The sequence below is a fragment of the Rhinolophus ferrumequinum genome, chromosome 2, assembly GCF_004115265.2.
Source record: "Rhinolophus ferrumequinum isolate MPI-CBG mRhiFer1 chromosome 2, mRhiFer1_v1.p, whole genome shotgun sequence".
Classification (NCBI taxonomy): domain Eukaryota; kingdom Metazoa; phylum Chordata; class Mammalia; order Chiroptera; family Rhinolophidae; genus Rhinolophus; species Rhinolophus ferrumequinum.
Window position 1 is genome coordinate 48449729 of NC_046285.1, and position 138973 is coordinate 48588701.

Below are 138973 nucleotides of genomic sequence, written 5' to 3' on the forward strand. Positions count from 1 at the left end.
AGTTCACCGTAATCAGAAGTGTCTGGACACTGATGGTAACCACTTTGAGCACCTCTTGTAATTGCAGCAGTCACACATGACTTGTATTCATCTTTTGTTATCGATATATATTATTACAATTTTAATAGTTTTTTTCTTTTTTTAAAATGTGTATACAGTTTTTGGCACCTTCTGTGTAATTAATGATCATTAGCATCTATTTAGTGGTTATAGTTCACAAAGCACTTTCACTTATTTAATCCTTACAACAAATCTCAGAGGGAATTCCTTATTATTAGACCATGTTGGTAGAGCAAGAATGGCATACAGCTAGATTCTGGTGACAGATGTCAGGCCTCATGGGTGTAAATGGTTATGAGATTTGTCCGATGATGGGAAGATAACATAAGTGAAGAAAGTGGACTGAGAATCACAGTATCTGGATCAAGATGTTAGCTGTGTGGCCTTGAGCAAATGTCTTTAATATTTTTTGGTTTCAGTTCCCATTACTTCTAAAAATGAGATTAGATCAGATGAACATGTGTCCCTTTTAGCTATAAAAGTCGACGTCTATAAAAAGAAAAGCAACAGTTATCCACAATGTTTTTATACTGGGAGTACTTTAATCTTCTAAGTAGAGAATGCTAATAGAAATGGTGATGTTTAAAAATTAGTCCTGAGATAGATGGAATTATTCATAGAGACACCAGCAATGACACAGCTTTTTTGAATCATATGTGACAAATAATGACCTTCCTTGTTTCTGTAAATCTGCTCTGGAGTTGGCAGGGCCATCGCATTGATTGGGAGAATGGCCTGCCTATAGAGTTCTAAATACCCTAAGCAGAATCTCATGGCTGACTAATTCAAAGAAACGTCCTGTCAAAATGCTAGAATACGTGATTAAATAGTCAAGCCGTGGAGTGACTATCATAGTCAAATCCTCACACTGTGTAACTGGAAAGCAAGGCTCATACATAAAAACTGCAGCAGAACCCATGGAAGAACCTAGGTGTCCTGATTCCTAGTCTAGCTCTTTTTACCATTCTTTGTGGCCTTTAAGACCTGGCTTCAAGGAGAACACTTTGAGTTTCTGGTAAGCGTGAGCTCTTCCTTTAGGGGTAACTGAGGCCACTTGTTTGGTCAGGCAGAACCTCAGACTGTGAGGAACTGCTCATTTCTAGCTGGACGGGACCTGGGTCCGGAGCTGAGAACGAGGCCACTCAGCACTGAGAATGACAACGTGAGTATTATCTAGAAACTCACTACAGCCCTAATATGATTTGCAGTAATAGAGGTATGATAACCAAAAATAGCCAACTTCACCTTTGTCCATTTAAAACCGACTTTATTATTTTTTTTATTATTATTGTTATTTTTTACACCTGAACAGGAATTTATTCTGCAGAGTTGACTGTGTATATCAGCAGCCATATCAACATGTGGAAATGATGACTGGGTTCCGGTTTGTTTTTTTTTAAAGTTTATTGGGGTGACAATTGTTAGTCGAGTTACATAGGTTTCAGGTGTACAATTCTGTAATACGACTTGAACAAGATTACAGGAAATGATAATCTAACTGTATTCTGCTTAATCACATCACATCTGGAGTTCATTGCTCATTGCTGGATTTAAAGTTTAAGACATGGACAAACTGGAGGACATCAAGACGCCAAGAATGGTGAGGGCTCTTAAATGTTGTCATAAATCAGATTGTTCAGTGCCCTCCAGTTTTCAAAGGGATTTTTCCTACATTTATCCTTCTCATAAATTGATGAGGGAGGCTGGTAGGATAGGTTATCGCTGCACTGATGATATAGTTAATGTTTCTGCCGTATCTCTTCTCCTAAATATTTAACAATGTGTGGTTTCTCCTTAGAACAAGCAGGAGTGTGAAATGTTTGCAAAACAAAAGTGACTTTTCTTTCAGAAGTAAATAATAGGAATAAAGCACAAAAGTTACAGGAAGACTAATGCAAAAGCTTATATGTGTGCATTAAAGCTATAAAGAAGCTGTTGCATGAACTTACCAACACTAAGTGAAATCAAGTGAAGCCTACATGACCATTTGTCAGAGATTTAGTTAAGTCCAACAAGAGTTATCAACTGCCTATTATATGAAAGACACCAAGTGTCACAGCAGGTGTCAAAGATGAAGAAATCCTGGCTCCTGACTTTAAGAACCATACAGGGTAGGAAGGTTGACACCTATGGAGGTGCATACAAGGCACAGAAGTAGAACGAGGGGCTTGAAGCGTGAGTAAGAATTTGTCGGCAGGAGCCTGGGCAAAAGGGTACTGCAGGCATAAGGAATATACATGGTGCGTTTGGTATCGTACCAGAATAGGTATCACTGTAGGACAGATTCCTTCTTTGGCTATGATAGTGAGATAGGTGACTTCTAACATCCTTCTGAAAACTCAATTTGGAAGCCCTAAAACCCCTAAAATCTTATCATATCTGATAATAATTTTCTGAAAGGTCCTACTTGGGCCCACTGCTTTAAATAAAATAGCGACCAGTTCTCCACAAGCGGTATACAAAAACATCAAAATATAAGGTGCAGTATAATGTAGAAATCATTCGTTTAAGCAATTCTGAGCATAAGGACATTTAGAATTAACAGATTTGAAAAATGATTGTTAGCTAGCAAATTAAATCCAACTTTATCTAGTGGTATGCTTAAATTCTGGACATCATTTTTGAGAAGGGGCCTCTTACCATAATTAAAACTTAAGGCAATTCTGCCATTCTTTGTCCCTTTAGTAGTTTTCTTCACAGTATTTACCGTGTTTCCCCGAAAACAAGACCTACCTGGACAATCAGCTCTAATGCATCTTTTGGAGCAAAAATTAGCATAAGACCTGGTATCATATCATATCATATCATACCATATCATAAAGACCCGGTCTTATTGTTATAGTAAAATAAGACCGGGTCTTACATTAATTTTTGCTCCAAAAGACACATTAGAGCTGATTGTCCGGCTACGTCTCATTTTCGGAGAAACATGGTATCACTGTATGTTCCTTTGCTTGTGTCCCATTGTAATGTAAACTCCTTGAGGACAGAGAATATCTCGTTTTGTTGTATTCTCTGAGCTCAGATTAAGACATGGCCCATATTAGAGCTTTCATTGATTTCATTCATTGAATGAATGAATGAATCTGTAGCGGAAGGGGTTAGCCCACATGAGCAATAGATACGTACCTGGTAAGATGTGATTTGGCTGTATGCCCTTTCTAACTAGGCTATGCAATCATGCCCTACTTCCCATGTAGTTTAAGCAGGCCTTTGTAACCTGGAAGGCACTTGACAGAAATTCCACCTTTAGTGAAAAGTAAAGATTTTTGAAAGATTTACTAACTCCAGGGTGGTGGCCAAGTACTTTGGCTTTTTTTGCTCTGCCCCTAGGATCTCTACATTTGGTCAAATAGAATCAGATTCTTTCATCTTCAATGGTACACAAATGCTAAATCCATTAACAGTTTGTACATTACCACCAAAGATCCAAGTAAGGACAGCAGACTAGTGACAAAAGGCTGGAGGATGGTTCTTTCCCCCTCTACACCCAGTATCTATCAGGAGATACTGAATTCGCCCTGGCACAGGTTAGGGGACACTCCACTAATATGTCTCACACACTCTGGGACATCTATAAAGCGTTTGTGAGACGGCTGGGATTTGGGCCAGACTGACTGTGTGAGACTATGATGGGCAGTTGTACTCACTCCTGGTGTGCACATCTAGAGGACTCCTGAGAACGGGCACCTTTTCTCTCTCTCTCCTTTTTATCCAACTCTTCACTTACAGTTCTGTATCAAGGCTCAACGTGGGATTTGTTAACTTGGGACTTAACCCAGACCTTGATGTTTTATTTGCTCAGTGTGACTCAAACTGATCAAATTGGAAATCTTGGAGTCATCTTTGAATTCCCCTTCTCTTCCACTTTCTATTAAGTCACCACCACGCCTATTGAACAGTTTTTCAGTTTGTCTCTCCTTTTCACTTTTATTGCCAAAGGCTTGTCGGTTTATGGGTGGACTACTGCAACAGCTTTCTAAGTGGTCTCCAATCGCTCCCTCCTCTAATCCTGATTTACCATCACTCTCTGCAATTCTAAGAACACCCAATTTCATCTGGTGATCCTCAATTGAAAAAAAAAAAGCACCACCACCAAAGATACCCAAACACCCAATGACTTCATGTTTAATGATTATTCCTCAGCCGGGAGCTACAATCTGAACCCCAGACTTCTAACTGTGTTATCAACATCTATTATTACCATTATAATATGATCTTGACCCTTCTGGTTTAGTCCGGTTGATGTTATTATCTACCATCCTCTTAATATACTACCCAAACAACCCCCACATTTTGTGATACTGAATTTCTGTGGGGTAAACATTTTGAAGATATTCACAGGATTGTCCAAATCCTATACACTATTTAAGATCCAAATGAAATCTCTTCTAGGTTTTCTCCGACCACTTTTTTTTTTTTTTTTTTTGCCTTCCTTCTTCTCTAAATTTCTATAAAATACAGTGTCTCTTCCATCCATTTTCTTAGGGTCATATTCCACCTTGAAATTTAACTGAATTTTTTCATGTTTCTATGCCATGTATATGTCTTATATCAAATAAATAGTCCCTCAAGGATTTTCCAGTCTCATTTTTTTTTAAATCAAATTATTAACCCCTAATTAAATGAACTCATAAGCAGTTTAAAATTTTCTTTGCACATAAGAATGCTCATCCTATAGTAAGGGTAAAATAGGACGATCTTGTATCATCATATAATAATCTTAAGAATTTACTTCTGCATATGAATAACAATTGAATATTTGGGAATATACAGATCACACAATTTTCTTCCTTGCTTTATTATCTTTTACTTGTGAACTTAATATGTTAAAGAGTTGTGGCCTGTTAGCTTGTGTTATCACTAATACTCCATACAAATCCCCTACCTGACGTCATGTGTTTAGTGGTTGGGCAACCACTAAATGAATTAATTTATGAATCAATTCATGAAGAAAATTAATTACTGGAAGTAAGAAAAATTAAAAGTATTAATGGACAATTCTGTGAAAATAGCCTAGAATTCACCTAATATTTTCAGACTTAAGAAATCTCTATTTATAAAATGTGGACATGTCAAAGAGGCTATACCTGGTTACCTCAGAAGCTGCAGCACCAATACTTAACAAAACTGCAGGAAGAGCTTCTGGGACCAGCAGAACCCTCTTTAATGCTAAAGCTTGCCCAAGCACTAAACACATGACGTCAGGTAGGTGATTTGTATGGAGTATTAGTGATAACACAACACCCAACTTCCTCAGAGTTACAATGTGCTACTTACATGGAGAGAAGAGACACTGAGTAGTTAAGTGGTGTTAGTATAGAGCAGCAGAGTCCAACCTGGTTCATATCATTTAGAGAGAATTCTCAGCTCAAGTGCTGAAAAAATAATTGGTCCAGAAAGGCAGAATTAAAACCAGTGCAAGATTTACAAACTCCATCACGTTCAAATACACAAGTAGTAAGGATAAAACACAAATAAACATTACTTTTTTATTAAAATAACCAAAGTGCTCAAACTGAAACTTACCTGTTAGCAATTCTTTTATGAGTCTGATTTTATTTTTTAAAGGCCTTAAACATGCAATGATGATAAAAATAAATAAAAGTGCTAAAGTTTTAAAAAACCGTATGCTAACTTGGTATGTTACCTATATTTTATTAGACCAATCAATATTTCTTAAGAGGTGGAATACTGTCTGTCTTAAATATTTATACATCTCACTAAAAATACTAGCCTGTAGCACAGAACATCCATATAAAAACACAATGCCGTTAAAAAACCAAAAAGGAATCCATAAACTCTAGGTTTGAATATATTTTACCCAGAGACTCCCTTCCCTTTAGGAAAACCAGACAATCCTTCCAACGTGCACCCTCTGCCCAACAGTGTAATAAAAAAACTCTGACTGCTAAGTACTAAAATAAAATATTATACATAATACTTTCCTAGTTATCCACGACTTTCTTCTTTCAGCAAATGTTAGTGTAAGATGACTTCTTTTATAAGTTCCGGTGTCAATATATCCCAATAATAAATTTATTATTCATTTTTTCACACATAATTAATATAAAACATCACTTCTCTAAAGAAATTTAAAATATACATTCAAAGTAACCAAGTTCTATTCTTCAAAAGAAGCTCTTGATCCACTTTCTTCTGAGTTCACTTCTCCATAAGACCAGCCCTCAAGGACTCCTGGAGTCTAGCGATGTTGGCATCCAGCGCTGCGAGGCCATTTCGGAAGTCTTGCTCATCACGAGACGTGAATGTTGAGAAAGAAGAGATACTCCAGTCAGATGTCAGGTCCGAATGTAAAAAGCTACTGTCGGAGACAGCACTGCTTTTCGCTTCGAAGCGGCTGCTCTGACAAGTGGAGGGGCCGTGATGCACGGCCGGTTCCTGTGGCTCCTCCGTGGCCGCGGGGATCTTGCAGATGGCTTCCTTTATTTTTTTGAGGAGCTGCTTGTCCTCTATGTCAGTTGTTCTGGCAAGTTTCTCAGGTGCATCTTCTGCTTCCTCTCCAGAAGAAGAACAAACTCCGGGTGCACACAATTTCTTTTCTTTTTCAGAGACAAGTCCACTGTTGCTGATCAGCTTTGGCGGAGCTACGCTGACCTGTGGCTGGGGGGATAACCTCTTAGACAGTGCTGCCTTCTTTTCGGAAGTGCTTCTAGCAAATGGAATGTAAATTGTATTATCCAGATTACACTCATCTTCTATTAAAGTCGTCATTTCGCTCTCCTCACCAGAATCCTGTTTGGAAAGGGTAGACAAGATTCCAGGGGCAGGTACTTCCTCTCCGCTCCCAGGGTCACTGTGCGGAGCGCCTTTGGAAGGCAGAACGTTTTCGTAGGGACTATCTGGCACTGTATTCTCCTCACTCTTCATTGTAGAAAGCGGCTGTGAATGTGTAAAAGAGGGATCTGCTTCTAACTTATTTAGGTAGCTCATTATGGAAGTGTGAGCTGGGATTGGGTCATGCTGAGGCTGTTTTTCATAAATGTTCAGAAGTGATTTGGTCAGATTATTCCCAGGCTTGCAGCGAGCAGTGTCCATACTAAGATCTGACAGAAGCTTTGCCATACTGCTCTGTAAAGTTCTGTTAAGAAGAATTTAGTACACTAATTATTTTTTCACCCATTTCTTTCATTTATTTATATATACCTCATCTTTAAAAAAAAGGATTGGAGGCAAGTGTCTGGTTCTTAATATGGAGAAAAGCAACTAAAAGCACAAAATCAAAGAATACTCTCAGGAAAGAGCAAATTAAAATAACAAATGATGAAAGATCTTGGTTTGCATGAAATCTAATATTATGTCTAAACTATTAAAAGCAGAGGCTCAGAAATTTTTTTGTCTTAAGGTATAGAGATGCTTTATTCTTGAGCAACATTGCAAAATGTTAAATATACTACTCATTTGATAGTGGATTTTATTAGTAATTAAGTTATTTCTCTTTATTCAAAATATATATGCAAAGGACACTGGAACAATACTGGAAAAAAAGGGTGGTTCGAATATCATCTGGCATAAATAGGTATAAGCAACAGCTAAGTACCAGGAAAAGTGTGATGTAAGGAAAACCACACAGGATTTGAAGTCAGACAGAAATGGAATCAAATCCTTGTGCTATCACTAGCTCTTCCTGAAGGCAAGTCACTCAACCTTTCTGATCTCAAGTTTCTCAATTGCAAAATGAAGATACCTACTTCAGAATTACAATGAACATTAAATATGATAAAATAATAAAACCTAAGGGTGAAGTGCTTAGCACAGTTTCACACTAAATGGCTGTTCATTTAATGGCAGCTTTTATTATTAGTCTTATTAAAGCCATTTTAAACCAAGCTTTAGTCTATTTGAATTCAATCACATAAGTTCTTACACATTGATAAGAAAAAGAAATGCACCAATTTAAAAGAGACAAAGGACATCAACAGGTAATTTTAAAAGATTGCAACTAGCCAATAAGCATGTTTTAAAAGTTCAACTTTTAATCAGACAAATTCAAATTTTTAAAATGTGACTTTTTTTGCCTATCAAATTAACAGTAAAATAAGCCCTTGTGAGAGAAGCTTGGAGAGGCAGGTACTACTGGTATAGCTCTCTGGAGAGCACACTGGCAATACATCAGAAAATTTGTATGTCCCACACCTTTTGAGCCACCAATTTGCACTTCTAGGAATTTATCCTACTGATAAATCTATCCTACACAAGAGGCTGTACCCAAAGATACAATTTGCAATAAAAAATAGACAGGCTTAATATTTTTATCTTCAAATACAGTAGACTGATATAGGTAAATTATGGTATAACTGCACCACAGCCATTTACAGTCCTGTTGTAAAGAATATTGATAGGGAAATGTGCGTTATATGAGGTTAAATTAAAAAGAGCAGGCCATAAGTAACATGCATACAATACTATTTTTGTAAAAGCAATCACACACATCCAAATAATATACCAAAAGGAAATGTTTATACTAAACAGTTAGCAGTGATTATACCTCTGGATGTAGAATGAGTGATTTTTCTTCCTACGAAAGAAAAAAATTATTTTTTCCAACTTGGCTTACACCATAATCTTAAACATGCTCTATTTTGAGTTCTAATTGTTGTTCAAATGGCAATGGCTCCTGCCATCTTTTCTCATAACTCTTCCAAGAAGCTAATGAGCTATTATTAAAAGACAAAAAATATGCTATAGGTACGTATCTTTAAAGGAATGCTATAATAAATAATGACCCATTAATTAATTCGATCAGAACTGCATACTGAAGTTTTCATTTATTTTTTGAAAAGGAAGACATGTTGAGCTCTCTTTCTAGACTTAAAAACGTTATTTTTGCTATGGACAAAATCAGTGATAAAGAAAGGAAGGAAGGGACAATGACATCAATAACAGCTTAATCTATGGAAATTAAAGATTCTGATGTATAAACAAAATGTGACTCACTATTGTTTCTGAAATTAAAAGAAAAATCTCTAATTAAAGAGATGAGAATATGCCAAAATTTTAAAGGTAGCAACGCAAGCATCTAAAGAGCTACAAAGTGTATATATCTGTGTTCGTATTAGTTGGGGTACAGCTAAGCACATTGACTTTTAATGCTTAGAAAATTAGCACATTTCATAAGACAGACAAGGCTCTTTCTTGGCTAGTTATAAAAATATACTAATTTACATAAATTTCAGCACTTGGAAGAGTGTTCTTAGAAGCTATTAGAAGACTTACTATTTCTTTACTGAAAATATATTCATTTTCCCCACATTTTTAATGGTTTTATATGTATTGTGGTAAAATCTAAAAAAAATGATAAATACGTATTTCAAAATTATTGAAGTTTGGAGAAGGGACAGAGAGGTCATTCAGGATATTTGGTTAAACCTTGTATGTGTATCCTCTAGTTCCAGTATTCCTCCCCAATAGCCGGAGAAAGGCATCCAGAAATTTTGTGATATCTCTCTTCCAAGAGATTATTTAAAACACACATACAAAAGACATACACCTACCTAACTGAGGTAGAGTACTATAGGGAAGAGGGATGGGGTAGATGAATGTGAAGATTTATCTGTACTGTCGGATGTTGCTGCTTTACCTTCTAATGTCAAAGTCAAAGTAAAGTGGTGACGGTAGCCCAGCTATAGGATAGTACTGTAGATGTTCCTAACGAATTGAACTGCACAGGGTGTCACCAAACATATTAATATTATAAATCACCAACGTGGGTGAATTTAGATACAATTAATCAAAGACAGGTCTGTTGTTTTGTTTTGCTTTTTAATTTAAAGGACAAAAAAATTGCCATCAATGGGTATATGCACTTGCATTTTGAGGCTGTTACTCAATCTTCAGAAAATGTAGGGGTACTATTACCCCTTATAAGACACTGTGCTAAGCCAGCCCACTAATTCTATAATCATTTAAAGAGTCTAATGGGTGAGCTAGCAGTCATGAGGCAGGATTTATGCCAGCATAAAAATAAAAGGTCCTTGACAACAATGGAAAAAAGCTGACAGGAAAATTCTTGAGTCTTAAGAGAACAAAACATCTATGTCTAATAGGTCAGACATAGTCTGTTTAAGAGTAGATAATACACAAGAAATAATGAGCTTTTTCAGTTCCAATGCTTCTAGGTTAGGATAAATGTTAAGAAAAGGCTCCAGTTACAAGCGAATGCTTTTTCATTCCTAATAAACACTGGAAAAGGCAGACTGTGTTATTTTGAAAGAATGAGCAGACACAAAGGTATCTTCTACAAAGGTAGAAAAATCTCTCAATAATGGGTCATCTTCTCTCAGAGAGAAGCTGTCCTTTTCAAAACAGCAAACAAGGCTAAAGAGGGAATCTGAAAAATTGGCTCAAGTCCCAGCTCAGGCACCAACAAGCTGTGAAAATCAGGTTAAATTCCTTCATTTCTTTGGGCTTGTATTTATGCTAATTTCTAGAATAATTATACTATTACATATTCTGAAAACTGTTCTTACATTTTTGTTAATTTTCTTCGCAAATACACCACACGTTAAAGTTTTTAGTCCAGTTTATTCTTAAAAAAAAAAAAAAAGATGTATCTCCCTACATAAATAATCAGTGCACATGAAGCTTTTTGCTTCATGATGTGGATATTTAGCAACTGAAATGTTTAAATATTTTTGTTTGTATTTTACACATATAGGTATATTTGGAACATAATATACAATAAATGTTTGTTGAATAAATGAATAAGCAAATGAATCCATCCATTTATCCATCCATATCCCAGGTAGAAAAATGCTAAGGTTTACTTAGAGTACATTAGACATGGAGTTATTACCAGGAATAAACTATTCTATTACAGCTAAGGCCATGACATGTGCAAGAGTGAAAGAAAACATGGCTAGGAATTAAGAGATGTGAGCTGTAGTCCCCTCTCTGTTATTCAATTTGTATTAATATTTAATTTGCATGGTCCCAGTTTCCCCATCTATGAAAATGCAGATGTTAAAATCTTCCTTCCGTTGACAGGGGAGAGAGGACTTTTTTTTTTTTTAAGTCAAAGTACTTTATAAATAAAAGATAACATCAGCTTCTGATTTCATGCCCATAAAGGAGCCGGATTTTGTGGTATGAAGAGAAAAACTGTGAGAAGAAGAGAAAACTCCCAGGGAACCAGATTCTCGGCCTCACTCTCTGTTTGAGGCTGAGAATTAAGCCCCTCGCGCCCAGTGACACTGAAGTAACCGCGCGTGGACCTGGACCCTGCTCACTCGTGTCCTTTTTCTTTTCCAAACGGACTATATATCAATACACTTTTTAAAAAGTTGGAGATTAAATTTATATACTATAAAAGTCATCTTTTAAAAGCGTACAACTTCGTGGGTTTTAGTATTTTCATAGAGTTGTACAATCATCACCTCTACCTAATTTCAGACATTTTCATCACCTTAAAAAGGAACTCTGTACCCATTAGCAGTTACACCCTAGTCTTCCCTTCTTTCCCCAGCCCTGGGCAACCACTCATCTACTTTTTGTTTCCGTGGGATTGCTTACTCTGGACATTTCATATAAATGGAATCCGTACAGTAGGTAGCCTTTTGTGACTAGTTTTTTTTATCATAAATATTTGCTAACAACAGAGTTTTCACCCCAAAAGTACTCCTCAGAAATGAGATGCTTTTTCTCTGGAAACTTTATAAAGGCTTTCATAAGACGGCACATTTTCTCAATTATTTTACTTGAAATGAGAGTGGTATAGGCCAACATTTTAGGAACTTTGACTAGAGCCTAATTAATTATAACACTACATGAATATAAGAAGTGTCTTTGCTTTTCCTACTGTTCAATAAAGTTTGAATGAAATTATTCTTTGAAATATGAAAGTGGATGAAAAGCAATATTTCTATGCTAACATAACTTCTATAAAGTCATTTCAAATGTTTACAAAACTAAATTAATAAACTAAATATTATATATATTACTATTTCATCTATTTTTTTCCTAAAAGTTTATAATTCAAAATGGATCTTCTCATTTAAAATACAAAGGAGACTGTTTTATATTCAAAATTGTTTTATATTTAGAGCTATGAACTTCCACGATCACTCAAAGGCACAGTCATATATGATGATATGCAGGCCTAAAATAACTGACTTCTGGGATTTTAAAAAGTAGTTAAAAATCCAAATCTTAGCAAATGTCTCAAGAGAAAACTGAACTGATAAGTGTGTATCATATAAAAATTGAGTAATGCACACCTGAAACTACTAATAAAAACAACTGAGTGAGGTGATTTTATTTATTTGAGTAAAGAGAACGAAGGGATCTTAGGGGTTGCTGCCACCTCCCTCATTTTACTGATGAAATGTGTGAGGCTCAAAGAGGCTAAGTGACTTACCCAAGATCATGTGATAGGAAGGCTTACTGTGCTAAGTGCTTATCCTGACATTTCTTAGTCCCCCTGTCAACCATATTCAATGTTACGGCTGCGGTTTAGAGAGGTAAATAACTTGTTCAACGTCACATAGCTAATACATGGTAGAGCTGGGATTCCACTCGGGTCTCTCTAACTTCAGAGCCAGAGCGCTCTTAATCATTTTGCTAAACAAATCTTCAGCTCCTCCTCACAGCCCTTTTCCTGGAATCACATGATTTCAAAAAGCATTTAGCCAGGTTCAAAATTTTTAAACTAACTTAATTGGAGCAACAACAATAAAAATCATTAGAAATTAGCAAAAAATTGATAGAATAAGAGAAAAAGAAAGGGAACAGACAGTAGTTCTAAAATTATTTTGAAGCTTATAGATACATCTAATCGAAGGAATAAGTTATTCAAATAGCCAGTATTACCTGGTTAAATCTCTCAGTCGAGTCACCTCGGCATCACGCTGACGTAACGTTATTCCCAATATCTGATTTTCCTTTTCAGCAGCTTCTAACTTAAACTGGGAGCTTTTCACATTGACTAAGGCTTCCTCCAATTCTAAAACGACAAACAAGTTTCACTTTCCTTACTCCTTTTTAAAAAATGTGACCATAACTACAGTTCAAATACGTACCAATTTTTATTCTAGTTGTCTCAATGTCAAATTGCTGTTTATTATCAAGTATAGTTTGATCTTTCTCTTTAAATATATCAGCAAATTTTTTGTTTTCATCTTTCTGATTTTCAATCACTTTTAAAAGCTCTTCATTTTTACTCTGTAGTAATTCCTGGCTCTTCAATGACTCCTGTAATTGATTCTGCAGTGACTTATTCAATGATTGAAGAGAAAACACTGTAAGACAAAACAGATCAAATAATTACTTCCCCAATTTAAAAAGTACATACTTGAGATCTGTTTTTTTAAAAAAGAAAAAGCTTAGAATTCATTGATTTCACTTAACAATTATGTGCTTGAGCACTTCTATGTTAATACTAAATGTATTTTGTAAAATTGTTTGGCAGAAGCTATGCCTTTCTTCTCCAATTGATATTTTGGGCATTAAAAAAATTTTTTTTAACCTTTTTTAATGCGAGAATAATACATGCACAAAATTTTTAAAAGTTCAAACACCACGAAATACCAATGATTCTCTGTGAAGAATCTCTCTCCCATCCCACCTCCACGCTCCCCCAGAGATGATCACTATTAACTTTGGTATCTTTCTTGAAAACATTTTTGCAAATAATACATATTTTAACATAAATGAATCATACCACAGTATAGCCATAGTTTCTAACCTTGCCTTTTCCCCCCATAAGATTTTATGTATCAGCCATATACCTATCACACTCTTTCTAACAGCCATAAAAGTATATGATACCATTTTTTTAAACAACGCAGGCTTGAGTGAAGGCTTACTTTGTGTGAAGCCCTGCAGTAGAATCGGGGCACACAGTGGTGAACAACAGAAACATGGCCCATGCTCTCAAGGAGCTGGTAACAAACAAGTGATTATAAATAGCAATAAATGCTCTCAAGGATACAATAAGTAAATGCGTACAGAATAAAAAGAGATAAACTACTTCGAGTAGGAACCACTGATATCCCTACTTCCCATCTGGGCCTCTCTCCCTCGCAGCCTGCCTACCCCCATCATTTATTCAGAGCAAAATTCCAGTGATCTTTTCCAAAATTATTCTGGTGAAGTTCAACACTTTTATGAAGTGCATATTCTGTTGGGTGCTCATATTTTTCTTATTCCTTTGTAAGAGATACTTACATATTAAGAAAATTAAGCCTTTGTCATATCATGTTTGCCATTTTGTTGATGCATTTTGAATGTATTTATAATTTTGCTGTGCAGAAAATGGAAAAAAAAATTTGGGGGGGCATATTTTATCAATCTTTTCCATTTTGGCATCTGAGTTTCTGTCAGGCTTAGGAAATGTCCTCCCCAACCCCCCAAAAAAGTTCTCATCCTTCCCTCTGGTACTATTAGTTTTTGTCCTTTTTCTTTTCTTTTACTTTAAGCTATGTGATCCATGAGGACAATTTGGCAATAGCTGTCAAAATTCCAACTGTATATACCCATTGGCTCATCAATTCCGCTATAATCAATGAAAACATTTGCTCACACATGTGCACATTTGCTGCACAAAGACATATGTGCAGCACTGCTGGCATTGGGAAAATGGGGAAGTATCTAGATACCTATCAGCAGAGGACTTTAAATGCATAATCCTATAAGCAGAATATCCAAGTAGTCCTTAAATAGAAAGAAACATATTTATGTATTTTGATAGAGAAAAATATCCACTACGTGTTAAGTAAATACAAGCTACAAAAGAGTACATACCATACAAATCTCATACAAATCTCATATATACATACATATATATATATAAATCTCATTTCTACAAAAAGCAAAGTACTGACATAGTTCTATTAGTGCCTGTCACATGGTAGGTACTCAGTAACTATTTGTGAAATAAATCAATCATATAGCAACAGAAAATATGTGAAAGGAAATACAGCCTTTTTTAAAAAAATGGGGTGCATGGATTTTTTATTTTTCTGTTCCTATACTACTTTAAATTTTAATAAGGAGTATTATTCCTATTTTTAAGTTTTTTGATTAAAAAAAAGTCCATTCAAGACAAAGTTACAATTAATAAAGCTCAATTCTTTATCAATATTTCCAGAGCCACAAAGAATTTACCATCAGTTCTTAAAGTTCTTTTACCTACATTCAAGGTTACGTTCCCATGAACCAGATGCCTTTCGAGTTTTTTCTTGTTCTCTAAGTTGCTGGTTCAAAATTCTCAACTGCCTAAGGAAATAATAAAGATATATGAACATAAACACAAGAACCCCAAGCTTATTTAACAGTGTACATTTGACAGTCTATTTAAACAGATAATACAAATGGTGGCACCCAGGAGGACAGCAGAAGTCCATCTCAACCCTAAAACAAAAGACAAAAAACAAATAAAACCACACTATTATTTATAGGTCTGAGATAATTTTAAAAGATTGACGGGGACAGCATAAAACTTCTTCTCTCTAGGAAAAAAAGGTGAACTTCTCTGATTTTTCCTCTTTCCTTTTTTGTTCTCTTATCTTTTCAATCAATGATATATTTGTTTTCCTATTTCTTTCATTCCTATCTCCTCTTGCTGTTTTCCTCTGCCTTGATTGTCTGTATTTTCTCTATACTATAGTAATGATCTACTTTTTAAAAGATACGTCATAACTATGAACTAGAATACGTATAGGGACTGACTGTTATCAGACATCTATCTGCTTAGTTTGTCACACACTGAAAAAAATTGGGAAATGCAAATCTATACTTCTAATAATTTCTTTATTAGATGTTAAAGTTAATAGTCTAATTTAAGTAAAGAGAATAATAAACAGCAACTTTGCCCTACAATGAACTTTGTAATATGTAGCTGCTTCACAAATAGAAACATACAAAAGGAACTAAAAAACGTGTTTTCTTTAATTCTAAGAAGTTAATACTAAAAAAGGTTATCTCTAATATCAGTCCAGAATTACTTATCTGAAAATATTCTACATTAAAGTATTTGTTGTTACTGAATCTAAAATGATAGTGCCCTACCTCACATCATTTATATGTATTAACTCCAGATGGATTAAAGAGCTAAACATAAAATATGCAAACAAACCCAACTATACAAGCTTCATGTGGAAATCTACATTACCTTGAAGTAGAAAGGCATTCCTAAACAAGACTCAAAATCTAGCAACCATCAGGGGAAAAAAATGAAGGATTTAACTATATGAAAATTTGAAACTTGTTCTAGAATTAACAATCTAGAAGAAAACAGTTTCTACATATATAAACAACAAAAGGTCCAAAACGTTTAAAGAGCTCTTACAGAACAGTTAAGAAAGGCAGAAAAAAAGTGACCAAGGAGATACATAAATACGAGAAGATCCAAGATGGTGGAGTAGATAAACATTGTGCCTGTTTCCTTCCATGAACACATTAAAATTACAACTAAATTATAGAACAATCAACCTGGAGAACGATCTGAAGTCTGGCTGAATATAAGTTTTATAACTAAGAATATAAAGAATAAGCCATGTCAAGACTGGTAGGAGGGGCAGAGACACAAAATGGGCTGGCCCCAAACATCTGGGTGGTAGTTGAGAATCAGAAGGGATACCTCAGCTGGGGAGGTTCCCCCAGAGCAGTAAGGGACCCTAGCAACACATCAGGCTCCCCAGCCCAGAGTACTGGTGACAAGAAGAGGAGCCCCCACAATACCTGCCTGCGAAAAACAGTGGGGATACTGATCATCCAGGTGGGATGAAAGGCTGCAGGAAATGCAAACATCTTCAGAAAGGACCTGCACACAGACTCACTCACTCACAGGCCACTCACCCTGGGGTCTGGCAAAGGGAAGGTGACTTGGGGATCAGAGGCACTGGCCTCGGTGTACTCTGAGACTTTTGCTGAGTATCTCCAGGCTCAGCACTGGCACCAAACCAGAATCTACATTAACGTGGTAACCACAACTCTTCCAACTCTAATGACTCCCTGAAAACCTGCCTCACCCAATTTGTGTACTGCTAGAGGTTTTATTAGTGGCTGAACCTTAAGGGAGCTGGCAGGTGGCAGCGGGCTTCAGGGTGTCCTGGTTTTTTGCGGAGCTACCTCAGGCCAGGTACTGGTAGCAGACATCCTCAGTTCGCAGCACAGCCTCTCCCACACATCTCCAGGTTTAGCACAGCCAGCAAACAACTGCAGATGACTTTGCAGCTCATACCAGAGTAGTCCCTGGCAGGTCACAGGTAGTGGGTGACTTGGGCCTGCACCGGAGCCCCTCCCAAGAGGCCCCAGAACCAACATACTTGGAGGTTGGCTTCAGACTACAGCAGAGCACTGCCCAATTAGTCCCACAAGCAGTACACAGAAAAGGAGGTATCAACAGGCACCAGAGTCTCCTGGGGGAGAATCCCACTCAGTAAGGGGGATCCCCCAGTACAGCAGCCCATAAGCTGTGGATGTGGCCAAACCCCACAGCCTATCAGCTTGAGGGCCAATCCCACCCACCGATGTGCCAATAGCACTCAAGGCTCAACTATAACAGGAGGGCACACACAACCCACAGAAGGACGCTCCTGGAACACACAGAGCAGGTGACCAGGCAAACTGTGCCAGGGCCCCACAGGGCACCTACTACATATGTCCACCCAGTCAAGACTGGGAGACATAGCAGATCTACATAATATATAGAAACAAACATAGAGAGGCAGCCAAAATGAGGAAACAAATGCGTCCCAAGTGAAAGAACAGGAGAAAACTCCAGAAAAAGAACTAAACAAAATGGAGGCAAGCAAACTACCATAGACAGAGTTAAAAACAATGGTTATAAAGATGCTCAAGGAACTTAGTGGGAACTTAAACAAAGAGATAGCAAGCATAAAAAAGGACATAGAAACCATAAAAAAGAACCAGTTAGAAATGAACAATACAATAACTGAAATGAAGAATTAACTAGAAGGAATCACCAGTAGACTAGGAGAAGCAGAGGACTGACTGAATCAGTGATTTGGAAGACAAGATAGCAGAAAACACCCAATCAGAACAGCAAAAAGAAAAAAAAAAATCCAAAAACACGAGGATAGTTTAAGAAACCTCTGGGACAACATCAAGCATAACAATATTTGCATCATAGGAGTACCAGAAGGAGAAGAGAGAAAGCAAGGGATTGAGAACATATTTGAAGAAATAATGACTGAAAACTTTCTTTACCTGGTGAAGGAATTAGACATACAAGTCCAGGAATCGCAGAGAGTCCCAAATGAAATGAACCCAGAAAGGCCCACACCAAGACCTATTATAATTAGAATGTCAAAGGTTAAAGACAAAGACAGAATCCTAAAAGCAGCAACAGAAAGGCAACTAGTAACTTATAAGGGAGCTCCCATAAGATTGTCAGCTGATTTCTCAACAGAAACGTTGCAGGCCAGAAGGGACTGGCAGCACATATATAAAGTGATGAAAAGCCAGGATCTACGACCAAGATGACTCTACCCAGCAAAGCTATCATTTAAAATTGAAGGATGGATAAAGAGTTTCCCAGACCAGAAAAAGCTAAAGGAGTTCATCACCACCAAACCAGTATTACAAGGAATGTTACAGGTACTTCTTTAAGAGGGGGAAAAAAAAAACACAAAAAAACAAAAAAACACACACATCAAAATTATGAATAATAAAATGGCAATAGTTACATATCTATCAACAATTACTTTTTTTTTTTTTGAGTTTGACAAATTTATTGGTTATTTTAGTAAAGACATTCATCTCAGTCGTTTCTCCCATCTTGAGCTTATGTTACTATTTCATTTGAGTCAAGAAAAGAGTATGTAGGAGAGGGATGTTATTTCAACATAAACAGTAAAATGGACAAAAATGAAAAGTTTGCCTACATTAAAGCAAGTTAAGTTCATGTATCTTGATATAATTAAATCATGTAAGTAAGAACTAATAGCTCGATGCACATTTCCATTGTTTTACTTGGGGCTTACGCTAACTGTAAGTGCATGTGAACAAGTATTAGGAATATATACAGGCTGCTTCTCTGGAGTTATTACCCATTAAAAGAGCTGAGTTATTACCTAGTTACCACCATTAAGACAGTCTGAAGCTGCCCACAAATATAACATAGTAGTTTTCAAGGAAATGATTATACTGCATTTTTCTTTTATCTATGACTGTGCCTTTAAAGATGTGTTTAACTGTCACATTAAAAAAGAATTCATATATAATACAAAAATACAAAACAAAAAAAAACCCCTACAACACACAGCTCTAACAAAGTGGTTGAAGATTCCATAAAATGTTTAAAGATGCATTTTCTTTCCTTCTATTTTCAGTACCTAAAATGTGCTTTTGAGAGGCCACTGTTAATATGTATACACCGAAGCCATATTATTGTACTAAATAAGAATTCCTACAGTAAGTTCAAATCAAATTGGATTTCACAAGTTAGTAACTTAAAAGTTTTGACAAAGTTACAGAAAGTGCATCTTTCTCATTTTCCATCTTCACACAACGCTGACTTTTTTGGTGTTTATCTTTTAAAAATAAAACAGCCCAATATTTAAGCACTATGTACATTTAAAATTTTTGGTGGTGGTTTGTATTTTAAAAGAAACAGCTTCCTTATGACTTGCCTCAAGATCTGGTGGAAATGCTTAAGGAACTAGCTATAACAAAAACCAAGAGAAGCACATTCAAAATACTGATTTACTTTGATAGCAAATAGTTGTTCTTTGAAGACTAATGAAGGTAGACAAGACCCGTTAAGGTGAAGTGGCCTATTTCAAATACTCAACAGTTTACATAAAATTTTAAAGTTTTTTTTAGAGCTAAGCATCTGTATCCACTGATAGCAATGCAATATCTAATTTATGACTTGAAACAAAACAAATGCCCAGTAGGAAAAAAAGCAATATTGTAACTTTATCTAATTTACTTTCAGTCAATAGTCTAGTAACATTTTCTTCCCAATACAATACTCCCTTCTCTATAAGGCTGTTCCTGGGAGCCAGAAAGTTTAGGTTAATGAGGAAGTTAAGTTAGAGAGTAATTGCTTGCAGTTTAAACAGACAATAACTTTTTGCTTCCCTCTTAATGTGCTAATAGTTGTCTAAAAAAATATGCAATTCTTAAAAAGGTACCATTTCTGATTTTTTTTTTAATTATCTGTAACCTTTGGAAACTAATCACATGAAACTACAAAATTAGCAAATGTCTTGAAATCTGTATATAAAACATAAATTACCTCTAATTTCAAACTCTCATTTATTAGTGTACCACTCAATCTTAAAAAAAAAAAAAAAAAAAAAAAAAAAAAGGCGGCTCCAAAGATAGTCTTATATCATTCTTTAAAAAGGAAACTGTTCCTTTTAACTTTACACCCACTCCACACCCCAATTTCAAAACACATCATTTAATTGTCTTGGTCATGGACATTTCCAAGATGAGATTTTATATTCCGCTCCCATAGCTTCTGGTTATCAGAAAACCCATGTTTTCCTTTATTGAAGGAGTTTGGTCCTGCTGATGTTGGTGTATCCCTTCCAATATTCTTCATTCTCATCTTTGCTTCTGGAGGCATTTCCTCTGGTTCACTATCTTCATCTTCATTAAAAGCTGCTGCTACTGAAAGGGTTTTTGGAGCAAGAGTTGGAACAGTTTCTTTAGGCTTACTTGATCCAAGTTTGATGGATATGGCTGAGGTTTTCTTTGTCGTCTGACTACCTATGGCAAATCCAAACTTGGAGATCTTTGTAGGCTTTGTTGGAAAGTCTGCAGCTTCTTCTTCAGCTGATCGCTTCTCAGCGCTGCGACTGGAACTTTCCCCTCCATTACTGGAAGAAACAGTCTTAGTTTTCACAGGTTTTTCTGCTTCTTCTTCAGGTCCTCCGGCGGCTCCAACTCGCTGCGGCTTCTCAGGCTTCTCCTCTCCCGCCTTTCCGTCCGCCATTTTCCCCGCTGCCAACAATTACTTTCAATGTAAATGGATTAAATTCTCTAATCAAAAGACATAGGAGGGATGAATGGATAGAAAACAAAACTCTTATATGTGCTGCCTACAAGAGACTCACTTCAGATTGAAACACACACAGACTAAAAGAAAGAGATGGAAAAAGTTATTTCATGAAATGGAAATGGGGAAAAAAAAAGCTGGGGTAGCAATACTTATACCAGACAAAATAGACTTCAAAACAAAGGCTATAACAAGAGACAATGAACAACCCAGTAATCCCACTTTTGGGTATTTATCCTAAGAACCCAAATGTTACTTCGAGGTACGTGTGCATTCATTCGTGCATTGCTTTATAATGGCTAAAATGTGGACACAGCCTGGGTGTCCATTGATGGAAGAAAGGATCAAGAGTAGGTGGTACATATATACAATGGAATATTGCTCAGCCATAGAAGAGGTTGGGTTCTTGTCACCTGCGGTGGCATGGACGGATCTGGAGAGTATTCTGGAGTAGAGTGTGAGACAGAGAAAGACAGATGCAATGTGATTTCGCTTATATGTGGAATCTAAGGAACAAAATAAATAAACAAAACAGAAACACACGCATAGATACAGAAAACATTTTGAAGGTTGCCAGAGGGGCGGGGAGTTGGGAGTGTGGGTGATAAAAGGGGAAGGGATTAAGAAGTACAAATTAGTTGTTAGAATGTAGTCATGGGTACAGCATAAGGAACATAGTCAATAATATTGTTATAACTATGTACGGTGTCAGATGGGTACTAGATCTGTTGAGGTGATAGATGGGAGGGGGTTGGGGGCAGGGTAAAAAAGAAGGGATTAAGAAGTGCAAATTGGTAGTTAAAAAATAGTCATGGAGATGTAGAGTAAAGCATAGGGAATATAGTCAATGATATAGTAATAACTATGCAAAGTGCCAGGTGGGTACTAGATTAGTCAGGGGGAATCACTTCTTAAATTATATAAATGTCTAACCACTATGCTTTACACCTGAAATTAATATAAAATAACATTGAATGTCAACTGCATTTGAAAAATTAAAAAGAGGGGAAAAGGTGAAGGGGAATAAGAGGCCCAAATTTCCAGGTATAAAACAAATAAGTCACAGGGATGTAATGTACAGCATGGGGAATATAGTCAGTAATATTGTGATAGCGTGGTACAGTGTCAGATGGTTGCTGGACTTATTGTGGTGACCACTTCCTTAGGTATATAAATGTTGAATAACTATGATGTACCCCTTGAAATTAACTATGATGTACCCCTGAAATTAATATAATATTGTATGTTAGCTATATGTTTAATAAAAATCTTTTAAAAAAAGTGACCAACTTTCTGCCTTACTTTCTGGACACAGATCTTTAGATTAGTAAATTTTCCTTTATTTATATATACAGAGGGTGCCAAAAAATACATACATATTTTAAGAAAGGAAAACTGTATTAAAATTGTAATACTCAATATATACCAATAACAAAAGATCAATACAAGTCACGTTTGACTTCAGCAACTAAAAGAGGTGCTCAAAGTGGTTACCATCAGCATCTAGACATTTCTGATTACAGCGAACTACTGCTTGAGCAATGTTGACCAAAGTGTCTATTTGTGTACGTTTTTCTGGCACCCCCGGTATTTTAAGGTTGTCTTTAATCTTTTGGTTTCGTTCTCTTTTTCAAGAACACTAATTATGCCAATTTTGCCTTTTGTTTCTCTTCCATATGTATCATCTTATTTATACTGATTTTTAGATTATTCTTTTTCTATTTTTGTTTTGTATTATTTCTTGAAACATATCCACCACACATTCAATCACTTAACAAATATTTATTAGAGTGAGTGCTAGGCACAATTCTCAGCACTAAAAATGCAGAAACAAACAAAAGAGACAAAAATTCAGCCTTCTCAAATTCAGAGATACAAAGGAGAACGAACAGGTTACTAGGGGCTGCGGGCTAAGGGAGAAGAGTATTACTATTTAATAAGTACAGAGTTTATATTGGGGATGAAAAAGGTTTGGATATAGATAGTGGTTATAGAAACAAAGCATTGTGAATATACTTAATGTCACTGATATGTATACTTACATATGGGTAAAAAGATAAATAGTCATATATTTTACTACAATAAAAGTAAATTAATAAATTATTTTTAAAAGGGTTTGGGAAGGGAAGTAAGCTAAGGCTGGGAGGAGACATTAAAGGAATTTAATAACAACTGAAACAAAGATTATTTGGGGAAGAACAGCAAAAGCCAAAAAACAAAAAAAATTCAGCCTTCCTATTGCTTGGGTTCTTATGAACTATAATATCCTTGACACTTTATGTTTGCTAATTTTTTTTGTTTGTTTCTAATGGGGCTTTCAATTTTTGTAATATTTTTTGCTTTTCTCTTTTATTTTTCTGAGCTCATCTAATTCGTTTCTTCTCTTTTTACTGTCTTATGTTCTTTAAGCATCTTCTCAATTTTTCTTTTTCTGCTTCTATGGATTCCATAATTTCCTGGAGACTTTAGAACACCGCTTCAAGTTTTCCTGGGTTTTCTTTAGGTGACTCATCTTGTGATTTTATTCTTGAACCTACCTTTGTCCCTTTTGTCAGTTTATTTATTTTGAATGTTATGCAAAGATCTCTCCTCCTATAAACTTATTTCTTCCCATAGGTTTTGTAACATCACATAGTTTTCCTACTACTTCCTAATGTGTTTCTTTTCGGGTTTCTTTCACAGGCTTTTCTTCCTGTTCTTTCCCTAAATGCTGTTATTCCCCAACAATGTACCCTTGGCTGTGTTCACACTCTACAAATTTACCACTTCTACACTGATAACAAATCACTTGCTTGTAATCACCATTGTCTCCAGTGCCAAAATGTGCCAGGTCTATAGTAAAAGCTCAATAAAAATGTGTTCAGTGAATAACTCTCACACCTACATTTCTATCCTGGACATGCTCCTGTGCTCCACTTGTACCATACATAGGGTTCAGATGGTCTAAAAGGCACACTTAGCACGTCTACATTTTAGCTCACTGGCTCTATCCCATTACATCTTCTACCTCAAAAATAAAAGAAATAAAAAACAATCTATTCTTCCTCTAGTAGTTTCTACCCGGAAGAACCATGTTACCATCTGTCAAATGATCAAACCAAAAGATTGAATGTCACTTCTGGCTCCTCCCACTCATTCCCATTTTACGTTTTTGTTCTGCGTGGGTACTAAATGGTCTCGTATTTGAGACTGAAATCAGGAAGTGGTCATGAATTCTAACTTGCCCTATAAATATTAAAGCACTCTGTAGCTCGATGGTTCCTAACTAAAGTGGTATCCCTCCAACATTCATCCAGGATATCTGGGAATGTTCCAGGGCTTTGGGTGTTCACAATGAATGGGGCATTACAGACACTTTGTGGTAGGGACCAGGAAGGTAAATGTTGAGCACTGTGTCAGGAGTTCCACACAAAAACTGTCCAGCTAAAAATGCCGAAAATGCCAAAATGCCATAGAAAAAATGGATCTAGCTATTTTTTTTTAAAGCCACAAGATGGCAATAAACTCCAAGAGAATCCTGAAAGATCACTTTCTGGCTAAAAAGAAATCCAAACAGAAAAAAAACTTTTTTGTTTCAAAGTGCTGAAAAACACTTTTGAATGAGCCAATGCATTCCAACTTTCATTTGTAATGGAGATTATGGATGATTCTAAGCTAAAATTTCCAAAGAGGCACAAAAATTCCTACACTTCTGCTGGAAACCTCATTCTGCTAAAAAGAGCATACATCTAAGAAATGCTTCATTTTGCCATCATTTAAATTTTAGAAGGTCAAGTAAACAATGGTAATGGCACATTACCAATTATTTGATAGCCATACCTTTAAAAACATGCTTGTTTACTTTAAATAGTTTATAGTATATTCTTTTGTTCTACAAGATACACCTAAATACTGAAGTATAAATAAGTTAGTCTCTATTTCCTAGCAGAGCGAATGTAGAAGTATAGAAATCAAGATCATCGTGCTCTAAAATCAAAGTGCCCAGGTTTGAGTCTTGTTTGTTAACTTCTTAGGTTTGTGACCGTGGGCCAGTTACATAACCTCTCTGTGCCTGGGTTTCCTCATTATGTAAATGAGAATAACAAGAATACATACCTTACAGAGTTGTTGTGAGAATTTAAAGGTGACACATATAGAAGTTGTTAATAGCCTGGCACATCAGAAACATCCAAAAGTGTTAAAAATAGCATTGGCTACTATCATTATTATTTATAGTTGGTTTTGATTTTAAAAACCAATATTATTATAGAGATCACTTAGGCCAGGACTGAAGACACATTTATTATTAGCATTTAAACCCAGCAACCCCATCCCACATCATCGAGATAGTCTCTACATCGTGTGTAGAGACTAACGATTGATAGAGAAATAATCCGAAGCAAGTAAATCTCACTAGGTGTTATGCCTTTGCAGGTTCTAGATCCGTGAATTTGAGCTACTCTCCAACTAGGAATCCTATTTTATTGCTTTCCAGTTTTTTGACACTGTCTGTACAGGTCCTTGCAGGTCTTATCTGGTAGTGTCTATAGCTCATGCAACTCTAATGCCCTCAGGGCACACTCACGCTGCCAGGCTACAGAAGTACCTGAAAATGTCCTCCAATTCTCTGCCAAGCATACTGATACATAGACACCAGGGTCGTGGCCTTGGTGGTCATCAGTGAAACATTCAAAGTTAAGATATTCTTGATAATATGGAAGTGATTTCTGTATTTCAAGATTAGATCCCTGGCTTACAACTTTCTTAAACGAATCAAGACTATAATTCCAATATAAGTTAAGGTGATGAAAAGAAAAAATATCTAAGAATTGAAGAGTTCTCTATGTCTGTGCGATGGGTCTTCTGACGCTCACCCATCTCAGGTTCTCCTTTCCTTCTGGGTATATGGGAAGGATGGGAAAAACGTATGTCCCAGATGTTTCTATTAGGCAGGGCCATGTGCCTCGTTTTAGCCTACAAAATATAAGTAGAAGTGAGATTGTCACATCTGGGCTGGGGCAGGTAAGAGTTGGTGTGCCATATCCATGTTCTTTTTTTCCTGGAAAACACTTACTGAAACAGTGGACTCATAATGGAGGGAACCTAACTCCTGAGTTATAGGATGAAAGAGAACCTCTGATGACTCATGTTGGTCTTTGCTGTGTTATGCCACAGATTTTGGAGTTTGTTACTGCACTATAGTCTACCCTAACTTGATAAATACCCTTAAGTACTTCACCATCCTCTCTATACGCTACCAACCGACAACAGAGGTAAAAGAGGTGGGAGAAAATACGTACTAGTGGGCAGAAGTAATGGAAGAGTTAGAGAATGCTAGCAATGTTTGGAAAATGGGGAAGAAAAAGTAGAAACAATAAGAGAGTAAAACTATTTTTCTTATGGAGCCGTAGATAATCTCACTTGGCACCTTTGTTCTAGCCATGGGACATTTTTGCATAGAGACAAAAATATTCAGAGCAATTCTTACCTGCGTAACTGAGCATTTTCACTTCTTAGTGGTTGCATGGCCAGTGCTATTTCAACTTGAATATTTGTGTTTCCACTTATTGCTGGAAGCAGAGATATACATGCCTCCAATTCTGTCATCAATCTCTGAACTTCCGAATCCTCTACAAGAGGCAGAAGAGTAAAAATAATATTGTAAATTGTTTTTAGATAAGATTATTCGTGTGTATTACTAAAAACAGAAAAATTTTCAGATATGTACATACTGGCTATAAATAAACTATTTCTAAATTTAATACACAAATCCTACTTTCCTCTTTCCTGTTACCTGCATTTGATTATTCAGAAAAATTCTGAAGAAATTAAATTCAGTAAACTAAACATTAATCTTAAATCACAGATTAGTGATTTTTTTTTCAGTTAAAGAGACCACTAGGAAGACAGTTTACACCTATTTCCTAATTCATATTACCAAAGGACTACAGACTCCTACAATTACTACCAGGTTTTCTATAATTGATATTACAATATTCACTTTTACAACACAACCTTTGATCCTGGCATAAGCAAATAATTCACTTTAGGTGATTCAATTTGGCAAAATATCGGAGAGTCTACTAAGATAGGTTTTATTATTTAATTTTATAAAGGAGATTTAACATAACCAGCCACACTTCATTTGAGGTAGCATCAAAAGCAGCACCATTTCTGTTATCTATTGGGGGAAGTGAGTGGTTTTGGAGGTGGCAGACACAGGTGGGACGTGGATTTTAGATCTTTTGCCCTTTTACTTTTGTTCCTTCATTTCCATTCAAATTTTCTATAGACTGAAAACATTCAATAATCATAACAGTAACTACCTGATACCCAAAAGAGGTAGGAAGTATATTCTAAGCTTCAAAAATAATTCAATCCCACAGGTATTTTAACACCCTGATGATGAAAAGTACACGCACACAGTAAACAACTGTCCCTAATTACTAAGCGCTCCTCTACCAATCCTTTGTACAGCAGTTTCGCTCATAAGCACCGGTGGCAGAGACCTGGGCTCCACCAATTTCTAGCAATGTAACTTTAGTCACACTACTTCATTCTTGAAGCCTAGATTTCTTCATGGTTAAACGAAGATAACAACAATACCTCATAGCGTTGCTGAGAAGATTAAATGAGCTACTGTTCTTCAAGCCTGTTTCCTCAACTGTAAAATGGGAGCAATCACAGTACCTTATAGGATTGCCATGAAGATTAAATGAGATAACGCGCATAAAACACTTAGCATAGTGCCAGTCACATGGTAAACGTTCAAAAAATAATAGCTAATATTGTTACTATCTTTATCATTATTATTGCTACCATGAGTAAGTATTTGGTTAAGAGAATAGTAATAAGATGAAGATCTAACAAGATATTTTAATATATTAAACCTTTGGATTAATAGTGCTATGTTCCTACACATTTTAAGATTTGCTAGTTTGTCAGTCTGCAAACATTAAGTATTCAGTCAGTGTTCTATAATCAATTATTGTGCTTTCTAAGATGACAAACCTGTAAATCATTCCAAGCAAAAGCCATTATTTAAAATATACACATGTAACGCAAACAAATGAATACAACCTGGCTCAAATATCTCATAGCTTCACATAAGACATTTTTCTTGATTTAATAATACCAAAAAAATTCCAAAAGTAAATTGAAAGGGCATAAAAAGATTTGGGTTACTTCTCAAAGTGAGATTTGTGAAACATTGTAACAACTGATTATTAAAGAAATCAGGGGAAGACAATCTCTGCATCTTTTTATTAAAATAGAAAAAATTATCAGTCTATTCAAGGGAGTTAATCATCTTTAGGTATCCTCTAAACCTTAAAAGTTTATGTCTACAAATTCTCTTTGGCTGAATCTTTTCAAGATCCCTTTGGATCAAGTAGAATTAATACACTTGCAAGTAAGACTGTTTGACATTCCCTAGTACATTTCAAATCCACAGGAGGTAAGAGGGATCAGACCGTAAAAAATAAGAATAAAACTGGTAGAACTCATTTCCTTATTAGCTTAAGACATATTTCTTTGAAAAATAGTACAAACTCCATGTCAATTATTCTAAATTTAAATGATGACTAAATAATATGACACTGCTATTAATATATAGCATTAACACCATGCTACAAAAATTACAAAGAAAGTACTCATTTACCTTGTTCTGCTAGCAGGGCCCTCAGCTCTCCCAACAAATACTTTATAAATCTAACTTTTTCAGCACTCTGGTTTGCATTTTTTTCCTTCTGGACATCCTTTATTCTTGAATCTCGCACATGTATGTTTAAATCCTTTTCTTCACTTGTGACTTCTCCAGTATGTTCTTTGGCACATTTTGCTTCATTAGTGGCCAAGAAAGCTGGCTGTAATAGAGTGGGGCTTGGGTGTGCCTGACTGTCCAGATGAGAATGCAACAGATTCATATATGTTTGGAAACACTTTAGTAGGTCTGGTTCCTTAGGAACTTGCTGTGGCAGAATCCCATTAGCAACACCCAAAGGCTGAAATGATGGAACAGCTGGGTTGTCAGTTTGGGGCAGGCTACGTGGAACTCCAAGCCTAGTACTGAAGGAATTCCTCAGAACATCAGTACAGTTCCCCGAAACTGTTGTATGCTGTGATGATAACTGGTTGTCATCGTCAGTCTGAACTTCCTAAAGAGAGAAAAAAACAAGTTAAATCTTCAAAAATGTAAACGCTGACTGGAAGGCATCAATTATAATAAACTAAAACCAGAAATACTAGAACATGACTTTTGTAGGATGGAGTTATAGATTACCAGTGAGTAAGCTAGAGTTCCCTAGCACAATAGTCTAGTTTTTTAAAGCTTAATTAGTTTACTCTGCAATATGGGAACATTATAAAGCCATGACTAAAATAGATTGTTTATAAATATCACACATGGTTTAAAAGGCATCAAAAATTAGTCCACTTTGGGACTAAAACAAACTCCCACTTTGGGAAATTGCAATGAAAGAAAATAAGCTCAAACATACAAAAAGCTTCTGCACAAACATATTTACAGAAATGTTATGGTAGTAAAAAACTGACTGTTGCTTAAATATCTAACCACAGGGAGTAGTTACACAGACTATGGTGTATCTACTAAATAGAGTATTAACAACTTATTAAAATTTACAAAAGGTATATATTAACAGAGATACATGTTTAAAATAAAATGTTAAGTGAAAAAAAGCAGTACATAAAACTATGTAAAATTTATGACTATATTTTTAAAAGAAAATAAACTTAAACAAAAACCAGAAAACAAAATCTACACAGATAATTAAACAATTGGAATTCTATCAATGTGTTAACAGCAATTGTGTTTGGGTGGTGGATATGGGTGATTTCTTTTTTCTACTGATCCCCTCACCATTGTCCTCAATAAATAGGTAAACTTTTGTAATAAAAAATAACTTGGGAAAAATAATTAGTCTTTACATATCCTTGAGCATTAAGACACAATCAGTACATTAAATTTTCTCTCTTATGATGACAATTTCTAAAAGCAAACAATTACTTGTATAGTATATAAACTGTACCTACAGAATGAGCCATTGCAGGGCAGGGTGGCTGCTGAGGTAACTGGACTGGGGTGGAAGTAGATAAGCCATAACTAGAATGTGGAGTTACCTGAGATTCTAAGAGAGATTCTGAAAAGTAAGAGGGAGAAAAAGATCATTCACATCTCATATTGCTTATACAATAACCAGGTAACTTAATTAGAGTTTATATTCAGGCTTTTAAAAACATCATTCATACTAACCAGAACCAGACACAGTGTGGCAAGGCACAGCAGGAATTCCATTAGGGTTGTTCTTTGAAGCCAAGTTATTCATCAATGACATTTGAGTCTGCACATGCTCGCAGAGGGCTTGATATATTATGGGTGAATACATTCTATAATGATCTTGGAATGACCAATTTTGTGGCTTATCTGATGAGTCTCTTTCACTTCCAGCAGAAGCTTCATTAGGTATCTGTTTCTTATAATTTGAAGATACTAATGTGGAAGAAGGAAAAAAGTTCTGGAAATAATGATTCTTCAAAAACTTTTGTTGAAGATATTAGGGGGAAAAAAGGACTCTGAAGTAGCTCGATTCATTATATACTTTACAGAAAGGCTTTAGCACTTCCACCCCTAAAGAAAATCAGACATCCCAAATTCTTTTTTTATAGTTCATAATCAATTAAATTCTCCAGACAAAAATTATCTGTACTATGTTTTTAAATTCTCTATTCAATGCTATTTGTAAAATCTCGCCTTCAATTATAAGATCCCTCTTAACCTTTTCACTGAGTTAATTGATTTCAAGTTTGTTCTCCAAAATGTGTCAGAAATCCACAGAAAATAATTATAGCATTTATATTTTAAGTAAATACAGTTAAGGTGCTACATTTTATTAAAATAAGTGATTAAAGTATAAAAATTTCCTATTGTTATTCATTCTTGATAAACACAAAACTATAGAAAAATGTACATCTGCTTTCCTAAACTTCCTTTCTGGAACACGGAGCTCATGGGGTAAAGTCGAATGCCGCAGTCAGCAGCATGGAAATATCATTCGACTATAGACAAACGTCGCAGCGAAAAGGTTAAGGGTATTATTTCTCTCTAAAATCCAATAAAACTCTTACATCTTGCTCTTTATCTACTTCATGCTCTTGGGGGGAAAATGGAGTTAAAAAAGAATATTTTATAACAATTTGGATGCTTTGACCATTAAAAAAAAAAATCAATCTATCAGAGCTTTGAGAGCAAGATAAAAACGGACTTAATCTACACACTGGGTCATCAAACAGAGTCCTAACCTGGCACTTAAAGTCTCCGAAGCCTGACCACAACACCCAAATAGCCATGCATAAGTAGAAATGGATAAATTGTGGAGTGCTCATATGATGGAACACTGTACATCAATGGAAAAGAACAAATTACGGATACACACAACTACCTATATGAATTTAACAGACAATGCTTTCTGAAAGGTGTCAGACACAAGACTGTAGAGTGTACAATTGCATTTATATGAAGTTCAAAAACAGGTAACACTATCCAATGGAGGAGAGAAGTCAGAAAAGTGGTTACACATGGATGACGAAATAGGTGCTGGGGAGAATACTGATGGGGCAGGAGCCTAGGGGAGAGCTGAAAATGTTCTCTATCTTCATCTGGGTGGTGACTATGTGGGAGTTTACACATGCAAAAATTTATCGAGGTTTATACACTTGCTCTATGAAACTTATACCTTAATTGTTCAAAGAGTGAAATGGTTAAATTTTTTTAAATGGTATGGAATTCCATATATATATACATATATATATATACACATACATACATACATATATATATATATATACACAATTTATTGAAAATAACAACATTGCTAAAAGCATAAAACATACATGTAAAAGCAAAATGTTAAAGGCAGATTAAGTACTATAACCAATGTAGAAAAAAACTAAATTAAAATTGGAATATGAAAATGGTTGGAAATATTACATGCTTCTGTTTTGACCTGAAGTATTACATCCTTCTGGTTTGACTTGGGGTATGCTTTCTTTTGAGATGATCCATTCCTGTGAACACACTTCCCAGGCCTGAACACAAGCTCTAACTTAGCGGAGTAACTTTCAGTAAATTACTTAACCTGTCTTGACCTCCTCTTCCTCAACAGAAAAATGATAATAATAAAAGTATCATCTACTTCTTAAGATTGTTGCGAGAAGTAAACAAGATAACACTTGTAAAGTATCAATGTCTAGCACATAGTAAGAATTCAATAAATGTTATCTCTATTACTAAATGGTTGCACAGTCTTAAGATAGACAGATAAATATTTTATATTCACAAATTTCCCATCTGATATCAGTAATATACCTGAGTATGTCACCTCTGAGGTGATACAACCAAAAGCAATAATAGTTATTTTTCACTATCTGAGCAGATGAGCTACAACAAAATTAGTTAATTAATATTTCTGTAAAAAAATTACTTCTTGGAAATAGTTTTATAATAAATCAAATGGAAAAATATCCTCTAAAATAAAATATTTTATCTTTGAAATCTAAAATGATGGACAGTGAGATCATAGCCCATGGCCATTCAGCACATAGCTCTTCCATTCTTCTTGATTCGTGAGTCTCTTTTCTGCTCTTGGATTTCCTTTGGCCTCATTTGAGATAAGAATTGTCTGATGTGAGGAATTCTCAGCTTTCACACTCACAGGTCCCAGACATTGGCTCTCATTTACCTTCTTTTCAAAGGGTGGTTTTCACAATCTCTGATAAAGATGAGCTACAATATTATGCCTCTGCCAGCAGATGTCATCATCCAACATAAATTAAGGAACTTCAAACATATTTGTCAAAATTCAAAGCCTTAGAATTAAAATAACTTATTTTGCTCCTTTATTAACTTATTAGAGTTTCAACTTATTGGAGTTTCAACTTATTAGAGTTTCAGTCCCTATGAAACTCTACTGATAATGCTGAAGATTTATATTCAAGAGACAAAATCTTAATGCAAATTATCCAAGACAAGTTAAAAACAATAAATAGATATAAAAAACATTGCATTTATATTACTACTATACAATTTTAAAATAAACAAAAAAAACCAACAACAAAATGAGCCTGTTACTACAAATGAAGCATACTTTGTTCTTGTTGATTACACCAAAGCAGCTTACATGAAAATTTTATGTAACAAATTAGTATGGCAATATGTCTAATTGGTGTTAGTTGATAATTAGAATTCATGAAAGGGACTCACGCATTTATTTAGTCCACACAACTTTTTCACTCTTTGAATTTCAGATGCTGTACAGCACTGTTGCTTGGATCTACGTCTTGTGTGACAGTTAATTCCTGCCATCCAAATGTAAAACAAACATCTACTGCAGATAAGAGCTGCTGGATACCTATTATAATTTGAAATATGTAAAAGGACACCTGACCTAGATGGGGGTGATCAATGCTGAAAGTATTCTGCCTACAGTGGTTTATTTCCTCAAGGTGAGGGCAGCACTATATATGTTACTGAAAGGAGAGTCATGTGTCAGTTATCAAACATAAAAAGTTGCTTATTTAAAAAAATGTTTTTCTTTTTGTTGTTTTTGTTTTGTTTTTAAGGAGGGTGCAGCTCACAGTGGCCCATGCGGGGATCAAACCAGCAACCTTGGTGTTATCAGCACCACGCTCTAACCAACTGAGCTAAACGGCCATCCCTAAAAATGTTTTTTCTTTAAATGTCAGGAACACTCTAAAGTCAGCTCACTGCACTTCTGGAACTGCCTCTCTGCCTCTTTGTTCCCCATATGCATCTAGGTGGGCAGGCTTGACTCCACAGACACTAAATGATCAGGCAGGTCCCAGGCAGAAAGAACATAAGGAGACCACTCCTCAGAAGATGGCTAACATTGAAACAGTAAGATAATGTATGTTAAAATTAAAATTATCCATAGATAGTAGTTAACATAATGTAACAGATTCCTTAAAATTCTATTGACAATTAACTCACTTGTGGATAGAGAGCAAAGAGCAAATGCTGAGTGTGGTTTTCATATATTGTTGAGCACTGTGATAACAGAGCAAAAACCTGGTACTGGTTAATAGCTGCCAACCACACAAACAAAAAGATATCTTTTTTAGATAGTGCTATAGTTTGGTAAACTATAAAAGATAGAGATATTGAACTAAAGGAAAGGAGGCTTCTGCTTCTAATGAGTCAACCTTAGGAACAAATAAGTCAATGAGAACTAATTTCTAATATTGCAAACCTAAAGGAAATTGTCCTATGCGAAGTAGGTCCTTCCTTCTGATGACGAAAGAGTAGGAGAAATGATGATAAGAATATTGTATCCTGATCACAGGACAAAACTGCTGATGTGACTCTCATCCAAACGAGAATTTAATGCTAAGGACCCACCCAGAATGCCAGATACGCTCATCTCCTCCTCCAAACCTATCTTCTGCTCACCTCCACCCCGCTGTCCCTAAGATGCTGGTCTATCTAGATTACATTAACACAGTCCTGCATGGGTCTCTTCTGCTCCTACATGTCTTGGTGGGTATACCAAGAAAGTACAGCCTTGACCTAAGCTCCCTACCTGGGCCCTTTCTCAGGGTTATGTTTGTAGTGAGCAACCTTCAAGGGTAAGGAAATGTTTCCCCTGAGACAAGTATAGGCTTGCTTATTACCAACGTGATGGATTCCCCAACCCTGTGTTCCTGAAACGTAAATCTACAGCACGCACAGCATCCATCTGGGTCCATCACATCATCCCCATAAGAACTGGTGCTGAGGTACATGCTGCTGGCTGTGGGATGAGTAATAAATCCTTTGTCTCTGACCCAGGAGTCTTGGGGCCCCTGCCAGCATACATGACATAGTAAGGCTAACTCATTAGCTTGTAAGAAGAAAAATCAAATGCCAGACCTGACATACATCAACAGGGCTCCAGCCAATGGGACTCTTGACATTATCAAGGAAAGGAAGAAGTATGAAGCCAAAGTATTTATTCACAACTCCCCCTCTATGAGGCCACCTTGGGCTGCTTTTGTCCCTTAAATGAAGCTCACTGCTTTTCTTCAGGTGGCCTACTCATTCTGAGTCCTAGTAACCTCTCTCACCTTATCCCTTAAGGCCTAGGGATGATAACAGCTCCGCTGCTGCCGCTGCTACGGTAGCACTGGGCTAGCACAGCCCCTTGGGGTTTCCCTATACCTCACTCACACCTTTGCAACGGGTTCCTTTGTAAATAAACCCTCTGTGAGTTATCTTACTATGAGTGTTGCCGTCTGTTTCCTATTAGAACTCTGAGTAACAAGCAGTTAAGCTGGGATCCAAGTTGCTACCATGGCACAACTGACAGCCATGAACATTCCCAATGAGTTCCCTGAAGAAAGGGGCTCTGGACTAGAAATCACCTGGCTGGAGAAATAAGTAGGACACTGGAGGAACAGGCCACGGTACTACCACTTCTTTCTTTGTCCTTTGGGCCCCAATACCTAGGCCTCTGTTTTAAGAGTTTAGACCAGGGGTTAGCACACTTTTTCTTAAAAGGCTAGAGGATAAATATTTTAGGCTTAGCAGCCTCAAAAGCCTCTGTCACAACTTCTCAACTCAGCTATTGCAGCACAAAAGCAGCCATAGAAAATTCATAAACGAATCAGAATGACGGTGCTGATAAAATTTTTATTTACAAAATAAATAAAATAACTAAACATGATTTATAAAATTGGCTGTAGTATGCTGACTGATGGTTTAGACCAATGCTGTCCAATATAAGTATAATGTAAAGCATATACGCAATGTAAAATTTTCCAGTAGGTATATTAAAAAGTAAAAATAAATAAGATGTATGTTTTATTCATATCAATATACCCAAAATATTAACATTTAAACATGCGATTCATGTAAAAAGTTATTTTATTTTCTGGATGAAATCTTCTAAATCACCTCAATCTGTATGCTAAATTTTCATCAGAAATACTTGATCAGTATTTAGATTTAATGAAATTTACAGCTGAAAAGTATATTCATGTACCCAAGTTATTCCAAATATACTTAAAAGTGTTCTAATAACTGGATCAAGTAACAGTTTTTAAATTTAAATTTAAATTAATTAAAATTAACATTCATAATTCAGCTCCTTGGTTGTCCTAGCTATACTTCAAGTGCTCAATGGCCCCATGTTTAGTGACTACCATTTTGAACACTGCAGGACAAGATAACCTGAAGCTAAATGTGATTGGACTCCAAGATAAGTTAGTAAGTTGTCTTCTCTGCCTCAGGGATCGAGTGGAACATCAACCTCTAGTCCTATGAATGCTGTATCCCCATCTTGTTAGCCTCTTTGCCTGGATCCTGATCTCTTAACATCCAGGGCTACTGCTGTAGATAATTTTCTAAACTTCACCCCTTGCCCGAGCTGAATATCAGCATGCATGGCAGTGTTAATATCTTTGGCCCACCTGAGCTGTGGAACTAGCTAATCCCATTCTTGTCCATCTGAATTCCCACTGCGGACTTTTTAATTTCCACTTGGGGAGATCTTGTTCTATAATCAAAACTTACTTATTCTAAGCTGTTTGCTGAACTATTACACTTAATTAAGTCAACAAGTTAACTGTGAGGTATAAAATATCCTTGGCTACATTCACCATCAATCAGCGGCAGGCGCTCCGTATTTATCTATCCAACTTGGAATTTTACCTTCTTCTGTACCATGTATTCTAACTGCAGCTCAACAAGTTGAGCTATTAAACCTACTGGGATATATACATATAAAATAATTTTGAACAATAAGTATACACAAGAAACACAATCAATCTGTGATTATCTATGGAAACAAGTGGCAGAGAGAACAAAGATAACTCTATGTATCTCCCAAATATCCTTCTGCATTTCAATCTTTTCTCTTATAAAACCCAGTGAGTCACTTTTCTACTTTTATTCTTGGGAAAGTGATAGTGAACAAAGTAACTACTCAGCATTAGAACTGAATAAAGAGAAGTGCACACCCCACCCCCCAAATAACCAATATATTATTAAAATGAAAGACCAACTGCATAATCCTCATAATTTATCAAAATCCTCAGAATTAAGTATTATATTTAAATACATAAAACTTACAAAATTCTTTCCGTACTGAAGGAACAGTATGTTTTTCATGTCCTTTCTTCTTAGAACCGTATCTTTTGCCTTCCAAAGGTCTGGGATTATATCTATTTTGTGAATGTGCTATTTCTGAGCCTATTAATAATTAAAACAAAAATTCATTAGCATTAAGATAACTAGTTAATTGAGAATATGTGATCAGCAAAGAAGCACTTAAAAATAAAACCTGAATCTTCGTTTCTCAAAATGTCCCGCAGCAAAGAAGCACAACCATCAAGCCCCTGTATAGTTTCAGTCTGTAAGGAGAAAAGTCATTTAGAAATGTGGTATAAAATTTTAATGCAGGAAAAAACAAATAATTACAGTTTTACATTTTCTTTTAAGACTAAAGTATTGACAGAAAACATGTTTGAAAGGAAAAGGTTTCATACTTTCTTATAGCAATTAGTACTTTACTTTTGAATTTTCATTCCCACTTCTTGGCTTTTACCTGAAGACTAATTAAATAGTGTAACTTGTAGCTATTCAGTTTAATCTTACCTGACTTTCTGAATCAGAATGGATGGGATAGCCAGAATCTGCATTACAACGTGACATCTTTCTTAAATGGGTCCTGGAAAACAAGTTTGTTAATATTTTTACAAATAATACAAATTTTTTTCCTAAAATATTTAAGTACTCATTTTCTTTCCAGCAAAGGTTGGATAAGAAAGCTTGTCCAATGTATAAGATAGATTTGGACTTTATGAAGATTCAGTTAAACACTAAATGATCGACACGGGCGGTTCCTCCTCGGAGTTTTGTAAAGGTACAGACCCATCTAATTTTCTAGGGTAGGCTAAATTTAGTCCAGCCCAAAGACTTGAAAAATCTCTTGAGATTTGCTAAAGTTGTAAACTTCTTTACATACTTACCCTTTCTTTCCATTTATTAATTTAGTAGGTCCAGTGTGCTTTCCTGAAGATAACACCTATGGAGTAATGCATTATATTATAGCAGATATAGAAATACTTTTCTATTATACTAAGTGTGCTGTCTTGACAAAAGCTGAAATGTTACTCAATGTTTCCTTTTTATTATATTGTGGTAAAGCATACATAACATAAAATTTACAATTGTAGCCTTTCCAAGTGTATAGTCCCACGGCATAAATACATTCACATTGTTGGGCAACCATCACCACCATCCATCTCCAGAACTTTTCCATCATCCCAAACTGAAATTCTGTGCCCATTAAACTCCCCACCTCCTCCCTACCCAACCCCTGGCAACTACCCTTCTATTTTCTGTCTATGAATTTGACTACTCTAGGAAGCTCATATAAGTGCAATCATACAGTATTTGTCCTCTTGTGACTGGCTCATTTCACTTAGCATATCTTCAAAGTTCATCCATGTTGTATTTGCAGCTTGTCAAAGTTTCCTACCTTTTTAAGGATGAATAATATTCCATTTTACAAATGTACTGTTATTAATTTTAATAAATGTGATATATTCTAAAAATCCACAATTACAATTGAATTCTTATAAATAATGTTCTATTTCAGCTGAAAATGAAGTTGAGATATTATTTTAATCAGAAGTACCTACTACAGTAAATTGGATTATACTCAATCCCTGACCATGTTCTATATTCCCTAAATTCTTCAAACATGTTACTTCAAGACATAGGGCAGAATTCATAACTCTGATTCTATTTATCCACATTGTTTATAAGACCAGCACACAAAACTCTACCATTCCTCTTTATCTACATTTCATTCACTCAATCTTTTAAAACTCATATAGCAATGCTGTTTTTAAATTTTTATTTTTAAAGTAATATAAGTGGACTACCTTTTGTGTAGACGAAAAAAATATGCATTTGTTTTTACATGCATCCAATATCTTTAGAGATATACATGAGACAGTTAATTGTAGCTGCCTCTGGAGAGGGAAACTGAGAAATAGAGCAAAGGGAGACTTTCCAGGGTATACCTTTTTATTAATATATCTTAATAACTTTATAACAGATAAATATAATCTCTATTCAAAATATAATTTTAAAAAGAAATTATAAATTTATAGTTGTAATTATAAATTATGAAATTATAAATTTAAAAAGTGTAAGTAGGGTTAAATTCTCTACATACTCCCTCATTTCACTCTTCAGGTATAGTCACTACTGGCAGTTATATTTATGATTTTTCTTGACATATTTACATATGTCATCCCAGATAGCTTTGAGCAGTAACTATTAAACATTCTGGAGTTATATAATATTCTAATATTTGCTTGACTATGTACTCCTGCCTTCTAAGAATGCGACTGAGAATACATTGAGAAAGTTGGATTGATAGTTATACTTCTTCTTGAGATAACTTGGAATGTGATGAAGTCATGAAGCCAGCGGTTAGAACCAACATTGTAGGAAATAAGATCCCACACAATGTAGCTCCACTGGTCCCTGAATGACACTCTTAGGGTCTTTCCCTTCAATATATCTATGTTGGTATCTTGACCAGAACCATATAAAATTCCAAACCGTGGTGCTGCTAAGTCCAAAAGCAACTACCACAATTATTCTCTTTCAAAATTAAAAAAAATGTGTACTGTCTGAGATAAATGTATGGCATAATTGTAAGATGAGAGAGTATTTCTCCAAAAAATACACACATGAGGTTACAGTACTGACCATCAATCAGGTAAAGAAAATTACCCAGGATAAAAACACCCTACACAATAATTATCATATTGGTACATTTCCTTCCATTTTTTTATTTTGAAATAATAGTACAAAGCACTGTATACACTTCACCTAGATTCCCCAACTGTTGATATTTTACTACATCTGCCATGTTCTCTCTCAAAATGTATACGTAGGTTGCAGACATGATATCCCTTTATATTTAAATATTTACTCTTAAATATTTCCTAAGAACAAAGTCACTCTCTCATAGTATAACCAGAGTATATTCATTAAAATCATGAAATTAACATTGATACGATAGTATAATCTAATCTACAGACTTTATTCACATTTGCCAATTATCCCAATATTGTCCTTAAAAGAAAAAAATTCTGGCCCATGTCCAATCCAGGATATGTTGCATTAAGTTATCATATCTCTTTAGCTTCCATTAGTTTGAAATAGCTTCTTGGTTTGTCATTCATTGTCTTTTACAACCTTGACATATTTAAAGAGTACAGCCAGTTTTTTCGGTAGAATGTCCCTTTGGACATTTAGACATCTGATGTTTCCTCATGATTAGATTCAGGTTGTGCATTTTTGGCAGTAATACCACAAAAGGGATGCTGTGTCCTTCTCTGCATCATGAATAGGCATATGATGTCAGTTTGTCCCATTACTGGTGATACAAACTTTATTTAAGATGGTGCTTGCCAGGTTTTTCACTGTAAAGTTACTATTTTTACCATTGTAAATGTTAAGCATTTTGTGGGGAGATACTTTGAGATTACACAGGCATCCGATCCATAAGACTTTTACCCAGTTTTTGCATCCATTGATAATTCTTGCCTAATCAATTGTTTATCAAATGGTGATTGTTCTAACTTACAGCATTCTTTTTATATTTCTTACTCAGTGAAGCACTTTTCTTTCTTCATTTAGTTACTATAGACTCATTGATTCCTACTTTAGTCAAAGGGTTATGATCCATTATTATTAATTTCAATGCTCAAATTGTCCCAGATTCTGTCAGTATGAGTCTCTTCAAACCACCTCCTGTATCCTTTAACATGTCCCCGTTAGTTTTTGAGCTATCGCTTACTTTCTGCAACAAGATGCTTCAGGCTCATCTTTTTTTTTTTTCCATTGTGGTAAGAACGCTTAAAACAAGATCTAGCCTCTTAACAAATACTTAAGCGTGCAACACAGTATTGTTAACTATAGCCATGATGTTGTACAACAGACCTCTAGAACTTATTCATCTTGCATAACTAAAACTTCACTCATTAAATAGCAACTCCCCATTTTCCCCTCATTCCAGCCTCTGGCAACTACCATTCTACTCTCTGCTTCTATGAGTTTGACTATTTCAGGTACCTTATATAAGTAGAATGATGTGAACTCGTCCTTCGGTGACTAGCTTATTTCACTTAGCATAATATCCTCAAGGTTCATCCATGTTGCATGTAAAATATAAGCATTTCTTTTTTATGGCTGAATAATATTCCATTGTGCACATATAGCACATTTTCTTTATCCATTCATCCATCAATGGACATTTCGGTTGTTTGCACATCTTGGCTATTTTGAATAATGCTGTAGTTAACATGGGAGTACAGATATCTCAAGGTTGCTTTTAATTATTTTGGATAACTACCCAAAATGGGATGAATTTTTCGAGGAACTTTCCACACGGTTTTTTATAGCAGCTATACTCTTAAATTCCCACCAAGTATACAAGGGTTCCAATTTCTCCACATCCTCACTGACACGTTATTTTGGGGTTTGTTGTTGATAATAGCATCCTAACAGGTGTGTGGTGATATCTCACTGTGATTTTGATTTGCATTTCCTGATTAGTGATGTTGACCATCTTTTAACATACCCGATGGTCATTCATGTCTTTGGAGAAATGTCTATTCAAGCTCATTGCCCATTTTTATCAGGTTACTTTTTGCTTTTGAGTTGTAGGAGTTTTTTCTATATTGTGGATATTAACCCTTATCAAATATATGGCTTACAAATATTTTTTTCCCATTCCATAACTTGCCTTTTCACTCTATTGTTTCCTTTGCTGCATAAAAGTTTTTCATTTTGATGTATTCAGGCTCATCTTATAATTTCCCTGACTCAGCCTGGAGTTGACCATTTCTCCAAGAAGCCATGGTTCCTTTTAGTGAACAATGGTATTTAGCAATCAAGATCTAGCCACTAGACGTGCTCTTTCCTACTGGGGCTTCCAATCTTTTTTCATATGGACTATTTACTTAGTCATGATAACAAGACAGTTGCAATTTTGTATCTTGTTTTCACTTTTACCCTGTTTCCCTGAAAATAAGACCTACCTGGACAATCAGCTCTAATGCGTTTTTTGGAGCAAAAATTAATATAAGACCTGGTATTATATTATTATATTAATTATGTCATATCATATTATATTACATTAAAGACCAGGTCTTATTTTAATATAATAAGATATAATAAAGATATATAATAAAATATAACTTATTTTATAGTAAAATAAGACTTATTTTATAGCAAAATAAAATTACATTTCCACTTAATCCACACCCTGTGAGTTATTCTTAGTTCTGAGGTGGGAACCTGAATTTCAGAAAGGTGGTTCAGACATGTATTTTCTAAGTATTGTGTAATGTTTATAAGAATGAACTCTGGAACTAGTCCTGTGGGTCTGATTCCTGTTTCCACTGCTAACCAGTTGTGTAACTGCAGGGAAGTTATTTGAACATTTCATCCCAATTTCTTCAGATAAAATGGGGATAATAATAGTACCTACCTCCTAAGGCTATTTTGAAGATTAAATGGGACATACGTAATATGTAAAAGCACTTAGAGTAGTACCTGCCTGATTGCTGTCTAAATGCTAGCTGCTCTTATTATTATTAAGGTGGCAGTAAAATAAGTGTTTTTAAGGAGACTAAATTTTGTTGCACATTTATGCCAAGTGTGAGATACGAGATGTTTCACCAGGTTCTGACTTAATCTCCCCAGTTCTTTGAGGCTGAATTTTATACCTATTTGTAATTATTTTATAGATAAGAAAAATCACTTCACTTACTATCACGACAGTAGTGGAAGAATTGGAATTTGAGTCTGTAGGTGACTATGAGTACAAAAACCATGTTTTCCCCCTTGCTGACTGCACATATTGAGTTCATTCAATGTAAAAGATCTCTATGGGTGGGGCTGGTCTGGACATATTCATGAAGTCTTGAAAAAAGGGTAAGATTCACATAATAGGGAAGACAGTATTATAGGTGAGTTAATAAATGGAGGCTCCAAAAAGGGGGGATACAGCATTCATATATTTAAGAAGAACACTCTAAGTAGTGGGTTTGTGTGAGGAAAAGTTGATCCATTACCTGAAAATCTACTATATGTCAGGTGCTGTCCTAGGCCTTAAAGATGTAGAATGTAGAGATAAATTGTGTAGTAAAGAAGGCTGATAGCTTAGCAACTTCTCTAGCCTGAAAAGTGGTATGATAAAGGTTAGCACAGGGCACCCAAACAATGCGGATGTGCGAGTGCTAGGCAAAGCTTCTACAAGTGGCTCTTGAGCTGAGGGATGGGAGATAGGAAGCAGAGATGTGATAGAAGGGCATTCTACGTGCAACAAAAACTGCAAAGGCACGGAAGTATGAGAGGGGAAGAGGCATCTAGGACACTGCAGGATCGGTGAACAGTGTAGGATAATATTGGAATGGGGCTGGGGGTTGGTAAAAATGCACAGGCTGAGATCAAAAAATGGCTGTGTTCATAGGCCAAAGAACTGAGATTTTTATCTTGAAAAAGAACTGTTCCAGAGTCAGATTGTAAGCAGAAAATTGAATCATTTAGTTACGAGGGTCGTGCATTTGACACGGGCAAGGCTAAAGGCAGCGACACTAACAAGGAGACTTTTTTTTAACTAATTGCTGGTAAAATACCAGCAATTGTGACGAAAGATCAGCTAATAGCACGACTTGGTGGAATAGCCAGGCACCTGGATTTGATGCAACAACGCAGAGACTCGGATCGGGTAAAGTCACCCGACTCAGCGGCGAAGGCTGAACTCGATCGAACCCCCGGGCCCCCGGGAGGGCTACAAGGTTTTAAAGAGTATACATCTATGGACAGAGAGGCTGTGTTAAGATGTTAAGATTAGGTGTCCCCCCACCTCCACCCCACTCCCCTTTGCCAGCATTTTTAACGCGGCCGCAATGTCTGTTTTTTGTTTGTTTGTTTTTCAGAGTTTTGCACTCCTCCCAACCCGAGAACCCCTTGATTCCTTCTCCACCCCCACAGTGGACGCCTCCGGTCCGCGGCCCTCACCTGGCCCGGTCGAGATCCGGACCTGACCATCTCCCGCAGCCTCAGAGAAGCCCAGACCGAGGGAAGCCGAACCGCACTGTAAAAGGAATTAACCGCCGTGTACTCCCAGCTCCCCTCGGCCCGCCCCTCGGGCTTCCGCTTCCGGGAAGCAGCCCGCCGAATGCAACGACTCATAGTCTCCAGCGCGCCACCGAGGCCTCTCCCGTTCTCCCAGCCCGGCGCACTGGGCTTGCGCAATAGACCCCTCCTGGCCCCCGGCCCGTCACTCCCTAGGGGAGCTTTGGAAAAGCCTACAGAAGGCGAGCGGGGCGGGGCTAGGGAGGGGCCTACGTAGGGCGGGGCGGGGCCGGGCAGGAAGGGGCGGGGCCGGGCAGGAAGGGGCGGGGCCAGGAGTACGGGCTCTGGGCTGAGACGAGTTCTCGCGCTGGGCTGGGAACTGCCGGGCTCCTGAACACCTGGAAGAACAGATTTCGCGGTCCTTCTGCTAGTACTTCTGGTGGAGGATCGCTGCCCTGCCTCAGCTGGGGGAAGTGGAGGCAAGGACGCGCCAGGGCCCGAGGAAGGGACGCAGGTAGAGGGCGGATAGGTTTCAGAAAGAATTGCTCTAGGCTCTTGGGTTTTGGCTCTTTTAGTTCGGTGTCTTGTGTGCCACTTTGAATGATTTTCTTCTTGATAGTCAATAAAGATCAATCCTTGGTCTTGCTATCTTTGTATAATTCTGATGGCAATTTCAAAATTATTCACTGTGACCCTGATCTCAGAACAATACTCATTTGTTGGGATTCTGGTTTTACTTCCATGCATAGTTGTCTACTCTTCAGTCTAGGTAATTACTGTTAAAAAATGACACGGTATTCTGACTGTGGCACACTGCACGAATTTTAATGGGAATTAGTCTTTCGTGTTTAAGGCATTGTTTTTTGGGTTAATGTTTTAAATCAAATAGCGGAAAAATTAACCCAAGTGATTCCATTTTTCTAAACAGAAAAAGAACTACCCTTTGAAAGTCTCAATTACAGTTAAAACAAAAACCCAGAAACTAAAATCTGTCCACCAATATGTTGCACATTCATACTGAGTGATTTTTGGGAAACTAGGCATTTAATAAATTTAGCTTTGAATTAGATTAGACTGAAACCTCTCCCTTCATCCTTCATCCCTCACCTATAATACGTGTTTAATATATTCACCTGAAATTAGATTTTTTTCCTTAGTTGACTTGATTTTTAAAAAACAGATACTGATTTTTCTTAATACACGCTTATTTTAGAAAATATAGATGAACTAAATATAGAGAAATAAAAATCACTGATATAACCACATTACCCAGGGAATGCCACTCTTAACAGTTTGGTGAATTACGTTCTAGACTTTTTCCAACGGTGCATACATATGTAAATATATTACAACAATACAATATGATACATATTACTATAATAAGTGTTTTCTGTTAATATCTTATCAACATTATTTCTCATTAATCTACAACTGCAAAATGGCTGCCTGGTGTTCCAGATTCCTACCGTTTGGAATTTTATGTTTCCACTCCCTTTTTTTTGTTTGTTTGTTCATTGGGGTTTTTCTCCTCTTATTTTTAAGGTAATAACATCTGAGGTTTTTTGTTTTGTTTTGTTTGTGTTTTCCTCCAACATTTTTGTGGTAAAATACACAAAACATAAAATTTACCATCTTAATCATTTTTGAGTACGATTCAGTGGTATTAAATACATTCATAATATTGTGCAATCATCACCACCATCCATTTCCAGAACTCTTTTCATCTTGTAAAACTGAAACTCTATGCCCATTAAACAATAACTCCCCATTCCACTCCCGCCCCAGTGCCTGCAACCACCATTCTACTTTCTGTCTCTATGATTTTGGCTACTCTAAGTACCTTACAGAAATGGGAACATACAGTATTTGGCCTTTTGTGACTGGCTTATTTCACTTGTCTTCAAGGTTTATCCATGTTGGAGCGTGTGTCAAAATGTCCCTTTTTAAGGCTAAGTAACAATTCATTGTATGTTTATGCCTCAGTTTTTTTTATCTATTTATCCCCTAATGTATACTTGGGTTGCTTCTACATTTTAGCTATTGTGACTATTGCTGCTGTGAACATGGGAGTACCAATAGCTCTTCCAGATCCCTCTTTCAATTCAATTATTTTAGGTATATACCCAGAATTGCTGAATCATATTGTAATTCCATTTTTTATTTTTTGAGAAAAGATCATACTGCTTTCCACAATGGCTGTGCCATTTTACATTACCACAACAGTACACAAGGGTTCTAATTTTTCCACATCCTCACCAACACTTGTTATTTTATTATTTTTATTTTTAATAGTAGCCATCCTAATAAGTGTGAGGAGATATGTCATTGTAATTTGATTTATTTGCATTTCCCTAATGATTAGTGATATTGAGCATCTTTTTGTGTGCTTATTGGCCACCTGCATATCTTTAGAGAAATGTCTATTCAAGTCCTTTCCCCATTTTTTAATTGAGTGTTTCTATTTTTGTTGTTGATTTTTAGGAATTCTCTACATATTCTGGATATAATTTCTTATCAGATAGACGATTTGCAAATATTTTTTCCCATTGTGTGGTTTGCCTTTTTATTCTGTTGATATTTTTTGATGTATAAAAGATCTTTATTTTCATGAAGCTTCCAATTTGTCCATTTTGTCTTTTGTTGCTTGTGTCTTAGGTGTCATATGCAAGTAATTGGCAAATTTAATGTCATGAAGTTTTGTCTTATTTTCCTTCTAAGATTTCTATAGTTTTAAGTCTTACATTTGGGTGTTTGATCCATTTCTAGTTAATTGTTGTATATGGTATCAGGTAAGAGTCCAAATTCATTCTTTTGCATGTGAATATCCATTATCCCAGCATCATCTGTTGAAAAGACTGCTCTTTCCCTATTTAATAGTCTGGGCACCTTTGTCAAAAACCATTTGACCATATATGTAAGGGTTTGATTTTTTTTTTCTGGGCTCTCTATTATATAATGTGTGTATATACATTATATATGTATATATACATATATACATATATATGTGTAATATACACACACACACACATATCTATATGTGTGTGTGTGTGTGTGTGTATATATATATGTATATATATATATATTTGCCTTTATGCCAGTACCACACTATTTTTATTACAGTGGCTTTGTAGTAAGTTTGAAATGAGGAAGTGTAAATCGTCCAGCTTTGTTCTTTTTTTCAAGATTGCTTTGGGTATTTAGCATTCCTTGAGATTCCATATGAATTTCAGGATGAATTTTTCTATCTCTGCAAAAACCATCACTGGGATTGTGATAGGGATTGAACTATAAATTTCTTTGAAGAGCATTCACATATTAACATTAAGTATTGCAATCCATGAATATGGGATGTGTTTACATTTATATTTTCTTTAATTCTTTCATCATTGTTTTGAAGTTTTCATTGCACAAGTCTTTCATCTGCTTGGTTAAGTTAATTCCTAAGAATTTTATTCTTTTTTTTTAATGAAATATTTTATTTCTAAAGCAAACATCATAAAATGTGTTGTCTTTAAAGTTAAATAGATAATGTCTATGGGCTGATTTTATTATTTATTTATTTATTTATTTATTTATTTATGTACTTAAAAATATAGCTGACATACATTATATCAGTTTCAGGGGCACACTATAGTTGTTCAACATTTATATAACTAAAGAGGTGATCACCATAAGTCCAGCAACCATCTGTTACTGTACTATGCTATCACAATATTATTGATTGTATTTCCCCAGCTGTACATCCCCATGACTTATTTGTTTTATGCCTGAAAATTTGAACCTCTTATTCCCCTTTACCTTTTCCCTCCTTTCTAATTTTTCAATTAAAGTTAACATTCAATATCATTTTATATTAATTTCAGGTGTACAGCATAAACATTAGACATTTATATAAGAAGTGATCCCCCTGATTACTCTAGTATCCATCTGGCACTATACATAGTTATTACCATATCGTTGACTATATTCCCTATGCTTTGCTTTACACTCCCATGATTATTTTGTAACTACCAATTTGTACTTCTTAATCCCTTCACCTTTTTCACCATGTCTCCCCATTCCCCTCCCATCTATCACCCCGACAAATCTAGTACCCATCTGACATCATACATAGTTATTACAATATTATTGACTATATTCCTTGCACTGTACCCTACATTCCCATGACTACATTGTAAAATCCAACTTGTACTTCTTAATCCCTTCCCTTTTTTTACCCATCCCCCAATCCCCCTCCCATCTGGCAACCATCAAAATGTTCCCTATGAGTTTATTTCTGTTTTGTTTGTTTGTTTCTTTTGTTCTTTAGATTCCACATACAAGCGAAATCACATTGCATCTGTCTTTTGCTGTCTGACTTATTTACTCAGCACAATACCCTCCAGGTCCACCCATGCCACCACAGATGGCAAGAACCCATTCCCATCCATGGCCGAGCAATATTCCATTGTATATATGTGCCACCTACTCTTTATCCATTCTTCCATCGACAGACACCCAGGCTGCCTCCATATCTTGGTCATTGTAAATAATGCTGCAATGAACATATGGATGTGCACATCTCCTCGAAATAGCATTTTGGGTTTCTTCGGACAAATACCCAGAAGTGGGATTACTGGGTTCTTCTTTGAACCTTGTTACAGCCTTTGTTTTAAAGTCTATTTTGTCTGGTATAAGTATTGCTACCCTAGTTTTTTGTTTGTTTGTTTGTTTGTTTTTTCTATTTCCATGAAATATCTTTTCCTATCCCTTTCAGTCTGTGTGTATCTTTCAATTTGAAGTGAGTCTCTTGTAGGCAGCATACGTAAGAGTTTTGTTTTCTGTCCATTCAGCACTCCTATGTCTTTGATTGGAGAATTTAATCCATTTACATCGAAAGTAATTGTTGATAGATATGTAACTACTGCCATTTTATTATTCATAATTTTGATCTTTTTTTCCCACTCTTAAAGAAGTCTCTACCATTCTTTTTAATACTGGTTTGGTGGTGATGAACTCCTTTTGCTTTTTCTTATCTGGGAAGCTCTTTATCTGTCTTTTTATTTTATATGATAGCCTTGCTGGGTATCTTGGTTGTAGATCCTTGCTTTTCATCACTTTGCATACTTCCTGCCAGTCCCTTCTGCCCTGCAAAGTTTCTGTTGAGAAATCAGCTGACAATCTTATGGGAGCGTCCTTATAAGTTACTAGTTGCCTTTCTCTAGCTGCTTTTAGGATTATCTCTTTGTCTTTAACCTTTTCCATTTTAATTATAATGTGTCTTGCTATGGGCCTTTTTGGGTTCATCCTGTTTTGGGACTCTGTGCTTCCTGGACTTGTATGTCTATTTCCTTCACCAGGTTAGGAAAGTTGACAGTCATTATTTTTTCAAATAGGTTCTCAATCCTTTGCTTTCTCTCTTCTCCTTCTGGTACCCCTATGATGCAAATGTCATTATGCTTAATGTTGTCCCAGAGGTTTCTTAAACTATTCTCATTTTTTGGATTCTTTTTTCTTTTTGCTGTTCTGATTGGGTGTTTTCTGCTACCTTGTCTTCCAAATCGCTGATTTGATCCTCTGCTTCATCTAGTCTGCTGGTGATTCCTACTATAGCATTCTTCATTTCAGTTATTGTTCATTTCTGACTGGTTCTTTTTTATGCTTTCTGTGTCCTTTTCCCCCCCTTTCTTCTGCCTCCCCCGCCCTCCGGTTCAAGCCATTTCTTTCTCAGGCTAGTTGGGTAGGACGCAGCTCTCTGGCCCATGCTGGTATGTATCATGGGCCTTGTGCTCCCCCAGTCCCCCCACCTCCCCACGGAGGCAATTTGTTGCCAGTTGTCGGTTGGCCACTCACGGCAGCTCACGCTGGTTGCCAACCAACGGCTGCTCATGGCAGCACATGGTAGCCCACGGCAGCTCACGATGGTTGCTGGCCACTCATGCTGGCTGCCGGCCGCTCATGGAGGCACATAGTAGCCCACGGCAGCACACAGCAGCACTCAGCAGCCTGCGGTAGCTCACGCCGACCTCCAGCTGCTCACAGCAGCCCAACTCCAGGGAGAGTGATGAGAGCAGTTCACAATCTTAGCTGTAGAGGGTGCAGCTAGCTCACTGGCCCATGTGGGAATTGAACCAGCGACCTCGGCATTAGGAGTATGGCGTTCCAACAACCTGAGCCACTGGGCCAGCCCCCTTTTTTATGCTTGCTATCTCTTTGTTGAAGTTCTCACTAAGTTCCTTGAGCATCTTTATAACCAGTGTTTTGAACTCTGTCTCTCGTAGGTTGCTTGCGTCCATTTTGTTTAGTTGTTTTTCCTGGAATTTTCTCCTGTTCTTTTATTTGGGGCATATTTCTTTTGTTTTCTCATTTTGGCTGCCTCTCTGTGTTTGTTTCTATGTTTTAGGTATATATGCTACATCTTCCTGTCTTGCTGGGTGCCCTTATGTAGTAGGTGCCCTGTGCGACTCAGAGGCACAGTCTCCCTGGTCACTTGTGCTGGGTGCTCCAGGTGTGTCCCTTCTGTGGGTTGTGCGTGAGATTTGATTGCTATTCACACATCAGTGAGTGGGATTGACCCTCAGCCTGACTGGCTGTGGGGTTTGGCCACGTCCACAGCTTACGGGCTGCTTTGTAGGGGGCTTACCCCACAGAGCAGGATTTGCTCCAGCGGGCTCTGATGCCTGTTGAGACCAAGTTTTGGGTGTGCCACCTGTGGGACTAATTGGTGCTCTGATGTGGTCTGAAGCCACGCTCCAAATATGTTGGTTGTGGGACCTCTTGGGAGGGGCTCCAGTGCAAGCTCAAGTCAGCCACTGCCTGTGCCCCGTCGGGACTACCTGATAGGAGCTACAAAGTGATCCACAGTTGGCTCCCTGTGCTGGACCTAGAGGAGCATGAGAGAGGCTATGCTGTGAACCAAGGATGGCTGCCACCAGTACTGGGTCTGGGGTAGTTCTGCAAAAAGCTAGGACACTGAGGCCTGCTGCTGATTGCCAGTTCCCATAAGGTTCAGCCACCAAAAAAGCTGTGGAAAAAGCCTTGTGTGGTATGGAGTTGCATGGGGCAGGATCTTAGTGAGTTAGCATGGTCAAGTAGCAGAGCTCATCAGGCCAATCAGATTCAGATTTGGCCTGTGGGGGAGGGCTCAACATAAGAAAGATGGCGCCCACCTGCCGGCTGCACGGAAGGAGGACTCCTCCCAGGGAAAACTGTGACTGTCTTCCAGCCCTCACCCGAAGACAGACACTTCAGTGTGCCCCCTGTTTGTCTCTGAGGCTCCCTGAATCACTGTTCCTCCACCGGAGCCCAGCGTGAGTGCCTGCGAGCGAGTGAGTCTGTGCGCGAGCTGTTTAAGAGGACGACTGGGTTTGCCACAGCATTCCGTCCCACTTGGATGGTTGGAATCCCCGCTGTTTTTCACAGTCAGGTGTTGTGGAGGCTCCTTTTCCCAGCATCAGTACTCCAGGCTGGGGGGCTTGGTGTGGGGCTGGGGGTCCCTTGCTTCTCCGGGGGAACCTCCACAGCTGAGATATCCCTCCTGATTCTCAACCACCACTCGGAGGTTTGGGGCCAGCCCTTTTCATGTCTCCACCCCTCCTACCAGTCTCGATGCAGCTTCTGCTTTATATCCTTATTAATAAAACTTCTGTTCAGCTAGACTTCAGATGGTTCTCCAGGTTAATCATTCTATAATTTAGTTGTAATTTTGATGAGTTCATGGGATGAGGCATTTATCCACTCTGCCATATCGGATCTCCTAAAATCTATTTTTTCCTAAGTATTTTATTCTTTTTGATGGTATTGTAAATACATTGTTTTCTTAATATCCTTTTCACATTGTTCATTGTTAGTTATATAGAAATACAACTAATTTTTATGTGTTGACTTTGTATCCTACTACTTTGTTGAACTCATTTATTAGTTCTAACAGTTTTTGGTGGAATCTAGGGTTTTCTACATATAAGATCATACAATCTGTGAACAAAGATAATTTTACTTCTTCCTTTCCAATTTGAGTGCCTTTTATGTTTTTTCTTTTCTTGCTTAATTGGTCTGGCTGGAACTTCCAATACTATGTTGAAAAGAAGTGGCAAAAGTGAGCATTCTTGCCTTGTTCCTGATCTTTGAGGAAGCGTTTCAGTCTTTCATCATTGAGTATGATGTTCACTGTGGCATTTTCATATACGACTTTTATTACGTTGAAGTAGTTTCTTTCCATTCTTAATTTGCTGACTGTTTTTTATCATGAAAGGATGATTTGTTAGTCTTTGAGTGCCTCAACACTTTTTGTTGGTTTCCACATCCACATCTCTGTAAACTTTTTAATTATCTTCAAAATCTCAGCCGAGGGTGTCTTCCGATTCCTGCCCTGATCAGACTCATAAAAAGCCACCATGTTGTCCAGAGGAAATATGTTGGCAGCTGAGATTGGAGGGTTAGGTGAAGGAAGATGAAGAGGATAGATGTGCTTCTGCATAGGCGGTAAAATGGACAAGCCTTAGTGATAGATTTGGGAAGTAAGGCAAAGGGGGAGTTATTTATTGACCTTGATTTCTTGGTTTTTTTATCTGGATGGATGATGGGAGAGATCCATATTATTAACTCATATTATTAACTATTATTAACTCACTTCCCCCAATTTTATTATGAAAAAATGCAAACTAGGAATTCATCTGGGGACATATTAATTAGGGGTGTCTTGGAGTAATCCAACAGATGATAGTAAGTAAGCTACGGGATATTTGAGTCTGGAGCTTGGTGAAGCGGTATGGGCTACAGATACACATTTCCTCTGAGTCATCTGTGGAAACCAAAGCCATAGGCTTCTGAGTTCGCTCTAAGGTTACTTCCTCAAGAAAGCCTTTCCTTCCACCTCTCTGTCCCACTCCTACTAACTAGGTTGTGTGTCCCTATACTAGGATGCCATAGCACTGCTTTTCATTTATGTGATTAGTTATTTAATGTTTGTCTTCCCAAGTAGAATTTCATCTCTAAGAAAGCAAGGATCTTATCTTAGTATCGTATTCCAGTACCTAGCACAATGCCTTGCTCGTAGCAGGAATTTTTAAATCATTGCGTAAATAAATGAACCAACAAGTGTTTGGATCGCTTTGGTGCACTGGGGCTGACAGACACTTGAATGCTCCGAGACTCAGGATTATCCAGGACTTACCCCTTTGAGCCTGATATGGAAGTTTAGGTCCCTCTAGTATCATGGTTAATGACTCTGCTTGGTCTAGGCAATGCTTTATAATTTAGTGCATTGGATCGATGGCTTTTCCAATTGGCTTACCTCTGAAGTGTGAAGGTCTCTGTTCATATTTAACCATGTTCCAGTTTATAGGAAATAACCAAGTTGAAAAGTACGTAAAAATCTAAATTAAAAGCACAGTTAAGATTTATAGCCAGGAGACAAAATTCAAAAAGCCAGAGGCTGTGGACTGGATGATAAGTTAAATGTAGGAAGTAGGGGCTCAGTTACACTTGAAAAGATCTAAGACTGCCCCGTTGCTTTTCCTCAAGCCATTTGGTGTCTTTTGGAATTATTTCTAAGCCAACGGTTCTTAAATCTTTTGAGATCATATACAATTTTGTGAATGTGCTAACAGCTATGCATTTTTTCCTTGGAGAAATGCTAATGTGCACATTTCTGAAATATATGTAAGTATACACATGTATTTATCAGAGGCATTTCAGGAGCCTCTCCAAGGATTTCAGGTTAAGAATCCTGTTCTTACCTAATTCAAAACCAGCTTTCCACACTCGAGTATCCAGCTCCTTCTGTTGCAGGGCCCTGGTGATCTTGGAAGTTGTTGGCTAACTAGGGATACTGTAGTGCCTGACGGAACAGTGTCAAGGAGAGAGAGGGCAGGGAGCAGAGAGAAATGGAACTGAGCCATAATCTTTACATTTCCCACGGAAGCATTAAACATATCTGCCGTCTTCACTTTAATCAAAATAGTTTAATTGAGGAAAGAAAGAGCCCACTTCTTTTTCTTTATAAAATCCTGATTGTATTGCTTCCTGAATGTTTTTCTTTTGAAAGGAGAAATACAAACCATGTGATAGGCGTCTCAGTTTGACAGCTTAACTGAGGACATGCAAGGATTCAGAGATGTCTGGTCATCACAGGAAGGCCAGGGGGATGGGTCCGACAAGGGTGTAGTGGCAGCAAGGACCAAGAGAACCCCTTTGGAATGACCTCATTACAAGGAAGCAACAGTTGGTTTGGGACAATATGCCAGGTTTGAGGGGCACGTGTGATTTAATACAGTACAGTATCAGTCACCGACTGTCCTGCAGTCTCTGTGGACTTGTGCATGACCCAAGGAGAGAAACAATAGTGATTACAATGCTAACACTTTCTTTTATTCTCTGTAAGACATTGTAGCAGATGATGGTGCCCTTTCCATAATGCCTTCAAAGGCTATGTATTGTAAACACCTATGCCTTCCTACATGAGAGCTATTTTTCTGGAGCAAAAGCAGCACGCTCAGGCCATGAACTGGGCAAGCATTTCTTTCGGGCAAGAGATGCCAGAAAGTTAATGCCCCTGGAAGCAACCCTCAGTCAACGACAGATGGGAATTCGGTGAGGAATCAGCCCTTAGCCGATGATGGATGAAGAGCTCCCTGATCCCTCAGGTTCAGATCATTCCGAGGCGTGTTCTGCACTGTCTCCCAGAGTCCCCTGGCAGGATGGGACTCCAGGGATAACTGGCTTGAAAATACACCCTCTCATTGGCTTTCTTTCCATCACTATCTCACTTTTCCTACTCCCTTTCCACTATTCCTGGGATGGCCTCGCAAATAGTAAACTGCTTGCACTTCAATCCTGGTCTCCGAAGCTGTTTGGGCGGGTAGGGAAACTCCATACGAACATACACATTGAGCATACCAGGCAGCACGAGTTTGGAGTCAGACAGACCTGGATCAACATTCCTTCTCACCTGTGACAGTGAACAACTTCAATCCTCTGAGATGGTTTCTTCATCTATAAAATGGGGGTAATAGTACTGACTTCATCAGGTCAGGTTGTAAAAATCATTATTTGAGAATGTATGCGCAGCGTTACACACAGCGGCCTGCGCATAGTAAGTGCCTAATTCAGGTTGGCGATTATCGTTAATATCATATTTATAATATTGTTAATACAGCATAGAGCAGGTTGAAGGCAAAGCTGTTTTCCACCCTTGGGGTGACTGCTGAAGCAGGTTGATTTGGCAGATGTGCTGTAGAGGCTGGATCTCTGAGGAGCATCTGGGCTTAGTGACTTGGAGAACGCCCTGCCACAGTGAGCCAGAGCGGGAGAGTAGGAAAATGGTGCAGATTAGAAGATGAGTAATTGACAATGCCACAATCAATGACATTGACAACTGTGCTTAGGACCAACTGATGGCCACAGTACCCTCAATGACTTCATATCCAGTATTCACTTTGGTGGCTGCGGTTTTAATAGCCTCTCTCTTGAGTGATTATGCTCAAGGCTACAGAGATGTAGTTTCTAATTTCAACCTGTTTTGTCAAACATACAAAGGACTTCATTGCTTTTATTATGTTTATGAACTTAACTTGTTGTCTTAGGATCTTTCCGTTTGGGGCTTTCCTCTGCTCGCCTTCACTCCTCCCTCCCAGGCAAGGTCATATTTAAATTCTTTGATCACAGTGAAAGAGAAAGTGAGAGACTGAGGCAGGGTAAGTGATTTCATTCATTCTCTCATCCCCATGATTAAGTAAGTGCCAGGTTGCTGCAGTGTCTCAGCCTTTTTTTACAGCCTAAGGGCCCAGAGTGGATATAAATGATAGGCTGCTTTGGCTAACATGTCAGACAGCAGGAGGATTAGTTGTTGCTACGCCCCTGCAGATATAGCTGGATGACTGTGGGGGTAGAATTTGTTTCAGCTATTTTTATTGTTTCACTCTAGGTCAAAATCAAGGGCCTATGGTGACATCCCATCACAATCTTCTTTTACTTGCTTAGACACTAATAGACATGTGTGGGGACAGAGCCAGGAGTGCAGTTTCCAGGCTCTCGGCCTCATGGGGAAAGGTGCTGGCTCAGGTAGTAAATGGCCATCAACTGTGATTGGATGGCCGTCAGCTGTAACCAGTGAGCCATTGGCCACTAACATAACTGCCGTGGCTATGCTAGCAGAAAAATGGGAGCTAGCAAGGAGATGGTGGTTGAGCTAGCAAGAGCGGATTGCAGTTAGCAAGTGAGGTTGGTTGGCAGAAAGAAGTGGATGGCAGGTTGCGGATCGTGCGGCTCCTGCTTCCTGTGTCTCCAGCCCAGCCACCAGCAAGACTATAGTGATATGACTCCCCTATGTATGGCTCCGTGGGTGTTCCTTTTTGGTCTCACCATATCCTGTGTTCTTATGTGGGGAGCGGGACCAGAGACCCCGCATGGCACCCTGCATGACAACATATTTCTCCTTAATTCAGTAGAGAGATGTATGTAAATCAAAAAAGCAAGCTAGCATGAGTTTTATACAAAAAAAAAAAAAAAAAAAAAAAAAGAAACTTTTAAGAGAGGATAGTATTGCGGATAGAACCTTGGCACACCTGACCTTAAGAACAATAACCACACAGCCTGGTAATTTCATCTGCTTCCTGGGAGAAAGAAAAATCTTTGTCAGAAGGTCTTAAGCTCATGCAGGGGATTTTCCAAAGAGGGTCCCATTATATCTGTATGTGGTGTCAGAAAATCTTTTGGCATTGACATTTGAATGCTGATCTCTGAATCACTTTATTAGTACTTCTTGGGGCCCCGTGCATTAAAGTGCTTTAAATTTATGTGTATCTTAGTGTTAGATTGTGAGCTCCTTGAGGGCAGAATTCAGATATGGTTTATTTGCATGTGCCCATAAACCAGCACAGTTCCTTCCTAGGGTAGGTTTAGGGGGGAAAAAAACAAAAAAGAACTAAAAAATTATTTGTTAATTCAAATTTAACCAGGTGTCCTATATTTTATCTGGCAATCCTATCCTTGGCATATAGCCCATCTCAGTAAATATTGGTGAGTGAGTGAATGAATGAATGAATGACTAGCATTCTACCAACAAATGGAGAAATAACCTGGTAAAACTATGGATTGACAATATAAAAGATACTCATTTAAGTTATATCTAATAATTACAAAACATCAAAACTGCATCTGGTGAACATTATACCTTTCAAAATCTGACAGTCTGGGTTTTTGGTTTTTTTTTTCATTTTATATGTGTTGACTTACAAGTGTTTGTAAGAAAGAGCTTATGTTTTAGAGGCCATTCTTCTAGTCATTTCTGGTTCAGTATCCTGGGGCTGCTTTGATTTTCTGAATGCTGGGACAGTGGCTACATTTATCATGGACCATATTTTTTCCTAGTTTGTTTATTCCTCCTTTAAAAACAAATTGAACAACCTGCTATGCTCTAGAAGATTCTGATGAAACAACATTAAGCTATGCAGACATGCCAACATTCTCTTGTTGCTAAGAATGAAAATTGCAGAAGGTTTGCCAGCCTTCAAAATATCAGTTGAGAGAATCAGAAAACTCTATTTTCAAGACTAATGGGAAAAAATCCCAGAGCCTTCAAAAGAAGCTCCTAAGCAATCAAACAATGTCCATGATATCTTTTATGGATGATATAGTCAATCAACAACAATTTAATCAAATTCTGCTATGTTCAATAAACTGCACTAGATTCTGGGGACTTAAAATCGAATTTAAACATAATCTTTACCATGAAGAATAATATAATCTATGAAGGATTAATTGAAAACTCATTCTAATTCCTCTAACCTATTATTTTTTTGTTTTTAAATGTTTGTTATATTCTAACTCATATTTGTGTCTATAACCTAATTTTGTCTACACTGACTTTTACTTCAGTAACTGGGCATTCAGCCCTCTACTCAGCCTGAAGTAGGACTTGACTAAGCCATTCTTGATGTGATAGCTTGTAGCAAACATTCCACAGTATACACGGACGAGATAGAACACTGATTCTTGCCCCTTGTTTTTCTGCATGGTTGTGGATGTACCATCTCTGGCATAGTGATTAAGGACAAAAGTGATTATCATCAGTGAGGAAGTTTCAGAGATGCCTGTGACAGAACAAAGGGAACCTTAACAAGAGCAAGCAATCTACCTGCCATTCAAATATACTGTGGTTGATTGAGCACTCCTGATAAAGAATGCTAGCGCAATGGGTCAGGTGTCATGTGTTAGACGTTAATATATGACACATGAAGAGGGTCATTTCTAGCCCTGCCACCTATCTATCACCAGTGTAATCCTGAACAAGTCACTTCACCCTGCTATCCCTCGGTTTCCTCCTCTGTAACAGAAGTATTCTTAGAGTCAGGCGGGTTATTGCTAGTAAAGGGCTTCTTATGTACCACCGAGTAAGACCTGTGAATATTATTTTCTTCCCTCATCCTCCAATCTTATTGCCTGGCTCTAGGGTGGGTGATTGTCAATTGAATGATTCCTGTTGAAAACCAAAGTTAATATTAACCTGTAATAAAGAATAAAAAGCATTTATTTGAGCCAAGGGAGCTACAGTCTGGGAGACACAGATTCAGGCTGTAACCTACATTGTGTTCCCCTGACAGTCTGGTTTTGACTTGAGATGCATTTTCTATCCATGCGTCCTCAGCCACTTTTACTCAGTGTCCATGTGGGAAGCATACTAATTTTCTGCTTATGTGTGTTGTTCCAATAATTTTACATCTTACTTCCACGTATTTCTGGTTTCATGTTTGCCTAGTTGTTTATTAGTGTGTACCAGTTGTACAAGAAAGTGGACATTGGATGGTGTATGGGGTCCAGTCATTCTGAGGCACAATCATCTCTGTATCTTCCTTTAAAATTGCCAGAATTGTGCTTTTACTCCAGTCGAATCATGGGGTTTTGGGTAAAGTCACTCACCTTGATTAAACCATCAGGACCAATTCTGTTTGGGAACAAAAGATACATGTGGGGTTCATTTAACAATTAAGAAAGAATATAGACAGTCTCAATCCAAATGAATTCTGCTGTGGCTCCTGCTCTCATCACCTTCTTTTCCTCTAAACTCTTGACTGCCTTCCCTCCCTCTCCACTCCTACCTGGCTGGTCAAACCTGAATAGGAGCCATTCACCTGGAGGGTTTGCTCAGACACAGACGCCTAGGCCCCGCCCCCCAATTTCTGATTGGGTAGGTTCAGGGTGTAACCTGAACAATTGCATTTCTAATACGTTCCCAGGTGATGCTGTGCAGCTGGTCTGTCTTGGTAGCACTCTAAGAATCGCTGTCCTATACCCTTCCTCCCCTCCCCTTCCCTTTCTCTTTTGGATTCTTAGCTCTTGTTCTTCCCAACATTTCTCTGTTCCCGGAGCAGTATAATATAGTAACCTCACTATATCGTGGCCTGCTAGATTAATTTTCCCCGTATTTTTTCCCTCCAGTTGGTAAGAGTTTACTCACATTTCCTGTTCAATGTAGCTCAGCATTCGGCTGACTTGAGATGCAGAGATCTCCCCGTCCACTTGGGCAACATATGCGTAGAGAAACCGGAAGGTGCTAAAAGGGATCCTGGGAGGTCCACCACCTTGGTCAGATGATAAAACTTCACACACTATCTGGAGAGTTTTGGAAATGGTCTATAAAGTCATAAGATTAAATGAGGATAAAGTCACTATTCCAGACTAGATTCCTAAGATCAGTGTAGATACGAGAAAGAAAACAAACATTTCACTCTCATAAAATGAAGTGGGAATGACATAATATTCTGGAAAGTGTGAATTTTTCACACCCAAATGTCATTTAATTCAACAACAAAAAAATATATTAATCTCTTGGTGTCTTTCTTTTTGTGTTCCTTTCCTTTCTGTGTTAGAGGGTTACTCTTAAGGAATTAATTTTTTAAACTGCTGAATATTCTAAGATATTTATTACTTTAATCAGAATAACTTCAGGAAAGGAGGAGAACTTGATTTTCATCCTATAAAATTAAAATGATTATTCTTATTGTTCTCCAATCTTATGTCCAAAGGGATGAGGAGATTAGTGTAGTTTATATACTCCAGCGAGATACTTGGAGCCATGCCACAGGAGGGGAGAAGGCGGTAGGAGAAGGGTACCGTCCCTGGGAAGATAAGAGTTCCGGATGCAGTAAAAGTGACACTGAACATCATGATAAAACCAGTTTTTCTAAAACACGTGGATCTATCTAATCAGAGCCATCCAGTACGTTATATGACATAACACTAACCTTGTAGTTGCTGGGAAAAATTAATAGATGATGGTGGGCAGAAGTTTGTTTTTCCCCTTCTCCCGCCTCCCCCAACCCCGCCCCACTCCAGTTCAAGCCGTTGTTTCTCAGTCTAGTTGTGTAGGACACAGCTCCTCCGCCCATGCCAGTATTATGAGCGTTGCGCTCCCCTGGCTGAGGCAGTCCGGCCGCTCACACTGGCCACCGGCTGCTCCTGGCAGCACATAGTAGCCCATGGCAAGTGGCAGAAGTTTTAATGGAAAGGTTGCTACAGAAGTGAATTCTCCTTACAATGAAGCTTGAACATTAAAGGTTATGTTCAGAACTGAGGTTTTACTTACCTGTGTCTTTAAATAAACTTATCCTTGGAATAAATTTCACAAGAGTTGTGAATTGGTGCGATAAAGGAAAGAAATGATTCAAAGAAAGGATTGTTGAGCTCTGAATTAGCAAAGATAGGTTGGCATATATAGAGGGTGCCAAAAAAATGTATACCCATTTTAAGAAAGTAAAAAAAATTAAAATTGTAATGCTCAATATATACTGATAACAAAAGATGAATATGTCATGTTTGACTTCTGCGATTACAAGAGGTCCTCAAAGTGGTTACCATCAGCGTCCAGACACTTCTCATTACAATGAATTACTGCTTAAGCAATGTTGACCAAAGTGTCCAATTGTATGCATTTTTTGGCACCCCTGGTATATCTTGGCGGTTTACTAAAACAGATGACGTGCAGAGTCTCCTTGCATGCTCTCCAGGGACCAGGCAACAGTTAGTCTGGAGTGGCCAACTGGGTACATGAACAAGCAGCTATTATAACTGCCCAAACACTGACCAGCGTTGTTCTTCTCTGCAGTTGCTGTTTGCTGTTCTGCTCCTTTCCTCTCCCTGAGTGTCATGGATGTGTAGACGGTGTTTCTTTACCTGTGGTGTGTTACCCAGGAATGTAATTCTGTATGTCAGGAGGAATGTGAGAGTGCTGAATAAACTTGGCCCATCTTCCCGGAGTGACAGTTTTACCTGATGGCAGGCAATTTAGACATTATTTGCATTGATTAATGAATTACTGATTCTAATTGACTTAATATTTAAATTGTTTTTTTGTGTGTTTAGAAATGTCTAGATTGTATGAAATAGAGTCTTCAATATACATGAAGTTTTAAATGATAAACTACGAGATAGCAAATAAGTTAGGTGTGCAGCAACCCACTTTCATTTACTGTCTCCTGCCTCTGGGAGGCCTCTCCTGGAGGTCGTGGGGAGGCACTGTATGAGGCAGTATGCCGGGCACTTCCACGGAAGAGGTTCCGAGGCCAGGCATACGGGAAGCTGGGTGAGGGGCTGTCAGTGACAATGGGAGGGCATGCGTGTAAGAGGGGGTCAGCACCCAACGGCTTCAGGTAGATTTGCAAGCAGAGTCGTATATGCACTGAACTTCATCATTTCCATCCATAGCTCATCGTCTCTGATTCTCTTTGAAGGAAACAAAACAAAACAAAAAACCCTACACCTCTACTGCCTTTGTTCTGTTGTCCTCTTCTTACAGTCTCATCCAAATTGGAGTGCTCTTATGAGTTGAACTGTGTCCGCCCAAAGTTCCTATGTTGAAGTCCCAACTCCTAATCCTACACTAACGGATCATCTGTGTTCTGCTGGTGCTCAGGGCCTCCTTGAGTCCCTTCCAGGTTGCCCTCATCTGCTCAGAACAAAGAATGTGATTGAATTTGGAGATAGGGCATTTAAAGAGGTAATTAAGTTCAAATGAAGTGGGTCCTAATCCATTAGGTCTGGTGTACCTGTAAGAAGAGGAGATTAGGAGATAGGGAGAGACAGTGAGGGCAAAAGACCAGACAGGTGCATACACACGGGGACCATGTGAAGAAAGGAGATGGCCATTGAAAAGCCAAATGAGACTGGCTGCAGACACACCTTGATCTCAGATTTCTAGCCTCCAGAACTGTGAGAAAATAAATTTCTGTTGTTTAAGCCGTCCAGTTTGTGGTACTTGTTATAGTAGCCCGAGCAAACTAACATAGGTGCTTTCTATGGCAAACATCTTTCATTGAGCATCCAAACAACAAACCTTTCAATTCTGTTGCCCTCATATGATTTTAAAAGATTTATTTTTCTTATTAAATTTGTTGGGGTGACAATGGTTAGTAAAATTACATAGGTTTTCAAGTTACATTTCTATAATACATCATCTACAGATCACATTGTGTGAATGGATGAATAGATGAAGATCTCTCTGGACTGAAGCTTTTTGGTAAACTTAATTCTAAAGTAAACAGAAATCTGTATTCTGTTGCACAGATTTTTATTGTCTGATAGGGATCTACTTCGTAGAAATAGCCTTTAAGCATCTTATGAGCCATATTTTCAAACTTAGAGGTGAAAGACTCAGAAGGTGAATTAATTGCTAACAAAATATGTCATTCCTTCCAATGAACACAATGACACATTCTTCTTTTATATAATTGGTCTCAGTGGAATAGGAGGTTGTGTAGGCTGTTCTAGAATAACGGAGTGCTGAAACAGAAGAAGAATACAGGCCTGTACGCTGTAGCATTTTGAATCGTGTGTGGACTCAGAGAGCTCAAGACTGGAGTAAATGCACCTGCTTCTTAAAATTCCTGCCATTAGACTCTTATAAAAAGGGAACTGGATTTTCTAAATGGCACAGAGATCATGGTTGACTGGTGATTTGGCAAAGAAGGGGGGAATTTCTGGGCTTGCCTCTAAGGATATATGGATTAACTAGATTACAAACCCTCCCCTAAGTGGTGACACCAGGACCACCCCATATTTAAGTTCCCAGCAATAGTGCGACATGAAACAAATGAGTATAAGGGTATTGGTTCCTGGATTCACAGGGCACCCTTTATTTACAAACCAGACCTTCAGGCTGACTTCACCTCTAGGTGCTCTCTGACATGGAAGTGATGAGGGACAAAGTCAGACACCTCCGGACCTCTCAGAATTGGAGGGGCCCATTGCTATCCAGAGCCGGGCCTGCGGGTGCTCGGTGGAAGCCAAAAAGGGAGAATAGAATCACAGAGTGTCAGAGATGAAAGAACCTCACGGAAAATCTAATCCAAACTCCCTGTTTTAGCAGGGACGGAGAAAGTTACAATTCGCCTTGTGGTTGCCCCCTTGCCGATTTGGGAGGTAGCCGTATCAAAATCAACCTAGCAGCTACACAGTGAGCTAAGCAGAGAGAGGGATGGAACTTGACTTTCTAAAGTCGCTCTGCGTCCCTGTGAGATACGTGGACAAGGAGAGGACTCAGACATCTCACAGGGTCCTGAGGGGCTGTGAGGTAGACAGTGGAAGCCAGGGAGCGATGAGGGCAACCTGGAAGAGACTCAAGGAGGCTGAGCACCAGAAAAACCCAGGTGAGCTGGTGGCGACTATTGTGAGACAGAGACCAAGGACTTCAGCTGCAAACTGCTGGGGACTGTACGTGTTTATTTTCATGCAGATCAGAGGTGCTAGAAAGGGCCTCTTCTGTTCACTTGGCTGCTCTGAGGTCCTAGAGACACCTCTTTCCCTATACACCCAACTGCCATCTTCAAGAGAGGAGTGGTGAGGAGCAACTTGAGACACTGGACAATTTATCTTAAAGCTGTTTGAGTTATTGCATCAGATGAAAATCCCTGGATTGAATTGAATCTACTTATTTTCTTACTCCACCCTTTGTGGGTGGGATAGATCAGCAAGATCAGAATTAACTAAAGATAAAACCCTTTCCCCACCCCACCCATCTCTGAATGTGGTGTGAATAAACTTGTGACCCTATGAGACTTTCCTAAAACATGTCAAGTTTTCATTTTCCCTTCTGTGATTTTCCCCAATCCATGGAGCTATTTCCACAAGAGGTGGTGCGGCTTGGCAACTCACCTTCCCCTGTTGCTTTTTCCTCTTCTCTTTGGAGGAGAGTAGTTTATGCATTATGTAGCATTGCCGTAAAGGACAATGGAAACACAGAACCATGAATGGCCTCTTCTCTCCTCCTCTCTAAAGAAATGATTATGATGAAAATTGCAGGGGCAACCCACAGGAAAAGCTGGACTGCAATATTTCTAGTACGTTTTCCCCAGAAACAAAAATGTCAAATATGCATTTCAAACATATTTGAGATGAAAGAACAAGATCGTCTTTAGATATGCTGAATGATTCAAACTACCTTCTCATACCATTTGGTTTTGGCAGAGGTGATACTTTTCTCATTAACTTTTAAACTTGTTTGTATTTCAGAGATTTTTTTAAAAACCATGTTTCTGATGAATTTTCATTTAGTTATTGTAACAGTGTTTAACAAGAGTGAGTCACATACGCACCTCAGAACAAAAGACACACACAGGCTGAAAGTGAAGGGTTGGAGTAAGATATTTCATGCAAATGGAAACGAGAAAAAAGCTGGAGTTGCAATACTTATTTCTGACAAAATAGACTTTAAAATGAAGAACATACTAAAAGATAAAGATGGGCACTATATAATAATAAAGGGATCGATCCGACAAGAGGACATAACCCTAGTAAACATCTATGCACCCAACATAGGAGCACCTAAATATATAAAACAGGTACTGACTGACATAAAGGCAGAGATCAACAGTAACACTATTATAGTCGGGGACTTCAACACACCTCTGACCACAAGGGACAGGTCTTCCAGACAGAAAATCAATATGGAAACAACAGCCTTAAATGATACATTGGACCACTTGGATTTAATCGATATTTTCAGAACATTTCACCCCAATGCTGCAAAATACACCTTCTTCTCAAGCGCACATGGAACATTTTCCAAGATAGATCATATGTTAGGCCACAAAACAAGTCTTGATAAATTTAAGAAAATTGAAATCATACCAATTGTCTTCTCTGATCACAATGCTATGAAATTAGAAATGAACTACAGGAAAAAAACGGGAAGACACACCAATTCATGGAGGCTGAATAACTTATTACTAAATAATGAATGGGTCAAGCAGGAGATCAAGGAAGAAATCAAAAGATATTTCGAGATAAATGAAAATGAAAACACGACGACCCAAAATCTGGGATGCCGCGAAAGCAGTCCTAAGAGGGAAATTCATAGCTTTGCAGGCCTACCTAAAGAAACAAGAAACATCACTAATCAACAGTTTATCTTCACATTTAAGGGATTTGGAAAAAAAACAGCAAAATAAGCCCAAAGGGAACACAAGGAAGGAGATAATAAAGATCAGAGCAGAAATAAATGAAATAGAAACCAGAAAAACAATACAAAAGATCAATGAATCCAAGAGTTGGTTCTTAGAGAAGATAAACAAAATCGACAAACCTTTAGCCAGACTCATTAAAAAAAAGAGAGAGAGGACCCAAATTAATAAAATCAGAAACGAAAGAGGAGAAGTGACAACGGACACTGCAGAAATACAAAGAGTTTTAAGAAGTTACTATGAGCAACTATATGCCAACAAATTTGACAATTTGGAAGAAATGGACAATTTTCTAGAGGCGTACAACCTTCCAAGGCTAACTCAAGAAGAAACAGAAAACCTGAATAGACTGATTACCACCACGGAAATTGAATCAGTAATCAACAGTCTCCCAACAAACAAAAGCCCTGGACCAGATGGCTTTACAGGTGAATTTTACAAAGCGTTCAAAAAAGAATTATCACCAATTCTCCTCAAGCTCTTCCAAAAAATCCAGAAGGAGGGAAGACTCCCAAACACTTTTTACGAAGCCACTATCACCCTGATCCCAAAATTAGACAAAGACACCACAAAAAAAGAAAACTACAGGCCGATATCTTTAATGAACATAGATGCAAAAATCCTCAACAAAATATTAGCAAACAGAATTCAGCAATACATTAAAAAGATCATTCACCACGATCAAGTGGGATTCATCCCTGGTATGCAGGGGTGGTTCAACATCCGCAAATCTATTAATGTGATACACCACATTAACAAAATGAAAAATAAAAATCACATGATCATATCAATAGATGCAGAAAAAGCATTTGATAAAATCCAACAGCCATTTATGATAAAAACCCTTAAGAAAGTGGGAATAGAGGGATCTTATCTCAACATAATAAAGGCCATATATGACAAACCCACAGCTAACATCATACTCAATGGGGAAAAGCTAAAACCATTCCCCTAAGATCAGGAACAAGGCAAGGATGCCCATTATCTCCGCTTCTATTCAACATAGTTCTGGAAGTTCTTGCCACAGCAATCAGACAAGAAAAAGAAATAAAAGGCATCCAGATTGGTAAGGAGGAAGTAAAGTTATCATTGTATGCAGATGATATGATACTATATATAGAGAACCCTAAAGACTCCACCAAGAAGCTATTAGAGCTGATAGATGAATTTAGTAAAGTGGCAGGATACAAAATTAATATTCAGAAATCAGTTGCATTTGTATATACCAATAATAAAACATCAGAAGGAGAAATTAAAAAAACAATCCCATTTACAATCGCTCCAAAGACTATAAAATACCTGGGAATAAATTTAACCAAAGAAGTAAAAGATCTATACTCAGAAAATTATAAGACACTGATGAAAGGAATGAAGGAAGATATAAATAGATGGAAACACATATCATGTTCATGGATAGGAAGAATTAATATAGTTAAAATGTCCATACTGCCTAAGGCAATATACATATTCAATGCAATTCCTATCAAACTGCCAACGTCGTTTTTCACAGAAATAGAACATATAATCCTAAAATTTATATGGGACCATAAAAGACCCCGAATAGCAAAGGCAATCTTGAGAAATAAGAACAAAGTGGGAGGTATAACAATACCTGACTTCAAATTATACTACAAGGCTACAGTAATCAAAACAGCATGGTACTGGCATAAAAACAGACACATAGATCAATGGAACAGAATAGAGAGTCCAGAAATAAATCCACGCCTATATGGCCATTTAATCTACGACAATGGAAGCAAGAATGTACGATGGAGTAATGACAGTCTATTCAATAAATGGTGCTGGGAAACCTGGACAGACACATGCAAAAAAATGAAGTTGGACCACCTCCTTACACCATATACAAAAATAAATTCAAAATGGCTTAAAGACTTAAATGTAAGGTCTGAAACCATAAAATACCTAGAAGAAAATATAGGAAGAAACTTCTCAGACATTACCCGGAGTAAGATTTTTACTGATATACACCATCGCGCGAGGGAACTAAGAGAAAGAATAAACATGTGGGATTATATCAAACTAAAAAGTTTTTTCACAGCAAAGGAAACCATCAATAAAACAAGAAGGGATCCTACTGAATGGGAAAAGATATTTGCCAATGATATATCTGATAAGGGATTAATATCACAAATCTATGGAAAACTTACTCAACGCAACTCCAAAAAAACAAACGATCCAATTAAAAAATGGGCAGAGGACTTGAAGAGACATTTTTCTGAAAAGGACATACAGATGGCAAACAGACATATGAAGAAATGCTCAACCTCGCTAACCATCAGAGAAATGCAAATAAAAACCACAATGAGATACCACCTCACCCCAGTCAGAATGGCTATCATCAATAAATCAACAAACAACAAGTGCTGGCGCGGATGTGGAGAAAAGGGAACGCTTGTGCACTGTTGGTGGGATTGCAGACTGGTGCAGCCGCTATGGAAAACAGTATGGAGGTATCTCAAAATTCTGAAAATGGAACTACCTTATGATCCAGTAATTCCACTCCTAGGTATCTATCCGGAGAAATCCAGAACTTCAATTCAAAAATCTCTATGCACTCCTATGTTTATTGCAGCACTATACACAATAGCTAAGACATGGAAACAACCAAAATGCCCATCGGTAGATGACTGGATTAAGAAACTGTGGTACATTTATACAATGGAGTATTATGCAGCCATAAGGAAGAAAGAAATCTTACCATTTGCAACAACATGGATGGATCTAGAGAACATTATGTTAAGTGAAATAAGTCAGACAGAGAAAGATAAGTTCCATATGATCTCACTTATTTGCGGATTCTAAAGAAAAGAATAAGTGAATGAACTAATCAGAAACTGTTTGGGAGACAATGAGGAAAAACTGAGGGTTGCTAGATGGGCGGGGGGGTGGGGGGGAGGGTGAGGGGATTGGAGGGCAGTCAGTGACCACAGGATGGCCACGGGGTTTGAAAATTAATCTGGGGAACGTAATTTGGTGGTTACCAGAGGGTAAGGGGGTTGGGGGGTGGGGGATGAGGGTGAGGGGGATCAAATGTACGGTGATGGAAGGGGAGCTGACTCTGGGTGGTGAACACACAGTGTGATTTATGGATGATGTGATACAGAATTGCACAACTGAAATCTATGTAATTCTACTAACAATTGTCACCCCAATAAATTAAAAATAAAAAAAAAATAAAAAAAAGAGTGAGTCACATACGATACCTAAAGCTTATATATATATATATATATATATATATATATATATATATATATGTATATATATGTATATATATGAACTGGTTGCAATATTTTTAAATTTAAAACAGGAAAATGGCTTTTCCAATTGTAAACCAAGTCAAATTTGGAAAAGTCATGAATTTGTCTGAGCATCCTGCATCCATGATGACGTCATGACTATTCATCTAGAAATAGCCTTGTCTCTCCTTTCCTGCTCTCTTGTCTCTGATTTTTGTATCCAATTATGCTCATCAAACCGTTTTCTATACGGCTGCACCTCTTTCTAACAGTCTCTTATTGGTATATCTTCTAGGTGTCTGGAACCCAGTATAAGCAACTCTTATTCTACAGCTGGGTCTGGGTTATCTCTAGGAATATGAATGGAGGGAGTGAGGTGGTGACAAAAATAAGTCTAAGTGCTATGATTGAAATTCATAAATAAACCAAAAGCCACATTTTAGTCAACTTCTCCCCAGAGCCTAATCACAGGTTTCCCCTCTGTTTCCTCCTAACTCCTGCTTCTGGCTGATGAGCTGAGAATTCAGACGGGAGAACGAGTAGAAAGAAGAGGCATGCTCGCCTTCCGCCCTGGAGGTTGACCGTGTGTATATATTACCCTTCCAGACTCAGAGAGAGATTTTCCCGTAAAGACAAAAAGCATTAAAGCTAACTTACTACACCGAGAGAGCTGCAAAGAAGGGCTAAAAACTTCAGCCACTCAATGTCCTCCGTGAAGCGGCCCACATTCATCACACTGTTAAACAGATCTGTTGGGAGACTCAGCACCTTCCACATCTGGGCCAGCTCATTGACATGGATAATCAGTCTGCCACCAACCTGCAGGACAGGGGACAGACACAAGACAGAGAATGAGGGACAGCATGAGAACATGCCCTGAGAAGCACCTGCCCGGCAAAGCTCTGCGTTCTCCCAGCACACAGCGAAGGATGGGGGTCTTGGAGTAAAGTGGACTCTGACTGGCAGTTCTCTTTGCAAGGAGAGAGAAATAGTCAGCCAAGGAAGACCATGCTGAGGTATAATCTGATCATTTTAACTTCAGACATCAGAATAAAGGGGGAAATGTACATTTATATTTTTATTTTTTTCTGATGCTTTTATTATCTGCTGTTGTATTCCTAGGTTGGTCCTATAAGGCAGATAGGGAAGCTGAAGAATGAACCCAAAGAGCAGCGGGCTTTGACTGAAACCAAAATTAGTGATGAGACTAGAACTAGATGTTAAGTCTCTTGCCTCTAGACTCTACTGAATTCTTTGCACCAGACCTCACATGCACCCCTCCTGCTTTCCCAGGTATAACGTGGGGTTTATGGTCTGCATGCCTCAGGTTGCTTGGTCCCAGGTACCTCAGACTCTGCCATGTCCACTGCACAAGGTGGTGGGTAGTTTAGAGGAGAAGGGAACAAATGACCAGTTGTTGGCCAACAACGCGGTAAGGCTACAGATGCCCCAGTGAAACACTACTCTACCTTCCCTGCCTCTCTGATTCTGGTGAAATGCCAGGCCTCTGGCAGTTGGCTAAGTTAGTCCTGAGTCACCCCCAAAACACTCTGCCCTGGATCCTAAGGCAGGGTATGGTGGTGCTACACCCTATTTTCTTATCCATTCACCAGGCCGCTCCCAGGAAGATATGGCTGTGAAGAGGACTAGGGTTTTCGCTGAAAGTTATGCTATGTCTGCACCTGGGATAACTGGGCAACAACAATATGCCTTCCCCCCCAAACTGAGACTGTCCTCATCTTATGGTCTTGATCAGAAAAAGAGACACTGTCGAGGGGTGTGGACCTGCACTTTCTGGAGAGAAGTGATTAGCATTGCAGAGCCCCTGGACATTGTGCCAGCTTCAGGGAAATCTGGGATGACCCCACAGACAACGCAGCTTCCTGCCCATGTTAATATTCCCGTTTCCCCAAGGGAAGAGTTACTTTCGGTGCATGGCTTAGTGAACTTCAGCATGATGCTGAGTGGCCAGCTGACTTGGCAGGAGGATGGTGGGCTTCTGTCTGTACCTGCCTGCCCTAGACATTGTCCCTGCGTTCCCTTTCCATGCTGCCGTATGGCCCTTACCCTAGAATGCAGGATCTTCAACAGGTCAGGTGTAAGCTCCGCCCAGTTAGACGAAGCCCCGGACTCAGACTGCTCTCTCTCTGGAGGAATCTCTCCGCGGGACATAGCCCCAAAATAACTACAAGAAAAAAGTTTCTTCATTGACAGCTCATATGCAGGAAATTCTTACTTTGTAATGAATTAAATAGAGTTTTTGTCCTGGAAATACTTTGTGGAGTTTTATGCTCTAAAATGCTGCAGGTTTGTAAGTCACAGAGAACCATCTGCTAAGAGCTTTTCATGTCTGAAAAGCTGGTACATGCACGCTCTTAGGTCATGCTGTCCTCTTTCACCATAGTTGAACTACAAACTGATTCTTCATGGATATCTAAAAAATGGATAGCACACGATATGACACAGGAGCAAGCAGGCTACAACAGTGGAGTGTTTTCTCACATGAATGTCAGGGACAATACCCAGAAATGTCATTTTTCTTGCTATAAAACAGTAGCCCAAGAACAATAAAATGGAGTTTTAAACTATTGTATAGTATGAAACACAGTCTGTCTGAGATGCCAGAAGAAATTAGTCTTCTGATGTTGCAGTTCAATCTTAGAGGTAATATATAAAATTGAGAGTGGAAAACTAAACAGGCCTCATTACTAGCGAAGCAACCCCGTTTATGTCTCTTTTTATGAGCGCCACTGGTTTATTTTCCTTTCATTTGTAAAAGTGTCATGTCATTGTGACCCAACCCAGCAACATGAGTGCACCAGCCAGGAGCCCCCCCGCCCCCCCCGTTCCATTGTGTGCCTTCTCAAGGTGTCCACACCTTCCCAACACCTGCTCAACACACCTGCTCAACCTTATGCTGAGGACATGCTCTCTTCCCCCAACCCACCAGCTCCATCGACAGCCTCTGTTACTCCCCTTTCCCACTGAAACGCGAATAAGGAGGTCATCAAACAATAAAAAGAGCTTGAAAAAGGTCTGGTAAGCGCCCGACTCCTGCCCAAGCCCCAGTCTGAAGCAGGCATTTTGTCTAACAAGCAATTTCAAAGCTGAGAGGCGTTCTGTAGAAAGCTGTACCAATCCCGGCCCGTAGCTCTTGTTTGGTAAGCTCCTGCCCCTGAGCAGCCTTTGGGGGTCTCTGTGTGTTTGAGGGACACTGTTTTCCGCCAGGGCAGGTGCTCCTCCTGCCCTCCTCGCTGTTTTGCCTCCTTTCTCCAGAATGTAATGTGTACTGTGTGGACGGACATCTTTACGTCGAGGGAACAAGTCAGTTCAAAGAAACACGAAAGAGAATGACAATTTTTCCAAAGACAAGATACAAAATGTCTCTGGTTATGGAAAGAGCGAGTTTTAACAGCAGTGAAAAAAGGTTTCTCATGAAAGGAGTGAACCAGCTCGGACTGGTCCCAATCCGTCCTGCGGGCTGAGAGCAGCGCTCCCCTAGGTGCACTGCTGCCACCTAGTGGTGAGACCGGAGGACGAGGCCCTGGGCTCTAACCGGGAAAGGCCAGCTAAGCTCCAGGAGGATTCTGAACACTTCTTTTCACTGGGACAAGCTGGAGTGTGCGTGTGCTGGTGTGATGTGGTCATCTAAATCTTGCTGATTCGCCCAAGACACTTTGCCTGTTGCCCTGGCGTCCTACTGCTCAGTCTAGTGTGCTTAAGGAAAGGCATCCCATCCTTGCCCACTTTGATGAATTTGTATGTGGATTTTAAAGCACCAAAGCAATGTGAGAGCAGAACATCACCAAGATCATGCTCATCAGTCTGGACTCCCAGGCTGCAGCCATGACAACCTCCTCAAAGTTTTCCAAGACCTTCCCTCCTCCACCCCCACCTCCACCTTCAGTGGGAATCAGGGGCTGGAGGTAAGAGAGGGGTACGTACTCGGCAGCCCACTGGATAAGATCCTGTGGCTGGGTCTGAATGGCAGCTTTGGTAAATTGCTTCAGCAATTCTGGCAGCTCCGGGGGAATGCATATTTGCTTATCCGTCTGAGGCATTGATACGTTGACCTATTGGCAGGAGAAAAACAACACACATAAAATGGGAATCTTTGAATCAGAAAATGACAGAAATCCTGGACAGAAGGGTGCCCAGCCTCTGTTTGCATCCTCGATACTGGGGAATTCATTAACTCACAAGGCAGATGCATTCTATTGTTATACAACTCTGAGGTTAGAAAGTGGTTTACTAACCCCTTTTTGTTGTTGTAAATAATCTGTCCTTTACATAAAAATGCACACAATACTTATTCATTAAAAAGTAGAGATTACCAAGAAGTAAGCAAAAATATCCCCTAGTGATACCACACCAAAATATTGGATAGCTCCCTCCAGAATTTTTTCAATGTAAATATATATCTGTATAAACAAAAATGGGGTCATACAAAACAGTTTATGTACTCAACAGCATGTCATGAACATCTTCCACGTCACACAACTCTCATTGGCCAAATAAGAGTTGTAACAAAATTTATTATTTGACATTAGGTTATCTCCAAATTAAAATAATCATTAAACAGCCATTTGATTAACATCTCTCTTTAAATCTGCATATACTTATCTACTCTAACTGTAAAAGAGATAACTTGTACACATCACTCAATAAGTTCCAGGACAAATTGAAACAAAACATGAAAATCTATAAATGGCATACAATTGTACGTACAAACAACAGATTAAAAGACTTTGTCTGCTTTTAGTAGCAAATGAGTCTAGATATTCTGAAAAGCCCTCCCTTTCTAACCTAGATGTTAGGCAAATCCCAGCAAACTATACCTTTTAAATTGCCTTAAGTGGCAAGAAATTGAGGGAATTCCTCAAGTGCCAAATAAAGTGAGTAAAGCAGAAACCAGAATGGTAAGCAAATGGAGAAATTAGGGAGCAAATGTTGATGCTAGGAACTTGACCCTTTCAGACAAATGGTCAGGCAAATTGTGAACAGACCAGTTCTTGGACCCACAAAATGTAAATAGCTTTTTTTCTATTCATCGGGATTCTCTTATTCACCCCCTCCCGCTGAAACCTGAGACCCTCCAAGGCTTATACACCCTCAGTGAGAAAGAGTGGGACTAAAAATATCTGCCTACTGGCAGTGGGAAAGACACAGAAATCTGTCTCCATTGTTGCTTCTTACTGGGGTAAGATACTCTCCCACAACTCTGTAGCCACAAACTAGGTCTCAGTTTTAAATTTATACTACCAGCCCAGTTGGAAATTCCCAAGACAAAAAATTAAAGTACCCTCAGGTTAGTGGTACTTCATTATCTTTTACTTTATGTTCTTTTACTTGGAGGAAGATGAGTATTAATTTTGGACTTTGTAAAAAGTCAAGTATACATAGTAAAATTTTACAGGTAATTACCATAAAAGTAATATCACCACCAAACTAGTAGAGAAAAGGAATTAAAAACAACAACAGGAAAACAACTTGATCGATCCAAGAGAAGGTCAGAAAGGAGAGGAGAAAGCATAGGAAAAGTGGGTGATACAAAAGAATAACGTGACAGGAAAGAATCCATAAATATCAGCAATCACAATAAAAAGAAACAGTCTTAAATATGCCACTTAAAATACAGAAATTATCAGAATGGATTTAAAAGCAATCCAGCTCTATGCACATCTAAGAAGACATAAGAAGACAGAAAGACTGAAGGTAAAAGGATATATGGATAAATAGAAAAAAAGAAAGTTGACATAGACAATACCAGACAAAAGAGACTTTAAGGCAAAATGCATTAGTATGAATAAAGAGGGTCACTACATAATGATGAAAGCGTCACCTGAGAAGATAGCACAGTACCCAATGAGCATGCTACAGACGTCACCATGGGTGCATCTCATGATGCTGGCTGGAAAGGCAATATATTATTTAGGGTTACATATTCACGTCATAATCTTATAATAAAGAGCAAGGAGTGACAAATATAAATTCAGAATGGCGGTGATCCTGTGTCAGGGAGGGAGAGGGATGTCATCAGGGAGATGCAATAGGCATCCCAAGACTATTAGTGATGTTCTATGTCTTAAACTGGATGGCAGCTACTAGATTTTTGTTTATCTTTATGTCCATATTTACATTGTGCATTTTATTTTGTATGTATGAAATATTTCATAATTTAAAAGGTTATATTACAAGTTGATTGTCTCATAACTTCTCAGTCCATTTTATCTAGCAAAGGGCATTGCCTTGTTTTGGAGGGATAGATAGATAGATAGATAGATAGATAGATAGATAGATAGATAGATAGATAGATAGATAGATATCCAAAAAGAAAGTATACACATTTTAAGAAAGGTAAACTGTATTAAAATTGTAATACTCAATATATACCCATAACAAAAGATGAACACAAGTCACGTCTGACTTCTGCAATTACAAGAGGTGCTCAAAGTGGTTACTTAGCATCAGCGTCCAGACACTTCTGATTATGGCAAACTACTCCTTGAGCAACATTGACCAAAGTGTCCACTTGTGTACATTATTTTGGCACCCCCGGTGTACACACACATACACACACACACACACATTTAATTGTGGTACAATATACATCTCATAAAGTTTAACATTTTAACCACTTTTAAGTGTACAGTTTAGTGGTGTTAAATACATTCACATTGTTGTGCGACCATCACCACCGTCCATCTCCAGAACGTCCTCATTTTCCCACACTGAAACTCTGTGCCCATTAAACACTAACGCTCCATTCCTCCCTCCCCTGAGCTCCTGGCAGCCACCGTTCTGTTTTCTGTCTTTATGAATTGGACTACCCTAGGTACCTCACATAAGTGGAATCATACAATATTGGTCCTGTTGTATCTGGCTTGTTTCACTCAGCATAATGTCCTCAAGTTTCATCCATGCTGTAGTATACATCAGAATTTCCATCCTCTTTAAGGCTGACTATCCCATTGTATGCATATAACACATTTTATTTATACATTTATCTATTGTTGAACAACTGGGTTGTTTCCATCCTTTGGCTATTGTAAATGATGCTGCTATGAACATAGGTACACAAATATCTGTTGGAGTCCCTGCTTTCAATTCTTTTGGGTATATACTCAGAAGTGGGGGCGCTAGATCAGATGATAGTTCTATTTTTAATTTTTGGAGGAACCATCATACTGTTTCTCACAAAGGCTGCACCCTTTCACTGTTCACATATATTTGGACAGGATCTTTTAGTTGTGCAATTGTTTGATTTCTATTCTGAAGGCTCAAATGACCTCATGTAAATGACAAAATGTCACAACCCTAATGAAATAGGTTTCCATGACAACACTAACGATGATAATCCTTGCTAAGTATAGACCAAACTTAAGCAAAGCCTTTATTTCACCCTATTGCCTCTCTAGCAACTATTCTGTGATCTCTCTTCATTTTTGGCCAAAGAATCCATACCCTAGTACATTCTTCACATCTATGTTTTTTTTCTCAATGCTCAGTTCTTCTTTAACCTCTTGCATTTTGTTCTGCTCATATTCTGTTGTTTCCTTAAAAGTCATCAGCTACATCTGCTAACTTCTGATGTGTGCCAGATACTATGTAAAGTATTTTGTATACATTTTTTTCTCACTAAATCCTCAAAATATACTTATGAGGTAGACTATATTATCAGCATTTTACAGATGATGAACTAAGAGTGACAATGAAACTTTTGAAATGATATGTAATTAATAAGTGACAGAGGCAGGATTTGAATACACTGTCTGACGCAGGAAGCAGTCTGTTAAAAAATGACTCTCCTTCTTGAGGCTTTCTTTTTCTTTGATGGCATACAACATTCTTGTTTTTTTACATTCCTCTCCTCCTCTGTCACCATAACTCTTCTTCCTCTTTCCTCCTGCTATGCTAGAGTTCACAATCTTTCCAAAGCTGAGGCTTCAGTATTCTGAGCTTATGTCTTTCTGCCATTTTTCTGGGAGAGCTGACATCCTCTCATGGCTTCATCCACCACAGAACTATGTTGATTATACTTGTTTGCCATCCCTGACTTCTCACTTGTGCTCCCATGCCACACTTCCTACTGTGCCTAGGACACAGCTCCACAAAAATTGATTCTCCATCTCCCAAAGAAGTCTCCTTCCCAAATTTGTTTCTGAACATATTGCTGCCATTTTCACAGTCATTTGGCATCAAAGCCCTAGGGCCATCCATTTTCTTCAACCTGTTGAATCTGTCACTAAATCCCATTGATATTTCCTTTGAAATGTGTCCCCAATTCATCCCTTCTTCTCTGTTTCCACTCCTTTTACTCTAGCTCAGCCCCTCACCAACTACTGTGCAGCCTCCTAACTGGTATCCCAGTCTCTGGTCATTCTCTGGTCTATTCTTTCTAGTGTGTACAGAACTATCCTCTATACTGCTTTTAATAAGTGAGAGACCCCTGCTCACAATACTGTAATCATATCCTGACTTTCAAGGTTCTCCATGATTTATACACATAGCTTTAAATTATAAATTTTCTGTTAGTATTTACCAACACAAATTTCCAACACATAGTTTACTCTGGCCCCTTTCCAAACAGTTATGTGTCCAAAGGTTAACACTTCCTCATCTATTGTTAATAGTATTCTATCATGCTTTTCTCTCTCTCTCTCAGGATGTCACTAATTCTGGCTGCCTACTTGAAGTGCCCTTCCTCTTCCTTGTTATCTATTCAAACCCTACATACCCTCAAGTTTCATCTTGAGTCCATACGGTGCGATAGGCCTTCCTAGAAGACTTGGATATCATCAAATATTTGCAATACACACTTTGCTGTTTCATCCCATTCTACCTTTATAGATCTCTAAAGCTGAGCTTCTTATGAGGGGTCATGGTGGAAGGCGTTAGAGGTGTGCCCAAGAGATTGATGGCTGTCAACTTTTTATAGTGATACAAAATTTACAACCATTCACAAATTTATACCAGTTGAAATTATGTTTAGAGACTGTTTGGATCAATCAGTAAACTTCCAGATTTCAGTAATTATTGTTTTTGTGCTTAAGGTTTTTTACAGAGTATCTGCCAGCAGAGATGCTTATGTAGGATTTTCCTCCTTGACCGTCATGTTAAAACCATAATTCTGATTACTGTTTTAATGACAATATATTATGGAGACAGACTTTTGTAAATATGTCTTTTAAATACGTAGTTCTTTGATTTAATTTGCTCTTATTTTTCACATTATTTTCTGCCAATAAAGAAGGTATATGATGTTTTCGTCATCATCACCATCATCACTTGTCTCTACTAAAACATAATTTTGTTTATTTTTAAGATTATGACTTGATTTATATATGTATTTATTCTTGGCTTTGATGTAAAATATTCAAAATGTGATTCTTAATGGACATTTTGATGACATTATTTGTTTATAGAAGTAAAGTTTCCTTCTAAAAACAAATAATAATGGAAAATAATTTAATTGGTTCAATAAAGGACTGTAGGCCTTTAATATCTTATGAAAAATATTTTTCAAAATATTTTAACTATACTTGAGTGTAATATTTATATTTTGTGGAAAATCTAGCAGATTAATTATTAAATTAAATGATAATATTTCCAAAATTCCCTTATCAAATGCTTGCTTTTTCCAAAAAAAATTATGATTTAAAATATCTTAAGAAAATGGACCTCATTTTCTTTGAAAATTGATATGTTGTAGTCAAAAAAACCTAGAGTCTCCTTTAGTACTTAACATGTTATTTAGTTTCCCACCATAAAAGTATGATTTAGAGCTAAATATAACAATTTTTATTAATATCTAATTATAATTGAATACTTTTTAGAGATTCACAAGACACACAGTAGTCAAAAATATAAAGTTCAGTCCCTTATTAGGCACTATAGTGAGGATTATTTCAAATTTGGATTTGTTGCCCCAATAATTTTTTTTTTCTTTGTCTGCTTAAATGTCTTATTTTCATAGAAAAGTTATCAAATGAAAAAATGGTGGCAGGTAAGTTATGCCAGAGCCTTAACAGAACACATCTATATTATACAGAGTTTCTTAAAAGAGCATTACTTAAAATTTTTGGCCTTAGCAACCCTTTACGTTTTTAAAAGTTACTGAGGACCCTAAAGAACTTTTTAACATGTGGATTCTCTCTACCAATATTTATCATTTCAGAAATTTAAAAATACTTATTTTTTTAAAGTCAAAATAATTTACATGTTAACATAAGTAAGATTTTTATGAAAAATACTATAGTTTCCAGAAACAAGAAATCCATAATGAGAAATGAGACAATGTTTTACATTTTTGCAAATCTTTTAATGTCTGACTCAACAGAAGAAAGTGAGATAGATTCTCAAATCTGCTTTGTAGTCAATCTGTTCTGATATCACACATCATGTAGCTTCTGGAAAACTTCATTGTATGCTCTTAAGAAAAAGTGAGAAAGACATATAATGTCTTAGTATTATTACAAAAATAGTTTTAACTTCATGGACTCTTACCCCACAAAGTCTCAAGGATCCTCAGAAGTCCCTCAACCATGCTTTGAAAACCGCTGTTTTATGAAACCATTTACAACAGTGTTTATAGCTACAACAGTAGTTTACATCAGATTGGGTTCAAAAAGCTAATTAAAAGGTCACATAATTAAGAACTAAAGTCAAACATGTCTCTTACAATTATAGAATCACTCGTTTCACCAACCTGCCTGGGAAATGACCATGTTTGAGACCAAATGAAGTAAAGGAAATATAAAAAGGGCTACTCTGGAATAAAACTATTAGAAGATGCAATGATGACACTTTCCACAAGACTAATTAATCAGAGCATTGGCCTGCAGAGCGATTAAGCTACACACGTTAGTAATAATGTTCAGTTAACAGCACTAGTTAGAATCCCTGGAGATGGAATGCTTGGAAGAATATTGTTTTTACCAAAAATTATCAAAACAAACAAACAAAACCTAATCAGGGTGAGGTATTTGGAGTAGTGACTAAATACTTTAAAACAAGTAAGATTTTCTGGATTATACAAGTACGACCGTTTCTGTACTGGAAGGAAAGCTGTGATGACAGGAAGCTGGGAAGGTTTGACTTCATGTCTGTTCTCCATGTTCTGAACACCTGAGATGCAAGGAAGACATTGTTTTGTCCACAAAGAACTCTCTTCTATATGTTCACCTGTAGATGTAAATTCTACAATAAACGATGTTACTAATAAAATCCAAGCCACTATGCTTCTGTTGGTCTGTTTTCAGCTTTATGTAAAGAAACAGTCTGATGTTTCCTACCAAGTTACCTATCAAAATAAAAGGTGTTTTTGTTCCTAGAGGTTCGGAGCTAAAAGAGGAATTTTTTAAAATGTCATTGATCCTTAATGCAGAGTTGTTGAGGAGAGTTTATTGTCTTCAGAAAATTGGCTTACTTGACCTTTTTGAGTACCAGAATGAATTTAATCAAAATTGCAAGGACTATGTGAAACTATAGTACAGTATACCAACAATGCTCATGAATTCAAAGGAAATGTGAGGTTATAAAGTAGTTCAGTGGTAGTGGTGGTGGAGGGGTTAACTGATATTCTAACTTCAATCCTAAAGAAGCCTAGTGGTAAAACATCTGCTAAGTGTCACATTTTTTGGAAATACATGATATAAAAAAGTTCAAGTACATTAGAAATCCATTCAAATTATCACAAGAATTTCAATGAAAGAAAGATCAAATCATCCAAATTCTGGATAATAGTGAGAAAGGAATTTCTGTCAATTGGAGAAAAATCAATAAATACCCTTCTACCACTTGTTAAGACCCATCTGTGAGGCCAACTTTCTTCCTGATGGTGACTAAAAGAATTTCAAGAGAGCATCATTAAAAATTTTTGGTCAGGAACTGCATGTAGTCATTTTAACATAAAACTTAGTCTAAAGCAAACTCATCGTAAGAAAGCAAGCTTGATTTCTCCTTAAAAAGTTTAAAAATGTTTGGAAGTTTTATTCAAATTGAACATTTAATATCTTCACTCTTACTCTGTATTTTAGTTTTATTATAATTATGTGATGTATCTGTTGAATTTTTTTCATGAGCTCCATATAGATCTCCAATACCCTACAGTTTACCCTCATGTGCTTTACAAATAAACTCTGCTGTACAGTGTAGTGGCAAGTACTTCTGTTGAAAAACTTCTAACCTTTTTTTCAATCTTTTAAGACAATGTGTTATAGAAAAGATTCTGGTGGTTATTGAAATCAATTTCTGGTAAAATCTGAGATTTATATAATTTAAAAGGAATGTGCCTTAGAAAGTGAATTGTAAAAAAAAAAAAAAACTGGCTGTTAAGGGAACGATTGATTAGCTTCTAATTTAAATAACTCAAGTGTTGATTAGAAGCCAGGAAGAAAGTTTGAGATAAATTAGCAAAGCAGATAAACTTTTGATTGCAGAGAGATTTTGATTGCAGAGTTCACAGAATATCACACAGGCCAAAAGCACCTGTTACTTTCCAAAGAAAATGGGAGGCAAGAGAAAAAAAATAGGAACATCTAGCTAACCATTAACTTTCCTACTGAGGCAGCATGGTAAAGCAGTGTAACTTTGTATTAGTTTATAAATAGGAGCTGGGATTCTCTCATGAGTATTAAAGTTGCTTGCTGGGGTTGGTAGAGGCAGGGGTCTTTAAGATTTGATACTTATAAAACACCAAAGTGCAAACAAGTTTTAAGATGGTCATGTGATTCGCAGATTGTAAGATTGCTGATAAACTGTCAGTCTGAAAGAACCAGAAAAGTAGGCATATATCAAAGTTCGGCTTCATCTAATTGGCAATCACATTTGGACCCAGGTTATTCTGTAGGTCTTGCTCTATGTTTATTTTATATAACTGTAACAACATAATAGTCATCTTTAAGATATCATCCAGTGCAGCACACTCCAACCTTGCATCACCTCTGCTCTGCAGCTCCTTTGCTCTTGCTTCTTCAGTGAACTTTGCCATCCCCCACGCCCTGCAACATGATTCTATTTCTTAATCTCCTGTGACTGACTTTCCGCTCAAGCCTGCATCCCACCCAACTACTGTCCTCACTCTCAGGAGATGAAATCATTTCTTACCTGAAATCAAGGGTGTCAGAACAAATTCACACTGCCATCCTTTGCCTGCCTCACTCTATCTCTTTGATCTCATATTCTTCGCTCTACCTCTTGAGCTCTTAAGTCCTTGTCTTGTCCAAGACCTAAGGAATCAGACTTTGACCATCACCTCTTCTACATTCTCCAGAAATTTTTCATCTTTTCTACCTCCATGGCACCTTCTCTTCCATCAAATAGGCACAGTCTGGCCACCTCTTTAAAAAAAAATTTTTTTAAACCTTATTATCTTTCCAAAGTTCTATTTTTCTTTTTCATGGTAAAACTTCCAAGCAACCTACGGATTAACTCCTTTTTTTCTCCACTTGATTCCCCCTTCCTTTAATCCCTTATAAGGCTTCCCATCTTGATGATTGTCCTGAAACTGCTTTCACAAATATAAATATCACCAAAGTTTTGCTGGCTGCAAAATCTAGTGATTTTCCCCATAACACTTATTCTTCTTGACTTCTGTATTGCATTTGAGAAATTTATAACTCTCTCACGAAACACCTTGCTCCATTAAATAATGGTTATAGAGTCTTGCTTGTCCTAACTCTGTGCTGTTCCTTTTTCATTTTTGTTCTTTTTTGTCTCCATAATCACTTTGTAGAAGTATTTTTTTTAAAGCTTAGTCCCTGGCTGTTTGTTTTATAAGCTATATATTTTTTCTCTCAAATAGTTGTTATAAATTTGGGTAAATGTTCCATGTGTATCTGAAAAGAATGTTTACTCTGCAGTTGTTGAGTTTAATGTTCTATATGTCTCAAGAGGTTTAATTATGTAGTTCAAATCTTCTATATTCTCACTTACTTTTTTTGCCTGCTCATTCTATCACTTACTGAGAGAGCTGTATTAAAATCTCCGTCTATGAGGTGGTTTTGTCTATTTCTTTTTTTAGTTCTTTCCATTTTTGCTTGATAAATTTTCAAGCTCTGTTACTAGGTGTGTACATATTTAAGATTTAAAAAAATCTTCCTATTGAATTAACCCTTTTATCATAATGAAATGCCCCTTTTTATGTCTAGTTTTACTTGTCTTAAAGTCAACTTGGTTTGCCAGCTTTCTTTTGTTTAACTTTTGCAAGGTATACTTTTTTCCAAACTTTCCTTTCAAATTTTTTGTGTCCTTTTGTTCAAATGTGTCTTTTGTAAACTGCTTTAGAAAAATACACTCTGAAAATTTTGTCTGTCCATTGGATCATTTAGTCCATTTACATTTAATGTTTTTTTTAATCATTTTGTTTTCTGTCATCTGTTTATTCTTTTCTTGCCTTTTAAAAGCAATTAAATATTTTTTACTATTTAATTTTTCTCCTCTATTAACTTTTTAGTTATATATTATTTTATTATTCTTTTACCAATTACCCAAAAGTTTATGACTTGCATCCTTAATTTATTAAGTCTACCCTAATACTTTTACTTCATGAATAATGAAAGTACCTTATAACAATTTATTTATTTATTATTTTTATTTTTTAACATTTTTTTATTAGTTTCAGGTGTACAAAACAATGTAATAGAACAATTTAACTCAATATCCTTCTCTCACCCTTTGTACAATTGTTACGTTTATTTTATTTCTACATACATTATTGTGATATATGAAATTATTATTTTAAATAGTCAATATTAAATTATTTTATCTACTTATTTAAGCGCATGTATTCTCCTTTTCTAATGGTCAGCATAAATTCCCTACTTCTCTCTGGGATCATTTTCTTTCAGCCTGAAGAACTCTAATGCTTTTAATAGGTTTGCTGGGGAAGAAATCTGTCTGTTTTTGTTTATGTGAAATGTATTATTGTGCCCTTCTTTTTAAAATGACACATTCACTGAGTATAGAATTTCTAGGTTAGCATCTAATTCCTTTCAACACTTTAAGTATGTAATTCCCATTGTCTTTTGATCTCCATAGTTTGTTAAAAATAAGCCAAATGTATTTTTGTTGCTCCTTTGGAGGTAATGTTTCTTTTCTCCTCTGGTTTTATGACTTTCTCTTTCTCTTTGATTTTCATTACTTTGATTAATTATGACATGCCCAGGTGTTCCTGGTTAGGGCTTGCTGAGCTTCTTGGATTTGTAGGTTGATGTATTTCATCAGTTTTGGAAAGTTCTTGAAATTACTCTCCAAATATTGACTCTACCCTTACATTTTGGGACTCCATCCTCTCTCTCTTTAACCTTCTGGGACTCTAATTATATCTGTTTTAGACCATACGCTCTGTTATTTTCCCCATTTTTTCCATCTGTAATTCAGTTTGGATATTTTCCATAGACCTGTCTTTGAGTTCACTAATCATGTTTTCTGCTGTCCAGACTGATGTTAAATCCATTCACTGAATTCTTAATTTCAGATATTGTGTTTTTTGTTCTAGAATATCAGGAGTTTTTAATAGATGCAATTTCTGTGTTGAAATTCTCCATTTTTTCCATTTATGCATCTGTTCCATTGATTTTTCCTGAACATAATATTTGTAGTTATTTCAGAGTCAATGTCTGATAACTCCACTGGTTGAAACTACCTGTGGATCTGCTCTCTGATATCTTTTTCCTCTTGATTCTAGACACATTTTTCTGCTTCTATGTATGCCCAGTGTTTTTTAATTATATGTCAGATTGTAAAAAACTAAAGTGTGTTTGGGTGCCTCACATTTCTAACCTGTCATGCCAGTGCTGACTGACTATATCCCAATGAAGTTTCTCTGCAAGGGCCAAGTACAATCCTGAATCCACATCCAAATGTGGCAAATATCCCCAGGGAAGAAAATGGCTTGTGACCATCAGCTGACCTTGGAAGGGCTCTGTATCCTTCTGAAATTTTAATCTAGTCCTCATTGTTTCTAAACCTCTCTGATGTCTTTACAATGCTTTTAAAAATGATTTTTCTAGCTTTTTTTCGTTGTTGCAGTGGGAGCTTTGAGCACCTGTAATCTATTATATTCTAGCTGGAGGTAGAGGCTTTTTGGTGGGGCATTTAGGCACAGTTCTATGGTGATGACTCCCAAATCTCCAGTTGTAAACTCTCGACCATGCCACAGCCATATCTACCAGTTCCCCTTTCCCATAAAAGCATCCAAAACCAACTTCTTTCACTCTTTCAATGCGTTAGTCTGGTATATTATGGCCATTTTGATTCATCCTTCTCTTTCATTTCCCACTTCAGTCCTGATGAACTTTTAAAAAAATCTGTCAAGAAAGTAAAAAGGAATCCCCCCCCCCTTTTTTTTTGGAAAGGCTTAATTTGATTTACAATATCTTCAATTTACAAATGAGAGATTTGAAGTGAAGTAATTGGCACAAGACAGCAGTTTATGTTGAAGCTGAACCAAGAACTCAGGTCTCCTTCATTGTTCTTTCCACATTATACCATACTACCCCTCTCTGAATAAGGCAATTACACATAATGGGTTTTCTCTTGGACAACCCCAGCTTCAAATATTATAATATGTATGATGGTCCCCATAAATCATTGAAATATCCTGGATATTCCCATTTGCATCACGAAAAGTACATTTTTAGAACCTTGAAATAGAACAAAAATGATTTGTCAGAATATATCCTAATTTTTTGTCCTGGAAATGTGGTCATTGGCTTTTTAACCATATTCCATACAGTTGCAAAGAATGAAAGCATACCCAGCAGAAAACAGGATTAAAACACTCATTGCACATTTATTATCTCATTTAATCCTTACAACAATCTATGGGTAGGTAGGTTTGAATATTATAATCATTTTCTCAATGTCAGAAAATTGAGACTTAGTTTTCCCAGATAAAATGTCTTAACCACTCATATTATCACATCGCTCTCAAAATCCTTAAGTGGATTTTCATTTCTTTTCTCATCAAAATGATTCCCTGTCTGACTTTCAAGCTCTCCACAATTTATCTTATTCATATTATCTTCCCTCTCCAACTTTATTTCACAGAAGTCTGGTTCTTTTTCTACCCTGGGCCAATTCGTGACCAAGCCAATCCAGCATTTGGATGCCAAAAGCAATATTACTAAGAGCAGTCCTACCTGACCTTCTCCTGTTTTTGAGTAGTAGCTTTTGGCTCTATTATTAGAAATTTTCCTCAAATTGTTTATATATTATGCTAGTACCACCTCTTGGAGGTCATGAGTTCCATATGTTTAGTATTTAGCAAGTGAACAATTACCAATTACCTCTAACTTAGCCATGCTCTTATTTCAAACATTTCCCCATGTTCATATCATGGTCCACAAGGCCAGGGCTACCATTTACAGACTGCCATGTTAACAGATGTGTGTCACGTCCCTTGACTTTGTGATCTGGCCTACAAATCTGGGCTCACCGTAACCTTTTCTTTCATAACTATATGGCAGTCTTTCTTTTTTTAATCTTCAGAGTGAGCTTTCAGAATATTCCCACATCATTTTCAACTTTCACTTGTTCTCTCTACTTCTGATTTCATTATAGCATTCCTGTGATCCAGGGATTCAAAGTATAAAAGGACTCTGAGGGATGAATACATCAGAGTTTTCAATATAAGACCAGGGCTATGTTTCTGTCCTGTTTCCTTTACCATTCCTGATGATGTTCAACATTGTACCTGTCTTTTCCAACACAAAAACACTGCACTGCTGTCCTTCAGAGATCCACTAGGGCAGATTAAGCTCTAGCTAAGAAGAAGCACTCTTAACAATGAGGCAGGAGACCAGGATTCTGGACCTGGGCCTATTGCTGACGCATTATGTGATCCTGGGCAAATAATTAATAAAATCTGTGTGTCAGGACTAGTGCTGGATATGGGGATATAGAATTACATGAGTCACACACCCTGCCCTAAGAGAGCTCAGAGGCAAGTAGAAGAGACTGATAGGAAAATCAGTAATTAAAACAGCGTATGATAAGTGTCAAGAAGTCTGAAGTAGATATAGGTAAACAGATACTCCTCGATGAGACAGCTAACTCATCTGGAGGTAGGAGAAGGAGGTCAGAAAACATTTTCCAAAGGGTTACGATATTTGAACACAGATTTGGGGAAGCCTGTTTGTTCATTGCTGTATCCCCGGCCCCCAGAGCAGTGTCAGTTACAGAGTAGGTTCTTACTTAGCAACTGTTTATCAATGAGAGCAAGGAGGAAATTCTTTGTGGCTAGGACTACTTAGATAAAGGTGTGGAGGTGTCAGAGGACATGGTGAATTTAGGAAACTGAGTAATTATGGAGTAGACAAAGGGGGAGTGGTTGGGCCTAAGGCTGGAAATGTAGCCCAAGACCAGAATATAAAAGGGCCGGTATGCCATGGGAAGTCTTTCGAATTTCATATGAAATGCGATCGGGAGCCACTAGAGGATTTAAGCACTAGAGCCTGACAATGAGACTTTATCGCTAGCGTGATGCTCCTGTTATCAATTTATTGCCTCTCTGCTCCACATTCACCCTTCATTGCCTCCTCAGCAAAAACAGAACTAGGCCCTTAAAATATTTTTCCTTTGTCAGATGGCATAATGTTCAGCTTCCTCAACGGAGGTCCCTGGAGAGATACTGGAGGAGGAAGGGGTCAAGGTGGCTAGTCAAGCATGTATCTTTTTAGTGAAAGGTTTTAAGCCAGCTCTATTGTTCTTGTGCATCTAGGTTAATACCTTTGAAATACCAGAAGTAATACCCCTCGAAGGGGGTATGAACCCTCAAGAGAGCACATAATCTTGTTAACTAACTTGCCATCCAATCCCCGCCTTGCTTTCTCCAGTCTTCCTTATGTTCCCTCCTTAATTTCAAACGTATAAAACAAGCTGCAAAACTGTTATTCTCTGGAGTATTTGAGATCTTGCTCCCTGGCATTTTTGTCAGTTTGATTCAAATAAAGTCTTATAAAAATTCTCTACAGGTTTGATGTTTCTTTCTGCGACACAATGAACTGTGGTCACACCCTCTGCAACAAGCTCCTGGGAGGTTGTCTCTTTTTTGGATGGTCTATCTGAAGGGTCATGGTTGTTTCTTTATGTCTGTGATTCCTGTATACTTTTTAAAAAAGATTTTTATTTAAAATATAGCTAACGTACAATATTATATAAGTTTCAGGGGCACACCATAGTTGTTCAACATTTATAGACCTAAAGAAGTGATCATGATAAGTCCAGCAGCCATCTGACACCGTACCAGCTATCACAATATTATTGACTATATTGCCCGTGCTGCATCCCTAGGACTCATTTGTTTTACACCTGAAAATCTGGACCACTTATTGCCCTCACCTCCTCTCCTTTTTAATTTTTAAATTACAATTGACATTCAATATTATTTCAGGTGTACAGCATAGTGGTTAGACATTTATATAATAGGAGAAGTGATCCCCCTGACTAGTACCCACCTGGCACTATACATAGTTATTACCATATTATTGACTATATTCCTTATGCTGTAATTTATATCCCCATGACTATTTTGTGGCTACCAATTTGTGCTTCTTAATCCCTTCACTTTTTTCACCCTGCCTCCCAACCCTCTCCCATTTATTACCCCAATAAATCTAGTACCCATGTGACACCATACATAGATATTGACTATATTATTGACTATATACAATGTTATTGACTATATTCCTTATGTTATACCCATGACTACTTTGTAACAACTAATTTGTATTTCTTAATCCCTTCCCCTTTTTTCACCCACACTCCCAACACTCCTCCATCTGGCAACCATCAAAATGTTCTCTGTATCTATGAATTTGTTTTTGTTTTGTTTATTTATTTTGTTCTTTAGATTCCACATATAAGCAAAATCAGATTCCATCTGTCTTTCTCTGTCTCATGCCCCGCTCAGCAAAATATCTTCCAGGTCCATCCATGCCATCGCAGATCGCAAGAACCCATTCCCTTTCATAGCTGAGCCATATTCCATCGTATATATGTTCCACCTCCTCTTTATCTATTCTTCCATCGACAGACACCCAGGCTGCTTCCACATTTTGGCCATTGTAAATAATGTTGCAATGAACATATGGATGAACATGTCCCCTCAAAGTAGCATTTGGGTTTCTTCGGATAAATACCCAGAAGTGGGATTACTGGGTCCTTCTTTGACTCTTGTTTTTCTCCCTTTGTTTCTTTGCCTTTGCTTCAAAGTCTATTTTGTCTGGTATAGATATGGCTACTCCGACTTTTTTGTTGTTGTTTCCATTTTACTGAAATATCTTTTTCTATCTCTTTATGTCTGTGTGTGTCTTTCAATCTGAAGTGATTCTCTTGCAGGCAGTATATGTAAGGGTTTTGTTTTCTTATCCATTCAGCCCTCCTATGTCTTTTAATTGGAGCATTTTATCCATTTACATTGAAAGTAATTGTTGATAGCTTTGTTCATCAAAATGTTCTCTGTATCTATGTATTCATAATTATGATTTTTTCCACCCATTTTAAAGATGTCCCTCTAACATTCCTTGTAATACTGGTTTGGTGGTGATGAACTCCTTTAGCTTTTTCTTGTCTGGGAAACTATCCATCCTCTGATTTTAAATGATAGCCTTGCAGGGTAAATTACCCTTGGTTTTTGGTCCTTGCTTTTCATCACGTTGAATATTTTGTGCCAGTTCCTCTGGCCTGTAAAGTTTCTGTTGAGAAATCATCTGACAGTCTTATGGGAGCTCCCTTATAAGTTACTAGTTGCCTTTCTCTTGCTGCTTTTAGGATTCTCTCTTTGTCTTTAACCTTTGACATTTTAATTATAATGTATTTTGGTGTGGGCCTGTTTGGGTTCATCTTGTTTGGGACTCTTTGTGCTTCCTGGGCTTGTATTTCTATTTCTTTCACCAGGTTAGGAAAGTTTTCTGTCATTTCTTCAAATAGGTTCTCAATCCTTTGCTTTCTCTCTTCTCCTTCTGGTACCCCTATGATGCAAATGTTGTTATGACTGACGTTGTCCCAGAGATCTCTTAAATTATCCTCATTTTTTAAAATTATTTATTTATTTTTGCTGTTCCAATTGGGAATTTCTGCTACTTTGTCTTCCAAATTGATTCGATCCTCTGCTTCATCTAGTCTGCTGGTGATTCCTTCTAGTGCATTCTTCATTTCAGTTATCTTATTCTTCACTTCTGACTGGTTCATTTTTATGGTGTCAATATCCTTTTTTATGCTTGTTATCTTTTTGTTGAAATTCTCATAACTATTGTCTTGAACTCTGTCTCTTGTAGGTTGCTTGCCTTGATTTCATTTAGTTATTTTTCTGTAGTTTTCTTCTATGCTTTTATTTGGAACGTTTTTTTGTGTCCTCATTTTTGCTGCCTTTTTGTGTTTGTTTCTATGTATGAGGGAGATCTGCTATGTCTCCCAGTCTTGGCCAGGTAGCCTTATGTAGTAGGCGCCCTGGCACAGTCTCCCTGGTCACCTGCTCTGGGTGCTCCAGGAGTGTTCCTTATGTGGGTTGTGTGCGCCCTCCTGTTATAGTTGAGCCTTGGTTGCTATTGGCACGTCAGTAGGTGGGATTCACCCTCAGGCTGATTGGCTGTGGGTATGGCCATGTCCACAGCTTATGGGCTGCTGTGCAGGGGGCTTACCACAATGAGTGGGTCACCCCAGCAGGCTCTGGTGCCTGTTGAGACTACCCTTTGAAATAGATGACCAGGTAGATGGTGGCACCACAGTAAAAATGGAGAACACTGAAGGAGGGGCAGGTCAAATTCTCCACTCAAGTTCCCCTATACTCTCGGGAGTTCCATGTACTTTTGTTTCTTTGTGAATTATAGTTGACATTCATTATTAGTTTGTATTAGTTTCAGGTGTATAGCTTAGTGATTAGACATTTATATAATTCAAGAAGTGATCCCCCAATAAGTTTAGTACCCACCTGGCATCATACATAGTTATTACAATATTATTGACTATATTCCCTATACTGTAATTTACATCCCCATGACTATTTTGTAACTATCAATTTGTACTTCCTCTTTTTCACCAAGTCCACTGAACCCCTTCTATCTGGCAACCATTAGTTTGTTCTCTGTATCTATGAATCTGCTTATTTGGCTTGTTTATTTTGTTCTTTATACTCCACATATAAGCGAAATATGATATTTGTCTTTCTCTAACTTATTTTACTTAGTGCAATACCCTCTAGGTCAATCCCTCTTGTCACAAATGGTAAGATTTCATTCTTTTATATGGCAGAGTAATATTCCATTGTATATATGTACTACATCTTCTTTATCCAATTGTCTACTGATGGGCACTTAGGTTGCTTCCACAACTTGGCTATTGTAAATAATGCTGCAATGAACATAGAGATGCATCATATATCTTTTTGAATCAGTGTTTTGGATTTCTTTGGATAAATACCCAGAAGTGAAATTGCTGGATCATGGGTAGTTCTACTTTTAATTTTTTGAAAAACCTCTATACTGTTTTCAATAATGGCTGCACCATTTTGCAATCCCACCAACATTGCATGAGGGTTTCCTTTTCTCCACATCCTCGCTAACACTTGCTATTTGTTTATTTATTGATAATAGCCATTTTGACAGGTGTGAGGTGATAGCTCATGGTGGTTTAATTTGCATTTCTCTGATGATTAGTGCTTGATTGAGCATACTTTCATATATCTATAAGTCATGTGTATGTCCTCTTTGGAGAAATGTCTATTAAGGTCCTCTACCCATATTTTAATTGGATTTTTTTTTTTTTTTGGTGTTAAGTTTTATGAGTTCTTTATAAATTTTGGATATTGACCCCTTATAGGATGTTTCATTGGCAAATATCTTCTCGTATTCAGTAGATTGTCTTTTAATTTTGTTGATGGTTTCCTTTGCTGTGCAAAAACTTTTTAGTTTGATAAAAATCCCATTTTATTTATTTTTTCTTTTGTTCCTCTTGCCTGAGGAGATATATCAGAAAAAATATTATTAAGAACAATGTCAGAGTTTACTGCCTATGTTTTCTTCTAGGAGTTTTATTGTTTTAGGTCTTACATTTAAGTCTCTAATCCATTTTGAGTATATTCTTGTATATGGTGTAAGAAGGTGGTCTAGTTTCTTTTTCTTTCTTTTTTTTTTCTTTTTGCATGTACCTGTCCAGTTTCCCCAACATTACTTACTGAATATACTGTCTTCACCCCATTGTATATTCTTGCCTCCTTTGTCATAGATTGACCATATCTGCATGGATTTATTTCCCGGCTCTCTATCCTGTTCCATTGATCTATGTTTCTGTTTTTATGCCAGTACTATACTGTTTTGATTACTATGGCCTTGCAGTATAGTTTGACATCAGGTAGTGGGATTCCTCCAACTTTGTTCTTCTTTCTCAAGATTGCTGTGGCTATTTGGGGTCTTTTGTGGTTCCATATAAATTTGAGGATTATTTGTTCTAGTTCTGACACCTACTAGGACCCCAGTTTTGCTATAGTTAACGGACAATTATGTTGGAGTGATCTATTAGAGGCTCATACCTTTTAAAAAATAATCTGAATGATATAATATTTAAGTCTCTACCGTGTTTATTTGAAAATGATATTATAATCATCAAAGAACTCTGAGATTCCAAAAACATTTATATATTTTGTGTAAACATTAAAGTTAATAAACATGTATACAGATGCTAAAAAAGTGCAACCAATTTCTTAATATTAATTTCGTATCTTGCTACTTCACTGAATTCATTTATTAGTTGTAATAGTTTTTTGGTAGAATATTTATGGTTCTCTCTCTATAGCATCATGTCATCTGCAAATAATGATAGTTTTATTTCTTCCTTTCCAAGTTAGATGCCTTTTATTTCTTTTTCTTGTCTGACTGCTCTGGTTAGGACTTCCAGTACTATGTTGAATAAAAGTGGTGAAAGTGGACATCCTTGTCTTGTTCCTGATCTTAAGGAAAACACTTTTAGCTTTCCCCATTGAGTGTGATGTTAGCTGTGTGTTTGTCATAGATTGCCTTTATTATGTTGAGGTGTGTTCCCACTATTCATACTTTGCTGAGAGTTTTTATCCTAAATGGATGCTGGATTTGTCAAATGCTTTTTCTGTATCTATTAATATGACCATATGATTTTTTTTCATTTTGTTTATGTGGTTTATCACACTAATTGATTTGCAGATTTTGAACCAAACTTGCATCCCAAGAATAAATCCTACTTGATCACAGTATATAATATTTTTAATGTATTGCTTAATTGGGTTTGCTAATATTTTGTTTAAGATTTTAGCATGTATGTTTATCAAGGATATTGGTCTATAATTTTCTTTTTTTGTGATGTCTTTGTCTAGTTTTGGAATCAGGGTAATGGCGGCTTCATAAAATAAGCTTGGGAGCTTTCACTCCTATTGAATGTTTTTGGGAATAGTTTAAGAAAGATTTGTGTTAATCCTTCTTTGAATGTTTGGTAAAATTTACCTGTGAAACCATCTGGTCCAAGACTTTTGTTTATTTGGAGTTTTTTGACTACTGATTTGATTTCATTAGTAGTAATAGGTCAGTTCAGATCTTCTGTTTCTTCTTGATTTAATCTTGGAAGATTATATGTTCCTAGGAATTTATCCACTTATTGTAGATTGTCCAATTTTTTGGCATATTCCATGTACTTTTAAGCCACAGAGACTTAGAACCATAGGCTCCTTAGTTTGGAGAGGCTGCAAAGCCCAACTTTTCTGTGTTTGAGTAATATGGACCATTTGTTCACATCAGATAAAAGAAGTGGGGAAAGGTCCATTCTACCTTAACATTCTAGATTCCAATATTTTGTAAAATTCTTTTCCATTCTTAAAGCTCTCAGTATAGTAGACCTTCCTCAATTATCCATTTGAGCTCCCTCCCCCCCAGCTCTTAAAATTCAACAGATTTCCTCTTTTTGAAACCCACATCCCTCCCAACGTGGAATTCTGGCCAACACATACATGCTGAGTGCTGAAGAATATAGATCTAATCAAATATGGAATATAGATTTGTTTCTGAAATTTCTCATTTGGTTTTACTGGTGTGGGCTAAACAGGCCTCCGGTTATATGAGAGTTTCCAGCTACACAAATGAAAGGCTCCAGACACCAGGATCTCAGAGGCAGTTTCTATGAAGAGGTCTTAGAACCCAGGACCAGGCAACTGTATGTACTTGTCTGGGTTTGGAATAGGTGGTGGTAGGTTTGGGACACAAGGTTAGCCTTGCTTGGAATGCACTCCCCGCCTTTTCACAGGTTCTTCAGATCTCAGCTCCGCTTTCCCTGAGTTCTCTGTCAGTTCCACTGCCCCTTCTCAGAGCACCACTTACCCAACTCTCCTTGGCAACACTTGGCTTCAAGTTTACATTATTTGCATGATTCTTTGATTAACACCTTGCCTCCCCCCATGAGCTGTAAACTTGAGGGCAGGGCCAGTCAATTTCTGCTCAGTATAGAATCCCCAATGCCTAGCGGGGTGCCTGGAATACAGTCAGTGCTCAACAGATATTAGGAAAATCAATCAATGATGGCAGTTTATGAAGTGCTAGTCATGGCCACTGGTCCTGATGACAATCCTCCCCATAGGTATTCTTATAGCCACGTTACAGATGAAAAAGCAGAGGTTTGGCTAGTCAGTGGGGGCTCTGATCCCACATTCTGTTGTTTCCAAATCACTGTCCTCTATGTAAGAAATCATAAAACAGTTCTGGGTACAAAATATACATATGGTATGGGCAGAGCGCAATAATCATCCGTGGTCATGTTCCCTTACAGATCACTGTCCTCTCCTCTTGCTCTGTGAACAGGGATTCAGAATCCAGGTGGGCTCATGGCAGGACTCTTCCCTCCGACCTGTGCAGCCCTCTGGGAGCTCACAGGGTTCCCCTCCCTCCACTTCCCCTTCGGGGTTGCTACCTGAAGCTCGCTCCCAAACGAGCTGTCTGGCACCAGGTGACAACTCGCGCCCGGCCTCAGGCGAGAAGTGTGGAGAAAGATCCAGAGGCACTATTCACACGCGGCAAGCAGCAAAACTTGGGCTTGGGCGGGGAAAAAGGGCGGTACCGGCGGCGGCCCGGAGCGACAGCAGAGGCGGGGCGAGGCCACGCTTTGTTAGCGTTTAACCTTAGCCTGGCAACCCCGGCGCAGCTGCACCCTGGCAACCGCGTTGCAGGAGCCCGGTGCTACGTCACAGAGCCGCGGCCCCGCCCTCCCCGCCCGCCCGTATCACCCCGCCGTTCCCCGCTCGGCCACTACCTCCCACCGCGTCTAGGTTACTAGTGTCCCGCCAAGGCGGGTTTGGGAGAGACCGAGAAGTGCTTGGGGGTTTGCCAGTGGCGGGAGGACAACAGGGCCGCGTGGTTTAAGGATGGGGGTGGGGCCTTAGGAAACCTGGGGGAATGCATGGGAATTCACAGTGGGCTTTCGTAGAGAGTGGAAATGGAGGGGCTTAAAATGATCTTTTGGATGGAGGAAAGGGGGCAGGTGAGGAGGAGCCCTTGGGAATAACAGTCGCGAGCACTTCTGCAGGGCTTTTTCTTGTTGTTGTTGTGGCTCTGCCAGAAGGATTGCGAAGTGCGTGACGCGTATTAACTCACTTAATTGTGATCACCCCTGAGGCAAGCACTGTTAGTATCTGCATTTACAGAGGCGGAAACAGGGCGGGGTGTCAAGTAACTTGCCTAAGAGCACACTTAGCAATGGCAGAGTAGACACAGACAACAGCGTAGTGGTTACCAGAGGAAAAGACGGTAGGGGGGAAGCAGAAAAAGGTGAAGGAGGTCAAATATATTGTGACAGAAGAGTTGACTCTGGGTGGTGAACACACAATGCAATGTACAGATGATGTATTATAGAATTGTACACTTCAAACCTATATAATTTTATCAACCAATGTCACCCAAATAAATTTAGTTAAGTAATAGAGTTAGGATTTGAACCCACCGTTCTGTGGTTCTAGGTTCCTTCATCTCTGTAATGCTAAGAAAGGGGACAGAGTTCCTGTGGATCGGAGCAGAGCTCCAGTTGCCCAAGCCAACAAGAGAAAGAAGGAAAATATTCACCTTGTAGAATGGCATCAAAGTCTCATAGTAACTCTGTAGGTTGGTATTTACATTCATTTTAGAAATAAGAAACAGGCCCAAAACTTTGAGAAACTTGCCTGGTCAAATAGCTGGCAGGAGGGCCAAATATGACTCCAGGTCTTCTGATTCAAGATTTTGCTTTTTTTAAGCTCCTAAGGAAGCAAGAAAAAGCCCCATCTTTCTCTGTTACACACTTTATCAGTTACACCCATTTTTTTAAAAAAAGGTGCCCATTGCACAATCCTATCTTTCAATCCATTTGTACAGTACTGTGCACTAGTCGAAATCAGTGAGTTCATCTAGGGTCTTCAAAGGTTTCTCTAGTTGTAAGATGAAAGCCATTGTCTCTCCTTGAAGCAATTTCAAGCATCAGTGAACAATTCAGAGAGCTGGTTTATGTATGCAGAGGGCTTTCCAGAGACTGCTGTTGTCCATTCGTAAAGGGCCCAGTCTGTTGGCATTTGTCAAAGTCTTGCAGGTTCTTACACACCTGGAGAATTCTGGATGATCTGGGGAAAGCCACTAGCCCACCAGTGATTTGGGGATAAAAGAAACCTAACCCCTGGCCATCACCTGCTTTCCTGTTACCAAGCTTTGGTGTAGGCACTTATCCAGCAGTGTGTGCCTTAGAAGTTTGAGGGCTGTAGGTGTATCTTCCAGGAGAAAAAGGCCACTGGTGTCTGTTCTGTATGTGCCTGAGGGAAGAGATTGTGCTGGTCTCTTCCTGCCTGCCTGCACAGTAAATGATACAGACAGGAAGGAATAATGATCTTCATGTAGAAGAAGGGGTGTTTCCGGCAAAGCAGCAGCCAGCTGGAGATGCAAGATGAAAAACAGAATTTTAGTGTGGCAGGTTAAATAAAAAAGAGGAATTTCATGATATTGTCTGAGTGAAGTGGTTTAATGTGTCTGCAGGAGGGCAGGTTGAGGGGCACAGGTGAGGTTATCCTTGATCTATCGGTCAATAAATACGACAGAATATAGTGAAGAGAATGAGAATGACTTTACAAGGAAGTGATCATCCCAAACTTCAGGAAAGTTGCTTTCTTCTGAGAGCAGGGGCATGGGAGAGGGAAGAGCACCTAGATGTGATTGGTGAACTAGCTCTTAGTGTGGATGGTGGTTTTGTGGGTATTTATTATGTTTCAGGGCTTACGTGCACTTTTTTATATGTTTCAGATATTACATAAAATCTTTTAAAGTAAACACATCAAGTAGGTCACACTATTTCTGTTCTTGTGTAATTGAGAACTGACTGTATGTTTTCATTATTTTGTTTCCCCCTCATTTGCATCCACATACAAACATGCTCTAACTTCTCCCATCATGTTCCCCTCCAGCTTTGCCTCATTTCTGTGCTTCCCTCTGCTGCAAAGTTCTTTAAAAGAGTTGTCTGTACTTGCCACCTCTAATTTCTCTCCCCGGGTCTCTCTTGAATCCACCTGAATCAGGCTTTCATGCTCATCACTCCATTTAAACGACTCTTGTCAAGATCCCAGTGACATGATGTTAAACCAAAGGTTATCCCCTGGCCTCAACTCAGCCTCTCGGCAGCATTGGCCTTGGTCACTCTCTCATCCTTGAAACTCTTTCCTTAGCTTCCAGGACATGACGCTCTCTGGGTTTTTCTCCTTCCTCACCAGCCCTTCTTTCTCAATCTTTCTTTTTCTAGTTGCTGTGGACTGAGTGTTTGTGTCCCCCGTGCCCCCTGTCCCCCATCCCCAATTCGTATGTTGAAGTCCAAGTTCCCAACGTGATAGCATTTGGAGGTAGGGCCTGTGGGAGTTAGTTTAGATGAAGTCATGAAGGTAGCATCCCTATGATGAGATTAGGGCCCTTATAAGAAGAGGGAGAGACCAGAACTCACTCTCTCGGACTTGTGAGGGTACAGCGAGAAGGCAGCGGTTTGCAAACCTTGATGTGGGTCCAGGAACCCAATCTGCCAGCACTTTCATCTTGGGCTTCCCGTCTCCAGAACTGAGAGAAATAAATTTCTGTTGTTTAAGCCCCCAGCCTCTGGTATTTTGTTATAGCAGCTCACACTGAGACACTGGTTGTTCCTCTCTCCCTCTGATACCTTAATGTTGGCGTGTCCCAGGATTTACCTTTGGACTTCTTCTCTATCCACACTCCCCCCCCCCTTTTAAATCTCATCCAGTCTCATGTTTTAGATACCACATTTATATCTCCAGCCCCAATCCTTCTCTTAAACCCACTGTCGTGCGGGGAGGCATGCGGTGTCTCTGCTCTCGCTCCCCACATAAGAACGCAGGACATGGTGAGGCCAAAAAGGAACACCCACGGAGCCATAGGTAGGGGCGTCATACCACTATATTCTGGCTGGTGGCTGGGTTGGAGACACAGGAAACAGGAGCCACACAATTCTCAACCCTCACTGCGCCACTTGCAGACTCAGCCACCATCTTCTTGCTAGCTCCCCTTTTGCTGCTAGCCTAGCCACGGCAGTTATATTAGTGCCCAATGGCTCACTGGTTACAGCTGACGGCCAACCAGCCACAGCTGATGGCCATTTGATCACAGTTGATGGCCATTTACTACCTGAGCCAGCACCTTTCTATGTGAGGCCGAGAGCCTGGAAACTGCTTTTTGGGGCTCTGTCCCCACACCCACACTACAATATCCAAGTGTCTATTTGATGGCACCCCTAGGTGTTCAAATAGGCTTTTCAAATTTAACATGCCCCAAAGTGCACTCCTGATATTTCTTTCCAAACCAGCTCCTCCAGTCTTCCCCAGATAAGCCAATGACAGCTCCATCCTTGTAGTTGCTCACACTACAAACCTTGGTATTATCCCTAGCTGCTTTTTCTGTCACACCTGAAATCAATCAGATGAAAATGGCTGGCTCTGTCTTCAGAAGATATCCAGAACCTGAGCACTTCTCTCCACCTCCACCACCACCACCCTGGTTTAGAAAACCTCCTCTCTCACCTGGACCACTGCAATGGCTTCTTATCTTGTCTCCCTCGTTCCACTCTTGCCCTCTGATAGTCTGTTTTCAACACAGCTACCAGAGTGATCCTTTGAAAACCTGACTGATCATGTCACTCTTCTGTTAGACTCCTCAGTGACTCCCATCTTACTTGGAGTAAAAGACAGTATCTACAAGGCGTTCAATTCTCTGACCCTTCATTTTCTTATTTTCTTCTCCCTCACTTCCCTCTCACCACACTGACTGTCTTGCTATTCATAAGAAAGGCCCTCTCCTTGCTGTGGAGAAAACGGAACCCTCATATGCTGCTGGTGGGAATGTAAATTGGTACAGCTGCTATGGAAAACAGTATGGAGGTTCCTAAAAAAATTAAGAACAGAATTACCATATGATCCAGCAATCCCTCTCCTTGGTAGCTACCCAAAAAATCTGAAAACATTTATCTGTAAAGATGTATGTGCTCCGACGTTCATTGCAGCTTTATTTATGCTGGCCAAGGCATGGAAGCAACCAAAGTGTCCTTCGATAGATGATTGGATAAAGAAGATGTGGTCTCTATATACTCAATGGAATACTATTCTGCCATAAGAAAAGATGAAATACTGCCATTTGTAACAACATGGGTGGTTCTAGAGATTATTATGCTAAGTGAAATAAGTCAGACAGAAAAAGTCTAGAACCATATGACTTCACTCATATGTGGGATATAAAACTGAAGGCAACAAAGGAACAAGACAAACAAGTAAAAAACCAAAAACTTATAGATATAGAGAGAAGTTTAGTGGTTACTAGAGGGTAAAGGGGAAGGGGGGCGTGGTAGAAAATGGTAAAGGGGGTCAAATATAGTGCGTGCCAAAAAAATGTATACACATTTTAAGAAAGGAAACTATTAAGCTTGTAATACTCAATATATACCAATAACAAAAGATGAATACAAGTCACGTTTGACTTCTGTAATTACAAGAGGTGCTCAAAGTGGTTTCCATCAGCATCCAGACACCTCTGACTATGGCAAACTACTGCTTGAGCAACATTGACTAAAGTGTCCACTTGTATACATTTTTTTTGGCACCCCTGGTATACGGTGATGGAAGAAGAATTGACTCTGGGTGGTGAACACATAATGTAATATATAGATGATGTATTATAGAATTGTACACTTGAAACCTATGTCGTTTTGTTGACAATGGTCACCCCAACACATTTTAATTAAAGACAGAAGGCTCTCTACTGCCTCAGGACCTTTGCACTTGCATTTCCTTTGCCTGGAACATGATTTTCTCAAACAGCCACATGGTCCACTCCTCAGTTCTTTTAGGTCTATATTCAAATGTATATTTGAGGGAGCCTTTACTGACCCCTCTATTTAAAATTGAATAGCAGCGTACCTTCCAACTCTTCCTTTGCTTTACTAACACAACATACTATGTACTTTTAAAATTTTGTTCTACTAATTTGTCTGTGTTCTCTCACTGGAGTGCGTGGGTTTTTGCTTTATTCACTGTGTATTTCTGGGGCCTAGAACAGGTCTGCACACATAATTGACACCATAAATATTTGTTCACTGAATAAAATTCTCCTTTTTATTCCTCCTCTCTTTCTTCCTGCTCCTTCTTGCTTCCATGAGCCCCTCCTGAGAAGTGATACGTCAGTGTCCCTTCAGCTTTGCTAGCTGTATCTTAGGGGCTAATGTTGTGTTTGGCCAAGTAAGGACAGTCTGGCACCAGGGGTGGAAATCCTGACTAGCCTTAGTGCCACCACCATCTCAGCTCAGAAAGTAAGTTTGTCTTATCCTGTGCGACTTATATTGTCGTTCCCTTTCCCAGATCTTACGTTTGCAATTTCATAGGAGACAGTAAGATGGGGCCCCATCCTATGGGCTACTTGGGTAATGGTGAAGCTGGGACTGAGGTGTGGCAATGGTTTTACCACAAGGGGGAGCCTGCCCAGGCCCTGTACATTTCTGGGGCTCAGCTGTGAGGTGTGGCTGTCAGTCTCCTTATGGAGCCAATCTACCCCATGGACATAATTTTTCTTCATACGTGCATTAGTTTCTTCTGCTGCATAACAAATTACCACAGAGTTAGCAACTAAAAACAACACAAATTTATGATCTCAGTGACCATGGGGCAGGATCCTCAGCTAAGGAACTCACCAGGCTAAAATCTAGGCATGGGCTGGGGCTTGTATGAGGCTCAGGGTCCTTTTCCATGCTCACGGGTTGTCACAGAATTCAGTTCCTTGTTGTTGTAGGACTGAAGTCCCTGTTTACTTGCTGACTGTTGGCCAGAGATCACTCTCCTAGAAGCTCCTAGAAGCCACCCTCAGGTCCTAGCTAAGTGGCCATCTCACAGCAAGTCACAACATGGCTGTTGGTTTCCTCCTTCAGCAAAGGTGCATGTGCTCTTGCCTCTTGTCTGTTTTAAAGGTTTTCCTGCTTAGGTCAGGCCCACCCAGGATAAGCTCCCTTGTTAGGAACTCAAAGTCAGCCAATTGCGGACGTTAATTATATCTGAAAATTTCCTTTTGCATGAGAGTGATATCCCATCCTATCCCTGTGAGTCCCACCCACACTCAAAGGGATGAGATTATACAGGCCACACACACCAGGGGACTGGAATCTTGGGGCCATGTTAGAATCCTGCCTACCGCAAAATGTGTCTTTGTGAGGGAAAAACAAAAAAACAAACCAAGAAAACACACTCTTTTCTTCTTTGGCAGACAGGCCAAAACGACAATAGTGCTGAGATTGAGAAACCCTGCTCTAGGTCTATTCCTCCAAGCTTCCAGAATGTTATAGTCTGCCCTTTCTTAAGAAAATGCACTTTGCACATATTACCTGGCTGAAAAAAAATTATTTCCCATTTCCTGTACATGCATGTCTTCCTCTGTCCAAGATGCTCTCTACCTTCCATTTCTATGCCAAGAAATCTTCCCTTTCTCTTAAAGCCCATAGCAAAGTGTCCAGCCTGTGTGCTGGGCTAGTTTTCATTTGTCACCCTACGCCCACTCTCTACTCTTCTCTCTCCCGATCTGTGCCCCCAAACTGCATCTCCTGGCTCCCTTTCCTCCAGTTAGGGTTTGGGCTGGGCCTGTGGGAGGTGTCAGCAGGGGACCACTGCTTGGGTATTTACTCCCCACCGCTGACCCTGAGCTTCCTGTCCTGCATCACCTCTGCAGCCTCAGCTCCCATCCAGCATCCCCTCTTCCATGGCACCAGCTCTCAGGGGGGTTCCTGTGACCTCGCTCTTTGCCCTGCCCTTTCGGGCTCAACGTGGTAACTATGCCCACTGTTGTTAGTCTCTGAGTTCTCCATTGGATTCGTTGACTTAACTCCACCCACACCTCGGTCAGTATTTTCTGGGTTAAACTCTTTTAGTTAAATCCTTTGAGTGTGCTATCTGCTTCCTGTGATCCTGAATGACACTCGAAGATTAGCCTTTCTCTTGGCTGCCTTGCAGAACTTACAGTAGGGACCCTCCTGTGCCATTCAGCACGTCCGTTCCGCTACCACTGTGATCCACGGACCGCAAGTCTCCACCGTGTTTCCCAAACACATTGCAAACTCCTGTGCACTGGGGCTATTGAACACCTCCTTTACACCCTTTGGTGCCGTGCTCTCTGTCTACCGATGAAAACTGTGGAAAGAAAAATCACCTGATTTCATAAACAAAGTGTTCTGGATTTAAACGACGTATTTTCTTGCATACTACGGGTATTTAAGGGTGACTTGAACTTTTCCATGATGTATTTAAAACAAACCGAGGCAAGGGCTTTGTGACTTGAGGTTGGCTGCTCAGCTGCTTTGTTTTGCTTACTTCCTGGGTCCTGATGGTGTTCTGTGTCTTTGTGGCCTCTGAATAAGGGAATGAAGTAAGATTGTGGGTTTCTGTACCAGCTTCCTCCCTTGAAATCCAAACTCTCTTTGCTGCATTATTCTATTGCTCGTCTGCAGGGACCAAATGTTCTACCTGGTCCCTGAGTCTAAAACTTGGTGCTACCTTGTGCCCAAACATGTGCCTCATAAATGCCTTTGTCCCACAATTCACCTCGAGTTTTTATTTAAATATTTAATGAGGCAAAAAGTGGTGTAAGTGCCCCCTTAGAGAATCTAGGGAAAGCACAGGGATATAATCAAATGGTTTGCAAATTGTACTTATTTATTTATAACTCTGATTTGAAAAGAAGAACCAGAGTTATTAAAGGGGCTGTTCACATCTTACAGAAATCTTATCCTAAGGAATCAGGGATAATCATTCTTAAGAAAAGGGGAAAATCCAAGTCATTACCTAGAGTTATTGCTTCTTTTCTTTCCTGTGTTGTAATGGTTGTTTGTGTGGACAATTTAAAAAACTTTCTTCGCCTCTCTGCTAAATATGTCTCCACCTGCCGGCTTCTGCTGTGGGGGGTCTCAGTTTGAACTCATGGTTCTGGTTATTTTCATGCCAAAAATCCACGCTCAAGTTCCATTTTCTTTGTACCAAAAGGATGAAGAAGTGAACAGACAGAAGTGGCAGGCATACTGATCCATGATCCACCTTCATGATTTCATAGAAGGGCTTGGAAAAAATTAAGCCGATGTAGGCGGAACAGGGCCCCATTAAGACTTTTCATGGACCTTCGGCACGTTTGCCTTTGTGGGCCCCTTCCGCCATTACAAGTATGAAAACTTATTTTACAACTGTGTTGGCATATGGCACATACTTTCGTACTGTGTATTAGAACAGTTTTGTAGACCCCTAAAAGTATTTTGGTCCCTAGGCACTGGTCCCTGGGTCCCCTTTTTAATAAGTCAGCCCTGCAAGTGAGCAATGAGAAAAGAAAGTATTAGTAGCTTGGCTCCTTTTTTTGTCAGGGTCTAAAGATACCTGAGTTCTGATCTGTTCTCAATGATGCCTAAATTGTTAAGCTCGTAAATAAGGCGAATGAATGTTCTTCGTCTGAGAGGCTTGCAGTGGGGGTGGGTGGGGTGGGGTCTGTCAGACGTGGACCAGGAAGCTCAGCCATCTCCCACATATGAGCTGCTTATCGTTTTACCTGTCCATACACCTTCTCTGTATGATACAGATGGTGTTACAGTCTCTACTCCGGGAAGGTCCCGGTGACTGTCCCACTTCACAGAGGAAGAGCCTGAAGCATGGTGAGATGAGCCTGGGCAGCTTGCTCTTCTGCAGCTAATTCAGATTCTAATGCCTTGCTGCTTTCTTGGCAGCAGACAGAAGAAACATTTAAAATAAAATGTTCTGACTATCAAGGTGATAATGGTTTATTGTGAAATTTGGAAAATAAAAGAAATTGAGAGATAGGGAAAGAAAACAACCTTTTAAAATCTTTCCCTCCTAAAGCCAACCACCGCCCACTGCCCCATGACGTTGTTTGGATGGGTGACCCACACCACGGGTGGGAAAGGACTGTTCAAGCTCCCGGGAGCTGACCCAGGAGTGCCAATTGCTGCTGCCATTTCTAGCTGATGTCACCTTCAACTGTAAAATGGCTGGATTTTACTACACTCCTTTCCCAAGGCTTATAAACTACAACGTGAGCTGAAGAGGACAGATTGCAAAATGTACATACAGTGTAATATCATTTGTATAGGAACATGCATAAAAATTTGAGGAAGGCAATAGATAATTCTATCAGCAATGTTATTAGTTCATAGAAGCTTCTGTGTGTGAGGGACAGCTTTTTTGGGGGGGATGGTAGGTTTTCAGCACCCCATAAACCCTCCCCCACAGGCAATTTCCTATGCAATTTCCGGGCTGTGTCCTATGAAAAATATTGCTGGTGTTTATACTCCTAGAAGAAGGCCAGGGGGACAGTGATCCCTCTATGCCTAAACCCCACACCCCAAACCCCTTTGGAGGTAGCTCTCCTCCCTCATCTCCTTTTCCCTATGCCCATGAAGCAGCAGTTTCTGCAGGCTCCTATTTGTATTCGAGGCTGGCAATAGGTTTTCCCGATCCTCCTCTTGGGAACATGATTCTATTCGCTACACAAAAGCAAGGATACAATTAAAACTATGCATCAGAGGGCAATCAAGGGAGCTAGCAACTCTGCATTACTGTGAAGAGGATGCCATCGAACGAGGGCAGTTTCTGCAGCAGCCTCCTCTTACTGTCGCCACCAATGCAACATAGCAGCTCCTGGTGCCTCTGCAGACACGCAAAATCAGAGCCTTCGCAGCAGGCAGGAGTCTGGCTTATCCCAGAGAGATGGGGATCTGAAGACAAAAGATCTTGTCTTCCTCAGCGGCCTGGTCCAGCATCTTACAATGTTTCTCTTGGTTCTAACCTAAATCCCGCCTACTAAGGTTTCATCCCATATCTGTTTTCCTAGATGAAAACAGAGAACACTGACTCGTGTTTCCCCTTCTGATGATCTTCTGAAGCTTGATGCTGGGTTTCTTCTAAACTGTCTATGTCAAGCCCTGAATATTAGAATAATAACAGGTGAAGAAACTGAGTCTACAGGGTACATTAATAATTTAATTCAAGAAATATTTGTTTGAGCACCTACTATGTGCCCAGCAGGAAAGAAATAGGCAAGGGAACACAGGCTGAACCAGAGGGCATCATGTGCGACTTAAATGCTGTGTTTCAAGACCTCACGTACTCTTGGTTTTTAAAGTGAGCTTTGAAGGCAGATGGACTGGGGTCGAATTCACTTACTGCTTATGTTCCTTAGGGCAAGCTGCTCACCTACCTGAGTCTCAGTTTTGTTACCCACAAAATGGGAATAATTATATTCATTTCAGAGGTTGTGGAACAAATGAAATCATTGAAGTAACGCACAATTCCTAATAATGCAAGGTGCTCTGTAAATGTTGTTTCTTCATTCAGGTTTTATAATGATTTGGTGAAGGGGAAATTAGAGATATTAGGTGTAATATGAATTGGGTTTTGTTTTTAAAATGTGAATTTTTAGATGTGTTTTTCACCATGTGGATCAGCTCTAATTCCATATTGGTTTCTTACAAACTCACTTTGACTTATTTTTAATATGCCAACATTTATTTACCCAACAAATGTTTAAGTATCTTTTATGGTATAGTCAATGCATGCTAGGGGAATAAAAACCACCATTAATATAAGCTTGGTCCAGACATGATCAGGAAGGGAAACCTGCTAGGAAGAAAATCCTACGTGGAAGGAGTTTCCAGGACAGCGGGAGATGGGCTCAGAGAAGAACAGCTGCCAGCAGAGACACTTCTCAAATGCTGGCAGAAAAACTCCTAACAAACGCCTGACTGCAGAAGAATCCTCGGAGCTTGGACTTGCCTCTCGTTCTTGAATTGCCTTTATTCTGGGAAGCAAGCAGAGTGCTGTGTCAATCTGCTATGAAGGAGGCAGAGTTATACATAGGATAAGTGCTGGAAATAGGAAATAAGATGAAAGATGGCATTTGGGGCTTTCACAGCTCTTCCCCTCTTAAGCAGAGGGAGAAAAGCCATCCAATTTTGGTGAGGGCAAGAAATTCCGGAGCCATCATTCCAAGATAAGTGGAAAGGAGAGGAGAGAGGAAGTCGAAAGTATGAAAATGATGAAAAGTGGAGAGGTGGGAAGAATTGAGTGAAATGTGAACAGAGCGATGGGAAGACAAACTGCCCCTCCGACCCCCCAGGGCAAATGAAATGCAATCAAAGAGGAAAACCCAGTTCTAGGACAAAGAGTGAAGAATTACCTGGCTGGAGAGAAACTTGAAATAGCAAGATAGTAATCACACATGTAGAAAGAGGGACTGGGTAGGAAAAGAATGAAAAAGCTTAAGCCATAAAAACGGGATTAGGTGGAAGGCTGATGTGACTGTGAGATAAAAGACTAGGCCTGATTCCCAAGTAGCTCCATCTGCCCTAGCCCCCACAGCTGACCTTGACCCTCGGCCCTCAAGGTGAGTGTCTTCAAAGGCATGAGTGAATGCATAATTAGGTGTCTTTCCATCAGGGGTGGGGAAGGGTGTTCTATCTATAGCTGAGGGAAGCTCTAGTGGGAAAAAGCCTTATAGTTGGACATGGATTTTAGTCCCACCATTGCCACCAACTAGACATATGACCTTGAACAAATCACCTGACTAACTTCTGTGAGGTGCCTTTGAGCGTAGACTACCATGCATTGCCTATTTGATCTTGATCGATTGAAGATCTTGATCCTCCCTTACCTAGACTTCCTATTCCTTTATCCACACAGTGATGGATATTAGACTCTGTAGCTTAAAAGCTGCTGCCTCGTACACAATTCTATACTTTTTAAAATTGAGGTATAATTGATATACAACATTATATCGGTTCCAGGTGTACAATATCATGATTTGATATTTACAATGCTACATTTTCATACTTGGGTGAATGCTTAGGGTGGGAGAGAAGAGTGACCCCAACTGAATTTGTTCTACAATAGGAAACAGCTTTCACGGGGAACATCCAGCTTAGGTGCTAGAGGAATGGATAGCCTTAAGTCCTGGTCTAGGCAGAGTATGTCTCCTCTTTTTGTATTGGAGAGATTCATGCTTATACCACCACTCTGCATTACAGAGGTGCCAAGTTGGGATCTGTGCTGCTTGGGTCGGGGAGCTCCAGCAGTGTTAGGCCATACAGGAGGGTTTTTAGTAACTATCCATCCAGGATAAAGTGGGAAGGAGGCCTACAGATGGCATAAAATGGAAGCTCCTCAAGGAGGTCTTGAGGGAACATAACATAACATGAGCATAACAGTGCTCTGCCGAGGAGATGAGATGTACCTACTTTTGCAAGTAGAAGGCGTGGAACTGTAGGTATAGTTCTGCTTCATTTCCCTGAACTGATAGATCTTTCTGAGGCCAACACAGAATCTGGGGAATTCATACATATACGAAAGTACATCAGTGTTCAGAAGTGTACTGTGAAATAGTATTGCCCGAACTCATGAATCACTAACAGCCACATGATACCGGTATATATAGGAACTTGCACTCTCCTACCTTACAAATTATATTATCGATTCACCTTGAGGCAATCATGTGTCTTCTCGTTGGCCCGTGAGCATTACTAAGGTTGTTTCACTGGCCAGAAGTCCCTATAGATGTTATCTAAGTTACCTGTAGAAATCCTGTTGCTTCTGCTCTGCCCTCCTGCTTCTCTCTCCTCCACCTCCCCACCCCCCAACCCCACCCCAAAAGAGCAAGAATGCAAAATTCCACCCCATTAGAGAGATAAATTGAGTGTTATCAACCTTTATTACCTCGTCTATTAGGGGAATTCTGAAATAGCTCAAATCTTATTAATTTCCGGTAATAGGTATAAATCCAGGTACTGGGTCACTGGGTCACCATCTGAGTGGGTAGAAGCCTTGGGTGTTGGGATTCCTGGTCTAGGAGACAGGAGAGTCACTACTATACCAAGGATTGTAAAAACTATGCTCTATATCTTTGGGGAGGAATGTGGGTTTTGGTTAGAACCTGTCCTCTTGGGAAACCAAGGCCATTACCAGTAGGCAGAGGGCCCCATTTGTTTTGTGTGTTTAGTTAGGGACAAAGTGTGCTGTTTTGGCAAACCAATTGATTACCATAACCTCTTAGGAGGAGGCCAACACTTCATATGGATGAATGGATTGACAGCAGGGTCCGATCGAGTCTTGCTCAGGATTAGAGCTTTGAGTTAGGGCCTTGCACCGCTAACAGCCATCCTGGAGAAGCAGCATCAGCATCCCCTGGGACCCCATCAGGAATACAGAGTCTCAGGTCCCAGGCCAGCCCGACTGGATCAAAACTGCATTTGACAAGATTCTTGGGTGATTTGTATGCCCAGCAAAGTTTAAGAAACACTGGGTTAGGGTGCTCCTTTAGAAAAGAACGTAAATGTCTCTTCTAGAAGGCTACCATAGGCCAATCATTTACAACGTAATGACAACAGCTTAATCAGATTGCTTCTAATTTATCCCTTAGCTAAAATAATCCAGAATGGGAATTTTGTTTGAAAGGCAGAGAAAATCACCAAACCCCCAATCCCTGAGCCTTGCTGTAACCTCAGCTCTTACCACAGGGAGCTGGCACCTAGTAGGATTCAACACATTTTTTGTTATTTGGCTGAATAACTGGATTTGCTATAAGAAAGAATATGTGGTTTTCACTATTTGCCGTATGCCCAGGTGTGGTACGCAGAATGATGGGTGCCAAAATCTATGTCCTAAATCCCTGGAACTTGTGACTATGTTACCTTATATGGCAAAGGGGAGTTAGCTGATTTTAAGATAAGGGAGAGTATTCTGGCTTATCCAGGTGGGTCCTATATAATCACAGGAGTCCTGAAGAGGGAGGCAGAAGAGAAGGTCAGAATTGGAGATATGGGAAGAACCAGACTTGCCTTTGCCGGCCTTGAGGATGGAGGGCCGCAAGTCAAGGAATGTGGGTAACCTCTAGACCCTGGAAAAGACAAGGACATGGAGTCTTTCCTAGAGCTTTCAGAAAGGAATGCAGCCCTGCTGACACTTTGATTTTTGCCCAGTGAGACTGTGTTGGACTTCTTACAGAACTGTATGACAATATGATGTTTTAAGCCACTAAGTTTGTGGCACATATTTATGACAGCAATAGGAAACTAATACACCATACTAGCAAACACTTCATTCATTTTGAATATGAAAAACAAACAAAAACTATGTATGTGTGTTTGCATGTACGTATGTATGTATCATCTATTTTTACTTTTTTTCTCTCTTATATCCTTTGGAGTTCAGGTGCACATGCTTCAGTGAATCCCATTCTCAGTTCATGGAATATTATCATCTGTCCGTAGAAGAACCCTCTCGCTTTTTAAGAAAAAAAAATTTTTATTTTATAGTTTTTTCCCCTTCCCTTCCTTTTTTCATCCACCATTCCCAATCCTATTGCCCTCCTCCTTAGGCATCCACTCTAATATATTTAATATAGTCCTTGCAATCCATCTGACAGATCCTTATTTAGATATATGGGCACCCTTACAAAAATATACAAGGCTGTTGTATGTGGGTGTGTAATACATAAATGGAATAGTGCTATGAATCTCATTCTGTTTTTCACTTTTCTCTCTCAGCTCTGTTTTTGGGATCAATTGAGGTTGCCTTTATAATAATCTAGTTCATTATCCTGTTTATACTGCATGTTTTATTTGTATATCCTTAGCGATGGACACCTAGGTTGGCCCCAGCGGTACAGCAGTGATCTTCCTCAGGTGTATCTCCATGTGTTCCCTGGAAGAGTCTCCCCGGGTGTATACCCAGGGGCCAGCTTGCTGGATTTTAAGGTACTTGATTGCCCTTCCGAGTGACTGCACCAGCAGTGAGTAAAGGCCCTATTTTCCCATCTCCTTACAAATGCTTGGTAATATCTCATCCAAAAATCACTTATAGCTGTGGGCTACAACGAGCTGTGAAAGGAAGTATAGATGATTTAGTGGAAATCATGTTGTGAATGCAGAATGGGCAGGGATAAATTAGAAAATAATTCTTGGAGAAAGAGAGTCTTAGAAGAAGCGACAGATGGGCTGAGAAGGTGAACGCCATCCAGGCAGGATGTGTGCAGGGCTCACAGGGGCTCAGACGGATCACCCCTGTGGTCCTTATGGACGGGGAGATCCCTCTTCTTCTGACATAACTACCTGGCACGCAGGCCACGCTGTTTCCAGCCTCCCACCTCAGGAAAGGGGTCTTTTCTGACATTCCCTGGGAATGTGAGGCGCTTTCAGCTCCCACCTCCCCCTCTTCTTTAACCCTCTCTTCTCCACTTTGCAAATTTATACAATTTGTAAAATCGATGAGCTTTGACAGGTGCATACCACCACCACAATCAAAAATCAACACTTGGAACATTTCCATCATCCCCCGAAGTTTCCTTTGCATGTTTGCAGTCCATCTTTTCCTCTGCCCCTAGCTCCACGGAACGACTGATCTGCCTTCTGTAACCACAGGGAAGTTTGCTTTTTCCAGAATTCTGCATAAATAGAATTTTATAGTATAGACTCTTTTGTGTCTGGCTTTTTTCCTTCAACATAATTATCGTGAGGGTCATCTTATTGGCATGTCACTAATTTATTCCTTTTTATTGTCGAATAGTATTCCATTGTATAACTATATCACATTTTGTTTATCTACTTGTTCAGGGACATTTGAGTTGTTTTCTGTGTTGGGCTATTCTGATCAAAGCTGCAATGAATATTCATGTACAAACTCTTGTGTTTGCTTTAATTCTCTTGGATAAATAGGAGTTCCATGACTGGATTAAATGACAGGTGTATGTTTAATGTTTTTTTTTTTTTAAATTGCCACACTCTTTTTCCAAGTGGGTGTACAACTTTACATTACAAACAGCATTGTAGGAGAGTTTCAGTTGGTTCATCTCCTTGCCAACAGTTCATATGGTCAGTCTTTTTAACTTTTTCTCATTCTAATTGGTGTGCCATGGTATTTCATTATGATTTTAATTAGGATAATGACTAATGCTCAACACCAACTACTGACATTGAGCATTTTTCATGTGCTTATTGGCCATTCGTATCTTATTTGGTGAAGTGTTGCTTCAAATTTTTTGTCCATTTAAAAATTATATTGTTGTATTTTTATTATTGAGCTATAAGTGTTCTTTATATATTCTGGGTATAAGTCCTTTGACAGATATGTGTATTGCAAATATTTTCTCCCATTCTGTGACATAACTTTTCATTTTTTAAAGTGTCTTTCAAACAGCAACATTGAAAATTTTTGATTAGGTCCAATTTATTAATTTTTTTAGATAAATTGGTGTTTTTATTAAATACCAGTCATTTGTGTTTTTTGTATACTAAGAAATCTTCGCCTACCCCAAGGTTACAGATCTTTTCTTGTGTTTTCTTCCAGAAATTGTATAGTTTAAGATGTTATACCATTTGTTCATAATCTTAGCTTCCTCCTTAGATCTCTGAGATCCTTGGGTCCATCAGGTTTTCCTCGAAGGGTCAGAAGTATCTCTCTTGAAAAAAACATTTTTTTTCAATTACAGTTGACATACAGTATTATATTAGTTTCAGATGTACAACATAGTGATTAGACATTTCTATAACTTCTGAAGTGATTACCCTGGAAAGTCTAGTACACATAGGAAATACAGTCAAAAATATTATAACAACAGAAGTATCTCTTTTTATCTATATGGAAATAAACCTTGAGACCTAGCTGGAGTCCTCTGATAATATCATCAGCCATTTGGGCTCACGGCCACACAAACATACAGAAGAAAATTTAGAAATTTCACCGAGTGGTTCCTCCTACTTAGGTACTGTAATGTAGAATATGACAAGTTGCTCCATCTGGACCCTAAATGAGATTCATATCCCTCTGAAGAAAAGTAGGCATGGGTGCCAGGAGCTGATTTGGCTAAAGGAAATGGGAAGGTGTTTTCTCTCAGGCACCTGGAAAGAGAAAGGGGATCAGGAGGGAGCAAGGTGTCGACACTGGGTGTTTATAATCAGCAATGTCCTAGTGACTCAGACAAACTGAGGGACGTGATTTCACAACTGATGCTGTAAAGCAAAGGCGCACCAAGTTGGCACCCAGGGAAAGTGCCCTACAGAGGTCTTCTTCCCCACTTCACACAGGCTCAACATGGTTTTAACCGGGGAAGACTCTGGGGGTGTAGGACTTCTTTGGTACTGTGGGAGTTTGTAGCTCTGGAAGCTCTAAGAGCCACTAACGTTGGCACAGATGTCAGCACCGTCGCAGAAAAAAGGGGGGAATGAGATGAAAAACAGGAGAGAGGTTCTTGAGTGCATGAGAGACTCCCATTGGGAACTCTCAAAAATGCAGGAGTGGAGGGTTAGTGCCAGTACCAAGACGGGAAATGAGATCTGGGCAAGCTTTAGGTACAGTTACAATGGAAATGACTGGCCCAAGTGAGTGCTACTGATTACTTACAGCCATTAAGAAGGAGAATGTAAGAAAGGACAGCATGGAATGTTTTCTGATTGTTGCAGTCATGAAAAAATCAAAGGGTAAAACTGCAGAGTTATATCTGAACGGCTCTCCCTAAGAGGGTCATGCATTTAGGATCTGACTCATTAATTATCCTTAGTGTTGCTCTGTAGGTGCTGCTTTCTCTGAGGCTAACTGGTATCAAGGTTTGATGATATTTGTCTCACAAATTATTTAGAAATTGCAAAGGGAAAAATGTATTTTATAATCCAGGTCACATTAACTAGGTGATCAAACAGCGTCACTGCTAGTAGGACAACCTGATATTATAAATTTCTTGTTGGGATATATTAATATTATATAGTACACAGCATTGCTTATGAAGTATTCTTGCCAAAAGTGAATCTAATCAAGCTTCCAGGCCAGCACTGTCCAACAGAAATATAATGTGAGCCACATGTAATTTTAAATTTTCGAGCAGTTACCCAAAGCACAGGCAGTGAAAGAAAAAAAAATAGCTAAATTGGACTACATCTAAATTAAAAACTTCTGTGCCTCAAGGGGCACAAATAACACAGTGAAAATGTAACCCAAGGATGGGAGAAAATATTTGCAAGTCATATATATGATAAGGGATTGATATCTGGAATATATAAAGAACTCCTACATCTTAACAGCAAAATACTATGTTAAAAAATGGGCAAAGGACTTCAATAGACATATCAACAAAGAAGATATTCAAATGGTTAATAAACACATGAAAAGATGCTCTATATCACTAACCATTCAGAAAATGCAAATCAAAACCACAATGAGATCCCACCCATTAGAATGCCTGTTATCAACATGATAGAAAATAACAAAAGTGTTGGTGAGGATGTGTAGAAATGACCCATTGCTGATGGGAATGTAAAATGGTGTAGCCTCTATGGAAAAGAGTGTGGCAATTCCACAAAAAATAAACATAGAATTACCACATGATCTAGCAATATTACTCTGGGTATGTACCCAAAGAACTGAACGCAAGGACTTGAAGAGATATTTGTATAACTGTTCAAGGTAATACACATGTACCAAAGTATATGTGTTCATAGCAGCATTTTTCACAATAGGCAAAAGATAGAAGCAACTCAAGTGGCCATCAATGGATGAATGGACAACCAAAATGTGGTATATACATACAAAGGAATATTATTCATCCTTAAATAGAAAGGAAATTCTTATATATTTTACAAAATGGATGAGCCTTGACTATATGATGCTAAGTGAAATAAGCCAGACACCAAAGGACAAACACGATTCCACTTATTTCAGGTACACAGAGTAGTCAAATTCATGGAGACAAAAAGCAGAACGGTGGTTGCCCAGAGCTGTGGGGAGGAAGGAATGGGGAGTTAGTGTTTAATGGGTGTAGTGTTTCAGTGTGGGAAGGTGAAAACATTCTGGAGATAAATGGTGGTGATGGTTACATAACATCATTAATGTACTTAATGCTACTGAATTGTATACTTAAAAATAGTTAAGATGGTAAATTTTATGGTATGCATATTTTACCACAATAAAAGAGCTATAAATGGGGGGTTTCCAGTCAAGATGGTGGTGTAGGTAAACACTGCTCATCTCCTCTCAGGACCATATCAATTACAACTAAACCACAGAACAACCATTATTGAGAATCACCTGAAGTCTAGCTGAACTGAGGCCCGACAACTACAAACGTAGAGAAGAAGCCACCTCGAGACTGGGAGGAGGGGCAGAGATGTGGAACAGGCTGGTTCCACACCCACATGTGACCATTAAAAATCCGGAGGGATATCTTGTCTGTCAAGGTCCCACCCCCACTGAAGGGTCCCAGCCCCTCCCCAGCCCAGGGTTTCAGTGCCGGGGCAAGAAGTCCCCGTAATTCCTGGCTATGAAAACCAGCAGAGATTGTGGCTGAGTTAGACGAAAGACAGCTGCACTTTCAGGCGCTCCTCTGAAAGGGACTGTGCATGGACTTACTCGCTGATGAACTCGCTCTGAGCTCCAGCACTGGGACAACAGCTCAAAAGATGCCAGGGAAATACAGGGAGGAAGTGAAGTGTCTGGCTTCAGATTGAGAGCTAGAGGGGCAAATTTTTCCCAGATGGAGGAGCTGGTGGAAGCCATTGTTTCTTTGCTGAGCCCTCCCGTTCTCTGCACGCAGACACAAGCAGACACCATATCTGAGTCTCTATCCAACTGGCTATCACCATTCATCTTCCCTGCCTTAGTGATTCCCTGAGACCATGCCCCACCCGATTTTCTGACACACCCAAGCTGCTTCCAGTGGCTTTCCTGTATAAACAGTCAGCCTTGGCTCATGTTGTGGACTTTCCTAAAATCTCTCAAAGGTTCACAAAACCCAAACAAGCAACATCTGGCTTTGGCATGTCCCATGCCTCTGGCTGAGCAGCCCTGAGCCCAGCACTAGCAGCACCTGGCCTGGGTTTGCAGCTTGACCTCTCAAGGCACCTCCAAGTACAGCGTAGGCACTGACCACCTTTGGATTGCTTTGTGGCTCATGCCAGGTGGCCCCAGGCAGGTCACAGACTTGGCCTGTAGTGGGTCCCCTCCCAGGAGACTCTGGGGCTGGCAGGCCCAGTGTCCAGCTTTGGATTGGGCTGGAGCATGACCCAGCAATCTTCAAGTATGACACACCCAAAGGGCAGACTGGGAAGTCACCAGAGCCCCACTAAAGTGAACCCTGCTCTGTAGGGTCAGCTCCTGCACAATAGCTCCTCCACTGTAGTCACAGCCAGTCCTCACAACCAATCACCCTGAGGGTCAATCCCTCCCACTGATATGCAATCAGCTGTCAAGTCTCAACTATAACAGGAGGGCACATACAACCCACACAAGGGACACACATGGAGTACCCTGCTCTGGAGACCAGAGAGACTGAACCACTGGGTCGCACAGGACAGATACCTACTAACTTAGGTTACTCTACTAAGACCCGGAGGCATAGTAGCCATACATAGAAACAAACACAGGGAGGCAGCAAAAATGTGGAGACAAAGAAACATGTCCCAGTAAAAGAACAGAACAAAGCTTCAGAAAAAAAGAACTAAACAAAATGGAGGCAAGCAATCTACCAGATGCAGAGTTCCAAACATTGGTTATAAGGATGCTCAGTGATCTCAGGGAGAACTTCAACAAAGAGATAGGAAACATAAAAATGGAGATAGGAAACATAAAAAAAAATAGTCAGAAATAAAGACTACAATAACTGAGATGAAGAATACATTAGAGGGAATCAACAATAGATTAGTGAAGCAGAGGATCAAATTAGCGATTTAGAATATAAGGTAGCACAAGACACCCAATAAGAACAGCAAAAAGATAAAGGAATCCAAAAAATTGAGGGGAGCTTAAGGGGCCTCTGGGACAACATCAAGTGTACCAACATTTGCATCATAGGAGTACCAGAAGGAGAAGAGAGAGAGTGAGGAATTGAAAACCTATTTAAAGAAATAATGACTGAAAACTTCCCTAACCTGGTGAAGGAAATAGACATAGAAGCCCAAAAAGTGCAGAGAGTCCCAAACAAGAAGAACCTAAAGAGGCCCCCACATCAAGACACATTATCATTCAAATGCCAAAGGTTAAATAAAAAGAGAGAATTTTAAAAGCAGCAAGAGAAAAGCAGTTAGTTACTTACAATGGAGCTCTCATAAGACTGTCAGTTGATTTAGCAACAGAAACTTTGCAGACCAAAAGAGATTGGCACAAAATATTCAGTGATGAAAAGCAAGGACCTACAACCAAGATTACTCTACCCAGCAAAGCTATCATTTAGAATGGAAGGACAGATAAAGAGCTTCCCAGACAAGGAAAAGTTAAAGGTTTTCCACACCACTAAACCAGTATTACAAGGAATGTTAGAAGGACTTCTTTAAGACAAAAAAGTCAAAGATATGAATAATAAAATGGCAATAACAACACACTTATCAACAATTACTTTAAGTGTAAATGGTTTAAATGCTTCCATTAAAAGATAGCGTAGCTGAATGGATAAGAAAACAAGACCCTTACATATGCTGTCTACGAGAGACTCATTTCAAATTGAAAGACACTCACAGACTGAAAGTAAAGGTGTGGAAAAAGATATTTCATGAAAATGGAAATGAAAAAAACCCAAAAAGCTGGGGTAGCAATGCTTATATCTGACAAAGGAGACTTTAAAACAAAGGCTATAACAAATGACAAAGAAGGATCAAGTAATCTCATTTTTGGGTAATTATCCAAACCCAAAATGCTATTTCCAGGGGACGTGCTCCTCCATATGTTCATTACAGCATTGTTTACAATGGCCAAGATGTGGAGGCAGCCTGGGTGTCTGTCGATGGAAGAATGGATAAAGAGGAGGTGGTACATATATACAATGGAATATTGCTCAGCCATGGAAGGGAATGGGTTCTTGCCGTCTGTGGTGGCATGGATGGCCCTGGAGGGTATTGTGCTGAGTAAACTATGTCAGACAGTGAAAGACAGATGCAATGTGATTTTGCTTATATGAGGTCTGACAATTAAGTTCGCAAACTTGTTGCAATGATGTTACTAACCTTTTTTTGATATCAGAGGGATTATTCTTTATGAATTTGTACCAATTGGACAAACACTTAACCAAGTTTACTAATTGGAAGTGCTGAAAAGGCTGCATGAAAAATTAGATGACCTGAACTTTTCGCCAACAATTCATGGCTCTTGCATCATGACAATGCACCAGCTCACAGGGCACTGTCTGTGAGGGAGTTTTTAGCCAGTAAACAAATAACTGTATTTGTTACTGTTGGAACACCCTCCCTACTCACCTGATATGGCCCCCAATGACTTCTTTCTTTACCCGAAGATAAAGGAAATATTGAAAGGAAGACATTTTGATGACATTCAGGACATCAAGGGTCATACAATGACAGCTCTGATGGCCATTCCAGAAAAAGTTCCAAAATTGCTTTGAAGGGTGGACTAGGCACTGGCGTCAGTGCATAGCTTCCCAAGGGGAGTACTTCGAAGGTGACAGTAGTGATATTCAGCAATGAGGTATGTAGCACTTTTTCTAGGATGAGTTCACAAACTTAATTGTCTGACCTCATATGTGGAATCTAAAGAACAAAATAAACAAACAAAACAGAAACAAATTGATAGATACAGAGAACATTTTGATGGTTGCCAGATGGGAGGAGGCTGGGAATCAGTGAAAAGGAGGAAAGGATTAAGACGTACAAATTGATTGCTACAAGGTAGTTAGGGGATGCAGGGGATAGCACAAGGAATATAGTCAACAATAGTGTAATAAGTATGTATGGTGCTAATTGGATACTAGATTTATTGGAGTAATAGATGGGAGGGGGGTTGGGGGAAGAGTGAAAAAGTTGTAGGCATTAAGAAGTACAAATCTGAATTTGTAGTTACAAAATAGTCACAGGGGATGTAAAGTAAGGCATAGGGAATATAGTCAATAATATGGTAATAACTAGGTACAGTGCCAGGTGGGTACTAGACTAGTCAGGGGGATCACTTCTTAAGTTATATAAATGTCTAACCACTATGCTATACACCGGAAATTATTATAATGTTGAATGTCAACTGTAATTGAAAAATTAAAAATGGGGGGAAAAGGTGAAGAGGAATAAGAGGTTCAAGTTTCCGGGTATAAAACAAATAACTCGTGGGGATGTAGTGTACAGCATGTGGAATATAGTCAATAATATTGTGACAGCGTGGTACAGTGTCAGATGGTTGCTGGACTTATGGTGATCACTTCTTTAGGTACATAAATGTTAAATAACTATTGTGTACACCTGAAACTAACATAATATTGTATGTTAGCTATATTTTAATAAAAACCTTAAAAAGAAAAATGTTATTTCAAAGAAACAATGCAAACATTGAAAAGTAGTGCAATCTGTTATAATATGGAAATTAAATCATGTTTTCTGTGTTTGAAAGCTAGAAGAACACATCTTTATAAGTCCTTATGTTCAAAATATCCCTGTTTTTCTTAGGGATTCCTTGTTGCCCAATTTGTAATACGAAATTGTTATCAGTCCTCATTCTCAAATAGGTAGACTATAAAATGTGAATGTATTCACCAGCCATTATCTAGAAGATTAATAATTTAGTGCAAAATTATAACAGTTGAAACATGCTTAGACCACAAGGAAACTAGAGGCATGCACACTGTGAAAATTAAAAAATAATTTTTTTAAAAAAAAATCTATAAATGGCATTCTTGCAACAACTGTGTATATTTAATATTATGGAATTTTTATTAACTTCTTAGGTAAAATAGTGGTATTGTGGTTATAGAGGACAATATCCTTATTCTTAGGAGATGTGTTCTGAATTATTTGGGGATAAAGTGTTATGATATCTATGACTTATTTTCAAATGGTTCAGAACAATATATAACAATAAACAAAAATAACCCTAAATATACATGTACGTACACCACACATATAGAGCAAATGTGGCAAAATGTTAACAACTGGTAAATTAGGAGGAGCATATACAGGTAGTCATTGTTTTATTCTTATAATTTTTCTGTATGTTTGAAATGTTTACAGTAAACATAGGGGCAGGAAAGAGAAGGTGGCTGGGAGACCTCAGGAAATGCCCAAATCCTATTCCCAAACAAGGGACATAGTCTTCTCTCTCTTCTCAACAAAGTTCCTAAGGGAAATATATGCAAAGGGAGCAATGACAAAGGAAAGTCACTCTTCACTGAGCTTGTGTTTGGAAGGTAAGGGCTTCTCTTTGTTAGGTGGCCCAGAGCACATGGGCTTGGCCAGAGACTTACTGTGCTTCTCCTTCTTCTAAGCATAAACCCAAGTTTGGGGACCTTCCTCATGGGCCAAGACCCCAAAGAGATGAGTGTACAGCAGCAAGCATGAGAAGAAAACTGTGAGCCAGACGCCGTCTTCAGCAATGCAAAGGGAAGAGGAAATAGGAGAGTGGCAGAGAGAGGGACATCATCCTTTACTAAGCGATGTCTACTCAACGTGTTAGGATGTCTCCATCTTATTGATATGATTTCTTCTTGTGGTGCTCAAATGAGGGGCCTGGAGAGAAGTGAAGATGGCTTGAGTTTCTTCTCTTTCCAGAGGCAAAGGGTGAATGGATGGAGGTGCTTAGTCAATATCCGAAGTCCACCCTTCCACCCTCATAATTATCTCTAACACCATGGATGGTATGCAGGCCATTGTTTTTAGGGGAGTTGTGAAAAGACGTTCCAACTCGGAGAGGTTGGAATCAGGCAAAGCAGTACTGTTGTTGCTTCCCTGAAGCTGTGTCCACCAAAAGAGACATCAACCAGAGGAGAAGGTACTTTGAGTTAAAATGCTTAGGAGCCTGGAGAGAAAATTGAGTACACATAATGACTTATTAAAGGCCAAAAATCATATGATGTAATGTTAGTAAAAGAGGTACAACTTACCGGGAGTAATCTTCTACTTCTGGCCCTTCCTAAAATGCTATCTTTCCTTCTGTTTAACTTATTTTCTAGCATCTGATAAAATAGAGGTTCAGACCATAGGTGTAATTCGGGTCCTGCAGTTTGGAATACTGTGGACACAAAGTAACTGGGTTCTCTTTGGTATAAATCATTGACACTATGACTCCTAATTTAGCCTCACCTGTAAATGTTTTACAGCAGGGCTGAACTCATGGAAAGAGGAAGGGTAGCAGGTGAGATTATGGGGAAAAGGAAAGAGAAAGTAGTAATTCCTTGAAGCAAAATAGGAAACCTCTGACTTCCAACCTAACTGGATGGTGTCAAGTTGAACCACCATAAGTTGGGTCAACCACAACTTTGCTTGCAGCTTCTTCCAAATTCTGGTCTTTTGCCAACTTCCTGAAACACTCAGACCATCCTTGGCTCACAGTGAAAACTACTTCCTTTGATGCCTCACTGTATCTTTTCTTACATGTTTAGAAAAAAAGCAATGCCTTTAGCTGAAATAGTTGCTTGTTTCAGAGACACATTGACTTCATCTGATCAGGAATTTGTCAATCCTATGTTGCTATTAAGACGCCTCACAATGACTTACCCCCAAGGACTTGGCATAGTGAGGCAGCCAGGTAGTTGTAAATAGGTATTTTAAATACACAGTCTGCGTCCCATTGGATTCTCATGTACCACCTCTGGGGGAATGTGGCTTCCCCTCACCTTCACCTGTTAAAAATCACTGCTTGTAATGAAAAATATTACTGATGTGGAGCCAGAAAAACATTGCCAGCCACTGCATCAGGGGAAGAGGAGGAAGTGGTCATCTGTGTTCTCTGCCCAATTGTCTTCTTGGCCTGGGACTATGGACTCAAGGTCACAGCCTTGCACCTCAAAAACACGTGGAACAGTTGCTCAGGGACAGGTAGATTTAACTTCTTTCCAACTTGGTTTTCCCATCTGGAAATATGGGGCAAGTCTGAGAGACACTGAAGCAGACCCTCGGGCCTTACCATGTCCATGGCCTCCAGACATCTTCCAACCGCCAGTGTCTGCATCTGGATGCCAGGGACTTTATCTGGCTCTCTGGAAGATCACTAGGCCCAAGATACATGGAAATTCAGAAGTTCTGGAAAATTAACTGCTCTGCCCTCCTCCCTTCAGAGCCTCCTTGAACCAATGAGTGAGGATGAGAGATGATGTATAAATATCCCAGCAATCTCATCCCTTGCGTGGGATAATTCTGAGGTGTGTGTTTTACAGTTTCTCAGCAGGATTAAACTATAGTTGTCAACTGTGTAGTTGGCTTAATAATTCACTTTTTATTGGCTGTCTTCCCCTGTCTGACTCACTTCCTCACTCTCTTACTGGTATTTCCTTGGATTAACTCCCAAATAAACTACTTGCTCTTAAACTCTTGTTTCAGGGTCGGCTCCTGGAAGACCCCAAACTAAGACAATTCTCTAGTATAAGTTAGCATCACTAAATACATATTGCTGCTAAATGAGACGCCCTGTTCCTTCTCTTATTCCTCTCTGTTCTCATCCAAGGCAGCTGAGCCTGTACCCAGAGATTTGTGGGGTATACCGTGTGTACTTTCCGCTTTGAAGAGCCTGGTATTGTAAAACCATGTTCACAGGCTTTGGGGAATCTCCTTACTGTGATGTGAATCGTTAAACAAAGGAACATTGGTCACAATGGGAAGAAAGTGGATCATGTATTCATTGATGGTGGGTGAGAGGAGCTATCTTTAATGAGAGTGGCATCTCCTAAACTATGTTCCCTGGGGTTTGGGGAGATTCTTAATAGGTGGAAACTCCTAAAGCAAGTTCTTGTGGTAAGCCAGGAATTGCTGAAGGAAGCAGGAACTATTTTATGGTAAGACTTCTCAGGACCTTCAGTAAGACAAAGTACATTGTGATTCTTTGAGAGAGGTATGGTGTTCTCCACATCTCTCTGACCATAGACCTTTTGAGGAAGCATCTATTAATGCCCCTTTGAAAACAGTTTGGGAAATGATGGTAGAGAGACATATATTTTCCTTCTCGCAAATGCATGTCTTTCAATCATGAGTGTTTTGAAATGAGTTCCGGCCTCCATCCCAGTGGTTGAAATGTCTTCTTCCTTCGCTCTTCTCTGTGAAACTAGACTTTAGTGGGGCTGTTACTCCTTATTATATTTAAGGTGCCATAATCACCATAAGACCCAGCAATGGCCTGGCCTGTGCAGTCTCCAGACTGTGTTCCCACATGTCAATCCTCACCACAACCCTGGAGGTAGGTAGGTTTATAGATCCTTATTTAATAGATGAGGAGACTAAAGTTCAGAAGTTTTCCCAGTATCACGCGGTAGTACATCAATACAGAAAAATTGGAATTTGAACTAAGCAACACAAGCAAGAGACTATTTTCTCTATGTGGTCTGAACTTGGAGTAAAGATTCAGTTAACAGACAACTTTTCTCAGACTTTGGGGTGTGAAAAGGTCACTGGACAAGGACAAGAAAGAGGGTTTGAAACGAAAACAGATCAATCCTCAGAGGGTGCTGTATGATTCGTCCAGGTGGACTGCAGGCAGGGTCCATCACACCACAGAAGGGAGATGGCATCTTGGATAGCATCACGGCTTCCATAGCAAACTCTGGGTTTGAATTTTTGCTCCATATTTATCAGTTGTGTGACTTTGGGAGAGTTACTTAAATAATCTGAACCTCAGTTTCCTCATCTGTAAAACAGAGAGAATAATATTTCTCACGGGGTTGCCGTGAGAATGAAATTAGATAATGGACCCAAACCTCTTCACACAGAAAATGCCTGGCACATACAGTAGGAAAGAAAAAGAAAAAGTAGTTGTTATTATTAGTAGAATAGTATCCATAACTTTTACTCTCTGGCATGAATTAATCATTTAACAAAAGCCAGACATCTTCTTTGTTGGTGCCTTACTAGAAACAGTGCTATTTTCTAATGACTTCTGGCAATAGTTTTCAAAATTCTTTTTGTTTGTTTTTGGTTTTATTGTGTATAAGAATAGAACTAAATGAGATAGGTCTTTGCAATGTTTTGCTCTCCAACTAAATATCTCGTCAACACTCCCTCACCCTCCACACTGCCCCTTGAAAAGAAGAAACAAAAAGAACAAATTGAGAAACTATGGAACGACAATTCAGAAGCTTGAGTGTTTTCCATTTTGGCTTTTCTTGCAATACTTTGATGAAAAGCCTGTGTTGTGGTTTTAAATGGCATTGGGATGCCCGTTTTCTGTCCCTACCCCTAAGCTCCTGAACATGATTGATATTTCTTGATTTTAAGCTAGTGCAGATTTATGAGACTTTGATAACCATGGTGGAAGTTACTGGAGGTTTAAAGGGATTATGCAGGTGGAGCAGCACCTGGAGGTGTATAGGTTTTTTTGTGTGTGTGTGTTTTTAATCTGCATTTTCACGTTAACCACTTTTCAAGGATTCTCATAGCCTGAGTCTGAATCTATTTATTTTGGGCAGAGAAGTGAATCTTTAGGATTTCTCTTAGATGGAACAAAAACCTATCCCTCTATTACTTCTTGCTTTGTGTTCTGGGTTGTGCCTCTGTCCTGCACCTCTTCATCTTTCATGTTTAGCTTGCTCTGTCTTCTCTGGGGTTTCCCTTCTCTCTGTTCCTGTCCTCCCTCAAGTGTTCGATCTCTTGGCTCAGCCTCTGATCCATGAACCTAACGGCAGCTGGAGGGAGCCTGATATTTCCCTGCACTTGGCTTCTCGGTTAGGGGAGCCTAGGGAACCCACTGGCAGGGGAGGGCTATTATGGTGGGTGATAGCTGCATGGGTGGGACCGCCTCAGACCACAGGGGTGACAGATCCCCATGTTTACACCAGAGGGTGCAATGACTCCGTGGCTGAGAGGGCCCGGCGGAAGTCAGGAGTTTCCAGTGAAAGTGCCCATTCAAGACAAAGCGCGCAAAATTCCTAGGCAGTTAGGTGTAGGAGAAGCTGAATTGAGCAACATTGAAAGCAGGTTTAGGGCACAAAGCGGGCACACAGGCTTTGCCATGTTCTACCAATGCTGGGAAGGACCAACATTCTTCTCATTGCCAGTAATTATTCTCTTCAGCCTCCACATCTTGCCTGTCAGGTTTCTTCCAAGTCCTAGCTCTGCCCACCCTGTCAAGTCAGTGTGGGTGTGGGGAACATAAACTCATTTTATGTTTATGTTTATGAACCAGACATCCCTGGGAAGGAGATCAGAGAAGCTATTCTCACGGCGAGTAAAAATAACTGTTGTGAGTATATACCCTATGACTCTACTTATATAAAACCCCAGAAAAGACAAATTTAATCTAGACTGACAGGAAGCAGACTGGGGCTATAGTAGGAGAAGACTGACTGCGAGGGGCACTAGAGGACTTTTTCGGATGCTGGAAATGTGTTTTATCTTGATTACGGTGATCGTCAAATGGGTATATCAAGTAAAATCTCATTAAAATGTACAATTAAAATAGGTGTAAATTATACCTTGATTTTTAAAAATGTTATCTGCTGTGCACCCACCCTCTTTGTCCCCTTAGCATGGACAATGGAGAGCTGAGTATAGAATGCTCCCCCATCCATGGATGATTGTCCAACCAGCTTGTACCATGTATCCACGCAGGGCATGGGGATCATCCAAAGCAGCAGGGAGAGCTAATCGGTTCCCACTGGCTCTGGAATGCTTTCTGTGCCTTTCCATTCCCTGAGTACCACCTGACTGACAGGGTCAAGTGGGAACAGGCAGTCGAGAAATGTAGGAGGGAAGCCACATTAAACAGTTAGCAGGAAGAGACAACAAAAGGGTGAATGACCACACAGATGATAAAAAATAGTTGACTTTGGAGTGTGAACTGTGCATGGTAAGGAAGTGCAAAGGGACTGCTGATGTGGAGCAGATGCTCTTCAGAAATCAAACCAACCACACCAAATGGTCCTGGCATCTGGATCACAGCTTTTCACCAGCTCCATCTTTTCCACATCTCTAATTAAATTTTTGATATTGCTTAAGTCAGGCACAGTGCCCTATTCATTCTGACTTCCAAATAACCATTGTAAAGTTGGCCAGGCTCACCCAGATGATGACGATGTATGTAGACCAAGGATGGAGTTTAGGTTTAGGATACTGGATTTTTTCCCTCGCTGTGTGACCTTCTGAAAAAAAAAAATCACTTCGTTTATTTGTTCACTTATTTGTTTATTCACTAAAATTATCAAGCACATGCTACAAATCAGGCAGTGTTCAAGACACTGGGTATACATAGCTCAAGGTTTCGCTTTCCTGATTTGTAAATGCTCGTTCTGGGATCCCTGCACCATCTGCTCCAGTGGATGGCGTGGGTAGTGGTGTGGTCCGGCTCTGAGACCGTCAACATTGCCAGCGGTTAAACAATAAACGCTGTGACTAACAGGTATAACAAAGAGAGGACTCCCTAACTTCTCTGGTCTGTCTCTTTCCAAAGGGTAACTCTAGGCCACTTAAAGCATCTTTGCCATAAAAATGAAATTAAGATTTTAGTTTTGTTTGTTGAAATTAATTCCCTATTGCTTCAAAGCACAAACTCCTATATAGTTATAAACGAACATTTGATATAGTGCCAGGCAGTAGACCACGGCTATTGTCCAGCTTTCCTCCCGGATTTGCGGTATTGCCAGTCTCACCTGCCCCATCTTCAAGCAAAATTTAGAAGTCAATAGACACAAAACTGCTTGTCTTCCTGAAGTCCTTCTCACATTTATCTCCAAACATACATATCTGTTCCCTTCCAGATCATCAAATGAACTCTTAGAAGAGTCTAGTAGACTTGGATTCAAGTTCTACTCTGTCCATTTGTGATACGTGACCCAGGGAAAGTTCCCTAACCTCTCTGTGGCTCAGTTTCTTCATCTGGAAGTGGGAATAACAATATCTACTTTGAGTTGTTGTGTAGTTTATATAAGCTAATGAATATAAAAATGCAAAGCATGGTGTTTAGCCAATCAGAGAAAACCAATTGGTGTTTGTTATCAAAGCCTAGCAGAAATGAAGTTTAGTGATTGAAGAGAACAAGTCCACCATAGAGGAAGAAGTATTCCACTGATTCTTGGAATGGAGGAAACAGGATCTTCAGCCTTTGTTGAGTGAGTGACTACTGTGGGGGAATAGCACCTTCAGATTATTAAGTTCAGAAATATATATTATCTATCAGGAGAAGAGTTGACATTTTAAAAGGGGAAATAAGTTATCCACATGTCCTTGACCGAAGAATGGGCGAGTTTTTTCTTTAACCCAGCATCTAGCTATAGAAGGAATTCAGCTGGAACAATGATGGAGGAAAAGTCATGCCCCAGCTAGCTGTGATGGCTACATCAGCAGATGCCACAGTCAGATTACGTCTATGTTCCCCCAGGAAAGGTTGACATCTCCTGTTCCAAAATAGGCACTGTTCCACCCGACAGGTCAAAGTGTGTGTCACAAAGAGGGCTGAGAACCTGAAGATATAATGTGCCTGCTGAGCCAAGAACAACAGACAATTGGCTCAGGCTGTGATTAAAGTTGGTTGGAATTCACAACCAGCAGAACAATGACCGCATTCATGAACTGAACTTCTGCTTATTGTCCTGGTCCAAGGTCCTTCATCTTTCCTACACATGGACAGCCAGCCAGCTGTGCTGAGAGATTTGTGGTGTTAACACCTGGATGTGTTGGATGGATTTGATTACTGTGTGATAATATCTAACACGAATGATTTGAAAATATAGTTAAAGTATATAAACCTTTGTAATTACTAGAAGCCCCAAATAAAGCCCACACGATTGTAGAGCTCCATACGACAGGGACCAAATCTATTCATTTTACTGATTTACATCTGATATCAAGCACAGAGCTTCTTGGGTAACCAAGCCTCATAGTTTGCCCAGGACTTTCTTGGTTTTAGCACTGAAAATTTCTTTGTCTCTGAAAACCTCCCAGTTACAAATGGAAATAATTGGTCACCCAATCCTGGCACATATTACATGCTCAATAAATTTTTGTCAAAAAAAATAAATAAACAGTGGGAGTGTGACCGGAATTATAATGCAGTACGTTGGATTAACTGCTGTGGATAGGGGTATACCTCTAGCAGATACTAATTCTAGGTTGAATTTGATGGTATATAGGCCCAATCTTGGGCTTCAAATACCATCTCATTCCTGTCCCTTCTTTTGACCTTAGTTTTTGGATCTTGGCCATTAGTCAGAACAGGCTGTGCAGTTTCAGAACTGTCAAAGCATGGTCAAAACATGACTAGGATTTCTCAAGTCTCTTTTCCCATTTGGTAGCTTTTCCACCCTATCCACATAGAAGCTAGGTGTTTTCATATGATCCGTAATATACACTTCGGAAGGGAGGAGCATCTCTCAGATCAAAGTAATTCAGTAATCCTTTATCGAGTGACTGTTCTGGGCAGTGTGCTGGGTGCTGCAGGGCTCAAAATGAGTGAAATAGGATCCTTGCCCTTAGCAAGTCTCAATCTAGTGAGGGTATGTGTGAATAAACATACATAATTATTTGTGATATGAAGCAGATGTGACACATGCATGTTATTTTAATGATTTTAATTGTACCCTATTTTGAGATGTTGTGGAACGTCTTCTTGAAGGAGATGGGATTTAAAGTGGGCTGTGAAGGAAGCATAGAACTTCAAAAACTGGCTATGGGGTCGGGAAAGAGTGACTTACGAGGTAGAAGGAAGAGTATGGGTATGAAAATGAATTGTATTAGGCTATTCGTTACATAAGCCTGACTATAGGGTCTTAATTAGATGTAGGCATTTTATTCTCACATAACAAGCAGCCTGAGAGCTGGATACAGCAGCTTTAAGGTGTCGTCAATGTCCTAGGCTTCTTCTCTCTTTCTATTCCTTCATCTGTAATTTGTGGCTTTGTTGCCTCATGCTCACAAGATGGCTGGCTGCTTTACCTCAAGACTCCTGTTTGTGAATTGGGCAGGTAAAAGAAAAGAGCAAGGACAAGAAGCATGTGGGAGAAAAAGGCAGGGCAAACACTCTCCCCAACTTCCTAGCACACTTTCACTGAGTCATATCTTATGACAAGAAACGAGTTACATGGCTACCCTAGCTGCAAAGGAGTCAGGGAAGGCGAGCATTTCAGCTGGACACGATGCCTACCTGAATACTATTGCAGTTCTTTCAGTAAGCAGGCACAGGAGATTGGATTTTGGGTAAGTAACCAGCAGTGTCTGTGCCTTTGAGCAGAAGCTTAGGGTAGGGGACAGAGCAGGGATTGCGGGATAAATAAGAATGAAGAGTAGAATCTTCTGCCTGGAATGGAGTGTGTGTGTGTGTTTGTGTGTGTGTGTGTGTGTGTCTGTGTGTGTGTGTGTGTGTGTGTGTGTGTGTGTGTGTGTGTGTGTGTAGGCAGTACAAGATAGAGTGGGATGGCTTCATGGGATATGGGGAGGAGCAATGTGAAGAAGGTAAGATTGGAAAAAATGAGCCGAAAGAGACATGAGGCTTTCAACCGGCTCTTTAATTTATCTGCAAAAGCTTGAGAACAGCCTAGATGACTGTTTCACGTTTCATGGGGTGACATTCATCCTTTATTCCCAGCCTTTTTCCTCTTCAGTCTCATGTTACATAGCACCTTAGACAGAGATATGAAAAAAAACCACTTTCAAACCTGTACCCTTCATATCAATATCAGAAGATGATAGAAACACTTAAGCCATTTTCTTTCCCTAAATTCACCTGTTCCAGATTTCATTTTTATATTATTATTCATATATTACATTGATCAATTCCTTTAATTCCTTTGGGCACCATACATGTCATCAACTTTTACCATGAAACAATTGTGATATTCATATTGCAAAATATTAATCAGAAAAAAATGTATATAAATACTTATGAGAATACACATACATATATTTATGTATTTCACACACACAAGTAGTATATACATACACACACATATATTTTCCATCTGCAGCTGTCTTTTTGAGAGTCAGATTTGTTCTTTAGCTTTGTGATTTCTTTTATATCTTGGTGCAGTTTTGATTTGATCGCTCTCTAAGCTACAGCTCTGAATAATTTTCCCATTGTTTGTTTTGGCTCTAGCCTTGGTTTCTTTCAGGATAATAGTTTCTGTAGATAACTTTAAGCATAAAGAATAGTTGAAGAACCACAAAGAGCTTACTAATATTCGAGGAAGTTATGATGTTATTATTACTCTGAGTCAGGAGTCATTAAATCTTTTTATGTGAGGGGCCAGATACCAAATATTTTTGACTTTACAGGACATATGGTCTCTGCCACAGCTACGCAACTCTGCCATCGTAGCACAAAAGCAGCCATAGACATTAAGCAAATGAATGAGCATGACTGTGTTCCAATAAAACTTTATTTATAAGACCCCTGCTCTAAGTGACTAGCAGGAAGAGATTCTTTCTTTACATCTCTTTCTGTCTCTCTCTCTCTCTCTCTCCCCTTATCACCATCTAACCTCTCTGTTTCTCACTTTCTTTTCCACATCTTGATTGTGACTGGCTGCAAGACATATCCCTGAGGGTTTCTTGGCAGATCCTCCTAGCCTCTTGAGATGGCATTTGAGAGGAAACTTTACTCTTCTTTGAGGCCACTTGGTGACACAGAGAGGTTCCTGGGCTGACTGGACTATGGGTCTGGTCGTTTCTTAAACACACGTAACTCTTCTTGGGTAGCTTAAGATATGCTGTAGCTTACTAACTGAGAATTCCTTCTGGCTTCCTCAGACCTGAATCTCTGAGGTAACCACAGGGGTATTTCTCTTACAACATCAGTGGAAACGGGAGTATATTTGAATGTTCTTTAGTCTTTTTGAGTGCCCCCATCTCTTCAGAGAGGCAAGGCTGACAGGGAACATGGATGTACAGTCGATGGGAAGGGGACAACTTCCCCAAGATCTGGAGGAAATTCACATTACCTGCTGCAGATTTCCTCGTACAGGCAGTTTTTTGGCCGTCATCTGCTGCTCTCAAAGACAGGATGAGAAGGAATAGGCTTCAATTGCAGCAGGAAAGATTGAGAGCAGAGGTCAGGAAGAACCTTGGTTCTGTCACAACTGTACATCAAGCAAGGCCAAGACCAGGGGATGTTTTGGCATTCCCTTGGAATTGTTAAAAGAACAGGACAGATTACTTCCTATGCTCACTCTAAACAGAAAATAGTGTGACAAAGGAAACAGCTTTGTGTTAGAAATTTCCTGTGCAGTATGGGCTGAGGGCCGGGAATCAAGAGTTGAGGCCTGAATATTTTCCACCAGCTTCCTCTATGCAGACCAACCCTCAGGATGCCAGACGATCCCTGCCACAGGGACGGCTGCCCATCTTCCAGTTTCTGAGTGATGCTGATAGTTTTCCAGCTTCCGAATTTTCTCTCCCTCTCTTTTCCTCTCAGCTGTGCCTTTCAACTCTGTATAGTTAGCTCCATTTTGAAAAACAAAACAAAAACAGTTGGAAACTTGACCATCCGGTCTAGCTACTGTCTTATTTTATATTTTCACTGCCAAGACTTGGTTAATAGATGATTCAGCTCTGCTGCTTCCCCTCTCTCACCACATGCTCCTGTCCTGTCTATAGTCAGGTTCTACCCTCCACTGTACTCCCTCACCACGTGCTCTCTCCTATAACTGGGGTCCACCCTCCTCTTTCTCTCGGGTCCCTGGTAACCTACCCCTTCCCCAAATCCTGTCTCCATGCCTCAGTCCTTGCTGCCCTTCACTTCTCTGTGACATCTGACTTTTTTGATTCATTTGCCTCCTGACGCCCTCTTGTCTCGTCTCCATGGCCACCATGTTCCTACGACTTGTCTGTCTCGCTGGCCTATTCCCCGTCCCACCTCCCCAAGTAATGGCTTCACCTCGCCTGGGGAAGCCAGTTGGCAAACTGTTGTAGAAATTCAAGATTACAGAGCTGAAGACTGGGCTAGGATGGCATTAGAGGGAAAGGGGGCCATGGACGACACCTCAGAGAAAAACTTTGGCTTCGTGACAGTATGGATGCAGGAAGTAAAGGAGGCTGATGATCCAAGCAAGTCTCCCAGGGTTCCAGTCTGTGAAACTGGAATAATGACGTCAGGAGAGTCAGGAAGAGGTGCTGGTTCTAAGGCAATTTGATTTGAGTAGAAAGCAGGACATACAAGTGGATAATATGTCTGAAAAGGAAAGTTAATGGATATGGATAGAAAACCTTTTATCTCATTTGCTCTTGCTGCTTCAGCCAGCTCCTAGCTCCTTAATCAATATTTCCAGCTCCCGAGGCCTCCCGGCTCTGCGCTGACAGTTCTAATTGCTGATTGGACATCACCACCTGGAGGCCCATCATCACTTCAGACTCCTCGGGTTACAGGAAATGGGTTACAGTCAAGCAGTGTGGAAAACTGCCCCAGGAGTCATGAGGTCTAGGGTCTGCTGTGTGACTTTGGGAAAGTCACTGTACACTCTAGTTGATAGTTTTCTCATTGATGAAATGAGGGGTTAGACTACGGAGTATTTGACTTAATCACTTTCACATCTTTCCTCAGATTGGTTTCTCTTCTAGATTTTTTTTTCTTCCATTAATAATGCCATCATTCTCTATCAGTTACCTGGGGCCCAGAGGTATGTTGAACTTTTGTTTACCACCCCACCCTCTTTCCTGCCCACACCTTCTCCACTCTGCATAGAAGCCATCAGTACACGCCACTGCTTTTTCCTTCTTATTGACTTCCACAACTGTATGCTGCAGTCCCACGGCCACTCCCTCCCGGAGGTGCTGACAACCTCATTCCTAGACTGTTTCTATAGACTGCAAAGCCCTCGATCTTCGAGGCACATCTACCTTTCTAAACACTTCTTCCATTTTGTCCGCTTCCCTCTTACATCTTCACAGGGGGTGGAGAGAAGGAGGTGTCTGTCAAGATCACGTGAGAGTGTTTTGTAAATGCTTGGACCCGAGCATCTGCCCACCCTCCTCCACCCTGACACTTCTGTGCGTCATGTGAAAAGGATTCCCCCGCTGATGGTTCTCCATCTTTCTTTCTCCTTACTGTAAAGAATCAGTTACAAAGTTAAAAGCATTATGAAATTTAAAAGTGACATATGTATTTCATAGACCATGAAAATCCCGAGATTTGATAAAGTGCATAGATAGATTTAAAGTTCACAAGTTTTGCCAGAAGCATACGCCTATGAAACCATTGCCACAATCAAGAACGTATCAATCACCTCCAAAAGTTTCATTGTTTCCCTTTGTCATCCCACCCTCTCACCTCTTCTCTTCCAGTATGCCACTCTGGTCATCTCCAGACAATCACTGATCTGCTTTCTGTCAATATAGACTACTTTGCATTTCCTAGAATTTTATATAAATGGAATAATTTTGTATGTACCCTTTTTTGTCTAACTTCTTTCACTCTGCATAATTATTTTGAGGTTCATCCATGAATTGTGGGTATATCAATAATTCATTCCTTTTGATGACTGAGTAGTATTCCATCATATACATTTATCATAATTTGTTTATCCTATCACTTGTCGGTGGGTTTTGGATTGCTTGCAGGTTTTGACTATTAATAAGTAACGCTGCTATGAGCATTTGTGTACAAGTCTTTGCGTGGATATATGCTTTTATTTCTCTTAAGTAAGTACCAAGAAAGGCTGGCTCCTATGTTAGGTACATGCTTAATGATTTAAGAAATTGCCAAACTATGGTTGTTCCATTCCCACCAGAAGTATAGGAGAGTTCCAGCTGTTCCACATCTTCACCAAAACTTGATATGAACAAGTCTTTTTAATTACAGACATAGATTATGGTATCTCATTGTGGTTTTAGTTTGCATTTCCCTAATGACTAAATGATCTTGAGTATCTTCTCAAGTACTTATTTGCCATCCATATATCTGCCAAGGTGAGTGTCTATTCAAATATTTGCCCAATTTTTTAAAATTGGGTTGTCTGTTTCCTTATTTTGAAAGTTTGAGAGTTCTTTCTATATTCTGGATACAACCCTTCATTAGATAATGTGTATCACAAATATTTTATCTTAATGGCTTGTCATTTCATTATCTTAACAATGTCTTTTGAAGAGCAAAACTTTTTAATTTTGATGAAGTCAAGCGTATCTTTTTTTTTCTTTTAGAATTATGCTTTAGAAATCTTTGAAATCTAAGAAATCTTTTCCTACCCTAAAGTCACAAACATTATCTTCTAGAAATTTTATAGTTTTAGGTTTCACATTTAGGTCTATGATCCATTGTGAGTTAATTTTTGTATGTATATGGTGTGAGATATTGATCTAAATTCATTTTCTGTTTGCATATGCATATTACAATAGGCAGAATAATGCTCTTCCTCAAAAATGTCTATGTCCTGGTTCTCTCAACCTGTGGATGTGTTAGGTCACATGGTAAATGGGAACTAAGGTTTCAGATGGAATTAAGGTTGCTAATCAGATGATCTTAAAATAGGGAGATTATCCTAGATGTATCTGGGTGGGCCCAATGTAATCACAAGGGCCCTAAAGATGGGAGAGGGGAACAAAAGAGTGGACCAGAGAGATGGCAGTATGAAGTGGACGTGGCCAATATCGCTGATTTTGAAGATGGAGGACAGGGAACACAAGCTGGAAAATGTAGGTGGTTTCTAGAAGATGGAAAAAGCAAAGAAACAGATTCTCCCCTAGAGTCTCTGGAAAGAACGTGTATCCCTGCTAACACCTTGATTTTAGCACAGTGAGACCCATTTTGGACTTTTTACTTCCGGAATTGTAAGATAATAAAATTTGTGCTGTTTTAAGCCACTAAGTTTGGGGTAATCTGTTGCACCAGCCACAGAAAACTAATACAGTTTTTCAATGTTCAAGTACCATTGTAGAGACTATCTTTTTTACACTGAATTCCCATTGATCTGTGTTGAAAATCAATTGACTGTAAAAGTGTAGGTCTGTTTCTGGACTCTATTCTATTCCATTGATCCAACATTTGTCCATCTTTATACCAATATCACATTGTCTTGATTACTATAACTTTATAGTAAGTCTTGAAATTGGGTAGTGTAAGTCTTCCAACTTCCTTCTTTCTTAGTTGTTTTGGCTTTTCTAGTTTCTTTGCCTTGAATTCGCTTGTCAATATCTACAAAAAAAACTACTGGGAACTTGATTGGAATCCTTGATTGAATCCACAGATCAGTCTGAGGAAAATTGATGTCTTAACATTGATGTCTTCAGATCAATGACACAGTATATCTCTGTTTACTTAAGTCTTCTTCAGTTTCTTTCAGCCATGTATTGCAGTTTACAATGTATAGGTCTTGCATCTCTTTAATCAGATTTAGTCTTTATATATCATATTTTTGAGCTTATGTAAATAGTGATTGTTTTCTAAACTTTAATTTCCAAATCTTCACTGCCAGTGTATCAAAATACAATTTGTTTTTTTATATTGGTCTTATATCCTTAAATCTTGCTAAACACATTATTAGTCCAAGTAACATTTTGATAAATTTCATGTAATTTTCTAAATAGACAATAATGTTGTTTATGAATACAGACAGTTTTACCTCTTCCTCTCCAATTTAGATGCCTTTGATTTCTTTTTCTTTCCTTATTATACTAGTTAAAACATTCAGTACGATGTTGAATAGGAGTGAGAGTGGAGCTCATTGCTTTGTTTTTATCTTAGGGGGAAAGAATTCAGTTTTTCACCATTAAGTCTGATATTAGCTACAGGTTTTTTGGTAGACGGCCTCTATTAAGTTGAGGAAGTTCCTTCTATTCTTAGTTTGCTGAGAATTTTGATCAGAAATGGATGTTGTATTTTATCAAATGTACTTCTTGCATCTATTGAGAGGATCATGTAGTTTTTCTTTTTTAGTATGGTATGTATATTAATTTTCTACGGCTGCTGTAACAAAGTACCACAAGCTGGTGACTTAAAAGAACTGAAATTTATTTTTACTCAGTTCTGGATCCTAGAGGTCCAAATCAAGGTGTCAGCAGGGCCATTCTCCAACTAAGACTCTGCGTAGAATAATTTCTTGCTTCTTCCTAGCTTCTGGTGGTAGCTGTCAGTTCTTGGCATTCTTCAGCTCGCAGCTGCATCACTGTAATCTCTGCCTCTGTTATTATATGGTGTTTTCCCTCTGTATCTCTGTCTTAACGTGGAATTTTTCTCTTCTTATAAGGACACCAGTCATATTGGATTAGGGCCCACCCTAATGAACTAATTCAAAATTGTTAATATCTCTAAAGACTTTATTTCCAAATAAGATCACATTCACAGGTACCAGGGATTAGGACTTCAATATATCTTTTTGAGGAACACAATTCCACTCATAAGATATGGCAAATTACATTGATAGATTTTCAGGTTTCAAACTAACCCTGCATCCTTGGGATAAACCACTTGGCTTGGCCATGATATATTATCCTTTTTATAGATTATTGGATTTGATTTGCTAAAATTTTATCAAGAAATTTGCATCTATGTTCATGAAAGATTGTGGTCTGTAGTTTTTTTGTTTTTTGTTTTCTCTTCTCTCTTAATTGGTCTTTCTTTGGTTTCGGCATCAGAATAATCCCAGCTTTATAGAAAATAATTGGGAAATATTCCCTCTTCATTTTTTTCTGGATAGTGAGTGTGGAATTGCTATTACTTCCTATTATTTTCTTAAGTGTTTCACAGAATTCACCAGTGAAGCCATATGGGTCATGAGTTTTCTTTGTGGGAAGCTTTTAAGCTACAAATTTAAGTTCTTTAATAGATATATGGCTATTTAAATTATCTATTTCTTCTTGAGTAAGCTTTAGTAGTTTGTGTCTTTCAATGAACTTGTCCATTTTATGTAAGTTGTCAAATTTATTGGCATAAAATTGTTTATTATTCTTTTTACATCTTTATAATCTATAGTGATGCCACCTCTCATTCCTGTTAAGAGTAACTTGATTCTTCTCTCTTGTTTCCTTATTTCAGTCTGACTAAAGGTTTATACATTTTAATAATCACGAAGAACCCAATTTTGCATTCATTGGTTTTTATGCTATCTATTTCATTGCTTTTGGCTCTTTAAAATTTTTTAAATTTCTGTTTTTCTGCTTTGGGTTTCATTTGCTCTTAAGGTAGAACAGGGTATCATTGATTTGAGACCTTTCTTTTCAAAATATTTTAGGATTCTAAATTTCCCTCTAAGTGCTGCTTTAGCTTTATCCCACAGGAATTTATATGATGTTTTCATTTTTATTCACTTTCAAATTCTTTCTAATATCCCATTTGAGTTCTTAGGTGACCATGGGTTATTTAAAAGTATACAATTTAGTTTCCAAATATTTGGGGATTTTACATATATTTGTTATTGATTTATAATTTAATTCTATTGTTCTCAGAGAACATACTTTGTATAATCTTTTTAAAAAAAGAACAACAGGTATAACTTACATGGTGTTAATCTTTTACAATTTATTGAGACTTGTTTTATAGCTTAGCTTATGGTTTATCTTGATAAGTGTTGCTTGTGCACTTGAAAAAAATGTATCTGCTGTTGAGTGGACTAGTCTATAAACGTAGTTAGGTTAAGTTGGCTGAAGGCACTATTCAAGTTTTCCATATTCTTACTGACGATCTCTCTTCTTATTCTATCAATTATTAAGTGAGACAGATATAAAAACCTCTGACTATAATTATGAATTTGTCTACTTCTCCTTGTAGTCCTATCAATTTTGCTTCATATATTTTGAAACTCTTACTAAATGCAAAAACTTTCAGGCTTATATGTCTAATTATCCCTGGTAATAGTCTTTGCTTTGAAATCTTTGCCTGATATTAATATAGCTAAGAACATTTAAAATTTTAATAGAAATTGCTAAACTTCTCAAAAATCAGTGTCATTATATGAGGTTATTCCTCATTCTGGTCCACATTTATTGTGATTTTGATATAAATTTTCCTGTAAACATGCGATGTTTCTTCTCAGTTTGTGATGAGATAATACTCTGGTTCTCTGCGCAATGGTGGCAGTCAATAGTAGCTCTGCCATTTTGTGTGTGTGTGTGTGTGTGTGTGTGTGTGTGTGTGTGTAAGTGTGTGCGTACAGGCCAGGGTTTGATCATGGGGTTAAAGGAATGCAAAATTTAGAAAAGAAAATTGAGAAGTACTTTCATTGTCAAAAAAGATGGTAGGTAGGGGCATTTGGTTGCTTTAAGGCAGTTGAAGATATCAGGACCATATGAATTAGATCTCATAGCAGCTGACTTGTGACTTCAGAGTCATTATTAAAAATAATAATAATAATAATAATTTTAAAGAAATGAGGTCTGGTAGATATACCAAAGATTGGATACAGGTAACTGTACTTACATTTTTAATGGATAAAAAAAAAAACACAAAAAAACAAAGAACAAACCAAACAAAAAACATTTGTGACATTCAGTAAAGGAAGTGATGAGTACAAGGAGCCAGAAATGGTTCACTAAAAACTTATTTAATTCACTCTATTTGTTGTTAGACTTACACATTTGGTAGATCTAGAAAGGTCCCAGGTGCTTTGACCCAGAGCTAGGTGGAACTAAATTGGTTGCCAGAGACAAACATATCCAGAAGATTCTGACTGGTGGGTGGGTGGCAGGCCATCAACATTAGACTAGGAACTGGTTTTCCTATCAGGTATGTTTAATACATTAGGTCCCGCCCCAGCTTCTCCAGCTGCCTGCAACACCGCCCCCCCCCCCCCCCCCCCCCCAGCACGCCACATTAAGTACTCAGGTCTAAAGAGCCTGTTTTGTAGCCTCTCTAGTCACTAGAACTATAAACAGAATACTGGCTAATTATTGTTTAATTATTGCTTAAAAACCAATTGGCACAATACAATCACTGCATTAATTACCCCATACAGCATCTGCTTTCTTTTTTGCCATCATCCCCATTTCTCCCCAGCCCCTCTCCCACGTTAATTGAAATTCAGCTTGCTGTAACACCTTCTTTCTCCTGGCCAACTGGATCTCTCTCTCCACTGACACAAGGAGGAGAACAAAACAGAGAAAGCCCCAGGGATTAGGGAGTTTTGATAACTGTCCAAGAGAAGCGCTGAGATACGGGCCAAGTACCGAGGCAGGACAGAGGCAAATGAGAGACAGAGAGTGACAAGGGAGGGAGAGACAGGCAGGAAGACATCGCAAGAGGAATGAACGGAACCAAGGGTCACAGAGACAGAGATGTTTAAAGGGACACTGAAAAGAGGAAAAAGGAAGAGAATAACTAAAAAAGAAAGGAACTATGGGGAGATGGTGAGGAAAATGCGAGAGGCTCAGGAGGGGAGGAAGATAGGAGAGAGCTTGTCAGGAAGGAGGAGGAAAAAGTCCAGCCTCTAGGGACCGGTCAGTCTAGCTTGGGGACGGGTCTGGAGCGGGGGCAGACAAACAGTTTAGGGTTCCCCCTCCACACACCTGGGGCCCGGAGCAGCGACCGCGCGAGGGGAGAGGCTGAGCGTGCAGCGCTGGGGCGGCAGAGCCCGGGGCGAGCCCGGCGTGCGCCCGGCGGCCCCGCCCCCTCCTCGGCCGCCTCCTTCGCGGGGCTTTTCCTGCGGGGCTCAGGAAGCCGGCCTAGCATCGCCACGAACAATAGCTCGGGGCCGGCTCTCGGCTCCCGACTCCCGGAGAGGCCGGCGCC

General features: G+C 38.9%; 3 protein-coding genes across 4 annotated transcripts; all 3 read right to left on the reverse strand.

Annotated features, from left to right (window-relative positions):
- Window positions 1-2876: 2876 nt before the first annotated feature.
- Window positions 2877-44361, reverse strand: CCDC14 (coiled-coil domain containing 14). 2 transcript variants are annotated; one of them, XM_033135422.1, is made up of 13 exons: window positions 44157-44361; window positions 38072-38127; window positions 37698-37770; window positions 37384-37453; window positions 37173-37292; window positions 30303-30539; window positions 30083-30189; window positions 28692-29187; window positions 26520-26661; window positions 15212-15294; window positions 13098-13316; window positions 12889-13021; window positions 2877-7162 (listed from the first exon to the last, which is right to left on the reverse strand). In XM_033135422.1, the coding sequence occupies exons 1-13, from the start codon at window positions 44328-44330 to the stop codon at window positions 6226-6228; spliced, it is 2847 nt and encodes a 948-aa protein (XP_032991313.1). In that variant the 5' UTR covers window positions 44331-44361; the 3' UTR covers window positions 2877-6225. The 2 variants fall into 2 exon arrangements, with proteins under 2 accessions (XP_032991313.1, XP_032991317.1); XM_033135426.1 differs by lacking the exon at window positions 38072-38127 and having other exon boundaries at window positions 44157-44245.
- Window positions 18747-20995, reverse strand: LOC117038458 (PEST proteolytic signal-containing nuclear protein). Its single transcript, XM_033135433.1, has one exon. It carries the CDS (start codon window positions 20987-20989, stop codon window positions 20453-20455), a length of 537 nt encoding a protein of 178 aa, XP_032991324.1. The 5' UTR covers window positions 20990-20995; the 3' UTR covers window positions 18747-20452.
- A 14575-nt stretch (window positions 44362-58936) lies between the features above and the next one.
- On the reverse strand, window positions 58937-94981 carry ROPN1 (rhophilin associated tail protein 1). The gene is made up of 6 exons (XM_033088117.1): window positions 94828-94981; window positions 72847-72974; window positions 70969-71086; window positions 69559-69720; window positions 59647-59822; window positions 58937-59133 (listed from the first exon to the last, which is right to left on the reverse strand). The coding sequence occupies exons 2-6, from the start codon at window positions 72960-72962 to the stop codon at window positions 59067-59069; spliced, it is 639 nt and encodes a 212-aa protein (XP_032944008.1). The 5' UTR covers window positions 72963-72974; window positions 94828-94981; the 3' UTR covers window positions 58937-59066.
- Window positions 94982-138973: the final 43992 nt, after the last annotated feature.

Bases quoted from the DNA above. Each gene is read 5' to 3' on its own strand.
- LOC117038458 (XM_033135433.1), bottom strand. From the start codon at position 20,989: ATGGCGGACGGAAAGGCGGGAGAGGAGAAGCCTGAGAAGCCGCAGCGA.
- CCDC14 (XM_033135422.1), bottom strand. From the start codon at position 44,330: ATGAGTCGTTGCATTCGGCGGGCTGCTTCCCGGAAGCGGAAGCCCGAG. The intron at 13,317-15,211 runs GTAGGTAAAAGA...TTTGTCTTACAG, and splicing joins ATGGGAACGTAACCTTGAAT to TGTTTTCTCTTCAATCATTG. The intron at 13,022-13,097 runs GTACGTATTTGA...TTGTCGTTTTAG, and splicing joins GACAACTAGAATAAAAATTG to AATTGGAGGAAGCCTTAGTC.
- ROPN1 (XM_033088117.1), bottom strand. From the start codon at position 72,962: ATGCCTCAGACGGATAAGCAAATATGCATTCCCCCGGAGCTGCCAGAA. The intron at 69,721-70,968 runs GTAAGGGCCATA...CCTGTCCTGCAG, and splicing joins TGAAGATCCTGCATTCTAGG to GTTGGTGGCAGACTGATTAT. The intron at 59,823-69,558 runs GTAAGTTAGCTT...ATGACTTTATAG, and splicing joins TTTGCAGCTCTCTCGGTGTA to ACCATTTCCAAAACTCTCCA.